At 30.0% G+C, this 144,179-nt stretch overlaps 3 protein-coding genes across 12 annotated transcripts; all 3 read left to right on the top strand.

The window, feature by feature from the left end:
• The first annotated feature begins 3,146 nt into the window (after positions 1-3,146).
• LOC129959933 (daf-12-interacting protein 1-like) lies at positions 3,147-26,355 on the top strand. 10 transcript variants are annotated; one of them, XM_056072839.1, is made up of 28 exons: positions 3,147-3,324; positions 6,746-6,819; positions 7,192-7,341; positions 7,691-7,906; positions 8,249-8,464; positions 8,817-9,032; positions 9,378-9,593; positions 9,960-10,175; positions 10,528-10,743; positions 11,128-11,211; positions 11,569-11,652; positions 11,996-12,211; positions 12,596-12,679; positions 13,023-13,238; positions 13,615-13,698; positions 14,049-14,264; positions 14,661-14,744; positions 15,089-15,304; positions 15,679-15,762; positions 16,109-16,324; positions 16,700-16,783; positions 17,126-17,341; positions 17,715-17,930; positions 18,293-18,376; positions 18,733-18,948; positions 19,305-19,586; positions 19,953-20,168; positions 25,999-26,355. In XM_056072839.1, the coding sequence occupies exons 1-28, from the start codon at positions 3,265-3,267 to the stop codon at positions 26,225-26,227; spliced, it is 4,707 nt and encodes a 1,568-aa protein (XP_055928814.1). In that variant the 5' UTR covers positions 3,147-3,264; the 3' UTR covers positions 26,228-26,355. The 10 variants fall into 10 exon arrangements, with proteins under 10 accessions (XP_055928814.1, XP_055928822.1, XP_055928816.1 ...); XM_056072847.1 differs by lacking the exon at positions 8,817-9,032; XM_056072841.1 differs by lacking the exon at positions 11,569-11,652.
• A 5,333-nt stretch (positions 26,356-31,688) lies between these two features.
• LOC129959793 (uncharacterized) lies at positions 31,689-33,383 on the top strand. The gene has a single exon (XM_056072685.1). It carries the CDS (start codon positions 31,689-31,691, stop codon positions 33,381-33,383), a length of 1,695 nt encoding a protein of 564 aa, XP_055928660.1.
• Positions 33,384-62,748: 29,365 nt separating this feature from the next.
• Positions 62,749-128,945, top strand: LOC129960094 (synaptotagmin-A-like). The gene is made up of 7 exons (XM_056073201.1): positions 62,749-62,970; positions 97,734-97,870; positions 103,633-103,850; positions 114,271-114,399; positions 114,620-114,976; positions 119,618-119,732; positions 122,596-128,945. Exons 2-7 carry the CDS (start codon positions 97,735-97,737, stop codon positions 122,952-122,954), a joined length of 1,314 nt encoding a protein of 437 aa, XP_055929176.1. The 5' UTR covers positions 62,749-62,970; position 97,734; the 3' UTR covers positions 122,955-128,945.
• The last annotated feature ends 15,234 nt before the right edge of the window (positions 128,946-144,179 follow it).

The raw sequence follows: 144,179 nt of genomic DNA, 5'->3' as shown, positions 1-144,179 counted from the left end.
TTACCAGAGTAGTAATGGGGGCTTAAATACGATTATTTTAAAGAGAAATAAAGTTTAGAAATAATAAATCAATTAAAAATTTATATTTCCTGTTTTTTATGAAAATTTCCCAGTTTCGTCACATGAATAGCCTCACAAATTTGAATTTGATAAATCTTAAATTCTCAAGCAGAAATTTTCTATCTAAATTCTTGCAGTTATCACTCAGTAAACTAAAATTAAATTTGGATGAATTCCAATAAATAAATATTCCTAAATAGACCAAAAGTAGGCCTGGCATCTCGGTTTAGTAAGGAAAAATGTGAAGAATTTGACATTTTGTAATCTAAATATTTCTCGAACTGAGAAATCGTTAAAAGAAATTAAGCTTATCGAAAATTATCAACGTTTTAAGCGTATCTAAATTTATCAACAATCTTTTGAAATATTTGCATCAATACCATAAAATAAATAAGCCACGGACTGCTTTAGATAGAGTTGCCAAAGAAGACAGCCACTTGATTCTTCGGCATGCATCTAATTCGAAGACAACTACAAGAATTCTAACATAAAATAAGATTAAGGTACCTCACTAGGGTGAAAACATGCTTTTTACAGAAAAATGTGAAATTTATTTATGATCCGAAAATAAATTCCACACTTCCTAGATTCTAAAACAGACTTTCCTTTTAATGCAAGAAAGATAGAACTATAGATACAGTAGTTTCAATAATACACAACAAATACAAATGAAATCGGAAACAGTGGTATTTTCAACCGAAAATGAGTGATTTATTCTTACTTTAAAATAATATCTGATATGTTTATATCCACTATCTACCTACTCAAGCGTAGTATGCTTATATTTCGCAAAATACAATATCTATTTTTTTTTTTTTAAGAATGAATATTTCACTGTAATTTATTCGCTGAATAACTAATATCACAAAATCCATTTAATAAAATTTCTAGAAATTTGGTATGCATGCATCCCAAACTTATGAAGATGTAATAGGATTTTAAGGTAGCTTCATTTAGACATATTTTACAGGCATTTTAAGTTCAAAACATAGACCTATTTTGACAAAAGCTTATTAACCGCAACTTCAAATGCTCATAAATTTTTTATTTATTAAAATAATTCTTACCTTGTGGTCTGTAACGTTTTATGAAGTTTGGGTTATATACAGGTGAAATAAAAATTAAATATTTCCATTGTTTTTTTAACATACTCTATTTTTCATTCGCATTGAAAATTATGGTAAATTTTCGTCAAATAAGCAGTTTTGTTGAATGGTGATAAAAGGCAATGAATGTTTTTTTTTCTTTTAACAGTGACTTCTTAAGTATGTTTTAGCTATTTGATACAGTAAAAAAAATGTTAATTTATAATTTAAAAAAAATTCGCCTCCGAACCTAGTCGGATACCTTACATCTTCATTTTCAATCTCCAGAAGGATAATGAAGAAATGTAAACGATTGAAATTAAGACACAAATTACAACTCAAGCCTCGACATAAGACATAATGGCTCTTTTTAGAATAAATTATATGCATTGGATAGACAATTTTAACCAACGGAAGAAAATCTAAAATGGGTACACTAGATACGATATCTTATTCTTACTACGATAAAACAACTCATACTTACACGCCAGCACTCCTATTTTGGTTTTGCCATGGTGCATAGAGCAATTACCTGAAAGATTTTCTCGCTTGCAAACTTAATTATTGACGTTGCATGCAACCAAAATTGTAAGCTGCATTTCATTCAAATACTTTCAGCAGTACAGTTCGATGACACATACAGTAAATATCGTTGAAAGAACAGTTTTTCTCTCCAAAATATTCTGCTTATAAAGTCACAGAAGTTCTTCCTCGACTTAACTGTTATTGAAAATATTTAAAAAATTTTTCTCCCATTATGTTTATCTTGATGGTGAACAATTTCGCAGCTGCGATAATTTAATTTCGTAAAATAGTACTTTTTGTGCCTCTTTCTATACCAAGGATACCTATTCCCCAATAAAAATGGCGAACCACACAAACAATTCTGCCACGCAGCTATGGTTACTACTTTCTGCATTAAAATTTTGATCTTTACTGATAAGTTTTTTTAACTGAAAAGACACTTTTTTCCCCTGCCTTTTTTTTTTTTTTTTTTGACCCTTAGTGTCATTATCGCTTGTGGTGATGTTCATGTAGAGTGTTGTATAAAGCATTTCATCGCTATTCGAAAAATAAACTCTTTATTACACTATCAACTATCGGAACATCACTACTTAGAGCACGTATACACAGAACGGGGATTCCCCGGGAGAAGTATTAATATAGATTGTATTAGGGAAAGTAGATAGCTAGCGCTTTAGAATGACATGAATAAAAGATGGCGCTACGATCACTACCCGCTGCTTACCTTTACAATTTTGAAATAAGGAACTTTTGCAAACCGGCTGTGCCGGTCTCTTTATTGACAAAAAAAATTTAAAACATGGGATCCCCTAGGCATCGGAAAAAGGCTCCGCGCAGAATTTTTTAACTTCAAAATAATCCTACAGCTTTGTAAGCAACGGGAGCCGGATCCTAGTAGCTTCACTAGCACATTGAACATAAGGACTGTGGGGATAACAGGGACAATAGATAATCAAAAGAAAAGAAAGAACGAAGGAAGAAGTAATTAAATCATTCTTCATACAAAATTTCAAACAAGCATCTTTTTCCTTACTTCATCAACTCGTAAAAAAAGTATACATATTCCACTCACGCTTCATTCATTCTGCAGGTGCCAAATTCTTCCTGCCATCCCATTCACCTGGCCTCTGTTCTTGAACAATAAGCGACATAACGAATTATCAAGGAAACCATCAGATCAGAAAAAGATTTACGAAAAGTGTAAGGAATTCCATTGCAGAAGATATTTAAATTAATAATTCAGATTATTTCAAAAAGCGCATACCGACAGTTAAGAATTGTAAAAGAATAAATATTTTCTGTTCGTATTCACATTGAAAATAGTATTTCAGTGTCCCATTAGCAATAAAAAACTTAAATATAATACAGAAATAAATTATATTTTTTCATTGATATTGTTTTATTATTTTAAATTTAACATTCTTCATAAAATAGCTGTAGTTCATGTACAACTCAACCATTGTAAAAAGCGTTAAATCGGTTTTGAAGTAAGCGTACTTTATAGCGCTCTTTTAATATTTGATTGAAATAAAAAGATTAAGATAAACAAATAGTATTTGTAGAAAAATTTAACATCATTTTAATTTCTCTAAACATGGCTGATGCAAATCCAGGACCTATGACTTTGGGGGATCCTGAGTTAAAAAAGAAACCGGTCAGTACGGAATGCATATATATATATATACAGTTGACAAAATGTTTATTTGTACACTTCAATTTTGGAATATTATAGCAAAATAAAATAAGGTAACTAAGTTAAAATTGCAGAAATATATTCTAGTGAGGTAAAATAATAATAAAATATCAAGAAAAAAACAATCGCATAAACTTTAGTTGATTAATGAATAAAACTTTATAAAAACTATACAAAAAGAGTATTTGTACACTTACTTAGTGACAAATTTTAAGCATAATTATAATTATTTTATAGAAATTTAATACTTTCTATGCATTCCATTGGCTTTTACAATTGCTTCAAGACGTCTTGGCATTGATACTATTAATTTTTTTGTGGTTTCTTGATCTATTTCTTCCCAAGCTTCCATGAGTGCTTCTTTCAAACTATTTTTACTTGTAATATTTTTTTTTCGGACTTGAGCATCCAATAGCATCCACAAATTTTCAATTAGATTTATAACCCGGGATTGTGGTGGAGTTTCAAGGCGTCTTGGCGCATTATAAAGCAATCATGTTTTAGTAACTATTGCAGTGAGTTTTGGATCTTTATCTTGTTGGAATAAGAAAGTGTCACCGATACCCAATTTTCTAGCACTGTCTAATAAGTTATGGCGCAACACATCAATGTAACCTAAAGCTGTCATTTTTGTGTCAATAAAGTGTAATTTTCCGACACCGCAATGAGCTACACAGCCCCAAACCATCACAATTCCACCACCATGTTTCAGGATCTGAAGTACATTTTTACTATCAAGGGTTGTTTTATTTTTTCGCCAGATTTTTCGGATACTAGGGGATAAAAAAATTTCAAACTTGCTCTCATCTGAAAAAATAACCTTTTTCCAGAAGTCCATCGGGTTGTCTTTGTATTTCATAGCAAATTCTGGACGCTTCTTTCTATTTACTTCAGAGATCATTGGTTTTTTTCTCGGAGTTCTGCCTTTTAAACCAGCACTATGTAACATATTTCTTATTGTTTGAGCGGTCATTCTAATGTTAGAAGATGCGAGAAGGTCATCTGCAATTTTCTGAGCAGAAATTTGTGGTTTTCTAATAGCTGCTTTAACAATACTTCGTTTACTTCTTGAAGTTAATTTACTCGGGCCGCCTGTCCTGCGTTCATTTTCAATGCGTCCAGTATTTTTATATTTTCTTACGATGTAACCAATAGTTGTAAAGGGTAACTTAACCATCTTTTGAATTTCGCGATAAGAATTTCCACTTTTATTAAGGTTAACAATATGAGTTCTCGTGTCTAAAGAGACTTCTTTTGATTTCGTGACCATTTCTCAACTTTTCTCTGCGAGTGACCTTCACTGTTAAAAAAGATAACTTTCAATGTTTAAAAAATACAAACTATCCAAAAAATTAACTATAATGTGAAAAATGACATGAAATGATAGTAATACTTACCAGAGATATAGGTGTACAAATATACTTTTTGCAAGAAATTTTTCAAGTTCGTAAGATTTAGATTTTATTTTCAATTATTTCAAAATATTTTTTTCGTTTACTTAGAAATAAACAACAAACTCACGCTCACACGTCACAATGAATAAAATAGCTGCTTATATGTTTCTAAAACTTTAAAAAAAAGTGGTGTACAAATAATCATTTTGCCTACTGTATATTTGAACTAAATAGTATTTACAGATATTTAGTGAAATGTACCAAAGAGCACTTATATTTATTTGCTAATCAATATAAAGGTATTATGCTGCCCGTTAAAATTACTTTTTTTATTAGTTCCATATCAAAAAAAATTACTCTAAACTCTTCAACTTCTTTCTTATCTGTTATATATTTTTAACAGTAGAGGAAAGTTGAGAGGATTGGGACAGATTTCAATTTTTTTTTCTTCTTTTACTTCATTCGTTCATATTTATAAAAACGAAATAGTATGTTCTTTAATTTATTTAAAAAAATATATTAACAGCAAAATACAAACAACTAGCTTTTATTTGTTTAGTTAAAAATTATAACATTTTTGACCCACACCTCCCTTAACTGAGGGAGGTATGGGACAAGATTAAGAAAATTATAATTAATAAATAATGTATTTTAATATCCTTTTCATTCAATGATTTATGGTTTTGGACACACCGAACAAGAGGGGATTTTGAAATATTCATTTGTGCTGTCGCATATATAAAAACCTTTATTTTCTTTAATAACCAATACCACTGATGGAAGTATGTAATTATTTAATATATTTTTTTCTCCTTCTAGAAGCTTTTTCTTCCATATTCATGGCATTTTTGTATAAAAAAGATGAAATTCTAATTTTTTTTAAAAATTTATAGTGACAAAAGTTTTAATAAATAACTTTTATAACTTGACTTCATTTTCTTTTCATTATTTAATATTTGTTATATTGCATATTTCTTTATAATATTTACAGTAGAATTTCCCTTAACTGAAATTGTTAAACTTAGTTTTAGGTAGAACATATTTTTTTTTTCTGTGAAATGATACAGAATCATCTACAGTATGAATTCATGTTTATATGATACATTTATTAACAAAAGTGAAGAATAACAAAACTTATTTAAAGACACTGGTGCTGTTAAGTAAATTTTTTAAAAAGAGTGGAATTTAATTCAATACTTTTGGTTTTGGTTAATGGAAGCTCGCCTTTTTTCTTGTACATTATATTATTTAAAATATATACATATGTCTGTTTTATATCAAATAACAACATATACTAGCTTATACATTTTAATAAATTTTAAATGATAGATTTTCTATTACATGGCAACACACCAGCAACTTATTTTATGAAACAACATTAAGAGAAATTAAAAGCTTTAATCATTAGCTATTAAGACAATGTATTTGAATGTAATCAAGCATATAGCATTTCTCTCTCATTGATGTTATCCCTTTTCTCCCTCTTTTCTTTTAAAATACATATCGCATAAAGCATAATACGTTTAAATTTAATTTGACTGTTGGTTTATAAACTCTGAGTTTATTATGCATTTAACATATCTTTATTTTACAAATCATAAGATTGTAAAAAAAAATAATAATTTGCATTTACTTCTGTATAAGTGCATGAATTTGTATTTACTTCTGATGAAGTGCATGAAAATCATATTTTGTGTTTTAAACACAAATAATATTATCAATAGCATACGAGTTAGGATCAAGCAAGAGGCCATATTTTCTCTTTCTAATGGAGAAATTAGAAATATATTCTAATCTTTTATTTAGATATCTATGCAATTGTCTCATTTCTCCTAGCTTTTCACAACAATAATTAATTTTTATATTGTTTTCTAGTCATAAAAAATTCTATTTTTGTTTTCTTCCATTTTGAGTAATAATATTTAAAATTAGTAATTTCTCAAAAGTTGCAAAATAAATAATTTTACTATTTCATCAATTTATTTCAGGAACAAGATGAAAACATGACAGATGAAAAAAGTTCTCAGGATGGCGCTAAAGCAAATGAACATGATGCTAAAAGGTTTGTAATCCATTTTAGATTTTTTTTTAACGTTGTTTTATTTATGTACAAGTAGATGTATAGTTTTGATAGATCATATATAAATACAGTAATGTTCATATCAAGAAAAAAATATCTATGAACGAATGTTTTAATGTCCATTGTCTAAAATGAATTAGACATATTATTCTAGTTACTGTTGTATGAACAGCTTGCCATTGTCGAACTTTTCGATTATCCAGACACTCCTGGTGAACTTCAGGCATTGGGAGTGTTTGTGTTTTAGATTTAATTTGCATTTCAGGTTTTTTTTTTTTTAAAAGCTTAATATTTTTTTTAGTTTTTTTTTTTTTACTAAAGCTCTCTTGACTTTCTTGAATTTTCTATGACCAGAATTTATTACGAACAAGATGAAAGCATGACAGATGAAAAAAGTACTCAGGATGGTACTAAAGCAAATGAACCTGATGCTAAAAAGTTTGGAATCACAGATGAAGAAAGTTCTCAGGATGGAGCTAAAGCAAATGAACATGTTGCTAAAAGGTTTGTAATCCATTTTAGTTTTTTTTATGTTCTATTTATGTACAAGTAGAAGTTTAGTTTTGATAGATCATATATAAGTCAAGTAATGTTCATATCAAGAAAAAAATATCTATGAACGAATGTTTTAATGTCCATTGTCTAAAAGGAATTAGACATATTTTTCTAGTTACTGTTGTATGAACAGCTTGCCATTGTCGAACTTTTGGATTATCCACATACTCCTGGTGAACTTCAGGCATCGGGAATGTTTGTGTTTTGGATTTAATTTGCATTTCAGATTTTTTTTTAACAGCTTTTTTTTTTTTTTTTTACTAAAGCTCTCTTGACTTTTTGAATTTTCTATGACCAGAATTGGTTACGAACAAGATGAAAGAATGACAGATGAAAAATGTTCTCGGGATGGTGCTAAAGCAAATGAACATGATGCTGAAAAGTTTGTAATACAAGATAAAGAAATTTTTCAGGATGGTGCTAAAGCAAATCAACATGATGCTGAAAAGTTTGAAATCACAGATGAAGAAAGTTCTCAGGATGGTGCTAAAGCAAATGAACATGTTGCTAAAAGGTTTGTAATCCATTTTAGATTTTTTTTTATGTTTTATTTATGTGCAAGTAGATGTTTAGTTTTGAGAGATCATATATGAATCAGGTAATGTTCATATCAAGAAAAAATATCTATGAACGAATGTTTTAATGTCCATTGTCTAGAATGAATTAGACATTTTTCTATTACTATTGTATGAACAGCTTGCCATTGTCGAACTTTTGGATTATCCACATACTCCTGGTGAACTTCAGGCATCAGGAATGTTTGTGTTTTGGATTTAATTTGCATTTCAGATTTTTTTTAACAGCTTTTTTTTTTTTTACTAAAGCTCTCTTGACTTTTTGAATTTTCTATGACCAGAATTCGTTACGAACAAGATGAAAGAATGACAGATGAAAAATGTTCTCGGGATGGTGCTAAAGCAAATGAACATGATGCTGAAAAGTTCGTAATCAAAGATAAAGAAATTTCTCAGGATACTGCTAAAGCAAATGAACATGATGCTGAAAAGTTTGGAATCACAGATGAAGAAAGTTCTCAGGATGGTGCTAAAGCAAATGAACATGTTGCTAAAAGGTTTGTAATCTATTTTAGATTTTTTTTATGTTTTAATTATGTACAAGTAGAAGTTTAGTTTTGATAGATCATATATAAGTCAAGTAATGTTCATATCAAGAAAAAAATATCTATGAACGAATGTTTTAATGTCCATTGTCTAAAAGGAATTAGACATATTTTTCTAGTTACTGTTCTATGAACAGCTTGCCATTGTCGAACTTTTGGATTATCCACATACTCCTGGTGAACTTCAGGCATCGGGAATGTTTGTGTTTTGGATTTAATTTGCATTTCAGATTTTTTTTTTTAACAGCTTTTTTTTTTTTTTTTTACTAAAGCTCTCTTGACTTTTTGAATTTTCTATGACCAGACGTGGTTACGAACAAGATGAAAGAATGACAGATGAAAAATGTTCTCGGGATGGTGCTAAAGCAAATGAACATGATGCTGAAAAGTTTGTAATCCAAGATAAAGAAATTTCTCAGGATGGTGCTAAAGCAAATGAACATGATGCTGAAAAGTTTGGAATCACAGATGAAGAAAGTTCTCAGGATGGAGCTAAAGAAAATGCAAATGTTGCTAAAAGGTTTGTAATCCATTTTAGTTTTTTTTTTATGTTTTATTTATGTGCAAGTAGATGTTTAGTTTTGAGAGATCATATATGAATCAGGTAATGTTCATATCAAGAAAAAATATCTATGAACGAATGTTTTAATGTCCATTGTCTAGAATGAATTAGACATTTTTCTATTACTATTGTATGAACAGCTTGCCATTGTCGAACTTTTGGATTATCCACATACTCCTGGTGAACTTCAGGCATCGGGAATGTTTGTGTTTTGGATTTAATTTGCATTTCAGATTTTTTTTAACAGCTTTTTTTTTTTTTTTTACTAAAGCTCTCTTGACTTTTTGAATTTTCTATGACCAGAATTCGTTACGAACAAGATGAAAGAATGACAGATGAAAAATGTTCTCGGGATGGTGCTAAAGCAAATGAACATGATGCTGAAAAGTTCGTAATCAAAGATAAAGAAGTTTCTCAGGATACTGCTAAAGTAAATGAACATGATGCTGAAAAGTTTGGAATCACAGATGAAGAAAGTTCTCAGGATGGTTCTAAAGCAAATGAACATGTTGCTAAAAGGTTTGTAATCCATTTTAGATTTTTTTTTATGTTTTAATTATGTACAAGTAGAAGTTTAGTTTTGATAGATCATATATAAGTCAAGTAATGTTCATATCAAGAAAAAAATATCTATGAACGAATATTTTAATTCCATTGTCTAAAATGAATTAGACATATTTTTCTATTACTGTTGTATGAACAGCTTGCCATTGTCGAACTTTTGGATTATACACATACTCCTGGTGAACTTCCTTCATCGGGAATGTTTGTGTTTTGGATTTACTTTGCATTTCAGATTTTTTTTTAACAGCTTATTTTTTTTTTTTTTTTTTTTTTTTTTTTTTACTAAAGCTCTCTTGACTTTTTTAAATTTTCTATGACCAGAATTCGTTACGAACAAGATGAAAGAATGACAGATGAAAAAAGTTCTCTGGATGGTGCTAAAGCAAATGAGAATGATGCTGAAAAGTTTGTACTCAAAGATAAAGAAATTTCTCAGGATACTGCTAAAGCAAATGAACATGAGGCTAAAAAGTTTAGAATCACAGATGAAGAAAGTTCTCAGGATGGTGCTAAAGCAAATGAACATGTTGCTAAAAGGTTTGTAATCCATTTTAGATTTTTTTTTTTTATGTTGTTTTCTTTATGTACAAGTAGATGTTTAGTTTTGATAGATCATATACAAATGGAGTAATGTTCATATCAAGAAAAAAATATCTATGAACGAATGTTTTAATGTCCATTGTCTAAAATGAATTAGACATATTTTTCTAGTTACTTTTGTATGAACAGCTTGCCATTGTCGAACTTTTGGATTATCCACATACTCCTGATGAACTTCAGACATCAGGAATGTTTGTGTTTTGGATTTAATTTGCATTTCAGATTTTTTTAACCGCTTTTTTTTTTTTTACTAAAGCTCTCTTGACTTTTTTGAATTTTCTATGAACAGAGTTCGTTACGAACAAGATGAAAGATTGACGGATGACAAATGTTCTCGGGATGGTGCTAAAGCAAATGAACATGATGCTGAAAAGTTTGTAATCAAAGATAAAGAAATTTCTCAGGATACTGCTAAAGCAAATGAACATGATGCTGAAAAGTTTGGAATCACAGATGAAGAAAGTTCTCAGGATGGTGCTAAAGCAAATGAACATGTTGCTAAAAGGTTTGTAATCCATTTTAGATTTTTTTTTTGTTGTTGTTGTTGTTGTTTTCTTTATGTACAAGTAGATTTTTAGTTTTGATAGATCATATACAAATGGAGTAATGTTCATATCAAGAAAAAAATATCTATGAACGAATGTTTTAATGTCCATTGTCTAAAAGGAATTAGACATATTTTTCTAGTTACTGTTGTATGAACAGCTTGCCATTGTCGAACTTTTGGATTATCCACATACTCATGGTGAACTTCAGGCATCGGGAATGTTTGTGTTTTGGATTTAATTTGCATTTCAGATTTTTTTTAACAGCTTAATTTTCTTTTCTTTTCTTTTTTTTTTTTTTTTTACTAAAGCTCTCTTAACTTTTTTTAATTTTCTATCACCAGAATTTGTTACGAACAAGATGAAGGAATGACAGATGAAAAAAGTTCTCGGGATGGAGCTAAAGGAAATGAACATGTTGCTAAAAGGTTTGTAATCCATTTTAGAGTTTTATGTTTTATTTATGTATAAGTAGATGTTTAGTTTTGATAGATCATATACAAATCAAGTAATGTTCATATCAAGAAAAAAATATCTATGAACGAATGTTTTAATTCCATTGTCTAAAAGGAATTAGACATATTTTTCTAGTTACTGTTGTATGAACAGCTTGCCATTGTCGAACTTTTGGATTATCCACATACTCATGGTGAACTTCAGGCATCGGGAATGTTTGTGTTTTTTATTTAATTTGCATTTCAGATTTTTTTTTTAACAGCTTAATTTTTTTTTTTTTTTTTTTTTTACTAAAGCTCTCTTAACTTTTTTTAATTTTCTATCACCAGAATTTGTTACGAACAAGATGAAGGAATGACAGATGAAAAAAGTTCTCGGGATGGAGCTAAAGCAAATGAACATGTTGCTAAAAGGTTTGTAATCCATTTTAGAGTTTTATGTTTTATTTATGTATAAGTAGATGTTTAGTTTTGATAGATCATATACAAATCAAGTAATGTTCATATCAAGAAAAAAATATCTATGAACGAATGTTTTAATGTCCATTGTCTAAAATGAATTAGACATATTTTTCTAGTTACTTTTGTATGAACAGCTTGCCATTGTCGAACTTTTGGATTATCCACATACTCCTGGTGAACTTCAGACATCAGGAATGTTTGTGTTTTGGATTTAATTTGCATTTCAGATTTTTTTAACCGCTTTTTTTTTTTTTTACTAAAGCTCTCTTGACTTTTTTGAATTTTCTATGAACAGAGTTCGTTACGAACAAGATGAAAGAATGACGGATGACAAATGTTCTCGGGATGGTGCTAAAGCAAATGAACATCATGCTGAAAAGTTTGTAATCAAAGATAAAGAAATTTCTCAGGATACTGCTAAAGCAAATGAACATGATGCTGAAAAGTTTGGAATCACAGATGAAGAAAGTTCTCAGGATGGTGCTAAAGCAAATGAACATGTTGCTAAAAGGTTTGTAATCCATTTTAGATTTTTTTTTTGTTGTTGTTGTTTTCTTTATGTACAAGTAGATTTTTAGTTTTGATAGATCATATACAAATGGAGTAATGTTCATATCAAGAAAAAAATATCTATGAACGAATGTTTTAATGTCCATTGTCTAAAAGGAATTAGACATATTTTTCTAGTTACTGTTGTATGAACAGCTTGCCATTGTCGAACTTTTGGATTATCCACATACTCATGGTGAACTTCAGGCATCGGGAATGTTTGTGTTTTTTATTTAATTTGCATTTCAGATTTTTTTTTTAACAGCTTAATTTTTTTTCTTTTCTTTTTTTTTTTTTTTTTTTTTTACTAAAGCTCTCTTAACTTTTTTTAATTTTCTATCACCAGAATTTGTTACGAACAAGATGAAGGAATGACAGATGAAAAAAGTTCTCGGGATGGAGCTAAAGCAAATGAACATGTTGCTAAAAGGTTTGTAATCCATTTTAGAGTTTTATGTTTTATTTATGTATAAGTAGATGTTTAGTTTTGATAGATCATATACAAATCAAGTAATGTTCATATCAAGAAAAAAATATCTATGAACGAATGTTTTAATGTCCATTGTCTAAAATGAATTAGACATATTTTTCAAGTTACTTTTGTATGAACAGCTTGCCATTGTCGAACTTTTGGATTATCCACATACTCCTGGTGAACTTCAGACATCAGGAATGTTTGTGTTTTGGATTTAATTTGCATTTCAGATTTTTTTAACCGCTTTTTTTTTTTTTTACTAAAGCTCTCTTGACTTTTTTGAATTTTCTATGAACAGAGTTCGTTATGAACAAGATGAAAGAATGACGGATGACAAATGTTCTTGGGATGGTGCTAAAGCAAATGAACATGATGCTGAAAAGTTTGTAATCAAAGATAAAGAAATTTCTCAGGATACTGCTAAAGCAAATGAACATGATGCTGAAAAGTTTGGAATCACAGATGAAGAAAGTTCTCAGGATGGTGCTAAAGCAAATGAACATGTTGCTAAAAGGTTTGTAATCCTTTTTAGATTTTTTTTTTGTTGTTGTTGTTTTCTTTATGTACAAGTAGATTTTTAGTTTTGATAGATCATATACAAATGGAGTAATGTTCATATCAAGAAAAAAATATCTATGAACGAATGTTTTAATGTCCATTGTCTAAAAGGAATTAGACATATTTTTCTAGTTACTGTTGTATGAACAGCTTGCCATTGTCGAACTTTTGGATTATCCACATACTCATGGTGAACTTCAGGCATCGGGAATGTTTGTGTTTTGGATTTAATTTGCATTTCAGTTTTTTTTTAACAGCTTAATTTTCTTTTCTTTTCTTTTTTTTTTTTTTTACTAAAGCTCTCTTAACTTTTTTTAATTTTCTATCACCAGAATTTGTTACGAACAAGATGAAGGAATGACAGATGAAAAAAGTTCTCGGGATGGAGCTAAAGCAAATGAACATGTTGCTAAAAGGTTTGTAATCCATTTTAGAGTTTTATGTTTTATTTATGTATAAGTAGATGTTTAGTTTTGATAGATCATATACAAATCAAGTAATGTTCATATCAAGAAAAAAATATCTATGAACGAATGTTTTAATGTCCATTTTCTAAAATGAATTAGACATATTTTTCTAGTTACTTTTGTATGAACAGCTTGCCATTGTCGAACTTTTGGATTATCCACATACTCCTGGTGAACTTCAGACATCAGGAATGTTTGTGTTTTGGATTTAATTTGCATTTCAGATTTTTTTAACCGCTTTTTTTTTTTTTTTTTTTTTACTAAAGCTCTCTTGATTTTTTTGAATTTTCTATGAACAGAGTTCGTTACGAACAAGATGAAAGAATGACGGATGACAAATGTTCTCGGGATGGTGCTAAAGCAAATGAACATCATGCTGAAAAGTTTGTAATCAAAGATAAAGAAATTTCTCAGGATACTGCTAAAGCAAATGAGCATGATGCTGAAAAGTTTGGAATCACAGATGAAGAAAGTTCTCAGGATGGTGCTAAAGCAAATGAACATGTTGCTAAAAGGTTTGTAATCCATTTTAGATTTTTTTTTTGTTGTTGTTGTTTTCTTTATGTACAAGTAGATTTTTAGTTTTGATAGATCATATACAAATGGAGTAATGTTCATATCAAGAAAAAAATATCTATGAACGAATGTTTTGATGTCCATTGTCTAAAAGGAATTAGACATATTTTTCTAGTTACTGTTGTATGAACAGCTTGCCATTGTCGAACTTTTGGATTATCCACATACTCATGGTGAACTTCAGGCATCGGGAATATTTGTGTTTTTTATTTAATTTGCATTTCAGATTTTTTTTTTTAACAGCTTAATTTTTTTTCTTTTCTTTTCTTTTTTTTTTTTTTTTTTTTTTTTTTTTACTAAAGCTCTCTTAACTTTTTTTAATTTTCTATCACCAGAATTTGTTACGAACAAGATGAAGGAATGACAGATGAAAAAAGTTCTCGGGATGGAGCTAAAGCAAATGAACATGTTGCTAAAAGGTTTGTAATCCATTTTAGAGTTTTATGTTTTATTTATGTATAAGTAGATGTTTAGTTTTGATAGATCATATACAAATCAAGTAATGTTCATATCAAGAAAAAAATATCTATGAACGAATGTTTTAATGTCCATTGTCTAAAATGAATTAGACATATTTTTCTAGTTACTTTTGTATGAACAGCTTGCCATTGTCGAACTTTTGGATTATCCACATACTCCTGGTGAACTTCAGACATCAGGAATGTTTGTGTTTTGGATTTAATTTGCATTTCAGATTTTTTTAACCGCTTTTTTTTTTTTTTTACTAAAGCTCTCTTGACTTTTTTGAATTTTCTATGAACAGAGTTCGTTACGAACAAGATGAAAGAATGACGGATGACAAATGTTCTTGGGATGGTGCTAAAGCAAATGAACATGATGCTGAAAAGTTTGTAATCAAAGATAAAGAAATTTCTCAGGATACTGCTAAAGCAAATGAACATGATGCTGAAAAGTTTGGAATCACAGATGAAGAAAGTTCTCAGGATGGTGCTAAAGCAAATGAACATGTTGCTAAAAGGTTTGTAATCCTTTTTAGATTTTTTTTTTGTTGTTGTTGTTTTCTTTATGTACAAGTAGATTTTTAGTTTTGATAGATCATATACAAATGGAGTAATGTTCATATCAAGAAAAAAATATCTATGAACGAATGTTTTAATGTCCATTGTCTAAAAGGAATTAGACATATTTTTCTAGTTACTGTTGTATGAACAGCTTGCCATTGTCGAACTTTTGGATTATCCACATACTCATGGTGAACTTCAGGCATCGGGAATGTTTGTGTTTTGGATTTAATTTGCATTTCAGTTTTTTTTAACAGCTTAATTTTCTTTTCTTTTTTTTTTTTTTTTTTTACTAAAGCTCTCTTAACTTTTTTTAATTTTCTATCACCAGAATTTGTTACGAACAAGATGAAGGAATGACAGATGAAAAAAGTTCTCGGGATGGAGCTAAAGCAAATGAACATGTTGCTAAAAGGTTTGTAATCCATTTTAGAGTTTTATGTTTTATTTATGTATAAGTAGATGTTTAGTTTTGATAGATCATATACAAATCAAGTAATGTTCATATCAAGAAAAAAATATCTATGAACGAATGTTTTAATGTCCATTTTCTAAAATGAATTAGACATATTTTTCTAGTTACTTTTGTATGAACAGCTTGCCATTGTCGAACTTTTGGATTATCCACATACTCCTGGTGAACTTCAGACATCAGGAATGTTTGTGTTTTGGATTTAATTTGCATTTCAGATTTTTTTAACCGCTTTTTTTTTTTTTTTTTACTAAAGCTCTCTTGACTTTTTTGAATTTTCTATGAACAGAGTTCGTTACGAACAAGATGAAAGAATGACGGATGACAAATGTTCTCGGGATGGTGCTAAAGCAAATGAACATCATGCTGAAAAGTTTGTAATCAAAGATAAAGAAATTTCTCAGGATACTGCTAAAGCAAATGAACATGATGCTGAAAAGTTTGGAATCACAGATGAAGAAAGTTCTCAGGATGGTGCTAAAGCAAATGAACATGTTGCTAAAAGGTTTGTAATCCATTTTAGATTTTTTTTTGTTGTTGTTGTTTTCTTTATGTACAAGTAGATTTTTAGTTTTGATAGATCATATACAAATGGAGTAATGTTCATATCAAGAAAAAAATATCTATGAACGAATGTTTTAATGTCCATTGTCTAAAAGGAATTAGACATATTTTTCTAGTTACTGTTGTATGAACAGCTTGCCATTGTCGAACTTTTGGATTATCCACATACTCATGGTGAACTTCAGGCATCGGGAATGTTTGTGTTTTGGATTTAATTTGCATTTCAGTTTTTTTTTAACAGCTTAATTTTCTTTTCTTTTCTTTTTTTTTTTTTTTACTAAAGCTCTCTTAACTTTTTTTAATTTTCTATCACCAGAATTTGTTACGAACAAGATGAAGGAATGACAGATGAAAAAAGTTCTCGCGATGGAGCTAAAGCAAATGAACATGTTGCTAAAAGGTTTGTAATCCATTTTAGAGTTTTATGTTTTATTTATGTATAAGTAGATGTTTAGTTTTGATAGATCATATACAAATCAAGTAATGTTCATATCAAGAAAAAAATATCTATGAACGAATGTTTTAATGTCCATTGTCTAAAATGAATTAGACATATTTTTCTAGTTATTTTTGTATGAACAGCTTGCCATTGTCGAACTTTTGGATTATCCACATACTCCTGGTGAACTTCAGACATCAGGAATGTTTGTGTTTTGGATTTAATTTGCATTTCAGATTTTTTTTAACCGCTTTTTTTTTTTTACTAAAGCTCTCTTGACTTTTTTGAATTTTCTATGAACAGAGTTCGTTACGAACAAGATGAAAGAATGACGGATGACAAATTTTCTCGGGATGGTGCTAAAGCAAATGAACATGATGCTGAAAAGTTTGTAATCAAAGATAAAGAAATTTCTCAGGATACTGCTAAAGCAAATGAAAATGATGCTGAAAAGTTTGGAATCACAGATGAAGAAAGTTCTCAGGATGGTGCTAAAGCAAATGAACATGTTGCTAAAAGGTTTGTAATCCATTTTAGATTTTTTTTTTTTGTTGTTGTTGTTTTCTTTATGTACAAGTAGATTTTTAGTTTTGATAGATCATATACAAATGGAGTAATGTTCATATCAAAAAAAAAAATATCTATGAACGAATGTTTTAATGTCCATTGTCTAAAAGGAATTAGACATATTTTTCTAGTTACTGTTGTATGAACAGCTTGCCATTGTCGAACTTTTGGATTATCCACATACTCATGGTGAACTTCAGGCATCGGGAATGTTTGTGTTTTGGATTTAATTTGCATTTCAGATTTTTTTTTAACAGCTTAATTTTTTTTTCTTTTTTTTTTTTTACTAAAGCTCTCTTGACTTTTTTGAATTTTCTATGACCAGAATTCGTTACGAACAAGATGAAAGAATGACAGATGAAAAATGTTCTCGGGATGGTGCTAAAGCAAATGAGCATGATGCTGAAAAGTTTGTACTCAAAGATAAAGAAATTTCTCAGGATACTGCTAAAGCAAATGAACATGAGGCTAAAAAGTTTGGAATCACAGATGAAGAAAGTTCTCAGGATGGAGCTAAAGCAAATGAACATGTTGCTAAAAGGTTTGTAATCAATTTTAGTTTTTTTTATGTTTTATTTATGTACAAGTAGAAGTTTAGTTTTGATAGATCATATTTATGTCAAGTAATGTTCATATCAAGAAAAAAATATCTATGAACGAATGTTTTAATGTCCATTGTCTAAAAGGAATTAGACATATTTTTCTAGTTACTGTTCTATGAACAGCTTGCCATTGTCGAACTTTTGGATTATCCACATACTCATGGTGAACTTCAGGCATCGGGAATGTTTGTGTTTTGGATTTAATTTTCATTTCAGATTCTTTTTTAACAGCTTAATTTTTTTTTTTTTTTTTTTTTTTTTACTAAATCTCTCTTAACTTTTTTTAATTTTCTATCACCAGAATTCGTTACGAGCAAGATGAAGGAATGACAGATGAAAAAAGTTCTCGGGATGGAGCTAAAGCAAATGAACATGTTGCTAAAAGGTTTGTAATCCATTTTAGATTTTTATGTTTTATTTATGTACAAGTAGAAGTTTAGTTTTGATAGATCATATACAAATCAAGTAATGTTCATATCAAGAAAAAAATATCTATGGTCGAATGTTTTAATGTCCATTGTCTAAAATGAATTAGACATATTTTTCTATTTACTGTTGTATGAACAGCTTTTCATTGTCGAACTTTTGGATTATCCACATACTCATGGTGAACTTCATCCATCGGGAATGTTTGTGTTTTGGATTTTATTTGCATTTCAGATTTTTTTTAACAGCTTTTTTTTTTTTTTTTTTTTTTTTTTTACTAAAGCTCTCTTGACTTTTTGAATTTTCTATGACCAGAATTCGTTACGAACAAGATGAGAGAATGACAGATGAAAAATTTTCTCATGATGGTGCTAAAGCAAATGAACATGATGCTGAAAAGTTTGTAATCAAAGATAAAGAAATTTCTCAGGATACTGCTAAAGCAAATGAACCTAATGCTGAAAAGTTTGGAATCACAGATGAAGAAAGTTCTCAGGATGGTGCTAAAGCAAATGAACATGTTGCTAAAAGGTTTGTAATCCATTTTAGATTTTTTTTATGTTCTTTTCTTTATGTACAAGTAGATGTTTAGTTTTGATAGATCATATACAAATGGAGTAATGTTCATATCAAGAAAAAAATATGTATGAACGAATGTTTTAATGTTCATTGTCCAAAAGGAATTAGACACATTTTTCTAGTTACCGTTGTATGAACAGCTTGCCATTGTCGAATTTTGGATTATCCACATACTAATGGTGAACTTCAGGCATCGGGAATGTTTGTGTTTTGGATTTAATTTGCATTTCAGATTTTTTTTTAACAGCTTAATTTTTTTTTTTTTTTTTACTAAAGCTCTCTTGACTTTTTGAATTTTCTATGACCAGAATTCGTTACGAACAAGATGAAAGAATGACAGATGAAAAATGTTCTCGGGATGGTGCTAAAGCAAATGAACAAGATTCTGAAAAGTTTGTAATCAAAGATAAAGAAATTTCTCAGGATGGTGCTAAAGCAAATGAACAAGATTCTGAAAAGTTTGTAATCAAAGATAAAGAAATTTCTCAGGATGGTGCTAAAGCAAATGAACATGATGCTGAAAAGATTGTAATCAAAGAAGAAGAAAGTTCTCAGGATGGAGCTATAGCAAATGAACCTGATGCTAAAAAGTTTGTAATCCATTTTAGATTTTTTTATGTTGTTTTATTTATGTACAAGTAGATGTTTAGTTTTGATAGATCATATACAAATAGAGTAATGTTCATATCAAGAAAAAAATATCTATGAACGAATGTTTTAATGTCCATTGTCTAAAATGAATTAGACATATTTTTCTAGTTACTGTTGTATGAACAGCTTACCATTGTCGAACTTTTTGGTTATCCACATACTCCTGGTGAACTTCAGGCATCGGGAATGTTTGTGTTTTGGATTTAATTTGCATTTCAGATTTTTTTTAACAGCTTTTTTTTTTTTTTTTTTTTTTTTTTTTTTTACTAAAGCTCATTTGACTTTTTTTCATTTTCTATGACCAGAATTCGTTACGAACAAGATGAAAGAATGGCAGATGAAAAAAGTTCTCAGGATGGTGCTAAAGCAAATGAACAAGATTCTGAAAAGTTTGTAATCAAAGATAAAGAAATTTCTCAGGATGATGCTAAAGCAAATGAACATGATGCTGAAAAGATTGTAATCAAAGAAGAAGAAAGTTCTCAGGATGGAGCTATAGCAAATGAACCTGATGCTAAAAAGTTTGTAATCCATTTTAGATTTTTTTATGTTGTTTTATTTATGTACAAGTAGATGTTTAGTTTTGATAGATAATATATAAATCACGTAATGTTCATATCAAGAAAAAAATATCTATGAACGAATGTTTTAATGTCCATTGTCTAAAATGAATTAGACATATTTTTCTAGTTACTGTTGTATGAACAGCTTGCAATTGTCGAACTTTTGGATTATCCACATACTCCTGAAAAACTTCAGGCATTGGGAGTGTTTATGTTTTGGATTTAATTTGCATTTCAGATTTTTTTTTAACAGCTTAAATTTTTTTTCTTTACTAAAGCTCTCTGGACTTTTTGGAATTTTCTATGACCAGAATTCATTACGATCTTCAAATTAGATTTTTTTTTCAGAGAATAGCTCATTGAATTTTACATTGCAGCCTGTTTTAGTTGTTATATTTATTTATTAGAAATCTTGAAGGATAGTTTTAGAGCAAAATAAATGTATTTCCAAACAGACATGCATCAAATGAACTAATTACATATTGAGAGAAACGATTTGAAATTAATTATCATTCTCAGGTTTAATAGCTTGAGCTCTGCTCCATATTGTAAAACAGCAATTTTCATTGTTTTGATGAAATTGATATGTAATGTTTATTTTAATTGTAATATAATTTTGACTGATGAGAAGTTTTTGCCCAAGAAATCAGAAACTATAAAATATTTGTTTTTTTAAAAACAGAAAATACTGATGCATTGAACTTTAGCCTTGAAATATCCAAACTTAATGCAGATTCAAAAATTAACTACTAAATCTTGATAAAATTAGTTTTAATACATGCATTACATTAATATTCTAAATTATTTGAAATTTTGTTTTATTCTGTACTTTGCATGAATTTTTTAATATAGATTCATTATCATCCCTGTTTTAGATTAACTACATGCCATTGGCTATCACTATCGTTAACAATCTGTCATCTTTGACAATTTTTTAGATGATTAATTACTGGTTACAATACACATGACATCTGAGATGTCTAGTTTTTGGCGATTAAAGGTACATTCACATGGAGCAGTTACAGTGAATGTATCCATTCTGAGACAACATATCCTGTGTTGTTTAATGGTGCTGTTCACTTCAAAGGCACTTTCGTTCATCACAGTTGAGTCTAAAGCATATTCTAGTTTTGCAATGAAAGCACTTCAGTTTTAATGCCAGCTTGGCACATGCTGCCATTGAAATAAGTGGCATTGGTGTTTTTTTTTTTTTTTCCACACCTTATTGGCCAATAAGTAACCATAAACATATACTATGAATACTTTTAACTGAAATCTCCTAAGCGGTTTTATTAAAAATAATATTTTATAATAATTACAAAATTGTTGATATTCTAAGATGAGATGGAGAATATGCAAAATCACAGACAGTAATAATACTCTACTGATCTAAAAGATTAATAATTTTTAACTTGTTATTTAAAGAAAAAACAATTTTTCTATTTTATTATGATTCCTCATACAATAAAAATTTATGAATAAATACAAGAGATGGGGGAGGAGGAAGCATAGGTTGAATAAAAACTTGAACATATTAAGACAAAGCTAATAATACTCTTAAGAGATTAAAGAAATAATTAGCAAAATCTCAGAAATGGATATCATAGATGAAATATAATGAAATATGAAATGAATTGCAATAACCTATTAAAATCAACTCAACAGGGAAGGAATATACTTAGAAAGAATGAGTAAATATTAAAAAGTATTGGTGTATGTAAAAGTAATTAATTGAAAGAAGTTTTTAAAATTTGAAATTATGTGAAAACTGTCAAAAGTTTTTATTAGTGCTCTAACATCCTGGAAAAGAAATAGAATATAAAGTATATACACAGAACAATACATAAATTAATCAATTTTTTGACTTTGCAATAAGATAAAATGTTTTAAGATAAACTATCATTCTTTGATAGATGCTCATTAATCTTTTTTACTGAATCAAAATAGGAAAATACACCCGTTTTTTAGGTATGTTTTTATTAATTCAGTTTCTTCTCTGCCTATTTTGCACAACTTTTGTAGTCAATTTCAAAACAGCTTTCTAGTGTGCTAGAGACTTAAAACTATAAATGCAACTAAACTCTGGATGATAAGGCAATATTAATTTGTTTCGTTTATCTGTTAAGTACAGATTTTGTCTTTGCGAGTAGCTCATGAAGCAGAGTTAATTTCAAATTGCAAAATTTCATGCACACACAATTAAAAAACAGAAAACAGTTTAAATAAAAAAAAAAATTGATATATAGGTTGCCATACACCAAGAAAACACGGGAATTTAAAAACCATGTATAAAACAAGAAAAATGCAAGGAATTTTAAAATTTCCCATAAAAACTGTGGAAGTACATGGAATTTTTAATTTAACTTTTCTCATCTAAAAATTACCGATCTCCCTATATCGGGAGTAAAAGATTGTCACCATAGATCTAAAAAAAACTAAACTGTACTATTTGCGTATCTCATCCTTTTTCTATTCCTTCTTTCTTCTGCATAGGCCAGTCTGATTTCCAGTATTTCTATAATGATTATAGCTATTTGAATACTAGAAGAGCTATCGAAATTGAAGAAAGGCACTTTTTTAGCAGAGTATTTTTTATTGGTGGAGAATAATTCAAAAAAGTATTTAAATGCATGTCCAAAAATATTGCTATTTTGAAAGCTGAATCTCGTTTAAATTCACGTTAATTGAAAAATAATGCAGTTTTATCTGAAAAGTAAATGGCTTTATTCTAAATCATAAATTATCATTGCATGTTCAGAATATGCAATTATCAAGAATATGAAATTTTCCTCCAAACAAAAACATTAAAAAATGAGTACAAAGAAAAGTTGGATTCATTTAACAAGAAAATTTACATAGATGATTTCTATTTTAAAGTTTTGTGGTAAAAAGAATTTTCTGATCTATGGGAAGTTGTAAAAATCACATTTACGCAACTTGTATTGCCACATAGCAATATGACTATGGAAATTGGATTTAGTATCAGCAAGGTTATGCCTGTTGAAACTCTCCAAATAAATTCTTTAATTGGTCTAAGAACATCATGACAAAATTTTAGGTGTTTTAAATGTTCTGATGTCAAGTGATTTGCTACAGTATACAAAATTAGCTTATATGAAGTATTATAAAGCTTTAGAAAGTTCGGGGGTGGGGGGAGGAAGAGAAAATCCAGCAAATGCAAAATAGCTTTGGATACTAAATTGTTACAAAAGAAGGGGAGAAATGTAACGGTTGATTGAAAAAATCTGCAGAAATTGATGCTCAGTTAAATAAATTGCCCCCCCCCCCCAAAAAAAAGGTTTTGTAATGCTTTTTATTAAGTAAGCATTCAATGTTTTTTACTATGAAAACCAATATGTGATTTTGTGGTTTATTTCATCCAAATTCTTAATATTGCATAACTTTGAGTTACATAGCACAAGATACATGGCAAATATCTTTTTTCCCTTACATATGAATTTGTCTTGGAAAATTCTAATTATTAATAAACAGAATTTTTTATCATATCAGTAGAAATTTTTAGCTATTATATCAGGTAAGTTCAATTGTTGCATACTTCTCTTCGCTTTTAGAGAATATTTTTAGAGAATATTTTTATTTTATTGTTACTTCAATACGAGTGATATTCACACACTCCCCCCCCCCCAAATTTCTAAGTCACACTTAAAAACATAATTTATTCTAGCCTCATGTAGATATAATGGAATAATTGATAAGAAATGGGATGGAATAAAAATAGAATAAATATGAACATTCATTTTATAGAACATAATATATAATTTAGGTTTTCATTGATAAATATTAGTATATTTGCAGGTTATATGTAAGCATATAGCTTATAATATATAAAGGTTTTTTAAAGTAGTAAACAAAGATTTATAATGCAAGTTTGGCCTTCTATATTTGAAATCGAGTCAGGGAAGGGGGAAAAAATTATTTTGAAAGCTGGTGAAATTTACTATTAATATATGCATTTTAATCAACAATTTAAGATTTTGGATTCTTAAAAAGTACACATAAAACAGCGTTTTTCCTGTTAATTTACTTGGAGGTGTATCAAATTATAATCTTCAATGAGGTAACCTTACAAAATGCACTGGATGACACCAGTGCATTTTGCAATAAAAATTAAATTTTATCACATTTATTATCAAATATATTTTCAAGGTTAATATATTTTATTCATTTATTTTTTCCATTTTGCTTTTCTGACATGTTATGAATAAAAACATTTTGCAAATTTTCCTCTTATATTAAAAACCTGAGAGATTTTTGAAGCTCATGAGTCATTTTTTAATGTCCAATAATGTGGACTGTTTTACTAGCTTGCTGGAATTTTTACTATAATGTCCATTTCTTGAGAGAATGAAGTTGGACAGAAATGAACCAATTAAAGGCACAATCCGATTTGCTAATATTTATTAGCTTAATGCTTAGTCTATGTCGCATTCTGCCATTGTTTGCTATCGATGCCATGTTTCATCAATAGTATGTGATAATACACAATTATCTAGATTTATATTATAAAATCAAATGCCATTTTTATCTTAATTAAAGCCTTTTTTTTTTGTTAATCAATAAAATGCATTCATTTAAAATAATTCCTTTCTAGTTCTTCCACTTAATTTCCTTCTAATACTATATTTGCTTCTTGTGTACTAACCACATATCAGTGATTAATCTCCAAATATGTAATATTTTTCTATTTACTTTATTTTCCAATGACATGTGGTTAAGTCTTAAAGTGTACCAGGAGTGTGTAGATAAGCCAAAAGTTTGCCAGTTAGTATACCACAATTAATATGCAAGTGCTTGTAGTGAAAAAAGGTTGACTTTAGATGAAACTCAAAGTCTAGTAAGTCACAGTGTGCATTCCAGATTTAAATTTTATTTCTAAAACTTTCATATGTAATTGATGTAACTGAATAAAAAGTAATGAATAATAAAGCACAGTTAATTACATTAAATTTGCATTAAGATGCAGGATACTTGTATATTCACAACAGGTGATTGATAAATCATCTTTGAGAAGCTGAAACATTTAAAATGTATTCTGTCTCTTTGTAGGAGATGTAGCTACTATTACTTCTTGTATTATGATTTATTAGTGTATATTGTCATCAAAGGATAAAGTCTTCCATTAATTTTTCCTATTAGGGCAGTGAAATTTAAATGCTTTCATAATATGAAATCTGAATAAGCTCAAACATAAAAGAATTTTAAAGTGCAGCATTTTCCCATATTAGTATATTAACTATTAGTTACATTTTTTAAAAAATTAATAGCATTGACACTGTTAATATTGTACTTCAATTGCAGAATTTGAGCAACTGTTTCATTCTTCATAGTCTTCAATTTATTAACTTTATGGTAGCTTTTCACTTTTGCTTCAGATCTGATATTAATTGCTTATGCTTAAATGGCTGATGAAGCATCATGCTGTTGTTTTAGGAAGTTAGAAGGGCTAGGTGTTAACTCCAATGTCATTTGAAAATAGTTTAAAATTATGAGTCTTTTCCAAAATAGTTCTGTATTTCTTGTTAAACCGTTACTTCTAATAAAATTTTAAAATACTGAAATTATTATTGTATATTTGAAACGGTTTTAAAATTAGATTTAACACAGAATTCATTTTGCTACTTGATTCCTGGTATTTCTTTCAATTTTCTTAGTTAAAATTGCTTAAATAGTTCTAAAGTTAAAATTTTCTGACTTTCAAACAGAGTCACCTTTTGATACAGACTAGCATATATTTAAATTAATTTATTATTATACTTATATTTTTCAGGCCTGAGGAAGAACCGAAGTTTGATTCTCATGGTGTACATATAGAAACGCAGCTTGATTTATGTGATTGCATGAATAATACTTGCGAGGGATGTTTCCTTCCATGTGAATATTGCTTTTCAAATAAATGTGGGCATGCATGCCGCAATGAACGTACTTGGATCTATGACAGCATAGATATTGAGGGCACGCAATATACCCTCAAAAGTCATTTCACGAAAAGAAATTAAATCAGTCTTTTACACGACGCCTTTCGCCCCCTTATTTTTCATCCTTTTCTATTCAGCCATATGTATCAAAATGCACTTCTGTATCTAACCATTTTACATGAATAAAATAATTTTCTTTGTCGTTTTAAGTAAGTTTTTGTGAAACAATTTTTCAGTGTAATCAAAATGTTTATAATATTTACAAACTAAAAGTTTTATCTCACTTTACATTATTAACATATATAATGGTTAATTTTACTGTCAGTGAATTAGAACTAAGTTTTTATATAAATTTTTGTAGGTAAGCATTGTTGCTTAGTAAGAATGTAATCTTAGAGCATCAGTTTTGATTGCCTAAAATAAAATACTTTGAGGTTTGAATGCAGAATCTTACTTCTAAATACAGATGACTCATGTTGAAATGTTTTTTACAATCATTTCATGAACTGACAGCTATTTCTCTGCTCTGTTATTACAAATTAGCTACCAAACACCTGAAATATTTTTATTTTTCATTGTGGAAAAAATTTTGAAACTGTTTTTTACAAACTTATAATTTTTATTACATAAATGTTTAACAAATAATAAGAAGGATTTACTTTTTCCCAATAATTATAATCTAGCATATCCAATTGCAACTTTCTCTAAATAAAAAAAGTAATCTAAAAATTTAATTAATTAAAAAGAATAATTTATTTTACATACCCTTGAATGTAAAATTAAGTGATGATCAAGTTTATTCTATGAATCTTGGACTCTATAAATTTTTTAAGCATCCCTTCCTATAGTTTAATAAATATCTTGTAATGAATTTTCTTTTGTTTTTACTTGTAAATGCTTAAATTAATTGATACAAATTAGGTTTAATTTGGAGTGTGCAGTTTTTTTTAAAGAGATTTATGTAAAAAAAAAAAAAAGTCGATTCATAACAATTTTTGAAATATAGTAAATTATCAACAAATAAACATTAATGAGAGTATTTAATATAAAAATTTACTTCAATCAGAATATTTTGTTAATATATTGAATATTAAATTATAACTTTTAATTCATTACATATGTATGTTTCTTTGTACAAAGAATAGTGAAAATGTGGAAAGAATATTAATAAGAAATGAAGGAATTGGACTTCAGCTGAGAAAAGAAAAACAATTTGAAAGATTCTGCGGTTTTTGTTTATAATGGCACTTGTCGTGGACAAGCTCGCTGACGAAGTCAGCGATTTAAGCCGAGAGGGACCTTCTCTTGTTTTTAGTAGCCCCAACTAAGGGCAATGTAAAAAAAAAAAAAAATTGGGCATGCATGCCGCAATGAACGTACTTGGATCTATGACAGCATAGATATTGAGGGCACGCAATATACCCTCAAAAGTCATTTCACGAAAAGAAATTAAATCAGTCTTTTACGCGACGCATCACATTCGCTTGCCCAGCCCCATTTTACAGGGAGGCACATTCACACATCTCATAGATAGTACAGATAAAGAACAAACATGCTCGAATCGGGACTCGAACCCAGGACGCCGGTGAAAGATTCTTCTGTATCCTTGATCGTCGTCAGAAAGAAAGGGAGAGATAAAAGGAAAATTGATTAATTTCTACAGGATGTCTGAGAGAGCAAAGAACAGACTCCATTCTTGTTGATTGCATCTACCAAGAATAGTGGCAAATAGTCAAGAAAAAGAAGTATTTCTGTTTTCAATCAGCAGGACTCGTCTAATTACAGGAATTCTTTAAAAGTTAATTGTTAAAATGCAAAGAGATCACACTTTGAGATTAATTTGACAAATTTTCGCTGCAATAGAAAAAAAAAGTTTTCTAAAACTACTAGACTTCATTTCACAAAAACATAATAAAAATAGAGAGGCAGAGGAAAGATTTTCAAATGCAAGCAGGGAAAAATTGTCGGCACACATAGACAATAAAATTAAAAGAAATTACACCTTTTTCTCCATCAGATAAGTGGAAATAAACGTATAATGAAGGGAAATCCATTTCCTGCAAATTTTGTTTTCTTTGACTTTATTATGTTACTGTTATCACTAAATTTTAAGATTAATGAACACATCGAAAAATTTGATTATTGCTGAAACGCTAAAATATATTAAACTAATGACATAAATATGCCCATTATTCTTTGCACGTAATTCCTAAGTAAAGCATTTTCGTAACGATTTTAGAACAGATCCTCAATGTTAAAAAAACCGTTTAAATAATTTCTAATAGTCTTTAGAGAACGTTGAAATTTTTTTTTTTTAGCAGAAGTGACTTTCTTTTCTTTAGAATTAATTCTTGCCAAACGTATTTCAAAATAACATCGAAAAGAATATTTTTAAGTTGATTTTCCTAGAAAAATTAGTTCGCTTTTTGCTGATAGTTTGTTTTTTGTTTTCTAATAATTACATTTAAAATATCAGAAAATTAAACAATTACAAAATTTAAAATTCAAAGCAAAAAATATTTCCCTCACATATTTAATAAATTTACAATATATGTTTGTAAATATATTTCTTTTAAATAGTATTACATCCGCTGCTTTTCTTTGTATATTGTTGTTAAAGGTGGTTTAGAAAGTTACTATGATTATCATGAGGATTTATTCTACGAAAGGATATCATCTTTAATCAGAAAGTTCCTTTTGTTATAAGATCGATAATATTTTTTTTTTATTCGCTTCAATAATACTCGTATATTGCAAATACATAATAAAAAATGACGTGAAATCTTTTTGAAATTAAGATAAAATTATTTATCTATTATACCTCTTTAAAATTTAATTAGATTGGGAGATAAAACTTTCACATTTTCAGTAATGAATTTCTCTAATAAACCACTTTTTTTTTTTTCGAAAAGTTACTTCTCGCAGTTGCATTTCTGTTTAATCTGATACTTAACCCTTTCCCATAGAATGATGTGTCTCACACGCACACCGAATTACTGAATTTTTAGTTTTACATCTACAATATAGTAAAAGTAGTAAATAACTCAAAATTCAAAAATCTTTTAGAAATGCTTCAATATTTCAAATTCCTCTTATATTATTATAGGAATTAATATAAATATCCCAAATAGGATGCGCCATCTATTTAGGGAATTAAGTAAATTCATAGGCAGATGGAATAACAGCTGTTCACGCGAATGTCACTTAACGCGAAATTTCGCAATGTTAAAATTACGGCAACCCCTTTACCCGCCCTTCCTGTCGAGTCTTTCAGGGGTTCATTAGAACGTTACCCGCATCGGCTCCCCAGCTCCCGCAGAAGCTGTAAACAACTTCAGTTTGTAAGGCTTAACAAGCCAACCGCAATGCAATACCGCAATCAGCCATGTATTATATGATCTACTCACCGTAAAAGGAGTGTATATAGTGTAAATAAAGAAGTTTAAGCAAAAGTACAGTCCACTGCTCACTTCGAATCACCATATTTATGGTCCGTGCAACCGGAGGAATTACTAGTAAAAATAATCATGGCTGATGATCAAAGAGCAAAAATCACATCTCTTAATAGAAAGAGAGGTAGTATAAAATCCTCTTTAACAAAGCTGAACTCTTTTATCGAAACGGATGATTCAAAGGACTCAATAGTGTATCAAACCAAACTGGATAACTTCTCAAGATTAAACAAAACCTAGAACAGATTAAAGAAGAGTATTTCGTCACAGCCGAGGATTCCGAATTACAAGAATTGGAAGATTCGGTAGAAGAATTAGAAGAAGAGTGCGAAAGACTAGAGGTAAGCCTTAAGAAATTATTAGCCCCTAATAATGAACTTTTATCTGCTTCGAACTGTAATTCTCATTCTAATGAAGCATCAAGCAAAACAGAAAGCATTAGTTTCAGACTGCCTGAAATTCCGCTGCCTAAGTTTTCTGGTCTTTACCAAGACTGGCAGAATTTTAAAATTCAATTTGAAAATATCATTGACAATAATGATAAATTAACTGAAAATCAAAAATTATATTATTTAAAATCAACTCTTAGCGGTGCAGCCGCAGAAATAGTGACAATAGAAGAGACCTATGCCAGTTTGAAAAATGCTCTGAAAGAACGTTTTGATAATAAACGCTTATGCGTTCAAAGTCATTTCAATGACATTTTAGCTTTAGAAATCCATGCATCCGATTCGGCAAACGGTTTACGAGCTTTTTTGGACAATTGTATTAAACATGTTCGAGCTCTTAAAATTATGGGTTTAGAACTAAACTCTTTTTCTGAAGCATTATTGATTAATATTTTGATGAAAAAACTAGATAGAGAATCAAGAAGACAATTTGAACTTTCTTTGGTATCATCTAATTTACCTACATGGTGCGAATTCATTGAATTTTTAGAGAAAAGGTGTCTTGTCCTTGAAAACATTCAAGGAAGTATTACCGCAAAATCAAAACCGCAACAAGAATCATATAAAAAATCACATTCATTTTTTGTAGGAAATGATTCAAAGAAAGCGTGTATCACATGTAATAAGCCTTTACACCCTTTATTTAAATGTGAAGCATTTTTAAAATTAAATCCTGTGTCTAGATTGAATATGATCAAAAATACGCATTGTACTAATTGTTTATCGGATTCTCATAAAACGAATCATTGCCGCAGCAATAATCGTTGTAAGATCTGTTCTGGCTTTCATAATAGCCTTCTTCACATTGATTCTTCTATAAGAAATAAAAAACAGCAACAAACCTCAACCAATAAATCTAGTGATTATCAAAATACTTCAGACTCTAACTCAAAAGCTTTAGTTCAAACAGAAATATCTCCTTCTCTCTGTTCGCAAGATCAACGAAAAACAAAAAATGCAAATGCATCTATTTTGCCTACTATTATTGTTTATATTAAAAACGCTGCTGGTCAGAAAATACCTTTACGAGGCATCTGTGACACTGGGTCTCAGAATTCATTTATCACTACAGAAGTCGCAAATAAATTAGCACTTAAAAAATATAAAAATAATATAACGATTTCCGGTATCAATGGAAAAACAAGTCAGTTACATTCAAAAGTGTTAGCAGAGATTTCAAATAGCGATGAATCATACGTTACAATAGCTCAGTTGCTCGTCATTCCAAAAATTACTGAATGCATTCCTTCAATAAATAAAAAATTAGAAAAACAAAGTTTACCGGATGGATTCAATTTGGCTGATCCTATGCAAGGTCAAAGGGCAATTGATATATTACTTTCAGCTTCTTTCTTTTTTGATATATTAATGCCAGGGAAATATATTTCAGATAATCTGATTTTACTGAATTCGCGTTTCGGATTTATTGCTAGCTCTGCAAAGGAAGGAGAGTCAGAATTTAATCATAAATTCTGTGGTCTTGTTACGGAGAATGATAACTTAGAAAAAATAATGGAACGATTTTGGCAAATCGAAACATTACATGAAAATCAATTTTCTTTAAGTGAAGATTTAATTTATTGTGAGAAACATTTCAAGCAAACATACAAACGCAATGAGGAAGGTAGATATATTGTGGAAATGCCAATAAAGGAGAATCCCCCTGTGTTAGGTGAATCAAAACAAATAGCGCGAAATCGTCTAGACAGTTTAATTAAAAGGCTAAACAAAAACCCGCAAATGAAAAGGCTCTATTCTGAATTCATTGAGGAATATGCCGCTCTTGGTCACATGGAAAGAGTAATGGAAGATGAATTACCAGAAACTAATTATTTTTTACCTCATCATGGAGTCTACCGGGAAGGATCTACAAGCACCCCTCTAAGAGTAGTCTTCAATGCTAGCTCCCCTAGCTCTAATGGAGTTTCATTAAATGATTTATTGGGTAAAGGTGATGTTGTTGAGGACATTTTTGAATTAATATTAAGGTTCAGGACACACAAGTTTGCCTTTACATTTGACATTCAAAAGATGTTTCGTCAGATTTTAGTTGTGCCACATCAAAGAGACTATTTACGAATTTTATGGTTTGATGAAAACTCTCATCAAGAAGTAACATTTAGATTAAAAACTGTGACATATGGCACTTCATGTGCACCTCATCTTGCCATACGCACCATTAAACAATTAGCTTTAGATGAAGCGTCGGACTTTCCGTTAGCATCGGAAATGGTTTTACGCGACCTTTACATGGATGATGGGATTACAGGTGCCCCGGATATCCAAACTGCTCAAATTCTACAACAACAGCTGATAAAAATGTTCTCAAGAGCAGGAATGTCTTTACATAAATGGACTTCAAACTCACAGGAACTTTTAAATAGTTTTCCAACTTCTAATCCTGAAAACACTTTTCCCATAGATGAGCAGGTCTCAAAGGCTCTTGGCATGCATTGGAAGCCTTTCGAGGATTTATTCATATTCACAGTCAAGTATGAAAATGAATCTATGCTCACGAAACGAACAGTTCTCTCAATCATTGCAAGACTCTACGACCCCTTGGGTCTGCTGGGACCAGTTATCTCTAAAATGAAGATTTTTCTCCAAAAATTGTGGTTGCAAAAACTTACATTTGACGACCCTCTTCCTCCAGCCATTGGTAAAGAGTGGAGTCATTTAGTTCAATCCCTTAGGGCTCTTGAGCTGGTAAAAATCCCAAGATGGATTTTAAATGAAAATCCTGTAAAATTAATTCTTCATTGTTTCTCAGACGCCAGTGAAGCCGCATATGGAGCAGTTATTTATCTACAGTGCATCAGTGCCAATGATATAGTCACATCTAGACTTGTATGCAGCAAATCTCGAGTCTCCCCATTAAAGACTGTCTCCATTCCCAGATTGGAACTTTGTGGATGTCTTCTCGCCGCTCAACTAAAGGCCAAGGTTGAAAAAGCTTTACATCTACAAATTGATAGCGCAGTGATGTACACAGATTCTACTATTTCCCTAGCCTGGATTCAAACACCACCACATCGTCTCAAGACATTTGTTGCAAATAGAGTGGGGAAAATACAACAACTGACGCAGAACAACAAATGGCAGCATGTTTCCTCCACTTTAAACCCCGCAGATGTGATATCAAGAGGACTAGTTCCAGAACAACTGATTGACAACTATTTATGGTGGAATGGACCAACTTTCCTTCAAGAATTACCTGTTTCTGTGAACTCTGCTGACCAACAAATGATTGATGCATCTCAGAATTCAATTTTTATTGGAACTCAAGGGCAATACCACTCACACCTTAATGACTTTAAATTCAGATTTCCTTACTAACTTTTTCAAAATTAGTAATAAGTATAACAAATTAATACGTGTTTTCAGTTTTCTCCTCAGATTTTTAGGAAACTGCAGAAACAAGAAGATGAAGGGTTCACTCTCCTCAAAGGAAATCGAGGAAGCAGAATTTAAATTAATTTCCCTTTTACAACAAAATGTTCTTGCTGATGACTTCAAAAACTTAGCAAGTGGTAAACAGGTAAACCCTTCTAGCAAATTAAAAGGTTTATCACCTTTTTTAGATGAAGGTTCTAATGTAATTAGAGTAGGAGGCAGACTTAGAAATGCCGACATACCATTTCAGGTAAAATTTCCTATTATCTTACCTAAAACTCATATCCTTACTAAATTAATTATGCAAAGTATTCATCTTAAAAATTGTCATATTGGAGCCCAAACTTTACTTCATTTAACTAGACAGATGTATTGGCCCATTGGGGGCAGAGATATAGCTCGCAGAATTGTTCATAACTGTATTACTTGTTCCCGATATAATCCTCACCTGTCTATTCAAAAAATGGGTGATTTACCCGCAGAACGTTGTAATCCTTCGTTACCATTCAATATTACTGGAGTAGATTTCTGTGGTCCGTTTTTTATTAAAAATAAGTTTCAAAGAAAAGGACCTCTTCAAAAAATTTATGTCTCAATTTTTGTATGTTTTGTAACGAGAGCAGTACATTTTGAAATTGTTTCAGACTTAACATCAGATTCTTTCATAGCTGCCCTAAAAAGATTTATGTCAAGAAGAGGCAGAATTTCTACTATTTTTACAGACAATGGTCGTAATTTTGTAGGTGCCCATAATGAGTTGAAAAGACTATACAAGATAGTTAGTAATCCAGATAATGTGCTGGCAGATTATTTAAGCCCAGAAAAAATTAATTGGAATTTCATTCCCCCCTTATCGGCTCACTTCGGTGGCATTTGGGAGGGAGGAGTTAAGTCCTTTAAATTTCATTTCTTAAGAGCAGTAGGCAACTTAAAATTGACTTATGAAGAATTCCTAACGGTAGCAAATCAAATAGAAGGAATTTTAAATTCTCGACCTTTAACACCGCTTTCCTCAGATCCAAATGGCTTGCAAGCTTTAACCCCCGCACATTTTTTAGTTGGTAGACCTATTTCCGCAATTGTTGAACCAAATTTAACAGATTTTTCTGATAATGCCTTGAAACGTTGGCAAAGGGTAACTAAAATAACCCAATATATTTGGTTTAGATGGCATAGAGATTACCTTAATCATTTACAGCAAAAGTCAAAATGGTACTTTCAAAAGGACAACATTAGTGTCGGTACCATGGTCAAAGACGACAATGTCCCTCTTAATTCTTGGTTGTTAGGACGTGTTGTTAAGGTTTTTCATGGTAAAGATAATATTATTCGAGTGTGCCTTGTTAAAACAGCCAAAGGGACTTATAAACGCCCAATTACGAAATTAGCCATATTGCCAATTGAAACCTAAATGTTCATTTATTTTGTGTTTATTGTATTGTATTTTGCATACTTATATATCTAGTATTTTGAATTTAGTTATTCTGTAGTATTTAGTGTCTTCATTGTATTTTAATGTGTATTTGAACTTTATGTATATATTCTATCATACTGAATTTTGCATTTGTTAATTTAACTTTCAATTTAAGATTTATTGTATTTCTATATGTATTGTGTGCAACGTCTTTGTACTTTTGAGAGACATTGCACGGTCGGGCGGTATGTTCACGCGAATGTCACTTAACGCCAAATTTGGCAATGTTAAAATTACGGCAACCCCTTTACCCGCCCTTCCGGTCGAGTCTTTCAGGGGTTCATTAGAACGTTACCCGCATCGGCTCCCCAGCTCCCGCAGAAGCTGTAAACAACTTCAGTTTGTAAGGCTTAACAAGCCAACCGCAATGCAATACCGCAATCAGCCATGTATTATATGATCTACTCACCGTAAAAGGAGTGTATATAGTGTAAATAAAGAAGTTTAAGCAAAAGTACAGTCCACTGCTCACTTCGAATCACCAACAGCTATTGTACAAAAGCAAATTAAAACCGACTGAAATGAGATTAGAGACTGGTGTGGCTCGGAGCAACCTGCAGAGACAAATATTTCATTTTGATCGCTAATCTTTGATACGATATTTCAAAACATAGCACGTATTTAAAATTAAAGTACAGTTGTTCTCATTATCACAATTCCAATATATTTTACTTGCATCGGTTCGATCAAATTATTGAAGTTTACAATGAATATGAAAGGACTAAAAAAGTTGATACTTTAATAATAAACTGTTCTAACCTTTAATTAAATAAGAAACTACGAAGTTCTGGCCTTCTTTGCTTTTTAATTGCATGAATAAGGAACTTCGAAATGACACTATGGATGTTACTGAAAGAGTTTTCACCTTTATAAGTATATACAGAGAAAAAAAATTTTGATACAGCCTTGATTTACTTCCTCGAGTCTATAGTTATAAGTTAATATTCAAGACAAGGAGAAGTGGGATTACACAGAAAAAGAAAATTGATTATGAATCCATGGAAGAACATATGCCAAATAAAAAATTAACCTCTAGAGTGATTTTTTTTAATCAAGTGCTGGATAAAGCTGTATTTGAACAATAGAAAAAGTAACAGAATATATTTGAATTTTGTGGAGAATCTGCATTCACGAGGGTCGTACTAGAACAGAAAAATTAAAAAAATATCGTCGACTCGATTTGAAGAATTTATATTAGGTGCTTGCATGTATTTTAATCAGCGACATCTATTATCAAACATGCAAAACATCTATATAAATGACAATGGATTTGGGTTTCACCAATTTTCTATTACTTTACTGTTACCATTTTGAAAAATTTTCGTTTAGTATTATTGAGTTATTCAGTGTATAAAGACCTCAATCACGAAACGTTCCAAATTGTATTTTCGACATTCATTGTTTTTTTTTTTTTTGTTGTTTGTTTGATTAGAATACATCTGTTGTAGAAGCCCATCAAACATTTTTAAAAACTTATGGGGATGCTGCTCCGTCATATTCCAGTTGTCGGTTTTGGTTTCAAAGATTTCAGAGTGGTGATTTCGATTCAATTTTGGATGACAAAGAACATGAATGACAAATAACGACCTGGAGAATCAAAAAAATTCGAAGACAAACAATAGCAAGACTTATTGGACGAAAAAGGTAAAAAGTTGAGGAAAATGATGAAAAATATTTTGATTGATATATATATTGTACCAATTTTTCAAAATAAATTTTATTTAAAGTGAAAAAAATGATCAAAATACATGCAAGCACCTAATAATTTGTGAAAAAAAAATGAAGACACTAAAACCATTTTCCTATTAGAGATTGAAATTACATGATAATACTCAAATTCATTACTTTCAACAAGAGACTGAATTCATTTATTGACCTTTAAATTGTTTTAACGACACAAGTGCTAGAGCAATGTGGAAAAGTGATTTTTAGAAACTGAATTTGGACAAAATTAAGATTATCAAGGACATTACAGATTACGCCCATTGCATCTGAATTTAACGAGGTTTAAAAAAAAAAATTTAAAAAGCTTTGCAGAGAAAAAATGTCAAAAAAAATTCTCCAAATAAAAGACAATAATGATTCGAGTCATGTTCGGTTTATGAATATTGAATGATTTTTAGAAGCCCGAATCGGCAAATGAAATAAGTATTCTCCGACACAAAAAATCATTCCTCGTTTTCCATGTGTAAAAGTGTAATGAGAATTACTTAATCGCGCAATAAACGTAACATTTGGGAGTTCTCTAAATAATTCAGAATTACACAAAAAGAGGTCGATAGTGTGATGACCCTGCGGGCTAGTCGAAGAGATTTTTTGCTAAGCAATTTCGCGTTTTGCACTGAACTGTTTTATTTCACAATTCAATACTTGCTGCTCAGCACAAATATTTTTGTATATGCATTCTCCATTATACCTACTGGGTATTCAAACACATTATTTACACATGGTAGCTAAAATTTCAGATTTAAATTAAAATTGAAAGTATGGTTTATAAAAAATAACTCTTACTCTAAAACTGATTTATCTCGTATAACAAATACCGAAATATTATAAATATTCAACTTGCCTAAAATAATTTTATTTTTCTAAAGTGACTTTATGTTTCGTAAGTTTCTGTGATTATGTTTTCCACTGAAATATAATCTTTGAAGAAAATTTGCAATTAGAAATTAAGATTCAATGAGCTAAAGTACGGTTTTTGATAACTTATATTCTAGATAAAAAATTTTGATTGATATTTTATTGTTAAAAAGATTCAATGTTACTCTAACTACCTAACAGTATAAGAATCTGATGCCTTCTTTATAATTAAACTAGCAAAAATAAGGAATATAATTTATTTCTAAATGGATACAACCAGTAGTAGATATAAAGTAGCAACTGATTAAAAAAAGAATCAGTTTAATATTGAAGAGATCTCGGGAATTTGATAATGTTTAGGAAATATTCACTATATTTTGTAATTTTTCTGTTTCAACTCTTCTGTAATCATTTTAACTGCATCTTTTTAGATTAACTGTTGAAAAGTAATTCAGAGTGAAATATGTATAAACGTGAAGCCTTTTGTATCGGAAAATTCTCTATAGAGAAGAAATTAAGGCAAGGTCTCATAAATTTGTTTCATCACGAGAGGGTAAAACGACACGAGTGATTCCACAGCGAAACAATACTGAACATTTTTTTTTAAATCTTTAATTATTCAGCTGACTTTGTTTAAATTTGGCATGTCGATTTTGAAACTGCAATTATTTATCTGCGTGCTGTTGTAATTGCCGGAATGGAGAAGATATTGACAGAAATCTCAGTGCCTCGTATAGTGAAGAGTGAATTATATCTCATTTGGCCAAACGAAGATCTTATAAAAGTAACTGCTTTTTTGTATTGTGAAAAATCAGAGCCTTACTAGATATTTCGATTACCCGAGTCTGCTATTGTCTGTTCACTCACAGTCTTTTTCAGATGAGTAGTAGCAGTATCTCAAGAACGGTTTTGTTTTATTTCTTTCTCCTGATGCACATGAATACGTGGATGACGTACGTGGCAGTCGGGATGCAGATTTTGTAACAAAAGATGAATTTGTTCATAACGGATTTGATCATTTTGATTGGAATTTCTTGACAGGTGAATTAAAAAAAAAAAAAACTTAAGATATCCTAACATTAAGATTGTTTTTAAAAAACTGCTTGAACAAGATGGAAACATACATACCAACTGGAGAAATTTAATTTCCGTAATATTTAAGTAATGTAAATTTTTATAACATCTGAAGTTCAGTGGAAGAATGGGGAATTCCAAAGTATAATGCAAATGAATAGTGGCTGCTCATTGATATCGTAATACGGAGCTTAAATATCTTTATAAGCAATTGTTATTGGTCAGTCTCAACAGGCTCTGATGTAAGCAGAATCCTTGACTACAACATGAGCAACATTTAAGTACATTTTCGACTTGGCAATCTTGATATCTTCAGAGGAAATTTTTCCGTCAGTTACATTGAAGGAAAGCTATTTCAACGAAATTCGAAGTTCATGAAAGAACGGAATAAGGGTAAGCGGGCTGACTGATTATTGCTGAACATTTGGTGGGAACATACACTGATTAAACACTCAAGAAAAACTTAAAGCCCAAATTTTATATTAATTTCTTAAAAATGCACACAGTTTCATAGATCTTAATAATAAAACCTTTGCGCGAACTAAAAGATTGTAAACGAAATATATTCAGCTAAATCACTTTTGCCGTTTAACATTCTAAGCATATATGTTTTACGAGGGGTAAAGAAGGTAATCTGTATCGTAAATAATTTCTATGACAGAAAAACTGGTCATGTTGAGATACACAATCGCAAAACTAGTAAAAAACTATCAGATATAAGTCAACCAAAATAGTGTTCTCCAGTGTTGTCAATTATGTTTTATTTTCATTATGATTATGTGGAACTAATAAAAGAAATAATCTTTAATAAATATTTTTATTAAACAAAAAACTATTTCTAATAGAGTCTTCTAAATATAAAATCAAAACGTCGATAACATCGGAATATTTATCTACTATTGAAATAATGACCAAAATGATTACTACTAATTTTTAAATTTATCTTGTTACGCTGAATATAAAGATAAAAAGTTACTTGCACTGGAAAAACCGCAACCACTAAGTATTATAATTTATATATAATATTATAGTTTTTTAATCGAATATATAATGATAATTCAAGGAATTGAAAGTTTTATTCATACAAGTAGGTAACAAAATAATACCATCACCTGAGTAAAAAAGAAAGGTCTTTTTTAATAGGAGGTTGGACCACCTGTTAACTAAATTACAAATTATATGCAATGTGGCTGAAGACATAGAAGTAGTTAAAGAATCCGGAACCATTCCTAATGTAGAGCTATCTCTAATTCTGGTTAATTTGGTAGGGATCGCGCAAATATGAGATAGAATCAATTGATCGAACTGGTGTCCTCTCTTTAAGCTCCAATGCCACACTAACGGGCAGGCTTTGGCCTTGACGGATTAGGAGTACTGGCCCGTTTATGCAGCAGTTCTTAAGTGGAGCGATTTTTGAGCGGAAATTCATAGTATAGAGCAAGTGCTCGAGTTTATAAATGTCTCAATTATTCCGATTGAAATACGGGACTTAGGAATATATATAAGAACCAAATTAGAAACAAATATTAAGTTAAATGCGAAAATGGAACCAAAAAGATGAATCATGCCTGATGACTTTTTCAAGGCAGGGAATTTTAGCAGGGAAATCCCTCAGGCAGGGGATTTTTTCTGTGAGGGGTGTCACTTTCGTCCAAAATATTAATCCTTCGTGAACTGAAAATCCCAAAAAATTGAGGTTTTGGAGATAAGAATTAGAGTCATAAAATCAGAGGCAGTTAATTACATAATAATAAGCAAAATATAATTTCAAAAATTTTAATAATTAATATAAACTCATCCAAAAAGATAATCAACATGCAAATGAAACACTTATATTTTTGAATACTAATAGCATTTTCGGTTATTCTGTCAACTTTTAAGTGCATTGCTAAAATCGAATTGTAAAACTGAAAATCAGAGTATTGAAACAAATGTTACATAAATGACAATTACTGATAAACAATCTTTATTTTAAAAATGAAATAATTCTACAAAAATATCTCAAATTTTGCGCTAATTTAAATTCTTTATACAAATTGAACGGAATTTTACAATGAGGAACCAATCACCAACATTTTGAATTTTGGTTTCATTAGTGGTATGCTTTGTTTTGTGTCGGTGCAGTTTGCAACATAAAATTAATACTTTTCTTGACAAATGATACTGAAAATTTAGCAATTAAATTTGAAGGGGAAAAAATGGAATAAATGTATAATTTTCGGCCATATTTTTCATTATTTTATTCTAAGGGCGTATTTCAAATCATGCAATTGGGTGTTGGTTCCTTTGAGCATAACCGAATCACAATGAATTTAGAAGGGAAATGCAACAGTAAAACATACAGTTGTAAAACTTTGAGATGCACATTTGATTATTAAGAATATGAATCTTGAATTTGAAAAAAATAATAACATACCCAACAAAATAGGAAAAAATACAGAAATATTTCGTAAAAACTTCATCTTGGAGCAAAGATATAATTTCCTATTTTGAAATTTTAAAAAATGCAATTCTGCGTTTTCTGATAGAAATGTTGCTCTTAACCTTCATTATTATATTACTACCGGTACTAAAACGTCTTACGGCAAGAGTAATTTTGCCTCGTATGGCTGAATATTTTCAGTAAGAATTTCAAGGTTTGGAAAATATTGGAATACATATTTCACCACATAAGAGGATCATCTTCATTATTAATATCTGGCAATTATCGATATTTATTTTACACATTTTCCTTTAAGGTTAAGATTTTCTTTTTATGTTTTTATTTATATTTTCCTGGACCTGTTCGAAGGATTTTAACTTTAATCATCTGAATCCACACCTGCCATTGTCAATTGTTCAACTTCTTGTCTCACTATTGATCCTTTGATGAATTCTTTAAATGAATCTTAACAATTCAAAAAAAATACTTATAATAAAATTTAACTTAAAAACTTTTCATATTCCTCCTACAATGGATTCATAAATTGTGCTTTAAAATCCAACTACGATAAACAATATCTAACAATTTTTTCAGCTGAATTACAACTTGTTTAAACTGAGGCGAACAACCCAAAGCTCATTTTATGCAAATGTTCTTATTGTGACTAAAACAAGTCACATGTTTAATTTGAAGAATGTTTATAGCGTTTTTTATATTCGAGGCATTATCTGTTGTGCATGTTACAATTTGTTGTAGTACATGTTTTTCGGAATCCGAAAAAAAAAATTCTTACCACTTAAGTTGTTTTATGCTGTATGATTATCCTGATATAAAAAAAAACCCGTCCTAAGCATGCAAATAACAACTTTCTTTGTTCGTTAATAAAAGTTGGCTGGTGCTACTACGGAAATCCTATTGTCACCCATCAGAGTTACCTGGCGTTCTTCTTGAGGAAGTTGCACTTCATCCTTTCTTTTAGATTGGTGTAATGTTTTGGGAGTGCTGTTTAGGAAAATATTTTTGTCCTGGTAAAACATATTTCGGATTCATTGCTTTTAACGTATAATAAATGATTTATTATTTACTGTGTGATAAGGCTGCAATGAAATTGTAATGAATTTCGTCATTCTATCTGCGATCTTCTGGTTGCCTACAATATTTGAAGGTTGATAATCTTACAACGTCTCCTGCTTGAATTTTATTACAGGTTTATCTAATGTTGAAATAGGTTCATTGAATATTTAAAAAATTACTACGAATGACAACAAAGGAAAATTGAGAAGAGAGCTTCATTGGTAGCCTAGAATATCAACACAAAGATTACAAATTCCTATTTCAGCATTAAAATTGTTTTAAAAATTTATGACGATAAAAGTTTTTGAACGCCTTTAAAAATCTAAAGAAAACAAGATTTTGGGAGAGGTAAAAACGGATTCTCTTTTAACCCTTTCTAGGGCCGTGGGAAGTATGCTTCCCACCAAATTTATCAATCTTTGTAGGAAATTATGTAGATTGGCATAAGTTCTGAAATTTTTTTTTAGAAAGGCAGAAACTTGGATGCTTTAGTTCTTTATCTTCACAAAATGATGTGTCTTTATTTGTTACTTAATTATTAATTAACAAAATTAATTAATTAATCAAATTAAATTTATCTAATAAGTTAAAAGAGCCCCTTTTCTTATTCTGATTTCAAGCCTAAAAATATTTTAAGATAATATCACTATAAAAAAAAAAGCCCTTTAAAGGATTAAAACTACCTCGAATTTATGTAGTTGACAACAAAGGAAAATTGAGGAGAGACCTTCATTCGTAGCCTTGAATATCAACACAAAGATTACAAATTCCTATTTTAGTATTAAAATTGTTTTAAAAATTTATGACGTCAGTTGCCTTTAAGATTTTTCAACGTTTTTAAAATATTAATAAAACAAAGTTTTGGGATAGGGAAAAAATGAATCTCTTTTAAATCAAAATTTATCAATTTTTAAAATGCATAACAATATTTAGAGTTATCGAAACGAATTAGTAAAAAAAGTACTTCTTTTGTAAAAAGTAGCATTCAAATTCTAAGTTGAGCATATCTTTTTTGAATCTCCGATTTAAATAAAATGAATGTTTTGATAGCAATAGCATCTTTTAATCATATAAATGCTATAAAGTGTGATTAATATTAAACAAACATTTAATATCTGTTGGTGAAAATACACTTTGAGCTCAGTTATTTGTGTGCACTTCATGCCTAATTTATAAAACAATTTAAAAACTTAATTTTTATTATTTTATTTTTCAAAAGAAATTTCGCCTGTTAAAAATTAATAGAATTAGAAAATTGCTTAAATTGTAAATATATCTAATAATGAAAGTACATTTCTTACTACGCAATTTAAATAGTAACTTCCTTATTACACTTACACAGCAATTAATAGCTTGGAAGCTTCAGTTCATGAAGCAGAGAAAATGTATATGAAAATCCATGCCTAAAGAAATATTTTAATACATTTAAATATGACAGGTTTCTATAGAAACCTTGACCAAAATTATGGAGAAAACAACAAAGATATCCACGTTACCATAAACAGTAAATTTCTTCTAAGTCAAATGTTCGATTCTTCTACATATAATCTTTGTTTAATCTTTTCCAAGCCATTATATGAATCTCGAGAAGATAAAAGTCAACAACAATAAATATTCAAATACTCATTAAATTCTATCCATAAACATATCCATTTTTGGAAGATAGAAATGCACCAGTAATAAAAGTTCGTGTAAATACCTATTAAACATCGAAAATGAAAATTGAGAACATCCGCTTATGGGATCGAGATTTATCATCATGACATCGATAAACTTTTTTTTTTCAAAAATATCGAATATATATATATATCGAATATATATATATATATATATATATATATATATATATATATATATAGAAATATATGGAATATAAATATAGAATGAATAAATAACTCGGAAATACCGATTCCCCCCCCCCACACACACACACTATATCGAGAATCGACAAAGGCCTAGTCGAATCGTCTTTTCATTTACAATAAAGTAGCTATGCAAAAGGAACAGCTTGAAATAATTTACTTTGAAACAAAACCTGTTTTTCTATTTCACTTAAGATATTTTTAGTACACTGTTAATTGCATGCACTTAATACTACAAACGGTGTGTGACAGGAAAAACTAAGATCTTAATACAGTCAAACCTGTTTACGTGTGATCCTTTTCTATGCGATTTTTTAATGCGATATATGAATGTGAACAGTGTCGGCATCATAATACCGTTGTAATGCTTTCTATCAGTATATTATATATATATATACACACTCTTATACAATGTATATTGTATAGAATGTACGTACATATTGAGTCAGCCCATCCCAAGACGACGTGCATTTCGGACTACGTCAAGTAGTATTAAAATATGTGCATTTTGAAAATTTCTTCATATTTCAAATGAGAAATTAAATTTTTAAAGAAATGTTTACATGCACAATTTAATAGTTTATTTTGTTTGGAAAGCACTTTCTCCTTATTTCGTAAATGTTTGACATATTTTCTAAGTGAGAATTTTGTATGCAGACTCTCTCCACATCATAAAAAAATTTCAACATGCTGTTAAAAATTATTTGCTATAGATATTTATAAAGTTTCAAAATACTTTGTGTGCGGTTTCTTTTATGAGGTCCATATCTACCACACAAAACTAGGTTTGACTGTACTCAACAGAGGAATTAAATATCATTATCAAAAAATAAACATCAAAGCTCATCGGTGTTATATTTACATCGTTCTTAGTTTATTAACAAATATTTGCATTTAATTACAGAGGCTCATTTTTGGAAAAGAAAAAAGAGGCACTTTTGGTAAAAAAAATTAAATTATTTCAGAAAGGAATATACCTAACATATGCCGCAATTGGATTGAATGTGCCGTATTTTTGTCGCAATAAAGTTATCAAATAGGTTATTGAGAAGAAAAGAAAAGCAGAAGGAGGATGGCTATCCTTCTTTTACAAATGTTAAAGAATAATTTATGACATTCTCTAATTTTCGAAAATAGTCTCTAAAAACCGATCGAAAAGATTAATTACCGGACATATTTGCTCTCTATCCTTATTTCCACGATACCTGTTGATATTCGATCCCCCCCCCTATTTACTCGATAGGATTACTGTTGAAATATATTTCGGCCATATCAAATGAATTCTTGTTCTTTTCGTCCTTTACCTCATTGCAATTTTATTTTTAAAAATTAAAGCAATATGTATTAACAAAATATATTTAGTTGTAAAATGTTTCTTTGTTCAAGGATTTCCAGTTTTGAAAATAATTTTTGTATTAATAAGATAAATGTTTTCTATTATATAATCAGTTTATATTTAAAAAAACCAAATTTAATAATGTCACAATGAGCTCCATTTTGAAATTTGCATCCGACTAATCTTGATAATCTTGTGATCATTTTCAGTTAGCATCAAGTTTGCCATTTGAAATTCCATAAGAAGAAATATTGAAATTTTAACAGTAAATAATGTGGGAAATTTACTAAAAAATGCTACTACAAAGAAATGGATTAAAGTATTGATATTTTTACCGTTGGTCTTGGTCTGCCCGAAAGGGTGCAAGACCATATTTTTACCGTTATTAAATATATGAAAAGGGGCGGGTCCAGTTTAGTTATATTAACATTTTTTTTTAAATCAACACTAAGGCTATTTGGGGATGGAACTCGTCATTTGGATCCGCAGTCAAATGCCGAGGACGACACCTGAGCCTTTACCCCTCTCTTCAAACTTCCGCACCACAGTGTAAAGAGGAGCATTTTGTTTGCAGAAATAACAGCATTTCCTTAAATGTTTTCAAAGGATTTCAAGTTTAAAGCACTAAAAACTAGGACTATCTTAATGGAAGTTTATTTCAATTAATCAATTAAGAAATACAGAGGCCTTAAGTTTTAAACCAGTAGATTTCTGGAAGAAGCAGAAATTTCATACAGCCTTAATGATACTTGTTAATTGACATATTTTAGAAGTGAAAATTGCCAAATGAGTTATTGCGACCTATTTTAAAATATTTTTTTAAAATTTAAATCCAGTAATAAATTTTATGTACAAACTGTCAGTGTTGCATTTGTTTCAAATATAGACAATATATTCGAAAAGTGTCTGCTTATAATATTGATTAAATATAGTTAATATGCATAATTGTGAAGTGATAACACATTATTACTTTACACAACATTAATTTGCAGTAAACTTCAATGAGTCCTATTGTTCTAAAGAATAATAGAAATTACAATTTTATTTTCTTAGCCAACTAGAAGATTCCGTCAGGTAAGCACATGTCAATTACTCTAAGTAGCGGAATGAATGTTGTAAACACTTTAAATGCTAGAAATTTCGACAAAAATCGTTTTCGATCTTGAATTTGAATTTCTACTTATCTTGATATATTTTGTAGCTTATTTGAGCTCAATATATAAATAATCTAACAGGCACTATTATTAATAGCCTCAGCAATTGCTAAACTAGAAACGTTATGGTATAGTGAAAAAGATTAAATTACTAATAACTTCGGGACTATTTATTATAAATTTGAAATGATATAAAATTTCGATATTCTAATAATTTCATATTAAAACTGGATAAATTATTTAAAATATCATACCAAGCCCATACAATCTAAATTCCTTGATTAGCCTTATCAGTGTAATAACGGGTACTTGATTACAATTATTTTTCATAGAAATAAACTTTAGCAATATTAATTTAATTAGATTTATAATTCCTGTATTTCATGCGAATTTCTCAGTTTTGCCACACGAATAGCTTCACAAGTTTGAATTTAATAAATCTTAAATTCTCAAGCAGAAATTTTCTATCTAAATTCTTGCAGTTATCACTCAGTAAACTAAAATTAAATTTGGATGAATTCCAATAAATAAATAGGCCTAAATAGGCGAAAAATAAGCCTGGCATCTCGGTTTAGTAAGGAAAAAGGTGAAGAATTTGACATTTTGTAATCTAAATATTTCTCGAACTGAGAAATCGTTAAAAGAAATTAGGCGTATCGAAAATTATCAACAATCTTTTGAAATATTTGCATCAATACAATAAAAGAAATAAGGCACGAACTGCTTTAGATACAGTAGCTAAAAAAAGACAGCCACTTGATTCTTCGGCATGCATTTAATTCGAAGACAGCTACAAGAATTGTATAATTAAATAGGATTATGGCTTCATTCTCAATCATCAGAAGGTTGATGATGAAATGTAAGCGATCGTAATTAAAACGCAAAGCACAACTCAAGCCTCGTTATAAGATATAATGGCTTTTCTTTTAAATAAATTATATACATTGTAAAAACAATTTTCCCCAACGGAATATAATCTAAAATGGATACACTAGACGAATTCTCTTATTCTTACTATGATAAAAAAAAAAACTCATATTTACACGTCACTACTCATGTCTTGCCATGCCATAGAGAGTAATTACTTGAAACATTTTCTCGATTGCTAACTTATTTATTGTTGTTGCATGCAACCAAAATTGTAAGCTGCATTTCATCAAAATATTTTAATCAGGACAGTGCGACGATACATGCAGTAAATATCGTTAAAAATAATAGTTTTTCTCTTCAAAATATTCAGCTTATAAAGTGACTTCCGTTCTTCCCAGACGTAATTGAAAATGTCCGAAATATCTTGTCCCATTATGTTTATCTTGATGGTGAACAATTTGGCAGCTGTAATGATTTAATTTGGTAAAACCGTACTTTTGAATGCCCTTTGCTACGTCAAAGATGCCAAATCACCATTAATGATGGCGAACCAAATAAACAATTCTGCAAAACAGTTAAGGTTACCATTTTCTGTATGAAAATTATGATTTTTATAGATAATTTTTATTTTATCTGAGAAGACTTTTTTTTTTAACCTTTAGAGTCACTATCGCTGGTTATCTTTGCAATTTTGAAATGAAGAACTTTTGCAAACCGGATGCGCCGGTCTGTTGTGTTGATAGAAAAAAAATTAAAACGTTCGATGCTTTCGGCATTTGAAGAAGGCACCGGGCCCAATTTTTTTTAACTTTAAAAAAAAAAAAAAAAAAAAACTACTGCTTCGTTAGTAGTGTGAGCCGGATTCTAGTAGCTTCGCTAGCACATTGAACATAAGGACTGTGTGGATAACAGGAACAGTACATAATCAATAGAAAAGAAAGAAAGAAGGAAGAAGCAATCAAACCTTTATCCATACAAAATTTCAACTAAGCATCCTTTTCCCAATTTCATCAATTCTTAAAAAACTATATATTCCACTCACCCTTTATCCATTCTACAGCTTAAAAATGTTTTCTACCATCTCATTCACCAGGCATCTGTTCTTGAACAATAAGCGACATAACGAATTATCAAGGAAACCGTCAGATCAGAAAAAAGAATTACGAAAAGTGCAAGGAATTCCATTACAGAAGATTTTTAAATTAATAATTCAAATGATTTCAAAAAACGCATACCGATAGTTAAGAATTGCAAAAGAATACATATTTCCTTCGCATATTCACATTAAAAATAACATTATAGTGTCTCGTTAGCAATTAAAAAACTTTTAATTATAATACAGAACTAAATTAAAATCTTTAATCGGTATTTTTTATTATTTTCAATTTAACATTTTTTCATATAATAATTGTAGTTCATCTACAACTCAACCACTGTTGAAAGTAGTAAACAAAACCGCGTTAGGTTTGCTGGAAGATCGTTACCATTTTGGAGACAAACTCGGGGATACATTAAAGTACAATTCAATCTTTGATTTAAATTATACAAGAAACATGTAAGAAAACTGTCCCTCAGTAACTAAAGGTTTAATATGACTCTTTACCAAATAGAATTTTCGATTTGATAAAGATACATGGCGGCAATCCAAAGTATCAAAACAAAAAAATTTTGAGTATTAATTTAAGAAGCTAACACTGGAGCATTCAAGAAAGTGGCCATTTTGCTTACAGACAAGTATTTTTAAATAATTCAACGGTAAGAGATTTTTTATAGATAAGTTCGGTTTCATAAATGAAACTCTTTCTAATAAACGTCACTTTATAATGATAATAAATATTTGGCCTTTTTAGTTCATATAGTAAAGTTTACTAATATAAGACTAATCAAGTGATCTGTGGGTTTAAAAATAAGCCCAATGTAATGTGCATCAGAAAAAATTATCCAGTTGTAATGAAATTGCAAGTTTTCACATGGCTTACTCCAAAAATATTGGCATTACTATTCTGAAGTTGTAGGTATGATTTATTTACATTATTTAAAAGCAACACGAAGGCAATTTTTGTATTATTTGAGCAGTAGTAAGGTGACAAGCGCGGAACCCGAGACAATATACATTCTCTCCTATACGACATTATCAGAGGAAAAGCCTTTAATTCTCAAAGTCGGATGCAATATGCTCCCCAAGATAGTGGAATTGGGCTTCGAATCTGTAATCCTCCATTGCTGAAGCTTTGATTTTACCACCATGCCACTGCGGTACTCTTTGCTCGTACGAATGAGGCCATGAGCAGCAGCAAAGAGTATTAAACGTTTCATTAGAAAGTATTTATAACACGTTAATGAAGGATAACAGGTAACTGAACATTTACATGTCCTTCTCAAACGACTTTAATGAACTGATCTACCTAGACATTTCATTGAAAATACAATGTTATCATAACTGCACCGAAAATTATGTAATTTTGAACTGTAATGAAAAAAAAGTACCATTAAAACAAATTAGTGACTTTACAAACGATGCAGTATTTGGAATAAAGGGGAAATTTTTGTTTATGATTCTCTTTTCATGCGAGTGAGACACCAAAAATAATCGATTTTCTATATACTAATATTTAAAAATTTTGATAAATATTATTTCATTTACCAAATTTGCTGACATCTTTCGTATTACCCCCGAATCGGAAAAAAAAATTATCTTTTTTTCTTTGAAAAAAAATATTCATATATATACACAGAGAATTTAATTTAAAAACGGACCAAAAATTTATGAAATTCTATCCACATGTTCTTTTAAGATATATATTTTAACGTTCATTCCATGCTTCTCATTAACAGCAAATTTGCCTAGAATGGAGAAGTCGGAATCTAGAGCACAAGAAGAGAAGAGATCGATTCCTTCTTGGCTAGCAGTTAAAAGTGGAAGAAACTAAATGCTAAATGGGGATTTAGGCCAAGGATCAAAACCTTCTAATCAATAGTTGCAGTTTACAGCCGGTATAACCTCATTTTCGCAAGAGAAGGATAAAAATGCTAGAATGATCAAACTGTTTCGAATCAGAAAACCGTTAATTACTGAATGTATTTTTATGACCTTCAGTAAGAATTCAGAGAAAAAAATAAATGCTATCATACTACCAACTTTACTTTATAACTATTGCGAAAACAAATTAGAATATTTGTTTTCGCAATAGAGGTTAAGGTTATGAAGATTTAAGATTTAAAGGTTAGAATAGATTTAAGGTTATGAAGAGATTTCTCTAAGAAAGGACGAAGTTTTTGCACAAACTCGCAAGATGGCCCACTTTTCAATCAGCTTTGAAGTAAAAGTATTCTTAAAATATTAAAGCACATTCTCCGTTAACATTTGTTATTTTAAATTTGATTCACATGAATCTAATTGGTATTCTACATGAGTCCAATATTAAAAGTACTATTCGAATTTTAAAATGAGTTTCAAAGAATTTCATACAGAATTTCAAAAATTAGCGAGTATGAAATTGGAATGGATACAAGTATAAAAATACATCAAATAAAAACATTTAAACACATTTTTATCAAATGGTAAAAGCTATGGTATCTATATTATACTACCTTCCATATTTTAAATGAATATATATATATATATATATTTTTTACTTAAAAAATAAAAATGAACCTTTTCTTAAACTAACAAAGCATTTTATTTAGTATTTCTAAACTGTATATCATTCCTTATCGTTTCAAATCAACTATGAAAAATTGATTTAAAAAATTCTGAGTTATGATTTTAATCTACACATTTAAAATGAATATACATTATGATCAAAGAAATTATTACATTTATGATTTGTGAAAATGAGAAAATTGAATTGATTTGTTTGAATTCACTTGATTTGTTTCTGAAACAACGTTAACTTAATACGCTGTCTCAAAGAAAGCATAGTAAAATTTTACGAATCAAGCGTAGAAACATTACGATGGTAATACCAAGAAATTTTTGCTGAGAATGCATCCTAACTGTTATCTTTATTGATGTAAAATAAAAGTAGGTATGGGATATACACAGAATACGCTTACAAACATAGAAGAAACCCTTCATTATAAAGTTGCGAAATAAATAAATTCCTTTTAAATACCGAATTTTTTGCAAGAAATTCTGAAGTTAAAAAAAATATAAAGAGATCTTAAATTCTTGTTTCATAAATGACGTGCGAAATTTTTATTCTTCCTGTTTTAGTTTAGTTATATTAACGTCCCATTTTAAAACAACACTAGGGCTATTTTGGGATAGACCTCGTAATTTTGAACAGCGTTCAGATGACGAGGACGATACCAGAACTGGCCATACTACAACAGCGGAAGGACGTTTGGCCCAGACGGATTTAGCTTGAACCAGACCTGCTAACATTGGATTTCGAACCTGAAACCCTATGGTTCCAACGGCGTGACCTTACCTCCCTGCCACCGCGGCCCTTTTGTTCTTACTAATAAGATTATTTCTATTTCATCTTTTCATACGTAATCGCAGCTTACTGCTTTGTGAGTCAAAAGTGTTCATTCTCATTTTAATTTGTTCTGGATAAAGCAAATAATATTTTCCATCGCAGAGACAAAAGATTGAACTATTAAATTATATTATACTTTAAAACGAGAACGGGGCTTGCCTGTGCCATGTCTGTTCATCATGTAAAAATCAGGCAAAAGTTATCACAAGTGTTAAGAATTCAAGTTTGTTGTAAATATAGTAACAAGTCTTGGTAAGAGTGAGTGATATTAGTCCATTAATAACTTCAAGGATTTTTTTTAAGCGCTTTGTTCTTGGTAAAAACGAAGAAAAAGAAAAATAGAAAAATCAATTCTGAAGTTTTCTCTAACCGAAGAGTGGGAAATTTCTTTGAAGAGGGGAAAAAACCGAAGTTGTTGAATTGTTCAATGGGATTGCAGAAAAGCAGAGTTCCGGAGATGCTTGGAAAAGACGTTTAAACGTTGGCTTAAACATTTTTCCACAATGCAAAATATTTTCTTCGGTTCGAAATTTGAAAATAAACGATAAAATAAAGGATAATGAATTATAAATAAAATTTTAATTTAAAATACTTTTTCTTATAATTAAATCTGAAATATTTTAAATTAAATTGTTTCTATAATTCTTACTCTTTCAGTCTTCATTTTTTTGTACAATGTTGAAGTATCTGAAAATGTCGCATTCAATATTTTCGCAGCATTAGGCTGATAGTTAAGAAAAAAATGCACCTAGCTTTATTTTACAGAGTATCAGATACATTTAAAAATTTATCATTTTAAAAAATTTTCTTTTTAACATTAAAAAGACCAAAATATTTTTCGGGTAATGATTTCAGCTGTTAAAACGGTTTTTCATCTCGGTAGAAAAAAAAATCTATTGGGAACAAAATAAGAAAAATACATTATATTTTAATAATATTAATAAATATTATTTGATCATTTTCGTTTACCTAATGTTTTCTAGGAAAATTGAAAAGAAAATAATTTTCCAAATGCATATTCATATCAATATTAGAAATCACAATTAATACATTATTAAGGCTCAATTATTTAAATCTTATTTTTTAAAATTGTAATAAGAAATACAGGAAAAGTAAATGAAAAACTCACATTTAAATGTTTTCTTAACAGCTACGAATGCTATTGCATTCATTCTCATTGTCATGCAACATAACATAAACAACATATTATAACAATCAAATTTATAAACTCAATTACCCTTCATTCGAATATATATAATCTTAATTTTTTTTAATTATTAAGATTTTTAAAGTATTGGCAAACTTAATATAGTATTATGTTGCTTAAATATTTTCGCTTTGTTTTTTCTTTTCTTTCAACTGTTGAGTAAGATGCTAAAATTAATTAGTTAAAAATGCTTCAACCAAAAAAAGATGCAATAGTTTATCAAATAGGAAACTATTCTAAATAAAATTAAACAAGGCAAAACATTTTCAAGCAAATATGCATCTCCTCGCACTGCAGGGTTAAAAACTACATTCCGACCACTTCGATTCCATCACAAGAGCCGCCATTGAGTCTAAGCATTAAAATTACTTGTTCTTACAGTCCTGATGCATTCCGGGCCGTGGTGGCCTGGTGGTAAGGTATCGGCTCTTGAGCCGTAGGGTTTCCAAGTTCGATACCCGATTCCACCGTAGAACCGTCGTGTAAGAGGGTCTATTGCACGTTAAATCCGTCAGGGCCAAATGCCATCTCGCTGGTGTTGTGTGGTGTGGAGAGGGGGGGGGGAGTTAGCTCAGGTGTCGTCCCACAACCCCCGATAGACAAGGCCTCTGCGGTCTTCCGTGACGTCACAACGAGACGCTACACTTCATTCCCTTAACGTTAAGTCTCAGCGCGCTTGAGAGTCAGGAGAAATTACTTTACACTTGATAATATCATTTCATATACATCCATATCATGCAATTCAACACACATATATTGTAGAATTCATTAATAATTAAAATGCAGCCTCTTTCCACATCACGCTGCAGGTACGGCGTTTGGTATGCATTACCTTTTTTTGCATTATTTGCAGGGCAGGTTTCCCAGTAGGTGTATCTCCTCTAGATTTAAAACTATTTATTTAGCAAAAAATGAATGGAAAAAAATTGTTGATGAATTTCTAAACAATTCCATACAAAAATGGTTTTATAAATATTTACTGTGGTGTCAACTCCAAGAAAGCAATAAAAACAATATTTCACGAAACAGTATTCTACTCTATTGACACTTCAAAAAATATCAAATAAATCTTTGAAACATTAGAAGAGCTTTCTTTTTTAACTATATATTTTATCATTACTTTGTCAGAAATATCTTTACTAAATTTATCAAGTTTTCTTTCCTTTTCGGTTTTGGAAGAACTTTTCAAATTATCATTTAATTATTCAATAATGCATTGACTGCAGACCAAATTACCAATCTATAAACATTTTCTGGTTTATGTCCTGAAATGCCTTCTCCATAATCATGTACTTGTTCTTCATTCACTAAATCATTAAAAATTATATCTGCTGTAAAATATTTTTGATTAGAAAATTTCAAAAATTCTTCTTCACATATGGTACATAAATTTTTAAATTTTAAATTATAAAAATACACTTGCAATGTTTTTGTTGATTAATTTCAAAACAATTCCATACAAAAATGGTTTTATGAATATTTGCCGTGGCATCAACTCCAAGAAAGCAATAAAAACAATATTTCACGAAACAGTGAATATAGCAGCATTCTATTCTATAGACACTTCAAAAAATATCAAATAAATTTTTGAATGGAGTTTTTACATTAACAATACCCCACCATCTATTTATTATTCTTATATATTCTGCTATTTCTTTGTAGTGTGTAAACTCATATTTCAATCCCAAATTCATTAGATTATCAGGTATAAATTTATTGAAAATTTTAAGTACTCATTTGACATTTTGTTTTTCTAAATTATTGGGCTCCAATGCTTTTAATGATAAACTGTATGCATATTTAACGATGTTATTCGTTTCAGTTTCATGAATAATTTTAATGAATAGTTTTGAAGGATGCTTTATTAAAATCAACTTTATTGTCAGATTTACTTCTAGAACCCTGAATTATTTCATCATTAGAGTGAATGGCATTATCATTAGTTTCTGGAGAATTTTTAATACAATCTTATTGTGAATTTTTTTCTGAGATGGTTTCTTTAAAATTGGGATAAATCAACATTTAACATTCTTCTGATTGATCCAGTTCTTGCGAATATTCTTCAATAAATGGACGGTATCGATCATGAAAAAAAAAGAGGGCGTTCGTTCCGAATGAGGATAAACAATCGAATATGACTGTGAAGGAGAAGCGAACTGAGACATTGCTTATTGATTGATTGAATTGTTGTCTGTTTCTACACATATCACTTTAAAACCAATGTTTTCTATCCAAAAATATTTTTTTAATGAATGTATGTAAAGCGTCTGCTGCTATTTTATTTATAGGAAAAATATGAACAACATCTTTATATGACGATGAAATACTATTTATCATGAAAGTCATAACACTTGTGGCGGCATTTTCTGAATTGTAACTGAAACCTGATATATTTCTTCCTTTGTAATCAAAGTAGGGTTTGATGTGCATCTCATCTATTTGAAGAATCACATTTTTATCTGCAGATGTTATGAATTGTTATTTCTGCTTAATGTACCTTAAGAAATGCAATTCGCTCTGCTCTGACTGAGGGTAAGTGTTGATAGGTATGCATATATTTCTCAAAGTTACAGGATGAGGTAACAAAATATAGCCAGACTTTCTGACAAATTTATATGCATGCGAAGCCATTGAATAAAATAATGAGCAGAATATCATCATTTCAGTGGAGTACCTTTTACTGCGTTCATTTTGAATAATCAAGGCAGATTGCTCTTTAATAAATGCTATAACATTAGTTAAATTTTCTAGGGTTATATTTAAATTATCCACGAAACTATGAATTTGGGAAATAATATCTGAATTCAGCAATGAATTATTATTCATCTATGGCAGATGCTCTAATATTTCATTTAAATTGTTGATGTTATTGACTTTTATTGGTAAAGAAGAAATATTTGGAATATTTGACAAACTTGTTTTTCCAACAAAAGCTGACACCTCTAATAAATCATTTATTACAACGGACAATGCAATTTCAGGACCAGAACTTAATTCAATATTCACGAATAAAATTTTATTTTCTTTATAAATGATATTTTAGAAATTTTTCAAATTTACTACAGAAATGCGCTGCTTTAGTTCTTCTAAATTTTTAAATTCTCTTATCACATCATATTTCTTTTTTTCTGTTATGCTTTCCTGGAGAGCTTTCTCTATATATTGTTGCTCCAATTTCATCTTTTTTATTTCTGGAATTTCCCTATGAAATGTTGAAGATGACATGTAAGAGGCCCAATTTGGCATCTGAGATGGAATTGCTCCAATCACTAGTCTTGGATATTTAAGAGGGGCACTTAATAATTTTCCTGACTTCGAATCAAATAGACTAGCTTCTCTTTCAATATCATTTGTTTTAAAATGCAATTCACAGACCTACAGTAAAGGAAATTATTCGTAAATATTGACTTCCTTTAATGTTAATTTAAATACAGTAACAAATATACAACATAAAACAATATATAATTATAAGCACGGATAGTTTTTATTTTGTGTACTCTCAAGTATTTATCGTTATGTTATTTTACTAGTTTATGTCCTAGCTTCTCTTCCAATATCTTTGTTTTTAAAATGTAATTCACAGACCTACAGTAAAGGAAATTATTCGTATATATTGATTTCCTTCAATGTTTAATTTAAGTATAGTAACAAATATACAACATAATACTATATATAAGTACGAAGAGTTTTTATTTCTTTTACTCTCAGGTTTTTATCATTATGTTATATAATAAAATTTAACTATGTAAACGTAATTATAGATATAATAGTAAACAAAGCATAAACATAATTACGGCAAATATTATAATTATTATTGACAATAATATTGCCTACATTACAGCATTTTATAAAATAATTCTTTTTATAATGCACTTGATTAAAATCACGAATGATGGATATTACTGAGCTGTTAAATTTCTAAAATGAGAATAAATTATTTTTCATTTAGAAACATTTGGCATTACTTTAAAATAATTAAATGAGCTTACCCTACTACACTGCGTCGGATAAAATCCTTCACAATGTATGGCTCTTAACCATTTCTTTTTAAGTACTTCATTTTTAGGAAAGGCAAAAACACTTACTCTTGGGCCATTCCTGTAATTTCCATCACAGTTTGGAACACAATAGATCAAAGGCATTTCTATTCCTTATTTTTAGTAATCCAAATGATTTTTCTTGCAAATAAGAAAAGGCGCTTCCTGTCTACTCAAACACAGAAGGGTCACTGGCTAAAAAATGGCGTGGGAAGGGAAGAGTTCGTTTCTTATCAGTAAACTTGATGAGGGTGAAATTCTTCCCTTGGTCCCCCAATTCGCACCCACTCGTGTAACGTCTCGGGGCGACGTCAATACTTTCTGTGACGTAAGTGTTCTGGCCTTGTCTATCGGGGTTGTGGTCGTCCTCGTCAGCTGACCGCGGTTCAAAATTACGAGGTCCGACCCAAAATAGCCCTAGTGTTGCTTTACAGCAGGACTTTAATATGACTAAACCTAAACCTGGTGCATTCCATATCTTAAGGATCCAAGTGTCATGACTCAGTATTTTCTCACTTCATTGATTATTCCTGTATTTTTCAAAAAGAGAGTACCGAATCAAAAGGGCATGCAATTGTAGCGCCATTTGTTCCTCTTCAATTACAAATCTAAAATTTACAATTATAAAGAAAGTTTTTAAAAATATATAGTTGAGTGGGACCACTTGATAAATCACATTTTTCAGATTGGTCTGAGTTTGTAAAACCTACATTTGGTATTTTGTCTGTCTCTATCTGTGTGTCTGTGAACGCATTGAGCTAGAGGGAGGAAATAAAGCATGTGGTCCTAACACAAAATGATCAGGTTTCTACCAAATTATAGAAGAAATAATTGATAGGGAAGTCTTTCTATTTGTGTGCATGACAATTTAAAAACTCAGAGCTAGGTAGATAAATTTTGGTGCATAATATTTTGTCATCAGAACTGAAGAGGTTTGCTTAATTTTGGTCCAAACCTTTTAGGTGATGGTAAATTTCTGGTCTATACATTCATAAGCATGTTAAAACGATAACTAAAAAACGTAAAGATTTAGATAAATGAAATTTTGCATGCGGTTTTTTGATGCAAATTGTAGATATGCATTAAAATTTTGACTCAATTGATCAAAAGAAAGGAAGGCAAAACTCAAATTCAATTTTTTTCATTATATTTCGAAACACAAAACTTGGTATATAGTGTTTCTAAACGTGAAAGTCTAGGGGAGAGCAATTCCATCTGGGGGCGTTTCAAGTGTTTACCGCTTTCACCCCCTCCCCTCGAGATAGGTTTAGGGAATGCATATTCTTATAAAAAAATGCAAAAAAAAATCCTCTAAATACAGAAAAACTTTCAGGAAATTAATTAATTTATATTTATAAGTAATAATTTATAAATTTAAACACATTATAATTTCCACATTACATTTACATTTTAATTTAAGCTACTCATTTAAATTTATAACTAAGAATCTTTTGGTTCAAAATAAGAATAAAATATCAGCTTAGTAAATTTTAAGTATGAGTGATACTCCTTGATTAGAGGCTATAGACAATTTTAGCCTACTGGATAAAATAGCTCTGTTCATACTACTAAAACAATTTTTCTCTGTACGAGAAATATATTGTAAAGATTTTGAAAAGACTCGTCGTTTGATACCATGGTCAGATTAAGCCTGAGCTTGCATCCCATTTGACACTTCAAAAACAAGAGGATGTTTGACGGATTTAGAATATACTAGGTCGAATGACCAGTCTCGAAGCCAAGATGCTGCTATGAGGAGTGATTGAGATTCTTATCTTGTTGATTTCAGGTATTTATTTATATAGTACTAGCCGCCTTTGGTGATCAACCGGTCCACCAGTATTAATGCTCGCTAAAAGGTTCAATTAATATTTTATGCACTCATAATTGGTTTTACAGCAAAATATTTTTAAGATCCAAATTTTGAAAATAATATAATTCACCTATACTATTATGTAAGCATTAAGCCATCCTGTTCATTGTACTACGCATGAATCTCTCTCTAATTTTCTGTCAGCAGCCGTAAAATTCAATTTAAAATTAAAGTAGAAATGATGAAACTGCAATTAATATCAAGACATTTTTTTACTGAAACCAAGCAAGTAATTTTTAAAAAAATATGAGACCCGAAAACGGAATCATTCGGCATTGAAGTCTTATGCGTATTAGAGAATAATTTTCAAAATTTATAATATATCAAAGATTTATTCAACAAAAATTTCACAGTTTCATCATAAAATTCAGTTTTTAGTTTTATTTTCAAAAGGAATTAAATGATGTCAATAATAATATTTTCATTTTTTCGGTTTATAAATATAATTCAAAAATTATGCAGTATAAATTTTAGACAGTTCTTTGATCCTATGGAATCCTATTCTCCAAAATAATCCTGACACTGCAACTTTTAAATAAATAAATAAATGCATCTATCTTCTGCTATGAAATCTGACCAATTTAACACATTTTGAACATTACAATTTCAGAACAATCAACAATTTCATAATCTAGGCCAATCTTTCTTGAGAAACCCTGGAAGATGATTGGCTTCTTTGAGATAGTCGATGAAGTAATCTAAAATCGCTCGTCTTTATAAAATCTTTATATTCACATTTTATAAATCGGTCATCTTTAGTGATTGATTTAGTTGATTGGAGTTATATTTTTATTTATATATTATTATTTAAGATATTAGCGTCTCTAGAATAGTTTGTTAAATATGATTCACAGGACAGGTTATATATGTAAAAATTTTAAATTTGTAATTCATCAGCATTTATTGATTTAATTTACATATAATTATTTATTTCATTTAGACCATTTTGTTAGCAGATAAATGTCTATTACTACAGGTTTACAAATTAGCTGTTGGGCTCTGATTAGAGTAGATATCTTATACATTTTAAATCATATTTGCCTTAAATAAAACTTTGCATTGAATTAGTAATATAAGCATTGTAAAAGATCATAGAAAACGTTTCCTTGCATTTACTTATTTAAAAAATTATATTTCATATTTATTTCATTTCCTTCAGAATAGTGCTGAAAATTAAATTTTCATATGTTTAATTTGCAATAATAGTTGATTTATTTTTTAATTTGAGGTTTTGTCAATATGATAGTAACATATTTATAAAACCTAATTTTTTGCTTTTGGTGCTCGTGCAGATTAAATTTTATTTTTATTTTGTGCGAAATAAATTGTTGAAAATTATGATTAAATTAAAAAAAATCATTAAAAATAGAAATTTAATCTGTTGGCTAAAACATTAGTATCCTTGGAAAGATAATTTTTTGAATTCAATCAATTTTGTGCTGTAATATTTTCGGAAGTTATTGCGGAAAATCGTCAAGATTTAGATTAATTTTTAATTAGTTAAAATTCTAATTAAAATTCAAAAAAATGTGCGAAGTGCACACTTCCGACCTCCAAGGTATACATATCCAAATTTGGTTGCTGTAGGTCAAACGGTCTGGCCTGTAGAGCGCCAAAACACACACACACACACACACACTGAGCTTTATTATAAGTATGGATGAGCCCCGATCTTGAACAAGTGTATTGCTTTCTGCTGGAGAAAGGACATTTCAGGATGTTAAGCTGGGTCCTAAGTTGTTTTTAGGGCAAGACCTCTCAACCTGTGAGATGTCAGGTGGTTATAGCAATAATTTTTTTGTCTCTAAACCTCTAGATATCAACTTAATATGTAGAATAAGGCTGTTATTTCATTATTAAACTTAAACTCGAATTTTATGGTATCCCCAAATGTATATACAGAACCTGTTAGTTATTGAAAGTTTGTATTTCTCAGACCTGAGAGATAATCCAAACAACTAGAATTAGTCTAAGTCAATTATGAAATGTATCATTTGGCATGAAGATAACTGTTGTGGATGAATAGAAGTTTATGGAATGTTTGCAATAATGGACATGGGCCATGGTGGCCTGGTGGTAAGGTCTCGACTTTGGAACGGGAGTGTTTCAAGTTCGAGGACCCGATTCCACCGAAGGACCGTCGTGTAAGCGGGCTTGGTGCACGTTAAATCAGTCGGGGTCAAACGTCCTCCCGATGGTGTGGTGCGGGAGTTTGGAGAGGGGGTGCCAGCTTAGGTGGTGCTCTCGTCATCTGACAGTGGTTCAAAATTGCGAGTTCCCCCCAAAATATCCTTACTGTTGTTATAAGCGGGACGCTAATATAACTAAACTGAAATAAACCAATAACAGATATAATGATTTTTTGGTCACACGCTGTGGACATGGCCTCTCTTTTGATAAACCATTCAATTTAATTGCGCATTTCAATCCATTTTTGACTTAATGGATGTGTTAATGATTTATTTTAGGTTCATTTTTTTACTTCAGTAACTCCTTTAAAATGTACATTTTAATATGAATTCAATTACTCCTTTGTGCTTAATATTGTTTAAGTATACACTTGATTCTTATGAATACTGTAATAACGAAGTAAACGTAATGAAACAAATAGGAATGTAACCAATTATACTTGATAAAATGTCAATATTACTTTAAACTTTTATTTGAATCTGTATCTTTCGCAAATTTCTTTATTTGACAGCTAGGTGAATAATAATTTTTAATTGACCTGCTTACGGCTCCCTCAGCCCAGCTATCTTTAGCAACTTTCTAGTCAGAAATCCACCAGTGGATATTTATTTCTACCTCTGAGGACCCCTAAAAGTTAAATAACAAATATCGGTACTTTTGTTGAAAAAACTTTGTGGAGCAAAACCCTTCAGGATATACCTTTTTTGAGTAAATTTTTTCCTCCTTCATTTTTAAACGTCTAACTTGTCAAATTATTCATTTATTGCTTGAAACTTGAATTGTTAATCTTTTAATTTAAATTTTTCTCCCACAAAAACTTAAAGCGCTTTTATTTAACATTAATTTCAGATAGGTTTCATGAACATCTTTTGAATTATCTTCGTATAACGTTCTAGTGAACTTGACTAAAACCAATGAAATTGCTAAGAGAAAACTCACTTCTTATTTTTACTTCATTCATAAAAAATGAGGTATTTAGAAGTGAGGGTATTATTATCTCTCGTTTAAAGTTTATGAATTGAAAAAATATTTTAATTTCAATCGCAAATTGAAAAAGGAAAAATATTTTCTGAGAAAGCTTCGTGAAAATTATGAAGCACCATGAAATGAGAAATTACAACTAATTATAAATATAAATATAACGAAAAAAGAACAGAGGAATTATAGTTTTAAAGTAATTCTATGAAAAAAAATAAACAAGAATAAAAGCAAACAATTTGTTGTAATTAGAGTGAAAAATCGAAAAACAAAATTTATTTTGGGGAGAATTTACTGATCTTGGAAGATTAACACGGAATTAATACTATAATTTTTCTATTATCTAACCACGGTAGATTTTTAAAAAAATCTGTTAAAGGCTTTAAAAAATTCTTCTTAATTTGAAACTCTTAACAAGTGTCTAAATTGAAAAGTTTTTTAAATCTCTTTATTTAAGATGATTTTGCATCTTATCTTCGTAAACACATCTGGGAGTATTTTTTTTCTTAAGTTTCACATATTAATTTATTGAAATTTTTTTTTTTTAAATTAACTATTTTTTTATCAACACGCCTAAGACTTTATACTGCAATCCGGAAACAACCTGTTGCCTGCGGGTACCGTTTCCGCTTCCTACCACTACACGGCGCTCTGCGTTCCTCCTGCGCATTTGGCTTCTCGCATATTGTGAAGCCCAGTACGCCTACTGCGACCACAGAGATCGAAGAACTGCGCAAGCCTCTTCGCTCAGCGAGGCAACAAAAATAGAACCATAGGATGATTGTATAAAACAGCACCTTTAGACTGTCTCATAGCAGACTTTTGCTATAGAAAAGACTTCAAATAAGATGTCGTAAAAAATTGTTGACAGATTCCTAGAAAGGATGCCCGGCAAAATAACGCAATTTTGAAGTAAGTTAATTGTGATGATTGATTGTTTTTGAATCGTATGTAACCAGTAAATAATGGATTGATGGGGGTGTCCCGTTAATTCTGACAGCTCAGTTGAGGATGAGCTTTGTAATATAAACGTGAAGAACATCATTTATTAGTAAAATTTTCCTTCGTATTTGAATAAAAAAACCTCAGGCTTTAGTTGCTTTTCCCACTGAATTTACCTCTAAATTTCCTTACGTCTTTTAAAATTAGGGATTTACTGTATACAAAACGTAATAGAATCTTTCCTTTTACAGTTATATTTTGAAACTAGAAAGGGAATTATAAACTCTAAGAGTACGTTTTACTTTTTCAAAAACGACTGTTGTTAAATGTTATTAAAATGACATTTATACTGTTTAATGAATTACCAATCGCATTTATAGAGTTTATACGCATATTATTAACTCATAGATTATTGTAATCCAAAGAATATTAAGGCTCATATAAAGGTTTTCTAAAATTGGAATTTTTTTGTATTTAATTACAATTTTCAAAATTCAGTTTGATACATATTTCAACTGGTCAAAGCTGAAATTGAGAATAAAATTATTTAAAAATTTGTAAAATATCAATGTTAAAAATGGTTTTCATTTTCATAAATTAAGCTTTGAAATAAAATGTCACAAAGTTTATTTATAAATAATAAAATGTCACATAAAGTTTATTTATAAATAAAAAAAGATTTAATCTTTTTAAGAATAATCAGTGTATGTAGTATAATGCATGGTAAATATTCTTATGAAACATCTTTATCATTTTAATGATTTAGATGATAAGCCATCAATCTAAATGAAAATTAAAAATTTATAAATAAATAAATTTAATTCTACTATGTTTTAACTAAATAAAAAATATTTATTCTTTAAATGTCAAAAACATTAATAGAATAGGTAATTGAACTTACTTGATATTAGTTATGTGGTAATCAAGAATGGAATGAAGATTTGCTTCTTATTAGTTGATTATCCTTGCTCTTTGACCACTTTTTAAAGTTAACATAAGCAGAGCATCTCAGGTGCTCATTTTCAAAACATTATCTTTTGTCTAAGTCATACTATCTCTATAAATTTAACTAAGAGAATTTCGTTTTCAAAAGTTTTCATTAGCTAAAGGTCCTTTTAAAATATATATCATAGTACAGACTTGAAGACTTCTAAAAACGAAGGAATGCCACACCAATGGTAGATTTGAAAGCCCTTTTAAATATAAAATGATTTTCTATTTTCATTAGACTTAGAAGTTTTCAAGGAAATGACTAAAATAAAGCAGATAGAAAGATCTGCTTCATGAAATCACTAAATAGTGTGAGAAAAGGATGCCTATTTAGTAGATATCATTTAATTTTCTTCTGATTTCAATTAAAAAATTATTTGAAATAAATTCTTGTAACACTTAAAGTTTGATCTTTGATTCAGCCTATAAAAACGATGATTTCCTCAGTAGCTTTCAGCGACATAATTTGTTATTAAATATTTAATGTTACATGGAGTTTTTAGTCTTTTTCAGCGTAGCCATCATCAGGCATTGATTTTTTTCAAATTATTCATTAGAATATCTTTTAAAGCAGAAACGTGAATAGTGAAATTCAAAAAGATGCATATATATATATATATATATATATATATATAATAAAGATTATGTCAATATGTTTTTAATAATTCTAAGCTTGCATTTTATTTAAAAAAGATTTTTGAAACTTACCACCTCTAATTTCCTCAATCAACGTCAAATTGTTTGCATTCGTCTTTAATATAAATCCGGTAAGAAGTTCAAAGCCTTGCAATACTTATATTTAAAAGATCATAATGAATTTTCTTTCTTTATCAATGAGTTTTGGTGTAACAGAATCATTCAATCAGTTTTGAGACCTCTCAGAATCATTCAATCAATGGAATCTATTGTGCGGTTTTATCATTTCACTTGTTACAACAATTCATTTTAGGCTTTATACTTTCACACAAAGAGTAGAATCTGAAACTGTAATTCCTAAAAAAACGTTCAAATCCTATCATTTTTTGGAACGAATCAAGATTAGAAAGTACAATCCAACTCAAGAAAGACGAAATATTCTTGGAATTTTATTTTAAAAATATATAAGATTAGCTAGTTACGAAGGACGGAGATGCTGTCAGGCCTTTGGGTATTTTTAGGAAATTAACATTTTGAGATCATTGTTTATTAGTTTCTAAAGAAAATTTTTAAAAAATGGCCGTCACAAATGTTATACCTTCAAATGATAACTTCTGTTACCATGTATTGTGACTATAAAATTACCGTGTTCTGAAGAATTTAAATATCCAGCATAATGCAGAAGCTTAGATCATTATAAGGTGAAATTCCTTATAATTGTTCTGCCGATTTGGTGGAGGGTGACCAGAGTGCTTGAACTCAAGGCTCTTAGCCTCCTGGCACAAGAGTTGGATGGGAAAAAAGTGTATTAACAATGACATTACATAGCAAGATTGTGTGCCTTGTTAAATTTAATAATGCTTAATAAATATTAAATTTAATTAAAATATAAGAGTAAAAAGGAATAGAAAAAATGAATTTTACCTGACACAATTAATCGACAAAGGTGGGTTCACAGAATCATGTTGGTGAGGTAAAGCTACAAGTTATTGGTGATCTCTTCATAGATGAATCGTCGAGATTTCTTGATCTTCTTAGGGTGCTTGAGATGGTTGCTTTCAACTTCTTTAATTGCAGCATTGTCGAATTTATTTAAATTATTTTGCGATATAAAAAGGAAAAGGACATCATTCTGGATTTTAATGGGTCGACAACCTTTCCTCGTCATTTTAAATTTGTTATTAATCTGAAACTCGGTTTTGAAAGATATCCTTTTTTTTTATTTCTTTTTATCTTATTAGTATAATGATAATTCAAATAAAAACTTGAAATCATATTAGTAATAAGACAAACAGAAATAAGACGAGTGAAAACATATTTTCTAAATAAAAATTTTCTTTAACTAAAGTTAACAAAAATTTACTCTTTTTTATGTTATTAGTCTTTTATCTGAAAGAATTTCATGATTGTACTCGATAAAAACACAAAATTAATGGTAATAAAGATGATAAAATCAAGGTAAAAGCACATAAAGAATTAATTTTTAGAGTGACGCACAGCTGAATGAAAGTATAATAAATAGTAACTTTATTTTTGTATAAATGTAATTGAATATATGAGATACTTTATTACTTGAATTTTAAATCTTATTTCTTTTATTCTTATTATTTGTTCTGTTTAATTTAAAATTGAAGTTCATATTGGAAATGTTTCTACATTTCAGAAAATTAAATTCTAAGATCCTCTTTTCGCTGATTTTAATATTTTGTTCCATAGCAATTAATTCTACAAAAAATGATATTCCTCTGTGAATACCATTTTTTTAAAAAAAACTTTTTCAAAAACGTTTCAAAAATTTCGTTTCAGAAATTATATGAAACAAGAATAGCATTTAAGGCAGAACAAGCATAGTGAAATTCTTGTGTGACTTCTAATATAGGAAATGCATACAATAAAATGACCGTCTAAAATATGTCAAAAGTTTAGTTTACTTGCTATGCTGATTCGGTAAAATCACATTCTAACTATTAAAATTCATAGACGAGAATAAGAAAATTTAAAATGGATATATTTATTTTGAAATCTGGCCGAAACTGGATTTCCAGTCATTGAGTTTTTCCCCCTCATTAACCACTTAACTGTTTTATTTTCTTTACTATCTAATAAGATGATACCTTGTATTTTGGGAATATTTTCTTATTTTGATTCAAATATAAATTCAATGAATACTTGACTTATCTATGTATTCGAAATAATTTTAATATTGAATTATAATCCTTATGAATGGTTTATTTTTTGCTTAAAACTATGAAAATTCGGTAAATCGATGCACGTATGGCATACGGGCAAAGCAGTTAAGCGTTTAATTGCTTATAAAACTTGCATCGATCTTTCAAGTGAATTAAAAAATTTTTAAAAATTATCACGATCTGTTACGATTACTGATGCAATGCAAGAACATATTTAAATAATAAAAACAGTTAAAAAATAAATACAATTTTTAGTTTATAATATATATTTAGCCAGAATCTATTCGAATTATGGATATTATTTGACAGGAAATTCCAGGAATATGAAAAAGTTTCGTTTACTAATGTACTCGAGTTAAAAACATTCTAACTAGCTAAATTCACTGTTAATAGAATCTTTTGAATAAGGAATTTTGATTTGTCAAGTAATTGAAAAATTACTGGGCAGTTTTTTAGGAATATTCGTTACATGTCATATTTGTTTTGACATTAAAAACATTAGATAAGTATTTCCCATCGCGGCACCTTCATAGATTTGTGTGCTGTCCATACCTCTCTAAAGTAACGTTCAACCTGCTTCTCTAAGTTTCAAGATTAAAACTTTAATTTTTTTTCCTTAACCTGAATCTGAGCAGCTTTTTTATTTCTATTAGTTTTTGAAAAAAATGTTTAATAACCGAAAATTCGATATAAATTTATTTTATTTTGATGTATGAATTTATTGTATATGCAATTCGAAAAATTATCGTGGTCTAAAGATTATAAAATTATGTTTACTGAAAAATTTGCATGACATATTAAAAAGGATTTCTTGATTGAATTTTTTCAGTGGGTATTTATTTTCTTGTTAAGATGACGGATTTTAAGGTAATTGCTTTCCATATAATTCCTTAGTATAATTCCATATTTGCGACTAATCGCATTAAGTATATGATTGATGTATGCTGACTTTAGAAACTTCAATTTATAAGTAAAAAGTCGATTTTGGCAAATACGAAAATTACATTCGCATGAAACAATCGACATTTTCTCTGCATAGTAAGACTAACTTTCTCGATTTCACAAATGGCACGAGTTTTTTTCTTCTGAAAATTAAATTATTTCAGCAAAATTCCACTAATTATTTTACAAAAATTCTGGCTTGACAAAATTTTACTTTTTTTTACGTTGTGATCATATTTATTCAAATGTCGTTGAGGAGTTGAATATCATATTCGATTATTCCCTTCCCTTCGCTACACTTTTGTATTAAATTATCAAGTGATACTACAGTTTCAACTATTTTTTACTTCAACATAAATGCAATATGGAGGTGCCAAAGGAAGATAATTTTGTTTTGATAGAATTTTTTTTCTTAAAGAATCTTTAGCTAAAAAGTCATTTTTTGATAAAATTTTAGTATTTTCAGTCGGGCATACTTTTTTTTTTATCTGCATATGTATTTACTAAAATTCTGATTAGTCTTTTTTTTTTTTTTTTTTTTTTTAGAATATGAACAGTAGTTTAATAGGTTCATGGGTTCGATCGGATAAGAAATTTACTTGATCGACGGAACAAAAATCTGACTTCTGTGTCTCATTTCTTCGGCTGTTTCTTTCAACTTTAAAAATATCTGAAGCTTAGTTAGTGACTAAGTCTTAATCGTTTCATTTCCTTGACTGATCCAAGAATCTCAGAAATATGAATCATTTGGATGCATTTTGTTCTCTTAAATTTTATATCTGATGGTCTACTGAATGCCCTGCTTTGTTTTAAAATCTCATTTTAAGGCTTGATGTATTCAAAGCACTTCTTTCAAATCTATTTATTTATTTTCCCCAAATCATTTTTAAAAAATTAAATACCGATGTATCTACCTTTCGCTTTCTAGATATTTTTTTCTTAGAATAGTTTAAGTAAAAAATATTTTTTATTATGATTTTATTACTCCAATATTAAAAGCTAGAAAAAACATTTTACATACCAAATTAATGACGATTTAAAACTTGAATTAAAAATGTCTTTTTAAATAAAAATTTCTAATCTATTTATTTACCCTAAAGGAGAAAATTATTACCCGTATAATTTTCAGCACGTTGAACTAATACGTTTGAAAAACTGCTTTTTTGAAATATAATTGAACACGTTTCGATAGCTACATGCCTAGGCATTAAAATTAGCATATTCTTCTCAATATAAGGATGGAGTTAGTTTTGTTTAGTTTAGTTATATTAACGTCCCGTTTTAAGGCAACACTAGAGCTAATTTGGGACGAACCTCGTAATTTTGAACCACGGTCAGATGACGAGGACGACACCTGAGCTGGCACCCCCTCTCCAAGCTTCCACATCACACCAGCAAAAGGACGTTTGATTCCGACGGATTTAACGTGCACCAGACCCGCTTACACGACGGTTCTTCAGTGGAATCGGGTCTCGAACCCGAAACCTTACCATCAGGCCACCGCGGCTCATTATAAGGATGGAAGAACTTCGAAGAATATATTAATAATTTACTTTCAAAATTCTTGCTGCTAGTCTTGGGCAAACAGTGAATGAAATTTCCGTGTTTTTGCTTAACAAGACAAATTCAATATAATCTCATCCATTTGAGGGCGGATTCTGAATAATCGGAGGAGTTCGATTATAAACGCCTTCTACTCAGTTGAACCGCTAACATTTTTAGAATAACGTCTTAATGCAAAGAATCTTTTAAACTCCCAACACACTTACTTTCTTATTGTTGTGATGGCTGGTTGCTTAAAGCCGTTTGAAATTTTCCGGGAGCTATCCATGGAAGGGACTTAATTTTGAATTGCGATTACTTGACCTGAGTCGAAATTTCGCTTACCAGACGTCTGCTTCAGATCAGCCTAAGGACATTTGATTCAAATGCTTTTTGCACTCTGCGAAACGTTTCGAACCGTGTATCTTAAAATTAAGTTTCTTGCCCCATAAACATACTGGCTTGGATAAAAACATATATTCACGCCGATTAGAAATGCATAACTCTTTCCAATAGCAGCAAGATTTTGCAAACTTTATCACCTTCTTTTCAGATTCAGAAATCTATGTAGGCATCGATCACATTTCTCAGCACTTTGTTAGGAATAGATTTAGATGTTGTTATGAATAGATGTGATCGATGCCTGAATAGCTTTGGGAAGCTATGTAGGCATTTGGTAAGAAAAGTAATATGATAATAAAAAATTAAAACAAACATAATTGGATAAAGTGTTTTCAAGTGACAATTGTTATTGATACATACAATGATTTTAAAATTGATTGTAGTATTGTAATTGTTTGAAAGTTTTTTTAAATTTACAGCTAAATACGGAAACGCGGATCAAATATGAAGATTCCTTCTGTTCAATTCTTTTATTCCGGCCGGCTTCCATGCTTTTATTTAATCGAAACATTCCAAAAGGAAATAGACAAGATTCCCCATTTCGTAGGACGCCCTATTTTAATTGAATTCTAAAGAGAAATTTAAAGTAATTGATTTAAAACTTAATAAACGAGGGAATTTTGAAAAATGTTTCTTCTTTACCTTGTTAATTTATTTTTAGTGTTAATTACAATTTCAAATTTTATTACAAATAAGGAAATTTGACACATAACAGGTGAAAGGAGACTTCCAAAATAAACTTTCATTCACTTTCAAGGCAAAAATGCTTTTTTTTTTTCTTTTCAAATGTTATCAGCCTTATACCGGGAAGGATTTCATGTTTGCTCTTGTTAATAAGGTAGAGAGTAATGACAAAAAAAAAATCATAATTACACATTCCAAATTAAGGTATTCTACATTGAAAACCCATTTTAAACCAATAATCGCAATCTTTTTAAATGTTTTATTTGAAAACTCACACCTTTCGATTTTCAAAGCCGTTTTTACTTTACTTCTAAGATAATTAAAAATGGATTTAAATGCATTTTAATAGTACTTAACGGCTGAGAATGGGACTATAAACAGTTCTGTAAATAAACGCTTAGAATTTTTATTTAGATTACTTAAAAATTGCTTTTTATTTATTTCCCTCCTTTACCATACGTTAGATATTATTTTGGAATATTTCCAGCATGAATTTCTTTGTTTCTTAGGCACTGTTGAAAATTTAAATAATTTTGAATCACTGAAATATCATGCTGCTGTTACGATTTCTGAAATGGACGCACGGAAAGCATTTAAATGCTACTTAAGAGAAATGTTAACTGGTAAGCGTATCTCCAGGTTCGTCAAATGCCAGAAGAAATGTCGAAAACTTCCGGTGCCAGCTACATATCTGATAAGAAAATAAACACTCATTAAAGAAAGCTACAAAGAAAAAAATTCTAAAATTGAAGAAATTTTTTTTTTAAGTAATAGCCTACACATTTAGGAAGTTTTGGAGAAAAATCAGTCTTTCATTTCATTGAAAATTAATTCTTGAAATGTGGTTTTTGCATAAATTTTCATTTTTCAAATACGATTTCCAAATGCTATTAAAATATTTGCCCGAAATTCTATATATATATTTATGATAGTGTCTAGGGATTGAGCCAAAATGTAAGTACTATGGTGAAGCATTGTAAAGTTATGCATTTTTTGAGCTTTGGCAAAAAAGGTAATGTTTTCTTATTTCGGTATTAAAATAAATTTAAACTTATTAGCTTAACTATTTCGTCAAAAATACTTAGATTGGTAATATTTTGAAATAAAAAATATTAAATATTTTGAAATAAAAAATATTAAATATTTTGAATAAAAAATATTAAATATTTTGAATAAAAAATATTAAATATTTTGAATAAAAATGTTATCGATAAAATATTTACCTAATACTGACAAATGATTATTTTAATATATTCAGAACTTAAATTCTTGCTTTTCATTTCATTTCATTTTTTAAACAGAAAATCATACACATTTTTTATTCTAAAATTTTTAATAACAGATTATATTTTTCCGAAATGAATGTATTTCTTTTATTATCTTATTATTAAGTAATTATAATTTTTTATAATATATTTTAATAGGAGAGCTATATATTCATTCATTATATATATCATGTTATTCTTATTTGAAATACTAAGTATGCGAGTAAAACATTTAAAACTAAAAATTGGAAGATGTTGAAGTGAAATTCTTTGAATGTAAGTAGAAGAATATATTATATTCGTTATGCATTTCAATTAATGATAATTTATCTAAATCCTTTATTAAACAAATTTTTCTATTTCTTATGAAAATTTATAAGATCATTTTTTAAACAAATTATATTTTCTGCAAACACTTCAAACTAAAAGACAAGCAGTTTTCAGAGCCCAAACTAAATTCTTAGTTGAAAAAACACAAAGCAATTAATCACCCCTACGCGGACAGATTTATTATTTGATTGATCACTGAGTACTATTCAAAACCCCCAGTGTTTAAAGGGAGTTATAGGTGAGAAGCTGGAAAATTTACCTCCTGTTAATGGCCGGGAAAAGCAAAAACATACCAAGCCGGTTTACGTACGTTTTGTTAATTTTTCTTCAGCAAATTTTGTCCTACCGTTATCCCGACTGCGGCCGTTTTAAAATTATTCTGAAGCTAGATAGCCGGCTCTCGATGAGTTAATATAAGTTTTGTCTTTACTTTACATCAAAAATACAAATTGGAAAAACGAATAGAAATTACATGCAGAAGCAGGAGAAATAATCCAGATGTGAATGAGACAAGGCTCTTATATTAATCAATTTACCCGACATTCAATAATAATAATGCTGGTAAAGCATTTACTCTTTAATAAAAACAAAGTGCTAAATTAAAGCAACCATTTCAACAAGAATTTTTCTGTCCTAGTATATCAAGGATAATTTCTACCTCTATCAACCCGTGGTTAACCATATTCATGATCCAATTTCAACATCCAAAGTTAATTTGTATAATTATTCGAAATCAAACAGTGATAGCATTAATGCATTTCTAAGTAATGTAGGAATACAATAAGTAATGTAGGAACGAAAAATTTTGAGATGCGAATAAGTAGTATAGATACACGCAGTTGAGAACAAAGCGTAAAATTGTGTAACACTCATGGTAAGAATTAAACACAATAAAAGGTTTGTAAATCATTTGGATTATTTTGGAATTACATTTCCAAATATGACATAAATTTTCTATTACTCCTAATACTGTAAACCTATCAATCCTTCATTCTAGTAAAGTAATAGTTGCTCCAAAGCGCGGAAAATGGAAGAATTTTATAAATATCTCTTATTTTATAAGAGAATGATCTTGCAAAAAAAGTTAATGACAAATTGACCAACATACAATAGAAAATATCTCTCCCTTTTAATTTTGACAAAATGTTAAATCTCAAGATAATGAAGTAAATTTCAAAAAATGAAAAAAAAAAGGGGCAGCCTGTAATTTTGGAAATGAAAAAGCACTTTGAAATGACGTGATCCTAGAACATCGCATGGAAAGTGAAATATACAAATGAGTAAAATGATCCAATAATTTCTCTTCTCTAAATGTTTTATTTTGAGAGGGAAATTTGGGGTGATCCAGGAAAAGATTTTTAAAAAAAGTCCTGAATAAGAAAAGAGAAATAAAAGATAGAATTTTGGTTTAAAATAAGAAGACGCTTAATTTTTGAAACAATCCAATATTTCTAATAAATAAATATAAAGAGAATGAATCCTAATACCATAAAAATACTAATTATCTCCTATCTGATGCTTTGTTACTGTAAGCAGTCATTTGAGCTGAATTCTGATTATAAATTGGAATCTATAGAAGGCAGAACTGACATAATATCCAAAAATTCAAATCCCCCCCCCCCCAAAAAAAGGCATGCATTAAGATAATTCATAAGAGCGCTCATCACATAATTTCAACACGCAACTCGTATCACAATGACTTGGCTATATAAAAGGAAGGGGGAAGGGAAAGTGAAACCATCATCAAAAGCAATGGTGTTAATAGCCACTAGTTTGAGAAAAAAATTGTTCTAAATTTCTTTATTTCAAAATTTTCGGCAACTATTTTTCATTTTTTTTACTAAATTTTGAAAAAAATTAATAAGAATTGAAAAGAAGTCGCACCGAGATGAATTTCCTATTGTTGAAAAAGTTGCCACATTTTTTGCAGACGATGTTGTCATTAGCTTTTCGATACGTCAACTCGCTTTGTTCTGGCTTGTCTGTCACAATCGGACGCACCTGCTGTTATGGGACATGTGTTTCCTTTATTCGCAAGCGCTCTGCTTTTCTAGCCTTCATTTGAGTTTGAGCGATGCTTTGAATTGTGTTTGCTTTTAGGAAACGATAAATCGCTTCTTCAAACCAATAAAAATATGATAAAAGATAAATAAATTTGAATAAAAAAGATATCAAAAAGTGCCCAAATAAAAGATAATTCAAATAATGCACTTCACATTTATTAAATATCTGTTGTTCAAATTTTATTTAATGTGTTCAAAACAGTGCATTCTATAGGACCCTTATGAAATGGGAAACATATTTCTTGTATTTGAAAGAATATGTTTGTTTCTACAATGTATAAAAGTTTTCGTATTAATGTCATCTGGAAATGGAAAAAAAAAAAAGTCTTCAAATATCATTATTTAAAAATGCTTCCGAAAGCAATTCAAAAAGTGTGAATTTCAATTTCAGCTGGAAAATCTTGTTTTCTGGTGATGAAGAAATATAGCATTTTCAGCATCGTTCAAATAAAAGAAAATGAATCGATTAATTTATCTAACATGAATATTATGACTCGCAAACTGCAAATGTGAGCAGCTAAAATATAGCGTTTATATACCTTTCAAGTAAAAAGTCTTCAATCAACTTTTAGATTAAAAAAAAAAAGACTGGCACATGGAAAGAGCGCAATTATTTTACTGTATAATCGGGAAAGCACGATTTAGCGCACGCATCTCCTGATTCACACTTACGCTAAATAAGTTTCCAGTCTATGATGCTATATTATGATGTAGTTTAATATAGATAAATTTAAAAAAATAATTAAAATCCTACTTCTAAATTACTTAAAAAAAATTTCTTTCTTATTTTGAAAATAAATTTTTCCTTTTTAACGCGTAATGTTATCGGTCGGTTGATAATTAAACGTGTGTTTAAAATCGGTTTTCTATGATTTCAAAAATTATTTCAATGTTTTTAGAAGTATATCCCCCACTGAAAAAGAATCTGTGAATGCGTGCAAAATGACAATAGGTGAATGACTCAAGGGCATATATTGCGATGACTGTATTGAAGGTCGATCAAGAACAGCTGTCATTACAGTTGGCTTCATTCTCTTTATCCCATATCCCTAGAAAAACCCACGAGTTTCAAATCCACGCTTTTTCTCTCTTTCCCTTACACACACACAAAGCCAGGGGAATGGAACATTTGAGGGAAGAAAGAAAGAGAAATAATTTTAAAGAAATCTATTTCTTTTCTAAAGAAAGAGAAATAATTCTTAAAACGTCGTCACTTCAAAATATATGGGATCTTATTCGATCCATTGGAAATTCCTAGTTCAGCTAGAAGACATTATGTGCTAATTAAATATAGTTTTACATTTTCTTTAAATATTTTTCTTCGAGAGTTGAATAAAAGAATTTCGTCTTATGAGGATCCCATAGCTATGAAAAATACTTTTTATAATTATCATTAAACTTTAGAATTTTGAAAGTTAATAAAATTAGACACTAATATTGAAAATTATTTTTTTAGCGCAAGGATATGTAACGAGTTACCAGTTTAACTCTTCTACTTTATTAAAAGATTCTAAATTTTAGCATTTAAGAAGATCATCCTTTTTTTATATATATTTCTTACATGGTGGTCAATATCCTTCAAAAATTTTTCGTACTTTCTTGAAATGCATCACTGAAATGTAAAAATATGACATTTTATGTTAGAAAATACATTTTATATAAGATATGAATAAATGTGAAACTTTTTAAGCAACATGACTGTTCATTGTATTTGCAGAACAGTGCCCCTATATAGCATACGCCGTAAAAAAATAAATGTTAGTCACAAGTGAACGCTATCAGCAAATGAAATGTAATAACATAAAAATAAAATTTGTACTTCATTTATACTGTATGATATTTGAATAATTCTTCAAGGAGAAAATAATTAAGAATTTAAATAACTTAATTAAATGTAAGCTATATGTTTGTTAAATTTTAACTTGGGAAACTTTTAACCATCTTTCAGCAAACAAGAAACATTTTAGAAAAAAAAAAAATGTTTTACATCTATTTTCGGGCTTTTACAATATGCAAAATTTCTGATGAATGACAACAACAAGAAAAAAGTGACGATTGGAGCAAACCAGAGACGAATTTTCTCAATATATAAATTATTAAAATAAATTTAAAGATCCCTTCTTTTTCTAGTATTTAATTATTTATCCTTTGAATGCATATTTTGAAGATTTTGGAGGAGGTATATTATCTTGACTTTAGTCAACATTCTTCCAAAAAGAATTAGTGCTATGATTTATTCGTCACTTTTTTTAGATTCTTCGGAAAGCAAATCTTTAGAAATAATTACTTTAATATTACTTAAGTAAGAGTTTGATAAACTTTTCGAAATAAATGACAGTAAAGGAAAATGATCCCATCTTTTTTTATTTTAGCAAACGATTAGTAAGTCAGCATCGTATCTTCGAATTGAATCTAAATGACTTAGGATAAAAGGTTTTTGTATTTTTAAAGAATCTGCATATGAATCTATGCTTTTTTTGGTTCATCAGGACATTTAAAAAGAGAGAGAGAGAGGGAGAGAGATCCCACATTTTTTCTACACAAGAGCTGAGATTTATTAAGAGAAAAGGTGTTGGCTTAACCAAGAAGTATTTGAATTGTCAAGAAGTCTAGCCGTAACGTTTCTATCTCCATTGCTCTGTCAGATTGTGAAGTACACACCGAGCACACAATTTTTGGGGTACAGTTTCATGCAGAAGTGACAATGGAAAACCGGAGGAATTCCAGGGAAAGTGTCGTTATGATGGATCGTCTGTTTTCCATGACCTTCGCATTAACTGCTACAGTCAAATCGCCTTCACTTAGGAATGAGCGCCCAATTTGTTCGTTATCGTGAACATTTTCATGCCCTTCATTGAAGTACCGCGCCCACCTTCTGACCATGGAATCTTTCATCGCATTGGGTCCGTAAACTTCACGGATCTGTCTGTGAATTTCATGAGCTTTGGTATTCCTCGCATTGAGAAATCGGATGGCCGTTCGTATCTAGTATGTGGTGGAATTCTCGATAATTTGAAACATTTTCAATTCTCACCAAGCAAGCGCCGCTTAAGTCGGCGGATCTGAAAATGCCTTTCCTTGCTTGACACTGTCTAAGCAGAAAAACGCGGAACCTGGAAGTAACGAATGCTCGTATTCCGTGGCGAAAATGGAAGACAGAACTTACTTTATTGATTACCTACATATATACAATACAACTTCATAAGCCCCTTTGTTTCAAGACTTTTTTTAAAAAATAACCTTATAATCTGGCGATTTTTTTTTTTAACTTTTAGAGTTTAATAGATCTGGATTTCAATGATGAAGCCATCTCTTGGATGAGATCCGCATAATTGCAGGGAAGCTTTCGTCACTAACTTCACTCGTCGTTCAACAACTTGCATACTGTAGAGGAACTTTTATTTATCCAACTTCGTCTATCTCCTGATTTTAGGAAAGATATTATGTTTCGTTAATAACTTTCCGAAGAAAGCGTAGAGAATATATCTGTGCTTCCCGTGTAATCTAAGGTTTCGATTTTTAAAGCTGCAATGATAAATTTCGTGATATTTTTATCTTTCGAAACAGAACTTCCTGGCTATTAAAATTATTTTCATTCATAGCTCTCTTATGTGTCTCCTCTCATTAAAAATAATCTTTGTGGTGGCTGGTGGCAAGATCTTGTCATAGGGACCTGAAGGTTGCAAGTTTGAAACCCGATTCTCCCGAGGAATCGCCGTTTAAGCGGATCTGGTGCGTATTAAATCCCTTGGAGTCAAAAGTCCTCCCGTTGGGGTGGCATTTACTGGGGTGTCGCCCTCATCACCTAACCACGGATCAAAATTACGCAGTCCTTCCACCTATAGAAATAGCCCTAGTGTTGCTTTAAAACGGGACGTTAATATAACTAAACTAAACCAAACTAAATCTTCTCCCAATAGCCCTTGTGTTACTTCAAAACGGGACGTTAATATAACTAAATTCATCAAAAAGAATGGGCATTAATAGGTTTTCGGGTTGGACAAAGGACGAGTTCCGTTCGATAAGAAAAATCGATCCTGCTACAGATTGCCAAACAAGTAACGATATGTTTCAGTTGCTCTATACACATGAAAGGGATTATCTGTAGTATTTTTACTGTCTTTAACCCCTTAGGAAAGGAATTTTTTTTAATGGAATTTTGTGTTTAGATCAGATTTAATTTGGTGTTGCGTGGAATAGAATATAAATAAGGTTGAAAAGTAAGGATTTATTAAACTTATTATTATAAAGGCGAATAAAGTTAAATAAAAGCTTTATTGACGAATTAAATTTGTCATTAATAGTTTAAGCAGACATTAGACGGAGGTCCCTTCGGTACATTAGACGAGTTTTAGCCGTATGTACTCAAAGGTTTAATTTCAAACATACTTACTTATAATATTTCAAAATGAAGGTTGAAACCCGATCCAGCCATCTGAAGGATTCGACATACTTGTGCACAAACTAAAGATTCTGTTTGTATAAGTGAGTCATCTTGAATGTGCAACTCCACCGAAATAACGATTTTAGAAATCATTTAGATAGTTATCACTTTGATTCCCTGATAAAAAAAAAAACACTTCTGATCTTTGCTGAAACATTTTCTGCTCCTTCTGGTGTTATGCAGTCTGTTGATTGAAAATCTGACAGTTAGTTTTTCTCACACCCCGAGATTCTCGCCGTTTGTTCCACAAAATGATCTTGGATCAATTCCCCCCCCCCCATTCGAGTGCTGGAAAATATGATGGAGAATTAACTCAAAGAATTGAAGTAAACAGCCAGTTGCAGTGGTAGTCCCACATAGTTTCAAATTCACTAATAGCATCACTTTTCCACTCGGCATTAATATTAGCACTATCACAGTCAATGACGTCTATGTTTTCAAGTTGAAATCCTTGTTTATTTATTTAAGATACAATATTTGATGCAATGTCATGAGCAGATCCGGGACACAAGACCAACATAAGCTAAACCAGATTCATTGATTTTAGAATAATTCTCCTTCTTCATTATTCGATGGAAATGTTTTGATTCGATGATTTTATGTAGTTGTGACTTTTCTTTAGCTTTCTATTTAATTTTCTGTAAAAACAAATTCACGAAACTATATGGAATCCTGTTTTTTTGGTAAATCCCTCCTATTGCGGCTAGTTGCAGGGTCAAATCGGAGAATATTATCATATTTGTTTTTTTATTATTTATATATATACCAACTGAAACTTTTCTACGCTATAGCGATTCGAAAGTATACATTTGAGATTTTCTGATCTATAGCGATTCGAAAGTATTTACATTTGCAATTTTCTGCTGTATAGCGATTTGAAAGTATACATTTGAAATTTTCTGCTCTATAGCGATTCGAAAATATACATTTGAAATTTTCTGTGCCCCACAATAATTGTATATTTTCAATTTCATATCTCTAAGCTCAAATGAAAATACTAAATAACTACAACATAATACGAACGGCTAACAAAAACAAGTGCTCCTGACAAAATTGCATCCACTGTCTCAATCCCGTCTTTTGATGAGGGCATATGGCATATCAAAAAAAATTCATTACGTTTCGTTTCAAAAACAAACAAAAAATGTTTCAACAAATAATAAAAATAAAGGAAATAAATACATTAAAGTATTATTTTTACTTTTCTTCATAACAAACAATTGTAGTTTCCAATAAAAATGTTTTCGCTCATGTACTTAATGAAATAAGAAAATACTATAACAATTACTCATACTTCCTTTTCTTTCAAATTGGTAACTTTCTCAAATAAAACAGATGGCATGCCTGAAAATTGTCATTCCGTAGTAATTTTTACTCGTTTTTACTTAACATTTTTCATATTTGTAAATCTGGAACTTTTTCATTCATTTTCTGATCTACTAGGATTCTGAAATTTTGCACAGTTTGTTGTTCCCGACGACAACATAATATTTTAATAATTTTAATTCTCAACCACAAATTAATATATTTGTTTAATAAAATACTGAATGCATACAGATAGCACCGTTTATCCGTCAGTTTAAGAAATATTAATTTCTAGATTCTACAGTATTTATAATCATGAAGGTTTAAAAAATAGTAAATAATAGAAATTTCAAAAATTAAGCAAACTTTTATAAAAATTTGAGATACGATGAATGTCATTAAAAAGAAATATCTGGGCTTTAATTGGAAATTAAAATGTATTATAGATGTGATTAAGAATTCACCTTACGTAGAATATCGTTAACGGAATCTGACTCTTTGATGTTTGTTTTGACAACCATGTTTTTTATAAAAGAAAATTAATTAACTTAATAAGTAAGAATGTTAAAAGAATGTGAGAATAAAAATATTTATTCTTAGAATTCAAGAATATTAATAGAAAATAATTTTCTTCTTCTTGATATAATTGTTTCTAATATAGATATTAATTTGGAAGAAAGGCACTAGATTTGGGAAGGTAGCGTGCATGACTAGGTTTGATTCCCGGATAAGATGTGGAAGTGTTTTGAAAAGATGAGTTTGGCCTCGTAGCAGTCTCTAATGCGATAAAACTATAAAGAAGTCAAACTGATAAGGTCCAGAAAGAAAAGCGGTATCAACTTTGGTGGTTTAGAAATTCACAAATTAATGAAATCAACAAAATTTTGCAAGCAAAAACCTTTGTTCTTGATTTTACATTTAGTTTTGCAATTTAATTAAAAATTCGAAGCTTAAGATCGAAATTTGACGCTTTTTTTAAATGTAGCAAAAGAACAAAACAAACATTTCAGAAAACTTCCTTGAGAGCAGGAATTCGAAGATGTTGTACAAAACCCAATATATGAATTGAAATGTAATTTTTTAACGCTGTGCTTGATATTGTAATAGTAAAAATAGATAGAAGATTTAACAATGCATCAAATGTTATCTCCAATTTTAAAGTAATCGCCAATTCAAAAATAAAATAAAAATATGCCCTGGAAATTCTATGAATAAGTTTTGCACAACAGAATGAAGATATTATTGTAGATCTTTTCCAGGAAACGAATTTGTTAAGAGGTCTGATATGATAAAAGTTAAAAAGCCCACAAGGCATTTTTCAATACACAATAAATGATACTTATAATTAATTTTTTCAAATGTACTAACACCATTTAAATTCTCTCGCCAGTGCAAAGCATTCTTTCAGTAGATTGATTAAAAATGATTTCCTTATCAAGTCTGAGTGAAATTCCCTTAAATGCTTCTGCAATATTCAGCTAAAAATAACGATTTTTTTTTTTCTCAAATGAAGGTCACACGACCGCGCATTGCTCCACTTACATGTGGTGATCAAACAAGAACAGATCATTAGCGTATAATACCTGGAAACAGCTGTGTCTGCTATACCTACAGATAGCACAAAATCTTAAAATTAAAAATTTATATTTCATTTAAATATCAATTTTCTGAAATAAACATCTCTTTTATCAAATTCTTAATTTTTCCATCCATTTTCAAGGAAAATTCACTTTAAACCGATTTCTTAATAATATTCATCCATCGAAACGGAAATTGAAATCTTTGCTTGCTTGCTTTAGAAATTTTCTTTCCTCTTTTTATGAAGATAATAGAAAGAAAATGCAGATATATCACCAAAATAATAGATATTTAATTTAATACAGCTCAAAATCTGTTATTCAAAAATGATTTATTTTTTAACTAGTGCTGCATTTAAGTAAAATTCCAATTTTTGTTAGATTGAAATTCAACTATGATGTAAAAAGCACTAATATAAGAATTTTGAAATCCATTTTTAATATTTTGCTAATAGCCTTAATGTTTCAAAAAATTTCAATTAAATATTTTGTAGTAATATGTTTGAATAGCTTTCTCTGCAAAATAGTTCAAATTTTGATAGACATTAACTTATTCCATCTTAGAAACCTTATACCTCTGTGTTCATTGTGCTATGCATTTCCCTAATTTTGTGTCTATATTGTTTATAAGTCCAAATATATTACAGGAAAGAATGGCAGTGTTTAAAAATGAGCGCATTTTAAAAAGTTTCCACCATTGATTAGTTCTGAAGTTAAACATTAATTGCAAGTACAACAAAATTTCAAAAATTTAATTCAAATTATGATTTAAACTGAAATCTATTCAACATGAGAAAATAAGCTGAATCTTTATACCTTTATATCATTAACAATCGAAAGAAAAAGGATTAAATGTTAGTAACAACAATAAAAACGATTTGAGTTTCTCTTTAATAAATTTTGTTTATAAAATGCGCTTAAAATACTTTTTTAAAAATTGATTAAAATTAGAAAATAATTTGAAACGGCAAAAAATAGATATCATTGAAAAGATAATTTTTTGAATTTTAAGATAATGTGTTTTTTACTGTAATATTTCCGGAAATTATCTAGACCCCTCCCCCCCCCAAAAAAAAAAGAATTTGCTTCCATATTTATTTAAAATTATAAAAATTGTTCCGATATGTATTTTACCACCCTCCAAATTATATATGTATTATTTTTGAAAGTTATAGGTCAAACGGTCTGGCCTGTAGGGTGACAACACACACATTTGTCTTTTTTTATTTGTAGAGATGCGAGATAAAATAAAATTTATTAATATAGATAGTTAGTCCGTTTTTGAAATGTTTTGGTGTCTACAAATTTTGCTACAAGTAAAATCATTCATTTGTTTTAATGCATTTTGTGGATTTTTAATTTACTTTTGTGCTCCAACTTTTTTATAAATCCTTTGCTGGTGAAAAAAAAGAGTATTTTTAACGATACAGAAGCAACTGATGTTTCTTAGAAATGAGAAATAAGTGAAAGGAAAGTGAATGCCTTAAAAGTGAGAAATGTGAAATTTTAAAATTTGAATAGAGCTTACTTAGATGATCCATAGTGTTCTTTTCCAAATCGACCAATGAAATCAATTGTTTCGATTTTAAAAGTTTCAATTGACTAGAACTAAGTTGCTAGGTTACTGCTTTGTTTGTATTTTACATTGAAATCAATTTTTCTAAAAAAAACTTTTTTGATAGTATTTCAGTGTATTTTAGTTTCATTTTTTTTTCATATCCATTCAAAAAACATAATTACAATGTTTATTTGTGATATTTTAGCATGATTTCGATTGACTCAGTCATCGAATGCCTCCATTTATAAATGAAAGTATATAATCAGAATTTATTTCAAGGACTCGTCATATGCCTATAAAGTTTTATTATTAAAATAATTTTGTTGGGTCATTCTTAACTGACAAAAGTGCAACAGACATATGAGAATTTGATATGAAGGGAGTTTATAGTGTATTCTACATTTTAAAACCTACTTAATTTAGAAAAAGAAATGAAAGCATTATGTGTTCTTCTAATAGTCATTTTAAAAGAAGCATGGCAACAGATATTGAAAAATACAGCATATCAGTATGTCTTTTTATTGAATTCGAACTGTAATAAATTGTGAGCAATAAAAATTTCAGTAGGATCATCTATATTATTTTAACATGGGATTGGAAAAAAAATTAGAAAATTCTGCTGATAAATATATGTCATTAATTCAATTTGTCCGCTTTCTTTTCTAATCACTTGAATACAAATTTTGTTTTAACTTCTGAGTTGAGGGGAATTTTGATTTTTCCCAAGCTTTCAGTCACTATTTTCTGCCCAACCTAAAGTTGTCTAGTACCAAGTTAAATAAACGCTTGCTCAGCTAAATTTCAAGGTGATTCCACTTTGAAGTTATATAATCTCTAAATATGTTTCCAAGAACTTTTTTCCTATTTTCTGACTTACTTTGCTGTGTGTGTTTCTCCATGGTCATGGATTAAACAATGGAATTTTAAAAGTGGTTGAAAACTGAGCACTCTAATTAATCATAGTAATAAAGCTATGATTTCAATTTAACTCTTCTCCTGCTTTGTTGCTAGAAAATATATTTCATGTATAACAAAACTTTACACTTGGAAAGCAATCGTTTCTCAAATGTCACTAAGAGATAAAGAAAATGCAAAGGGAATGATGAAAATATTTTTTTCCCCTCTAATCTATGGGATTTTTTCAAAAAAAATTCTCATGCGGGAAGAATTGCTTTCTTCTACTGGCACAAGGAAAGCATTCGGTTGCCCTTCTCGTGAATTATCTTCCCTAGGACCGTGGGAAGTATGCTTCCCACCAAATTTATCAATCTTTGTATGAAATTATGTAGGTTGGCATAAGTTCTGACAAATTTTTTTAGAAAGACAGAAACTTAGATGCTTCAGTTCTTTATCTCACACAAAATAATGCGTCTTGATTTGTTACTTAATTATTTATTAATCAAATTAATAAAACAAATTAAATTTATCTATTAAGCTAAATAAATCCCTTTCCTTATTCTAATTTCAAGCCTAAAAATATTTTAGCATAATATGACTAGAAAAAAATGGTCCTTTAAAGGATTAAGAGAGTTAACTAGCATTGCCAACTCAATAGGAATTGGTCTTTGAAGTGAAGTTAAATTGTGTGTGGGGAAATATTTGTGTAAACTATTGGAGATATTTTTATACAAGGAATCAGATGCTATATAGCCATCCTAAACAAAAATATTAAATGTGAAGAAACAGATCATGAAAGAAACAGATCAATGAAAGAAATCAATGAGAAAATCAATGAAAGAAACAGATCATGTTTTACAGTACTTGTTGAAAAATTAGACATGACACAGTTATCCGTTCTAAATAATCAATTTAGGTATTGATCAGAAATATTTCAAATAGAATTTTTGATGAGAAACACACCATCTATAAATTATTTCCTAGGAAAATATCTATTCTAGTGATCAAACCTCATTTATGATTAAATTACAGGAATTCGTAAATGAGACTAGATCAATAGAACCGTGCTCTCTAATAGTTATTCCTTATAGAAATAATTTAGTTTCCTTGCAAAACGTTGTCAGATTGAGAGTAATGAATTAAAATGAAATTTTACGAAAATATTTCGCTTATAATATGTTTTCATATACATTTGATATGTGGGAAAATTGTTGCTTTCTTTACAACATTTTTAAACGTTCTATTAAATTTATTATAGAAACTAAATAAATTTTAGTGTAACATAAATATAAGTACATTTTCATTTCACTTAGTACTTCTAAATTATTTCTGTGTGATTAAATAGGAGAATGCAAAGTTTATTCAATTAAATATTAACAGAGAAAGAATATAAAATTTAAAACTGCTTTGTCATGACGCTCAAAAGAAAAATAATAGCAAAAGATAATTTTTTTTTTTAATTTGGATAATTCTGGTAAATAATGTTGTTTGAAATACAGAATGTAACTTAAATTTTTAAAAAAATTCTTCGGTTTGGAACTTATTGTACATTTTAAACTCTGGAAAGACATTTTTAAGATATTCAATTATTTATATCCACTGTTTATTAAAAGAAAATGTGATGTCCTGAACATTCCAATGCGAACAAAATTTTATTTGCGAACTGCAGAAATATTTCAAAGATTTTAAAGCTCATTAACTTTAGTATGGAGCCAGTGCAATTGAACCACAACTAAAAAAATCATTCACTGACAACTTGTTAAATGTAACATTACTTCATCATATGTTTCCAACTCAATAGATTTGATTTTAAAGCATCTTTACATATACAGGGTGTTACCGAATTCGACCGACAAATTCAGACCGGTGATAGTAGGCATCAGGAGGATAAAGAATCACCATACAACATGGGGTCAAAAACGACGTTTAATTGGTGAAAATCGCAAAAGTATAGAGAGTGGGAGAACTGTTGAAAAGTGTAAAAAATTAATAAAAAAATAACAAATAGTGTTTAAACTATGGATTTTTTTAAGTGAAAGCACATTATTAAAATTTATTTTTTCATTTTGGTAACATGCGTATTTGTTGATCTAGGGGGTCGTAAATTACTGAAAACGAAAAAGTAGTTTAAAACCCATATTTGCAAAAATACTAAAACTTGAAGAAAAATAAAAGCTCGAAAATATAAGGAATTTTATATTCTATAATTAGATATGTGTAGTGTGAGAACTGGGGAGTTTAAAAAATATTCAAGAAAAATTAAAATTTGAACCAGAAAACATCGTTGCAACATCAGTACCGATGTTCGGAGAGAGCTTTGTCAAATTCGAAAGACAAATTCAGAGCAAGGATAATAGGCATGAAAGGTGTTTAGATAAATGCAGTGGCTTCCTTAATCCTACGAAATTTTAATGCTGGATCACACAGAGCTCGTTTGTTGGATAACTGCCCTCATGAGATTGGCCAGAATGTTCCCCAGACCTGAACCATATTAGAAATGCTTTAACGAGATATTTTGCTGCACTTATAGCACTCTGCAAACCTTCCTATGTATTCGAATTGCTTTGGCAGAGCAATGAGCTTTCCTTCCGACGAAGTTAATAAACACCATTATTTCGAGCACCGTAATCGTTTATGCATAGCTTTTGCAGCTGGTCGTACTTAGAACTCGGATACTATGCTTTATTAGTTCTCCATTTTGTTTATTTTCAAAACAGAAACTAAACCTATTGTTTTTTTCTTTTATTCCTAACTTGAAAACACTGCTTGGTTAATGTATCAGCGTAATTTCTTTAAATTCCAGTCAATAGAAATTTCAGTCACTTCACAACTTTTCGGATACTTTTCATTTTTTTTTTCTTTAATTTACACATGAACAAAAATTATTCATGGGACGATTTCCTTTAAAAGTTTATTTTACGAATAATTTACGAATATTTCTAATTAAAAATAACCGCCAAGATATTAACACGCTACATCAACAGTTGCTAACCATAAAAGTATATTATCATTATATAAAAGATTTAGCAAAAATTACATGAATAGAAAATGCCGAGACATTTATTTCGCATGTGTAATGTAATTTTCTTTAACACTTTTTGTTCTTAATTTTATTAAAAAATACAGTAGGGAACAAAATGTTATTAATACTCTTTATGACGAGAGGTTTTTCTAAAAAAATTTCTTAAGATTGTATTGACAGATCTAAATTCATTAACATTTCTTTGTATAAAAATTATCAGTTCATTTAAAATGGTTCTAGATAGTTTTTCTGTATGAAAATGCGATTCTCATGTAATTTTCTGTATTCGTGTTTTTCCCTCTTCTTTTTATGCGTGGCACATGGAATAACATAATCCTGTGTGTTAAAAATGATAATTTGAAATAAATATTATACTGATTCAGTTGTAATATGATTTACTTAATCAAATTAATCTCTTTTTCATAGATTATTCAACTACTTCCTTTTAGAAATTATTTTTTTCTGTTAAATTTCTTTAACTCGATGGATTTTTAAACAATTTATTTTATTAAATTGAACGCTATTCTAAAAATTATTTTATGTCTCTGACTTCGCTCAAAACTCATTGGTATAATATAACTAAATAAATCAAATACAGAAATAAATTTCAGACTATATATATACTACAGCTGCAGAATTTTGATATTCTAATATCATGTATTTGTTTCGCTTATGATTCTGACATATCTCGCTTATATAAGCATACTATTTCTAATCGAAAGTATTAGATGCATAATACAGGGGAATTATTTTAGTTTGAAATGAATCCTCCTCATAAGCTTATCTCCACGATAAAATGTAAAGGCAAGGAAAGTAAACCTTCCTTTTATTGATGTCAGACAGATATCATTCGGCTGCGAAAGGATGCAGGTGCCGGTACTTGCGCAACGGGATGCGCTAAAAAAAGGCAGGTGAGTAGAGACATATTTACGTTGCTTAGTAGGGGAAAAAAAAACCGCCTTGTCATATCGTAAATAAAGGAACTTTTTATTCATCCATGTTGTTCGGAAGAACTTTGTAACACATTCTAACATTCATAATTAGCTGCTCGATGTTTTGCTATCGATCCATTCGATTTACAAGGAAAATGGTAATTTCTGTGGTAACGGTAATTTCCTGTAAATTTTCTTTTCGTTAATTAAAGTGTAAATAATTTTTTTAATTAATAAAACATCATAGGATTATTAAAGTATATTTAGAGCTCATATTTTTTTAGTAAATAAAATACCAAATCTTGTATGAATTTGTCTTAAAATTGTTTTATTAAATATTTCATGGTAGGAAACACTTTACATGTTTTCAAAGTTATATCAAATGTAGTCAATCGATTAAATATAAATGGGCAGTAATCTTACAGAAAAAAATACAAAAAAAACCATTGAAAACATATTCTCTATTTAATCTTTAAAACTTTCGGCTTAAAATGAGTTGAATGAGAAGATTTAAGATATTACTGTATGTTAAAATACAATATTAGCATCTTCTGCTAAAAACGACCACAAAACTTTTCTAATCTAAAATCTATTTTGAGATACAAAATTGAATAAAATGTTCTGATTGAAATGAAAGGCTGTATTTAAAAGCAGTTGCTTCTCTTGGCTTAAAATGAAGTCCAGAATAAAAGGCAAATTGTCATATATGTACTTATATAAAACACTATAAATTATGATGATTTTAAATAATATAATTCATAAAAGAAAACATTCATTATTTCGGAATAACTGTAGCAGTATGAAATTGAAATGGAAACTGATTTATGCTAAAATTAAATTCTATGCACTAAAAATTCGCAATTTTTTCAAAATGCATGGAACAAATTAAAATTTTACATCCAATAATTCGTAGTGGAGAAAGGAGGAACAGAAAACCAAATCTTTTAGTTCTTAATACCACGCAGTTCCACTGTAAGAAAGATATTATAAGGAAAAAAGAAGCAAAGAAAAGGGAAGTTAAAAATCATTACTCATGAGATAAATCGTTGGGAAAAAAAATGACCTGAGATAAGAATGATGTCAAATGGAAAATCATGAGAAAGCGACTTGACCATGAAACATAAAGAAGAAAAGGCCAAGAAGGAAATGTAATTCTACAAAAAAAAAAAACGATGATAGGCCAATTATCCTTTACCAGTATTCTGACTGAATTGAAAATTGCCCATTCCATTTATAACACTCATATGGATCGGAATGTCCTTTGAATCATTTTAGGGAATGGTTTCCCCCTCCCCTTATTCTTAGAATCATCTGAGCAAGTGTTTGTTGGGGTAAGGAAACTCCTAGAATTGCATGGAGCTTCCAATTTTTTTGAAAAGTTCCCACTAATTTAGCAGATTGACTGTAATCTTTCAGTAAATTTATTAAGAGTAGATCGAGTATCTCAACCACATCCACTTTACTTCCAACGGAAAGAAACGTTTTTGTTGCTTTTGCGTGTTTAACTGATGCTGCTTTTCCTTTACTTCTCCTACGAGCTTCAAATAATATAATGTGTTCTTTAAGTTGAATTCTAGAATCTCTTGTTCTTAAGGCAAGTCCTTGAAGTAGCATTGTAGGATTCTTTGCAATTTATGAATTTTTCAGGATTGACGCATATTCCGGAATTGGAAATTGCATTATATGAGGTGATTATATTCTTTCCTCAGAATGTAATATAATAATAGAATCCAAAACTTTTCTTACATTGGTACTGTCTGCCAATAAAAAATTGAATTTGATTACGGGTAAATCAAATCTTAATGATCTTTGGTAGAACATTGCCAAAAAATTGTAACCAGAATTGGTGAAGAATCTTTGTTGGAATTTTTTTAAAGAAATCTTTTTGTTTCTAAGACTTGAATACCAATCGATTTAGACAATTATGAATGTTAACAGAGGATTTTACTTTTGTTTTTAAAATATCTGCGACTGTCAACAGTTAGACAGCTAGCTCATAATGAGTTCGTCGTAGTGAATAATAACTTTCCAATCTTTTATAATTGTAACCAGAATTGGTGAGCAATCTTTATTAGAATTTTTTTAAGAAATCTTTTTATTTCTACGACTTCAATGCCAATCGATTTAGACAATTATAAATGTTAACAGAGGATTTTGCGATTGTCAACAGATAGACAGCGCATAATGGGTTCGTCGTAGTGAATAATAACTTTCCTTGTTTCGAGCTTTCCGGACTTCTGTGTTAGGGTCCACCTAAAGATCGATAGATTTCTGAAGCGGCCCTGAAGTAGCCGTTAAGAGCTAACAGCCTGTTAGCGGTTTTTTGGTGACTTATTATCCGATTTGATCGAGGAGCTATTTCGCGATTGAACTGTTATTTGTTTTTGAAAATAATATTAACCTAGAGGAAAACAAGTTGTTCTTTATATATATATATATATATATATATATATATATATATATATATATATATATATATATATATATATATATATATATATATATATATATATATAAGGCTGTAAATAAAAGAATTGTGTTGTTGCGCTAATCTCTTATTTGGTCGGTATTGGACAAGATATTACAGTATTTGATAATCATTGCATATATTCATCTTTGTGTGTTTTCTTGTTTTTTATGTGAAATGATTGCTTTTAAAATGTTCTGTACCTAATTTAAATATTATTTCAAAGATACAAATGATTGTTAACTGCTCAGTTAATCCCTTTGAGTCACATACCAAATTAAAGAAGAATTGAATAGATATAAAAGTCCTGCTAAACCTGTATACTTTTGAAAGGAAATAGTTTAGTAATAGAAATAACAGACAGAATCATCTTGCCTTCAAGGAATGTTAAACTAGAGTTAATGAAACAGTTCGTGAAAGTTCGTGTACAGAATAGATCTTGCTTTGTAGACGGAATAAGTTAAGAAAAACCTTAAAGTTGAAAATTTTAAAGGCCCTCAAATCAGACTGTTTATTAATGATTATCTTTTCGAAGATTCCATGTATGAGCAGAAAGCGCGCATATTATTTATTATAGCTGTCAATGATTTTCTGAAAACTCTCAAGGTTGAAAGTTATGTTGATTTAATAAAATAATGTTTAACAGCTTCAGATACCTTGTCTGTAATATGAGCATAAAAATTCATTACTTGAACAGTCATTTAGGCCGTTTCCTTGAAAATGTTAGTGATGCAAATGAAAGAACAAGGTGAAATATTGACAGAACATGAAAAAGTAGAACAATATTTGGGCAGATGGGATAGTCATATGATGAAAGAATATTGTTGAAATTTTCAAAGAAACTGTGCAAACAAAGTTCAATCAATGGCAAATGAAAGCTTTCAAAGTGGAGTAAAATAACTTTTCCTTTTGTTTTATTTTTCTTACTTAATTTTTAATTAAATTATTGTAGATTTCCAAGTGTTGCTAAATTTTTTCAAGTAATTAAAATTTTTACAGTTTTATTAAATATTTTTTTTTAATTTAATACCTAAACTTTGTCTACTGTGTCAACGTGAATGATACCAATGTCCTATTCTATAATCAAAAGAAGGGCAAATGTCGTATTTGCCATCAGCACATGAAATGCATATAAAGGCAAAAACAAATCTCGGGCACCAAAATATACCTTGGTCTATATTATCAGTAGCACGAAGTGTAAAATATGTTTAAATTTGTTGATTTGAATGAATTATTGGTCAATAGAACCAATTTTATGGTTCTTTATCGAAAGCTAGTTTACAAAACAAACAAAAAAAAAAAAAAAACTCCTTCGGGTAGTGAAATACTGGGTGGAATTTTTTTTCTGCACTTTTAAGTGACTCAATTTCTAATTGGTTATGAAGATTTTGAACGTTACTTACTCAAATTCTATCAACGGTTCAGTTAGCTGTGAAATTGTTGCACAAGTGAAATAAAAAAAAAAGTAGAGCATTATATTTTTAATTATCTGCTTGTGCAAGATTACTCAAAACCCTTTAAAAATATTATATTTCACCAAAAGACAAGCCAGCTGCATTTTTTAATAAGTTGTCATTTGCATTATTTTTCACATATGTAATTATAGTCAGTATTACTTCCGATCCCAAATTCTGTCATCTAAAAAAATTTCAATCTGATATGCAGATGTTTTATTCAGTTTTTCCTCCTTCATTTTTGAAAGCCTCTTCCCCCCCCCCTTCTGTTTATATATTTCCTTTCTGTAGATTTATGTGTATTTATTCAGTTTTTCCTCCTTCATTTTTTGAAAGTCTCTTCTCCCCTCCCCCTTCTGTTTATATATTTCCTTTCTGTAGATTTATATGTGTATTTATCCAGTTTTTCCTCCTTCATTTTTTTAAAGTCTCCCCCCCCCTTCTGTTTATATATTTTCTTTCTATAGATTTATATGTGTATTTATTCTTTTTCAAATGCAATTTTAGATTTAAAAAAAGTTTGCATGATAACTTGTCATTTAATTTTGCTTTTATTCCCTTTTCCATTTCCTACAATTATATTTTTCTTTATTGTTTGTTCCTCTATTTCCTTTATTCATTCATTATTTGTACTTGCTTTTTTGAAATGGAATTGTTTGTGTGAAATTGTAAATGAATTGCGTGCTTAAGGTGTATGTACACACTTGAAACTTCGAAAATCGTTCAAAATATCGATTATTTTTTTTATTGCTTAATAATGTTCTCTGATCCTTTAGCTTTCAAACGATACCAAGATGTTGTGAATATTCGAAATATTTCTCGAGTTATAATTCTTTTTCTTGAGGTGCTTTCATTAAAATCTCTAGTTACGTTTTTTTTTTTTAACTCATTTTATGAAGAATGATACTTTTCCACTATGTTGATTCATTCAAACAATCATAACTCAACAAGAAATTAACCAAATACAATTATTTATGTATCAAAATAATCTGAATGAAATGGCGGATGTTTTATGCCTCAATCAAAGACATATTTATAGAAATAAATTTTTAATAGCTATTTAAAAGTTAAAATTACAGAAAAAAATCTCGCTTTTTCTATACATCGTTAATGAAAAAATTGTTAAAAAAACTATAAATTTTTATAACTTGATTGAGGCAGAAAACATGATGACTAATATTAGGCATAATTTCCAACTAGAATTGTGTGTACGTACAAATTAGAATTTAAGATATCATGTTTAAAAAAATGTGCTAATTAGCTCATTAAATATTTATTAATAATTAGTGTAATATGGTTTTTTCTCACTGAAATGAGTTTAAACATATATTAATGATCTACTGTGAAAAAACTGGATTTTTAAAGTTAAAATTTTAAAAAAAATCTAGTGTGTACGTACACCTTAAAGTTTTCTAATATCCTGACTTCTGTAATTCTCGCGCTGCATCCAGGTTCAGGAAGAGCATGTCATAACGAACAATAAAAGCGATTGACCCGTCACTACTGATCCTGTGAATCCCAGACCCAATGACCATACAAATTCAATCCTAGCTGTTTCGATCTAATGGTGTAGAATGTAAAATAAGTTATCACGAAAAGTGTCCTCGCATTACATCGCGCACCCATCATTTGAAACAGAAATCGACCCTTCAGTGTAGAATTTATACACGGCCGTTTGGCCAGGTCATTGGTGAAAGAATTCAAAACTCAAGGTGTTTGAAGCGCCAAATACCAAAAAATCCTCATGTATTTAATTCAGCCTTTCTTTTAAAGCGGGAAAAAACATTGGACAATTAGAAACAGCGAAATAGCACAACGTCTCTGTCATCTGTTTGTCACGATGTCAGTCGCTTGTTAACTTTTCATTTTCCCACATTATTTGAGTTTACTGCAACAGATTATATGTATTTAGCAGTTAAATTCTATATTCTAAACCCCTGCACTGCTACCGATTTGGCCTTTCAAAACTAAATGTTGCAGTTCTCGTTGTGTTAAAAAGACAAAAGTTCCAACAGAGCAAGCACTACGCTTGAAAAGTGCGTTACCTGTAAGGTTCTTCATTATTTCTTTACAAATTCGTGCCTTTCCTGGAATTTAGAAAAAATGTAATCTCACTGAAATTATAACAGACATAATACATAACTGTAAAAAAAATCGTAAAAGCTATGAAACTCATAACTAAAATGATTTATGTATCTATAGTAAAGAAAACCTTCGTTACAAAAATTATGCAAGCGACCTCTAATGATACGAAAATTATTTGCCATCTGAAAATACAATCAACAGTCTGAAAAATCTTCTAATTTTGTTCATTTTACATTTATAAATCCCTTTTTAAATTCACTTCTCGAAATAAGCAGGATTCAATTCCATTATATGAAGTGGCTTCGGCTTCATAAGAGTGATCCGATTTTCGAGCAGATTTAATAGACCAAATCTGAAAACAGCATCTAAGTTTGCAATAGAGCAAATTATTCTAGGATTAAGAACTGACTTTTGAATTCTGGGAAACCTTCCTCTGTGAAGTTTCGAACTCAACATCGGTGCAGATCAATACCCTCGTTTTCACGAATGGAAAGGTAGTCATTGCATTTGCAATATCATGCATTAACAATCAACATGGGAACAACAACAGTCTCTTCTTGTAAACTCAGATGCCTAATTTGATTTCTTCAAAGAAAAAGTTATGTTTTTCTTCGCATGTTTTCTCCCCCTCGGATACATAAATACATAATCAAATAAATAAATAAAAAACACAATACTTCCGTACTTTAGAGCCCATCATTTTTAATTTTTACTCAAAAAATTTAAAAAATTATGTAAAAGAATAAAGTGAGAATGATTTCTTTCAATCCTTTCGTTTCTAAATCGGAAGGATATGACGGTCAAATGACGAAGACGACACCGGGATGTGTCATTTAAAAAAATTTTAGTGATAATTCTTATTAAAATTTAAGGATTCACATAAAAAAGCATCAATTCAATATTTTAATTGAGACATTTTTTTTTCACTAAATTTGATCTTTCCTTCAAAAGTTCTCTATCAAAAACAAACAACCAGAATGATATAACCTTTTGTATACAAAATCAAATGTGTGTTTGCGGGGTCCTGTAGTAGAAACTTCAGAATATCATGAACCATTTCCAAACTGTAAAAGTTTAAGTGCGAAATCTGAGGATTTTTCAAATTTTTCACCTATTTGGCAAATATAAGAACGACATCATTTAGCAATGAATCATAATTTTGCATATAATCTGCTTTAAGATCTAGTTAATATTACAAACAACAATTATTTCAAATTTTATGTATATACATTAAATAAGAATAGGCACTTTGTTCGTTCAAACACCAGTCGAAAGTATAAAAGAGCTCATAAATTTGTCTTTTAATATTTCTGCAAATTTGGTAAATAAAATCCTGAAACTTTGTGTGTGCATAGATGAATATAAGCTTTTATTCTATATATACGATTTTATCCTATGGGGGCAGTATAAAATTTAATTTTCTAACTTAATGTAAATCTATATAGAATTCAAATTTTCATACAATTGCCTATCTGATTTTATTAAATTTTGAAGTTTGCCTTTCATGAAGAGGGCACAACTTTAAAAATGCAATTTTTTATCAGTTAGGTGAATACCCTTAAAAGCCTGTCTTATTAACTGCTGCTGGCTGTATAATGCAGTAAATCTGAGCAGATTTTATCAAATATCCATCGAACTGCCCATTCAATCAACAGGGATGTTTAGTTTCGTTCGATGTGGTGGTTTGGAAAGTTGCCCACAATTAAAACGGTCGCTTCGTGTAATTTCAAAACGGATGTTTATTTAATTAAAGTGCAACTGCGATTTCCGTGTGGCTCCGAGGCAGCAAATCGTTAAATAAATACTATCCGAAATTTCTGCTGACACATCATTCGATTTCAATATGTCAAAATTGGATCGACTGCAAAATAATTATTGTTTCTGTGGGAATTACTTTGTTTAGAAGCCATCTACAATTGGAATAATTTTTTACTCTCCGAATGGTTTATAAATAGATCGATATATATAAAAATTCTATACTAAATCAAACATCTCTAATAAAGCAAGCTTCAAACCATGACAAAGAGAAAAATTATATAAAAAAAATAAATAAAGCACATTTGAATTCTTTAAAATTGGAACATTGAGACAGAAGAAAAACTCAGAATGTAGCTGCTTTTCGTAATTCCCATTAGGAAGGTAGTTATTGAAAAAAACTCTTAACATTGATTGCTTATGCAGAAAGTTATTCCGATATAACAATAACTTTATTTTGTTTGCAAATTTTCTAGTATTTTTTTTTCCATCGCAGGTTTCGCTAAGTCTTACTTTTATTTTTACTAAGTAAAGTTTAGAATATTACTTTTAAGCTCAAAATTGTTTAAGAGCTGCTGGTTCAAATGTCGAACTTTTCATTCGATTACAGTTCGTAATACTATAGTGCTTCAAATCGGAACAACTTTGGAAACTAAATTTCAAAATATAGTTTACTTATTTAGAAATTTGAGCATATGAAATCTTGCACTTGTACATAGTTTTAGAAATGAAAGAAATATTGAAAGGGTAAGGAGCTTTATAACGCGAGTATTTCGTCCATTATTCGATTTTCATTGTAAAAAATGCCTACTGAATAATGTTTCAAGCCTTGCAATGAAAAGCACAAAATAATCCTATTAAGGGAAAAATTTGTCTTCTGAATTTGAACTAGCCATCATTTCTAAAGACATATTTTTAAACTTGTCAAAATGACTTGAAATTATATGCAGTAAACATTTTACTGTTGATTTATATTTAAAATTGCAATATAAATGTTTAAAAGTCATTATATTAGTTTCACAGTATGCTTAGAAGAAGAGAAACATCGTTAATATATTTCAAACATACAGGATTATTTTTTTTATTGCTTGATTCATGTTTCGTTTTGAAACAACACGAGGGTTATTTTAAAGCACCGGAGACAACACCTTACTGTCTAAATATGAATATAATAATTATTTATAAGCATTGAGTGCGCTTATTTATCTTATCTCGATAACCTATGTCTCATAACTTGAATTTCTGTATAGAATTTGATTAAATAAAAAAATGTTCCTTTGGAAAAAAGGAAATTGTTGGCATTGTTGAATTTTTTATTGCAACTTCCTCGGCAGCTATGGGAACTTTTTTTTTATTCAATCGTGGATTCTAGATTCAAGATCAACCATCTTCCCACAAACGTGGTTTGTCATCAAAATGTGAAGGTTCGTTCCAACGCATTTCAAAAAGGGACGTTAATTTGTCAAACATATAAAAAAAAATTTAATTTTTGATCAAAATTATAAAATTTTAAATTATCCGATATTAAAAAAGAAGGGGTTTAAAAAGCAGTTTCCACTCTTCATTAATAATTTTACATGGGATTTGTGAAAGCAAAAGCATATGAAAAAAAAGTGCAGAGTGACTGTTTATTTCCTGACAAATATGTAAAAAAAAATTAGACAAAAAGTCTGCAAACATTTTCAGCAAATTATGAAATTCTGACTTGTATGTTTGGTATGGTTTTAATGCATCTACTTAATAACACAAATAATAACAGATGGTCATTCTTACTTAAACCTGAAGAGGCATAAAATTGTTTACTGCTATGTGTAACCTTGATATCATCTTCGAACTATACCTAAATGAAAGTTAAAAAATAATGTGTCATTCATCAAGCAATCAATATTACTCTCGAATATTTCTGATTAAAAGTATTATAATCCATTGAAAATTATTTTTACTCCCAAATTAATTGACTCGTGTCTTTCACAAAAATCAGTTTGAAAACATTTTCTATTAAAGCAATCAACCCAATATCCATATTTTTCCCCAAAGGAATTCTCTTTTCTCTTTTATTAATGGATTTTTGTATGAGAAATGCGCTCAGTGCACTTTTAATGTAATTAATTACACTTTTAATGTAAAAATCTGTATTTGTTTGCATTTTATTCCATCACTTAAATCTACTAAAGTAGAATTCTATTATTTTCAGGATGTTCCAGCTGACTGAAAACGAGAAGATAATTATTTTGTCAATATGCATTGGTTTACTAGCCTTTACAACATTGATAACAATATGTGTAGTGGTCCCATCCTGTTGGTTGCATGTTTGCCTAAAGAAAATTGCAAGTAAGTAGTAATTGTATGGAATCATTTATTTCCTAGCATGCTATTGGCTTAAATAGGTAAATTCAAACATAACTTTCAAATTATACCAATTTTTTTTATCTTGCTCTTTCCATGACCTTTAATTGTTAGATAATTTGACCACATTATTCGTTTTGTCTCAGTTAAACATCCAGTCACAAATTTCATTTGTTCAGCTTTCCTTAATGCAAAAACGTAAGTCGCGGTAAATATTTAACAATTTAGTGCCATCATTTATTTCTGATAATTTTATAAAGTGACATTTTTGTTACTTTACGTAAACTTCTTTATAAAATTATATTTAATTTTTTTAACAAGAAATTAATATCAATAAGTAAATCACACATAACTAGTATCTGAAACAATGAATTTCACTCTTTGCAAAACTCATTCCAGAATATAAAGCAGTATTTACGATACTCTTATTTTACCTTACCGACGAGCTTCGATAATAGTTGTGGCGGATTGTTACGAGTGAGGATAGAACCTGGCACCTTGTGGTTTCGCAGCCCAGTAACATGACCACGATACAAAAGCAATTGCTCGGGTAGCGTAGTTCTTAACTGGCTTATAAGCTTTTCACCACATAGTCATCTCCCTCCTTGATAAATCTTTCAATATGTTGGAAGAGAAATTCAGATATTTTAATCTTATTTTTGATGTAGTTTAATTGATATTTAATTCTACCGCAGATATTTATGAATTGTGATAGAGATTTTATTGAAATTAGAAATAAAATAGAAATGAATTTCGATGTTATTTGTCAGTTTCAACTTACTGGTTTCCGATTGAAGTTTTCTGATGACCATTTCTTTCAGAAAGGTTCCGTGGTTATTGCTATCTGTATAACCTTTTCATGAGACTATAACGAAATATGGATCTGGTAAAGATGATCCAGTTGAAATAAAAAAGTTGGAGTAAGAAATAAATCATCATTGGTATCAACAAAATGGAGTAAAAAAGTAAATTGATGTAGTCTGATAACCATTTCTCCAGAAAGGTTCCTATGCTATTGCTATCTGCCTAACGTTTTCATGAGACTATAACAAAATATGGATCTGGTAAAGATGATCTAGCTGAAATAAAACAGTTGGAGTATAAAATAAATCATCAATGGGATCACCAAAAAGAAGGAAAAAAAGTAAAGTCAAAATTATTTTCCTTTGTGTGGCGAGTGCACTAAATTCCTTATGAGTTAGAATAGCATTTTAACAGACTTTTTGCAGTGATATTTCAGAGAATTAAATCAAATGCTGGAGCATGAATTAAAATTAAAACTAATGCTCCCTTATGCTCTGAAATCTTCAACTTTTTCTTCAAAGATTTTTCCTAACTTGTTGATATCTATAAAACTTATATGCTTATCACTCGACTTGAAATGAATAGTGATGAACCAATGAATACATTTGTGGTAAAATTGACTATTTCTAAATATATTGTCTTTACTAAAACTTTATGAGGCTGTACACATATCATTTATTCATATTTTTTTACTCTATCTAAAATTAATTTTATAATGAATGGGCTACAAAATTCAGTTCTAACTTTTAAAAATCACTTAAATTTATTGTTGGACATGGTTGCTTTGCCGTCACTTTATTCTCACTTTAACGCTTATTTTAAGAGATTTTAAACATGATTTTCCAAACAAAAACTCTAATACTTATTATCCAACATTTTTTAAGAATATTTGCTGAAGTATTTGTATGAAAATTCAAAACATGAAATGATAAAAATAGTTTAAAATTTGGCAATAAAAATGGATGTTTATGATCCATAAGCAAGTTATATAACAATTTAGTCTATCGCCAATTCGATATTTTCATTGCGGCCGTGTCTTCCAAAAATGGAGGTAAATTTAATAATTAATTATTTAAAGTTGTCCTTTTTGAAGACACTTTAAATAATTAAAGAAAAGACTGAACATTTTCAATAAAATGAAAATTTTAAGATATTTCTAGAAAATGTATCAAATCTCCTTATATTATAGCAGTTTTTTCTTATTAATAAAAAGCTATTTTCCAGTTTTTATTCAATTTTTAGTGACTAAGAATGAAATTAGTAATTTATTTCCTCTCTTTTGAGAGGTGATTTTCAAATTTAAAATTGAAATCAAGGGTAGATTTTCAGATCCTACCTTCCACGTGTTTGGTACTTCCAACATGTTTCGCATAGTCTGAAGCCGTCTTTCATCATACGTTTTGTCTGCATTCAAAAGCATTAAATTTTTTATTCTCTGTTGAATTTGACAGCTAAGTTAACATTTCGTTTCAGTCATTGTGAAATCCCAATTGACATTTCTCAACGATTGCACGAATTTCAATCACCAGTGAAATATGGATTCACTTGCTTTTCAGAAACTCAATTTTATAATGAGCATTTCGATCTTAACTTATATGCTAGATTAATTCACATCTCACATCTATTTTTATATTGTTATAGAGCTGTAAATATATTTTTATTGCAGGAATACGCAATTAAGTTCGAAAACATTTCAAACATTTGATTGTTCCAGTTAATTTTTTTTTTTTTAATTTTGTGAAATCATACAAATGTTTCAAGCTGTCAAAAATTTTAAAATTTTTTTTCCAAAATGTAATAGTTTTTATTAATATTCCAGGATTTTCCAAAAACTTCTAGAATATTCCAAGAATGTTAAAGAAAATTCTGGAATGTGTACAATGATATATAATCTACAAAAATTTATTTAATGTTGCATAATTCTGAATTGTTTCAAAATACAAGAATATTTAAAATAATCGAGAATGTTCTAAAATGTTCTGGAAATTTAAAGAGGTTCTACAAATTTCGAAAATGCAATTGCACCTGAGAATATTCGAGAATACTCACTAATGTAATAGAATTTTAACCTTTTATTATGGTCTCTGCCTCCAGATGTGGTTGTGGCAAGGAGTCTAACATCTTTAGCATTTTTGTTCAATTTTACGTCAAATTTGAATGAAATTATACTTGTGTTAGAAATTAAAACTCTATTATCTGTATATGTAATATACCGATATTAATCATAGCATGAAATTCACAATGGTGCATTTTCAAGCATATTTTAACACTGTTAACACGGAAACATTTCGGGAGCATGAGACATCAAATCAACAAATCCAGAGGTCGGCAATCTATTGAAACGGAAGAGCCAAAAGCAACAATTTACAAATTTTTCCAATTTTTAAAGAGCCACTAACAATTTTCAATATTATAGTATTCAATATTATAGTATTTGCTTATATATATTTGATTTAAAATAAATGGCTTTAAATACGGAATAATCTTTATTCATATAAAACACAAATATAGATAGATATAAATCGATCCTTCATGTTTTTTAAAGTTATGCTGAAGTAATTCATGTCAATAGTTGCATTGGTCTCATCGAGATATTACTTCAGATTTTTAATATGAAGTAATCTACCGCTCCCCATGTCTTCAATAAAAAGAAGTAATTTTTTTTCTCGAAACAAACTACTTCTTCAAGCAAGGCGTAGGCTAGGTTGCCCTTTCCTTGCAGTTTTAGATTTAGTTCATTTCGTTTCATTGTTTCAATAGTATCTACCATGAAGTTGAATTTTTGAAGCCATTTGTCTTCTTCCAATTCGAGATGTTCCATATTTTTTTCATTGAAGAATGTTTTTATTTCGCACAAAACAAAACGTTGCAATACGTTACCTCTGGAAAGCCATCGCACTTTATTGTGCAGAAGTAGGTCAGAAAACTGGATATCTATTTCTTGAAGGAAATCTTTAAACTGGCTATGGTAGAGTGCTTTTGTCAAGATTCTGTTAATCATCTTAATTACCAAGTTCGTGAACTCTATTTCGGCCGGAAATGTGTGGGCACAAAGCGCGTCTTGATGAATTATGCAGTAAAACGCTAGAATTTCGTGGTTTATTTTTTTCTGAAGAATTGATGTTACCCTCTATGTATTCCTGTCATACTTCTGGCTACATCAGTTGCTATAGAAACAATTTTATTTATATCGATTCCATTGTCTTCCAGGCCTTTTTGCACAGTATTTGCTATATCTTCTCTACGAGTTTGCCCTGAGAGCGGTAGCAATCCTAACAATTCTTCTTTTGGACATTGAGACGACATATACCTGACGAAAAGGGTAACTTGTGCCGTGTCTTTTATGTTGCAAGACTCATCTATCGCAAGTGATAAGACAGAAGCCAGTTGAATATCTTCCACTTGCATATTATTACATTTGAAGACATTTTAGTAGTACTATCTTGTACTGTTTCAGCAGATAATGGCAAATCTTTGATTTTTTTCATAACTTCTGCTTTGTTTTTTTAACAGTTCTTCAAATGCACGTATAAAACAATCTTTGACGTACTCACCATCTGCGAATGGTTTTCCTCTTTTTTTAATTTCTAATGATACTGCAAAGCTTGCCAGATTTACATTATTGGAAGATTGCGCCCAGCTACTTAGCATAGAACTTGAGTGTTTTTTGGAGCTCTTCAACAGCTTTTTTTTGTGCATCACCGGTTGGTATTTACCAGCAAACTGGGTAATGTTTTGTAGTGAAGTGTCTCTCCAAATTTGATTTTTTTTTATTGTGTGAGAGTTTTTCATGGCAAATGAGATAAGTCAAAAGGCCATCTGTGTTGCATATGAAGGCAAACGCCTCCATCCAATCCTGATTGAATTCTCGGTTTTCTTCTTCAGTTCTCTTTTTTATACCAGATGCAATGCTGAAGCGGAGCTGAAAAAATGTTTTAAAATTTTACTTAACTATCTAAAACGACAGATAATTTATTTACCATTATTATTTCGTTAACACGATCCTCAGATATGTAATCCAATTCTGTTACTGATTTTATATTATACGCATACATACCTTTGAGAAGATAATTCGCTTCTAAATCGTATTCTTCTTGAAAAAACAAGCGAATAGACACGCAAAAACGGCAGGCGATTAAGTTAACGCACATGCAATGTAAGGTCGACCGTTTATCCCAGATTAACTGACTGAAAACATGTTTAGGGTCTAGACATGCTGTCTAGACTCTAAACGGTGACTGTTTGTGTGAGAACAGAAATGAAATGCAATTTACTGAAAGATAAACATGGTCACGGAGTCTCATCTCTAAGAACAAAATAATAGTTCAAATTTATCTCATTATGGTCATGTTATTCGTAGCGATTTGTATTTGACTATTATGTTAATAGAAGCTGTTGAGAGATTAGGTACTTAAAAATATATTCTTATTTTTTAAGGTTTTTGATAGTAAATTATTAATTTTTCGTATGGAACTGGAGAGCCACAACTTCACATTAAAAGAGCCACAGGTTGCCGACCCCTGAATTAATCCATTCGGTATAGACTTCTTGAAATAAGTCTGTCAGCGTGATGCTTTGATTAAATGCCTTGCGATTTTTAAAATAGAACTTCAAATTTTGTAAATACCGCTGACAGATTTTTAATCGCTTCAAGAAACGAACAATTCTTTGTCGACATTATGATTCTTTGTCGGGCATTAGACCCCCAACTGCTTTGTTACAATTCCTGTCTTCAATGAAAACTTATTAATTGCCCGAGATTGCCTCGAGTGCAAATTAGCTGGCCATTCGAACGTTGATTATATAGTGAAATGGACTTAATGTTTAAAAGTAGTGAAAAATGTATCAGAATAATGCTCGGTGTTTCTACAATAGTTGTTTCATTTTTATCTTTTCATTTTCGTAAGAACTGATTGAGCTGTAAATGCTTTCATTTCTATCAGAAAAAAGAAAATTAAAATACGGAATCGAAGGATTAGAAGAAGGTACCTACATCAAATTGACCGGAGCACCTCAATATACTGTCGAATGTGGACCTCCTGTGATCCGAAGCAGTAGCAAAAGCAATTCCTTGCATGGAAAGAATGGCCGCAAGAGAGAAGATTCTACTTACAGCAGTATGTCATCAAGTAGCCAGGGCAATGCATCTGTTTCCAACTACGTATGTATTCAATAAGTTGTTCTATTTTTAAGCAATCGATTTTCACGTTGACCTTAAATTTTTTGCTTTTAATTTGCAGCGACTCCCTTTCATCTATATATGCTTTAAATAACATCGATTCCCTAAATCAAATGACTGTTAAAACACAATCCACTCTGCGTTTTCTCTGAAACAAAGGTGTGCAAATTTTCTTATCTTTTGTTAGAGGTCATACGAGAATCTGGTAATGAAAGTGCGGATTGGCTTGCGTTAAGAAGCGACAAAATTAGCTAATTTCATTCCTATGAGTATTCCGAGATCTTATTTAAAGAATGACTTTAAAGATAAGGTTATATATGAATGGCATACCTTATATTAAAAATATCAAATAATGCACAGTTCACTAAGGAATTTATTTCTTCCTTACAGAGACGCTTAAAGTCTGCTTTGAGTTTAATTTTAAGCTTAACCAGTTTCTGACTGGGCACGGAAATTTAAAACGCTTCAATTTGTCGCAGACTGATTCTTTCGTTCGCAGACCGTTCGTACTACAGTGGTGCAGTCCAGGTTGCAAAGCATTTGATATTTTAATGCATCAAATTTATTCCCGAAAGACGTAAACTCAGGAACTGCCTTCTAAAGAACAGTATAGCTTGGCCTCCTCATTTATCTGCCTTAGTACAGAGTAAATCATCTTTCAATCCCTTTAGTACATATATTAATAGTATTTTTCCCCGTATTATTTAGACTTTATTTCCGTGTGTTTGCCTACATATATTTGCATATATACTTTAATGCTTTTGTATTTGTAGTTTTATATTTTATTTTTATTTGATCATGCTTTTCCAATTGTATTATATCATTTACTGTATGTTTCCGTTAGTTTGTAAGCAGTTTTGTTTTATTTTTTGTTTGTAATTGTTTTTTCCTTGTTTTCTCCATTTTTTTTTTTTAATTTGCATTTGTGTTTGCGTCCTTTATATTTGAAATTTCATGTACTATCAATTGTGTACTGACTTGCGTATGTAAGCTTTGTGGTATACTTGTTGTCACACAAGGAGTATATATATAGAAAATCAATAAATAAATAAAATAAAATACCTTAAAAGTATTTTAGCATTTAACTCGAAACTGTACTAGAAATAAAATATAATGGCCAAATGTCTATTTTTTTCTCGTTCACACAAGTATTCATCCACAAGAATTACGTTTCAGAAAATAAACTTTTCAAAAATAAAGTTCGAGCGCTCGTGTGTGTGTGTGTGTGTGTGTGTGTGTGTGTGTGTGTGTGTGTGTGTGTGTGTGTGTGTGTGTGTAGAATATTTTATGATTTGGTGAAGTAAGCTATTGAGAAAAGACCACTTATGCATATACAGGCTCACTTTGATTGTGGCCGAAATGTTAGTTTCTAAACAGCAAAGATACCTTATATTGTCAATTGTAAAAAAGCTATAAATGATGTAAATAATTCTCTTTTATTTGTTGTTTCAGTCAATAAAAGTAATTCTGAATAAATTAGGATACCTCCAATTACCCTTGTTATCTAGTCCTATAGATCATATTTATTTTTTTTAAAAAAACAGATTTTCTAACACATACAATAAAAAAACAATTCCTTTTTTTTTTTTCTCCTAAAACTGACCTAGTAATAGCTATTTAAAGTGGCGGTCATATACTAATTTTTTTTCAAGGAATGATCATGAACTTTAGAAAGAGTAAAATGTTTAGACAAATTTGAAAATACCACTAACTTTTTGTTGGTTTAAATATTCAATAGAGAAGAGTGAAATGGATAAACAGTTGGCGCGAAAAAAATAGTTACATACAACTTGTGTAGTAAGCAACGTGATAAAATGAACCAAATTATTTCGCTACAATATGAAATATTATTTAATATGCGGCTATATTAAACAATTTTATAAACTTAAAGCAAAAATAACTTTGCCTTCATATTTGCTCGAAACAACTTCCTTCGACTGAAATATAGAGGGTATTTACAAGTTTTTTAAAAATGATTTCGATAAAGAATTTTTTTAAGCAAATGATTTGGAATAAAAATTTCTGGCAATAGCTATTATTTGAAATGCAAAAATACACTTAAATTTATACTTTCAAAATGTCCCATGTAAATAAAGCTGTAGATTGAAGGATATGTTTTTGCGCTTTCCGAAAACTGATATTCCTATTCCATAATTCAAAGACGTTTTAAAATTCATGGCATTAAAGTTTTGAGTGAAAAGTGAACAACATTATTAATTGGAAAGGGAAAACCGTCAATAATTTTTCTTCTACATAGAAAGAAGATTCCAAATGAGTACCCGAAAAATGTGTGAAGTTTAATTTTCATAAATGTATTTACATAATGTATTAACATTTACATTACATTTACATAATGTACATTACATAAATTTACATAAATGTATGAAGTTTAATCACCTTATATATGCAAAAGCAAACTAAATGCAAATAAAGGATTAAATAGGGAAATGTGACTGAAAAAACTGAATTGCATAAATAAAAAAAAATTGCAAGAAGATCTCAAATAAGAAAAATATGATATATAACAAACAGATTTGGTACAAATGTTTAATGCCATTAGCTTTTTTTTCTTCTTTTCTTTTCTTTTTTGTATCCGTGACATCTGTATCCTTTATTCGTTAAAACAGTTGTTCACTGAACAGGTATAGTTATATGTCTGGGAGAAAGAAGCTATTGTGCTTTGTCTTCTGTATCTGCCAAAGGTTGACAATGCGCATGACATTTAATAATGTCTTCATAATCTGAAGCGGGGTAACACCAAGTTCATGCAAGTAAGAATCGACTTTCCAAAAGGAAATAATTCTGAATGGGTTGATCTTAAAATGGGATAAATAAACTAAATAACGTTTCACTAAATTTGTTTTTAGTTAATTTTTTCAAAGCAGTAATTATATTAATAAAAAGCCTTGGCGATATGAAACAAGATGTTTAATTGATGAAATTTGTATTTTTAAAACAGTGGAAGCTTTTTCTTTTTAGGATGAGTAATATGCTGCAATGATATTGATTGAACATATATGAATATTTTTTTTACCGTCAAATCTAGTTAACCCACATCGCATCTATCTCCAGAAAAAAAAAAAAAAAAAAAAAAAAAAAAAAAAAAAAACTTAACAACGCAACATTTTTATTTCCTTTTAGTAATCTGAAGAGAATAACTAAGAAAGCAGGGAATTTGCGTTATTATTATTAACTGGGAGGGAGTTTTTTTTCTTTTTTTTTTCTTTCGTTCTTTCGGAAATGTGAACTAAAGACATATTTTGCCATGCTCTAAAAACTCCTATAACTTAGCATTTCGAAGAGAATTAACTTTTCATCCTGATAATATTCATGGAAATTTTCAATACAGTAACACATTTTCAGACATGTTTTGCAAACATGGTTAAAAAATATTTCAAAGAGTTTTTTTAAATTAACAGCACATCTTAGTAATAACCAAAAATTATTTTTTTTACAAATTTGTATGGTAATTTCAGTTTCAAAATTTTTTTTTTAAAAAAAAAAACTAATAAATAAACAACCGTAAATTTTCCAAAATTTCAAATTTTAAAATTTTTATTTACCAGATGAAATAAGCGAAGTAAAGGTATATTAATTTTTAAAATTTAAAAATTTTAATCAATAAATTTTATGAAAGAGAAATGATAAAACTGATAAAAAAAAGTCAATATTAATTATATCGTATCATATCCCCCCCCCACACTCGCACATAAAATTTTGGACTTTAGGTAACGCTGCAAATGCTTCGCATGACATTGGCGAACAGTAGTTACGAAATACAGATCTTTCGCTTGATTCTAGCATTTTTATTGAATCTACCCTGCGAATTAATTCTTCCTTCCTCCAAGGAATTGACCTTCTGTCGGGCAGTACTTTTCCATGCATGTAAACTCGATGGTTCAAACTTGTAACAACCTAGGCAAAAGAAATTTGATTCAAGGTTTTATCATCTAAAATATAAATTTTTAGCGAATTTTGAACCAAATCTGTCTGGGAATTGACCCTCTGTCGGTCTTTAGTTTCTCATGCAAGCTCGATAACTCAGAAAATTTAATGACTTAAATAAATGAAATTTGGTATGTGAACGTCTGATTACAATTGTAGTTCTGTCAAATTTTGGTCTCAATTAGTTTGAAAAAAAATCGTTTAAAATATACATTTGTTTTTCTTTTATTTGCGCTTTAATCGCCTATGACTGTACGCTAGATTCATGCTTCCGTTATTATTGTTCACTAAAGGCATGCAGTTACTACACAAGTACTGGTTTTCTATACTATATTACGGAGCACACATCTCTCATGTGGAAAAATAAAAATCTGAATCCTCGTAGCATTCAGGGGTTTGACTAAGGTCATAATTTTATGCGGGGAAGGTGATAACCCTTCATAACAGGGTATGTGAGAGAAAGTTTCGGGGGAGAGTGCATTCTCGCGGGTTTAAAGATAGATTGCACAGGCAAATGCACTTTGTTTTTTTTATTTTATAAATGCTATTTCACAAAAAATGGTGCCATAAAAGCAGAAAACAACAAAAGAGGCAAGTGATGAGAAACTTGGACACGATCGAAGTTTCAAGGAAAACAATGATTTTCTCTTTTTATTGCAGAAACATCACATTTTCGAGAACACGATGAAGACATCAAAAATATCATCATATATTTTGTAACACTTTGAAACTGTAGGGGATGAATCCAACAGATCCATTAAAGAGCAAAGCTAGAGAAACGTTTATAAATGGTCAAAGTCGACAGCAAAAAAAAAAAAAAAAAAAAAAAAAAACTACAAAAATGTAATTGGATTAATTCGTCAGGGGAACATCCGAATTATTGGTAGAATAACTTTTTGTAGCAATTTTGAACATCAGTCAAAAGAACCCTTAAAATAATTAAAAAGAAGAGCCATGCGTAGCGTTTCGACTTTTTTTTTTTAATGTTAAGATGTAATTGAGAATGGTATTTATAAGCGATGCGTTTTGTAACGTTGGCTATTATGCAGAGTGGCGGATTGTGCTTTAAATCACAATTTTATTCTTTTCCCTTGTTCTCAAGCAACAGTTCAACTTTTGTACGATTTTAAAGTAATTTGTAGATAGGAGCCTGAGCAATATCCTCATAACACTGATGCTAAAATGGAAAAATAGTGCATGGAAAAGCGTTCACACTTTTTTATGAGCTCCAAAAAGAAATTTGCCCTAAAATATTGTTGTGCCAGTGTTTCTTTTAAAGGTGTGATTTTCACATGATACAGACAGTTTTATGTTAAACAATTGAAGTTACTGAAAATAGACCTAAGATGCGTTTGAAACGCTCAAAGACTGTGCAATTCAGGAGACTGCGCAAGTTAAATTTCTTTTTAAACTTGAATTTAAGTGGTTAGAAAAAATAATATCTTAAAAAAATGCTAAAAATATGAATTGATCGCACCCTTATCTGTATATACAGAAAGTAACAAACAAAAACACAAAGTAATATAGGAACAAAATAAAAATGTAACAACTATGAACACAAAGTAAAACCAAAAGTCAACCAGAGATGCGAAATGAATGCTGAGCTACTTACATCCTAATAATTTACAGAAAATATCTTAACACCTACTGCTTTCACAATAATTTTATTTGCAAAGGAGGTAATAGATTCTAACAAATAAAAGGTATCCCATAAAGAACTAGTTTTTCCTTTCTTCTGGTTAACTTATTTGGAAGAATTCGTTGTTTAAAAATCAATTTAAGCTTCAGATACGTTGATGGTCTAATTATATTTAACATCCAAGATTTAAACTGTATCTAAAATATTTATACAGACGAGTTAAAACTTATCAAACTTAAAACTTAATCACCAACAACCTGTAATGATTTTAGATCCAAATATAGAGAGTCAAAACAATTAAAAAATTGATATTTATGAGAAAAGAAACAAATTCAAATTTAGCATTAATGTTTGCATCTTCAGAGATCGAATATATCCAAAAAATTTATAAAGGTACTAATTTAAATAAATTTATAAGAATTAATAAAATATGCAACACAACAAACTCAATTAGAAATCAAATGAAGTGCTTGATAAATAACCTCACTATTATTATCTCAGCATCTATTTTTGAACCTTTAATTCCCTTTAGATATGTATATTTTTGAAAGTCGACTCTTATTTTTTTTATTATCCTTTATACCAAGGAGAGCAAGTACTGAAAATTCAATTAAACCTAAATAATAATATATAAAATAGTTTGTAAATGATGTGATTTAAACATTACAATTAACTTCACAGTAATCATTATATATGGATAGCCCATGAATACCAAATGTATCATGAGAATATTTTAAAAAAAAGAAGAAAAAAAAACGTTTAGAAAACAAAATGTTATAAAATCAATTCGAAATTTTTATGTTAAACTTGTATTGAGAATTTTCTTCATTCTAATTATAATAATTTAAATAAGGCCCAAGTAAAAAAAGTCCAGTAGTTGTTATCATGGCAGTTATAATACATTGGTGAAGTACAACTGAAAAAAAGATATTTATATTTATACACTACTTAAAAAAATATAAAATAATAAATAAAATATAAATTACAAATCTCTTAATCCACCAAAAAGGAATATATCTATAAATAATAATGAAAAAGATATATATATAAGCATTATTTTATGTGAAGCAGAATGCAGTTTGAAGACAGTGAAGATACTTTTAATTTCGTGACGTCGTTTTATTTCATTTTGAAGAAGCAGGCATATGTACAAGCGATGAGCACACAGAACGACATAGAAAAGGAATGAGGAAAAAGCTCTTGGACATTTTATTCCTGTTCTTATATAACCTATGATTTTGATAGGGAAAACATTTCTTCATAGCGCTAATATATTGCGAGATTTCGATAGGGATTTTCGTTACACGCGCGGAGAAGGCAGGGGAAACACAGGGAGATTTTAAAAAAGAATATGCCTCATCAGCGTTATTTTGCCTCTTCACGCGGAGTGTGGGAAAGTAGACTTTTAGCTGATTCAGCAATTTAACAAAGCTTCTCTCGAATTAAGTAGAGACAGTGGAATTGGATCACGAAATAAGAGAATATTTTAGAATGAAGTTACTATGGGCTAAATTAAGATAAAATCTTGAAAATTAATTAAATTGAAATTAGACTTATCATTACACACACACACATATATAATCTTTTTTTCTTTTAAACATTATTTTAAAATTGAATTTAAAATAAATCCATAATTAATGCATATAAAATTATTCAAATGTTTTGCAAATTTAGTTAATATCTATAATAATATGCAGAATTATTTTACCTATATCGTTAAATTTATCTACCAAATTTACATTTAATAATAAAATATCTAGTTTCCTGTGACAGTTAAAATGCATTGTATGAAATAAACAGATATGAAATTACACAAAACTTCAAAGATCTTTTTCTAAGATGAATTAAAATTAACACATTATTAATTTGTCCTTGACAAGTAAAATTTCACTTTTATATAATTTTTACCAAAATGCTGCACATGTAAAATTGTACTTTTATATAATTTTTACGAAAATTCTGTACATATATAAAAGGATACATTACTTCCAAAAAATTGTGAATGTTTCAAGTGTCATAATAGTAATAAATTTGCCTTCTTCGTTTTTATCGACGCGAAAGTATTTATAATTTCATTGAAGTCAATTGATATCTAAAAAAACTTAATCATAGTCTTTTTTTTTTTTTTTTTTTTTTTGTCGACCGAAGCGCTTTGAAAAAATGAGCTTTAATTAGCTAAAACATCTTTCGCAGCCGGCACTTAATATTGCAATTGCCAAAAATATCAGCAAAGATACCTCATATAATTTATAAGTACAGAAATAAATTTATGGAAATGTGTGGCTATTAAGAGTATCTGATTGATGTTTGGTAATTATATCTGCACCATCTTAAAGCAAAATATATTTTTTACATATAATTACTTATTATATATTTATTAATAATATTTATTATGAATACTTTCCATTCTTTATTTTTACATGAACATTATTTCCAGTTTTACGCAACCAAAAACATTAGTCCAAATTCCAAAAGATTAGTCATTCAGAATAATATTGATGTTTTTATTTCTGATGAATGCTGGTATCAATGAATGAAAATGAAGGTTATCTTTCATGCTTATTTATAACTAGACTGGAGATGCGATCCCCCCGCTTCTTCTTTCTTATCTGGAATAGATAAGAACAGCTGGGAAATTTGGTTTTATTATGAATACTTTTCATTATTTATTTAACTCGTTCATTTATTCATTGTTATGTCTCGGTTATATCAATCGTAAATGTTCTTTCTGTTATTCATAATTCGAGTTTCAGAACGTGGTTTCCGATCATCTGTTTTAATGCCTAAATATATGAAAAACAACTCTTTTCTGAAACACATATGGTTACTCTTATTGAAGGATTTTTAAATTTATACTATCTCTATTTATGCTGTTATCGAGCATCCGTTGTTTTCGCAAAAATTGAAAAGCAAAGCTATTTCTTTTCACATAAATCCAATAGACATAAAATCTTTATTCCATGCTTTTCATGGAAAAAATAAATAGTTATCTGAATCTTGTTATAATTTATTCAGCTTAACTTTTAAAATAACTATAAGTTTTAAGACAAGCTAAAAACCATAAGTTTCTAATTCGGCCTTATGCCCAATTAACCCTTATCGTGGCAAGATTGCTTTTTTGAAGAAAAGCAAAAAAAAAAAAAAAAAAAAAAAATGTACATAGGTATGTATGTATAAAAATGTGTAAGAACAAACATTTAGGTATGTGTGTTTTATAATAAACATACATATTTAGGGGTACAAACATAAAAATAAAATAAAAATAGTATATTTTTATAATGTATGGTATACTATACAAAATGAACATAAGGGTTAAAGAAGCCTATTGTCTTTGAAAGTTTTTATTTTCTTTCAGTTGCTGGAATCATTTAATTTTTTAAAATATTGGGAATAAGAGCTTATTATAATTTTTTTTTAAATGCAACGAATTGATTTCTTAAATTTGTGCCCTCTGGAAACTGCACCCAGGGCACGTGCCCTACCTGCTCCAACTTAGTTACATCACTGCCATTAGATCATCCAAGCTCGCAAGGTTTGGAATTGAATTTCGAAAATCCTTTTGGCAGAATTTAAAGATTCCACATAAGTATTTATCAGCTATCTTTTAATTTAAAATATTTTTTCCTTCATAATGTTCCCAGCCACTTTTTATTTAAAAAGATTTTTAACTTCTTGCCAATTTGCACCTTTCCATTTCAAATATAATTCTTCTACCGTTTTCTTCATCGTACAAACCCAAGTTCTTAACTCTCCCCTGGGAAAACCTCACAAATGCGCGCGAAAGTCTCTTTATGTTATATCCCCTGGCATTGGTCTTTAGCCCACTCAATGAATTTGGTGCACCATCGTAATGTTCTTTTTCCTTTCTGATTTATCCTTCTTCATTTTATATCTTCAGTGTGTTTCTATTTTTTATTTCCTTATTATGTTACACTTTTCTTTTATATTATTTATTTTGTACCTCAGAATTGTATCGCTTTTTCTATTCTCCCATATTGATCTGCAATAGCATTTGAGGTGAAGACAGTAGCTTCCCACTTGATTGTTCGATAAGATTTGAAGAAAATATTTTAATTCATTTTGCGGTCCACATTAATTCATCCCTTGATGATTAATGCGTTGATCGTTTCGCCCTCTGCTTTAAATTTCATTTCCACTTTTACAATAGATTTAGGATTTATACATACATATAATGATATCTCTTAATCTAATTTAAATCCTAATTAATTTCCAAATTTTCATCTTAAATTAAACCATTAACTATTCTAAAACTTTCTCTTATTTCCTTACCTAAATTCCGCTTTTTTTATTTAATTATTTTTAACACTCGCTCTAAAAATTAATGACTCTGTAAGTTTCATGTTGCAAATGAAGGCATAAAAATTCCTAATGCCTATTGCATTCCTTACAAAGATACCTGGTATTCCCCATCTTAAATCGACACCTATCAAAGAAATAAATATAAGATTCTGTCAGTAAAAACGCTGGGGGAAAAAAAAATCTGAAACTTCTCCTTTGTATTTCGATGCAGACAGACGTGTTTTATAGTTATTTCCCGTATTACATTATGCCGTGGAAAAATAAATTGAAGCTAATTTCCAACTTTTCTTCTTGTCGGCCCCTATCTGCTTAAAAATATAAATCGCAGTTTAATGAAAATATGAAATATAGTTCCATAATACTTCTTGAAAGTTTTCTTAGGAATTGCAGTAAATTGCTTTTTATTTGCTGTAGAAGTAAGCCAGAAAAATGCATGTTACTTTAAGATTTACTATGCTCTGATAATAAAAAATATATTAAATTGTTTTATTCATGCAGAGCGAAGCTTCCATTGATGCCCCCATAACAGATGTTGAACAGGATGCTAACTATGGTCAGGTGACGTTCAGTGTTTGGTGCCGGATGCAAGCTGGCTCCAATATTGGAGAACTTATTGTAGTTTTAAAGGTAAGAAATTTTCTTTTTTAACCATTTCTAATGCATTTTTTATAAAAACTTATCTAAATTATTATCACTTATAACTGTCTGAATTAAACAAGAAAACATTATATGGTAATACTATTTTAGCCATTAATTTCGAGCCAGATTTCATCTAATAAGTTACAGCAAACAAGTGACATAAAGTATTTCAAGAATGTTATTTAAATTGTTTTTTTTTTTTTTTCAGGAAGCTCAAGATCTGATGCCTAGGTCTTATGGAGGAACGTGCGACCCCTACCTTATCTTGCAGCTCGTTCGAGATAAAGGGCGCAAGAGATGGTCTAAATCCAGCTGTACAACCCTGTATGAATTCCGCACCAGTTCCAAGAAAAAGACCCAGCACCCCATTTTCAAGGAAACTTTCATCATGGAAGTGAATCAAACGGATTTAAAGGATGGCGCCTTGAAAATCGAAGCTTATGATGACGAAAAATATGCGAACGATTCCGAATTGGGAGAGATAACAATTCCTTTGCGGGAACTTCCATTTGGTCGAAATGGAGAAGAAAACAATACTACTCGAGATTTCTTGGAGCCTCGAAAGGTACAATCTTTCCTCTGAAAATCTTATTACTTTAAAGCAGACTTCATTAAGTTTGTAATATTTATCATAACTTAGATCTTAACTAACTGGAAAGAATTGTCCTTTGGTTGATTTAAAAAAAAGTATTTGCATATATAGTGATTCATTTCTTATTGCATGTTTTCTGGTTAGTAAAAACGGACACCATCTAACAATAAGTAATTGGACAATTGTGATAAAAGAGATAAACTTAATTTATTCATATTCAGTAGTTGATAGAGCCTCCACTTGAGGCAAATACAGTTTTTAACCTCCAAGGCAAGCTTTTCACAAGTGTTTTGATACTGGACACTGGTATTTTCTTCCACTCGGCTTGGAGGAGACATTTAAGTTCTTCCATCGATTTTGGACGGTTTCTGCACTCTTTAATTCGGCGATCCAACTCGTCCCAGAGGTTTTCTATTGGATTCAAGTTTGGACTCTGAGCAGGCCAGTCGAGTCCAGTCCAGTCAGTTCATCCCATTCTCATCATACCAATTTATGGAGGACCTCGCAACATGCCACTGTCGAATTTGGAATGTTTAATTCATTAGATATGTCCCTTAAGGATCATTCATTTCTACGATATCCTACAATTACGCCTTTCTCGGAAGTCAGACAGCTCTGAATTTTGTGGCATCTGGCATGCGACTAAAGCTAGTGCTATTTCCTACATGATATTTAAGTACAGACGACGTAAAGTAGATCAGGACCGCAGATGATGACCTCATTTGCATGGGTTTCCAAATACTTATTGGTAGATGGTGTATATGCTACTGCGGTTTATTCTCGTTTGCGCTTTAAAAATCAAAATTCATTCAAAAGAAAAAAAACTCAATTTAACGCTTCTATGTCTTTTTTTCTAATTAGCAAAACTTCTGTTTTATTATGACAAACAGTTCCTTTCCACACAATATAATTTATTTCGAGAATAGTTGGATGACAAACATTTAGCATTATTTTGTAAAATTGAAAATTAATTATGGCTGTTTGACATCAGAAAATACTACAGATTACTTTGGTTTGCGAAAGTATTTAAAATTATTTCATGAATCAAACTTTTAAGTTATATTTTGATTTCGTACTTTTTGGTTTCGTGCATCAGATATTGAGTGGTTAATAAAGCGATAATAATTAAAAAAACAGTAAGCATTTATACTGAGACTTATATGATATTTTCAGAAACTTTTTGTTTATTGGAAGTCCTTAGCTGGAAACTTGTTCGCCATTAAATTAATTAAAGGTTAGTAATTTGTCTGATATTTGCTGGGAAAATATTTTATAATATTAAAGTAAAAAGAAATCCTTACAAATCAGATAACTTTTTTGTGTTTAAACAATAATTATTTATTTCACACGCAATAAATCCTTCCTCTGGACACTTCGCGCACGTGGATGAGTATCATAGATCGACTTCTCCGCCCCGCCCAAAACCACACGGAAAAACTTGAATGACCGAACCGCCACAATAGCAACACTGGTGGGAACTATGGTTGAGTCCTAAGGACCATCACCGGCCACGATACAACCCTTCCCTAAGGAAGTACGTCCCATCATCGATGGGAAGTATCGAACCCCCACCTTTTCGTATACCCACAAGGGTTGCGAGAACCAACCATCATGCCGGAAGCTTCTCATCCCCAATTACGAGGTGCCCTCCGCCCGTGCGACGAGAGTGGATGAGAAATCATCAGAGAAGTAAGAGGATTTTCCCTTCTTCCATACAGCATGGCAAAAGCAGCTATATCTCCGGTGACGGGACATACCTCCTACAACAGTTATTGGTTCATGGGTCAGTGATGGGCATTTTGTAATCAATTACTGTTGTATTCTCTATAGTTCTGCCATTTAATCCACTTGTCACTAAAGCAGAATTGAGATGCATCTTTTCATAGTTAACACACGTTAACACGTTTTTACATAAACCAATTTCATTTAAAGCACCATGTTTATATTTATACTTCCTTCTTTTGGTCGATTTATTGACGTCTCGGTGGACATATTATCTATAATACTGCAGAATTCGAAAGGTTTTCATAGTAGAAATTTAAAATTGCTTTCTTTATTTTTTGTTCATATGTGTTTAGTTTATGTCTTATTTTTAATGTGCTCTGTTATTTTTTATTTTATCTCTTAAAATATGCAATCACGTCTTTATTCTAATATCTGGAAGCAATTAACAATTCTAAAAATGCAAATGCATCGCTGATACACGGAAAACGTATTCGGTCGCGTACCTTTAGTGTTTAGATAGAAGGCATAGTATGTACAAGAATACTGATTTTAAAAGGCCCTAAATTTATCTCGCTTTAAAGTAAAACATTTTTCTTGAATTGACTTAGCACAAAATAAGATAAAAGAAATATATACATATTTTCTTTAGTCTTTAAATTAAACTTTAATTAAATAATTAATTAATTAACAGAAACAGGCATTTAATTAAAGAAAAATTTAAAAAAATCATGATTTAGCTGAAATTAAAGTTTTTGTGATGCTGTTTGAAGTATCAATTTATCTCACACGATACGTCAGGATTTTCGGACCCTGACCTACTCACAAAGGACTAATAGCTACAAAGAATACTATAAACCATATATCAAGCAAACAGAATAATATTTATTCTTAAAATAGAATATTTCTATTTAATTTAATTTTTTTGTTCATGTGTGGTTCCAACTGCAACGAAATACCAAAGCCCTGCTTTGATGTAGTGTCTAAAACAAGTTGTTTTTTATATCCTGGTGAAAATTTTGTATGAACCAAAAAATTAAATGTGCAAGCTTAATACTAAGAATTCTTAATGTTTCTTAGAAGGTACGATCAGTTATTTTAATGCCTGAATATATAACATTTGGCATCTTAACACCTATCACGAAAGTGAGTGTGAACATTTTTCAACCTTCTTTTTTTACAGTATTTCACTTGAATTGATTTGATAGCCTCCTGGCCCGAAACTTGAGCAGTGGCTCAAATTCTTCTTGTACACACACACAACACAACACCGCTTCATGCCTCTGCAACTATAACCCTCTGTTTATTTAAACAGTGTAGTGAGCATGAAGTGGGAGAGAAATGAAAAGACGCTCCTGTTCTATCGATCCCTGTGACTATTGTTCGACGTCTGACATTTATTGATTGAAATTTGTCAGGGGATATTATATTGGATAAAAGAAAGCCGAAAGCAATGAGCTGTTTGAAATAAACATGGGAAGTAGCTTTGGCTTATAAAGCAAACCATCAGAGATAAACTGAAAACGTGTGCTAATTTACATAAACAGACTTACAATTTGTTTGTGATTGCAAAATTCAGAAAAATTATAATAAAAATATTAACAAAAAATTAGAAATGAGGATAGAAATAAAAAAAAAACAGAATAGCACGGAAAAAAAACACAAATACAAATAAATACTATGTACAAGTATATATATATATATATATATATATATAGTGCTGCTCTTGGGAATAGCGTTCTTGAAATCTAAACAGATCTTGATTTTATTCGAGATGACGAATCAATCTTTGAATTTTCATCCTGAATCCTTTTGAGAAAGCAACACTACGGAACCAAACTCGTTCTAGTTCAGATGCTGGCTTGGTCATATGGAAGGGAGAAGTCAGCATATCTTCTGTTGCATAGTGATCGGCGTGGCATCAAGAATTCAGCAAGGGCAGAATGCATTAGGGATCAGACTGAAACGCCGAAGATATGAGGGGAATGGCCCGTGGAATGTAAAGAAAAGAATATCTTCCCTTGTCCAGTTACTTGGTTAAAGGGAGACTTTGTAGAGAATATTGAATCTTGATCGTCACATATTTCCGTCTTCCCAATCCTTTTGCCACTCTTCCATCATTTTCTTTTTAAAGAACGATTTTAGGTATTATTTTGATACCTTAGTGTAACATTGTTCCCTGTTTGACTCCGCAGCTTCCTTCGTCAGTCTGTCGGTTTCTTCATTTTCCTCATACCCAACGTGGTCTTTAATCCAGGAAACTGATTTGCCTGTGTTGGATTAGATTTTTGCAGATGGCCCTCGCAACTGGATTTTGGTTTGGGGGGTTAGCTGCCGCTTGTACGCTGGCTTGGTTGTCAAAGCCGACCACTCCGCCACCACTAAACGTAGCAATATCGACAGGAGTTATTGTGGATTTCTGCTATCTGTAGCATTGTCCGTCCATAACACTGGCCGATACACCAAACAAGCATCCCCTTCGAGGTAATTGGCCCTTAACCACAAATTGGTCAATCAATGGCCTTCCTCCTCATCTGATGGCTTACCTGTTAGCGATTTGTACAAATTGAAGATTTTTGTGCCAGGACCAGGATATCTAGATATGAACCTTAGTATATCACCAACTATTATGAAATGCATGTGATAAGTACAGGCTATAGTCATGATTGATTAATGATCTAATCTTTTTGCTTCCAAATAAACCTATAGACGTGGATTGAAAAATTTATGTGGGTCACAAAATCACAAAACATCTTTGTAATTGTTCCATCCAATATTCCAATATATTTAATTATCCAAAATCCATCACAGCCTTACTATCAGATCACTTAATTCTATTTAATTCCATTTACCCTTTTATATATTTTAAAACTTTTCACATTTTAATTTCAGGAATACGGAGAGATCCTCTTTGGCTTAAGTTACTTGCCTACAGCTGAACGACTTACTTTTAATCTCACTAAGGCTCACAACTTAAAAATGTCTGTTGATGATATTGAATCATTTGGTAAGTTCAATTTTACGTTCCCTTCCATAAAACAGTTCTAAAAGACAATGAAAGGGGATATTATTTTTTCCCGACCTTTTTTTAACATTAATTTGAATATACGTGCACAGGGTGCTTAAAAAGAGCTTATTCAATTTTAAACCGGTGATAATATAAAACAAAACAAATTTCATAATGGAATGTGCGAAGTGAATGGTACTGTCAAGGTACTAAAATTTGCATGATAGTGAAGCCGAGCGGATGAGGTAAAAATTGGAGATTAGCGCATAAGTACAAAGGCACAACGTAGACATTTTTCAAGTTTAAGTTTTAAACTGTTATAGCTAATTCATAGCTAAGTTTGCAACATAAACCAACTTTTCGCAAGAATACTTATCAGGAAAAATAATTTTTTCTTTCTTTTCTTTACAAAACAACTTCTTTGAATCTTAACTTTTAAAGTCCGCTTTAAATTTATAAATATTTCAAATGCAATTTCTAGATTTTATATCATTGTCATTTTTCATCGTACCTTAAAAAGAACTTTTATTTCATAATGCAGTATTTTGAAAAGCTGGCATTTTATTAGACCTGTATTTAGATCTCGGTTTTATCTGCAATTTAAAGTGGGAAAAATAAAAGTACGATGATAATTTCAGTTAGGAATCCCATCTACATTGTCTACATAACTTCTAATTGAAGGAGAAATAATTTAGGTTTCCATTTCCCCAAGTGTGAACAGCAGCTCATTATGCGTCCAAATGAGTTTTGCAGTTACCTTATTATGCAAGTTTGACTCTCTTCTGGTAGTGAATTAAACGTGATAATCAGCTTGCGTGCTATTCGTTTATTTTCTCATAAAATAGGGACTACGGCAAATAGACGCTAAAACCTCTTCTTTTTATCTGATTGGCAAAAGATGTAGACCTAAAATACTCTACTGACAGATAGCACCATTAGCCGGCTTAGATGAATGGCTTCTGGATGAAACTAGGATTATCAGAAAATGCGAAAGAGGGGGGGGGGAGCTGTTTTCGCGAGTATATTCCAGTAGAATAATTCTGCAGTTGAGTATCCTAAAACATTAGATATCAAAAAAAAAAAATCCAAGGTCGAAAATTGAAACTTATTCTACTTTTTTTTACAATGTGACGTTTGTGAATTCATAACTTGTTTCAAAATCTTTGCAATTTGAAATTATAAACCTATAACTAACTAACATATAGATTATTGAAGAATGTTTTATTTAAAAAGATCGAATGGAGAAAATATGGACATCTGATGTCTATTGATCTTGGTTAAGTTTTGCCGGAGTAAGAGGGGAAAAAGTGAAAAAAAAAACCCATTATGATGCATTATAAAAAGATAAGTGATTAAAAGGTCTTATTTTAGGATTATTGTGTTTTACCCAATGATACTTTACGCACTCAGCTTCGTCAACGTTTTCTAAGTGTGAAAAATATTCTTAATTTCCATCCAAGTTCACTTTAAATGACCACGTAATTAAACATGAGTTTGAAAAATTATTTACGGAATTGCTCATAATAAAGCACATTTCTCTTTGTTCGAGAACACGTATCTCATACTTAACGGCTCCTTGACTGTAGCATTCCAAAACCGATATTAATAAAAGATTACTTACGAAATAAAGCTGGGTAAACTTTGCTCTAAAACTGAAAATAATTTAGTCCAAAAAATTAACCATGATAGAAATAATTAATAAGGTTTCCTTAACAAAAAAAGTATTTATAATACAAATTTAAAAAATAAATATATTGAATAATTTGCTTGTAAACATTTTACTTTAATTATATTACATATTGTTACGAAATTTCCGGGGTTCGTTTGGATAGTGGGAGTTATATGGTGTGGAGAACGCTCAATCAGCAGGCGGCAGTTGAAAAAAAAACAACGACGTTTATTTACACGAAGACACACAGGACAGCACAAAGACGACAACTATATACAGCACAGAGAAGACAATTACCTTCAGCCGCGAGACGTGCAAACAGCAGCACACAACAAGACTCTACTGCAGACAGTAATGCACAGCTTAGTTCAGCACTAGCTTGACTCCGTCGCTGCTCTGCTAATCCCTGGAAGACCAGTTCTTCACCGTCGATTCCGACTACTCCTACTCTGTCGCTTCCGACTACTCTTCTCTGTCGCTTCCGACTACTCTGGCAACTGCGGCTGCCTCCTTTTATAGGTCTCAGGAGGCGGGGCTAGAAGCCTCTTAACCAATCAGGAACGTTCGAGGCGTTTCTCGGTTCCTAATGGACGGTTCGGGAAAATTCTCGATGTTTCGGTTATAATCTATTTTGGCGCCAAAGTCGCCAAATGGTCGCCAAGTTTGTCGCCAAGCTCATGGACCCTCCGACACGACACCCGGACTCCGTCCAATACAGATGACTGTAAAACGGTCTTTCTGATGATGGAACCAACTATGCTGGAAAGCAGCATTACAGATTCGTAACAATATGTTTCATATATAACGACAAACAGCTTCGGATACCATATTAACTTTTACTTAACAGGATTAAATAATATAACACACATCAACGAGAAATATATTAAAAATTATCATTCAATTAAAAGGTATAAAGTGCTTTCTATTATTTAGAAAGATTATCACTTGTAACTAAAAAAAGTATCTTCTAAGGCCGAGAGAAATATTAACAAGTGGCTGGCACTATCTTTTTTTTTTTTTTTTTCGTCAAATCTCTCAATTTTTAGCTATGATACTTATCTCAGGAATAATGTATGGACTTCATGGATGGAATTAATAATTTTGCATCGCCAGTCTTATCTACTATGTAAAGAAAACTTGAAATCTAAACATATAGTTTAAGAATTGTATTGAATAATTGTGTCTGTTTTCTAGCACCATTTATTCGAGTCCTACTGATTCATAATGGAAAACTTTTGAAGAAGAAAAAGACAGCATCCAGACAAGGCACGACCAGCCCGGTGTTTAATGAGACGTTGACATTTGATGTCCCTCCAAGCCAACTGGATCACGTGGTTTTCTTAGTGGTCGCGAGTCACCGGGATCCCCAAGATCAATCTATTTCTTCCCCTGAGAGTCCCACCTCTCCACCCACTAATTCGGGAGCCAGGAAAAGCCGCCACATTGGGAAAGTTGTCATTGGATCTTCTGCGAAAGGTCTGCCACTCAATCACTGGAAGGCTATGAAACAATCGCCAAGAAAGCAAGTTACCCAATGGCATGTATTAAGGTGAAGATTTGTGATCAGGACAATTTGAAGAAAACTTCATTTTCGATCGTTTGCGAAGACAATTCTTCTTTTGATAATATCGGCATATTTGTTAACTACAGATAAAATATAATGTCCCCCCAAAAAAATTCTTGCACTCCTTAAATCTTGAAATGTAGTTGAATCTTATTAATGTATAGGATCTGATATCCAAGTTAGTAATTTCTAACATGGTAAGTAACAAGTTTGTCGCCATATATTGTATTACTTTTTGTAAAATAATATATGTTGTGAATATTTGTTTACTGTAATTTATATATATTATTGATGAACTTATTGCACACCAAATCTCTTTTGAACAATGTGATACTTACAGTGAATGTTTAACACTGAAAATTGATTATAATTGCTGGTGCTTCGTATCAAATATATGTTTCATAAAATGATGCGTACAATGAAGAAAATTTATTTTTATTCCGAGCATATGCAGTTAGATCAAGGTTTCCTTAACTCTCCTTTTGAATTATAACTCTTTTCTGAGGGGAAAAATTTTGTAAACTGGAAAATAACAAAATTGTGTATTAATTAATAATATTAATGACAATACATTTAATTTAAAATGCTTGTTGAGTAATTTTTAAAGAAATATTTTAAAACATGATTCATTTCAGGCGCAAAATAATTGAAGGTTCCCTTGAAGTTGCAATCAACATTTTAAAAAGCATTGAATTAAAGTGTAAATGTAAAGAAATAGTTATTGATTTTCAAATAACGATTGAGCCAATTAAAATATGGAAAGGAAGTCACAATGTATTTTTATTTAGAAACTAAAAATTCAGAAAAAAAAAAGAAAAAAAAAACAATTTTAGAAACTAAAAATTGAGCCAAATTACGGCATTAGTACGATTCTATTTTTTTTAAACGTAATGTCAAAGAAAATTTAATTTGACATTTGTTCTATGCTTGCATGGTGCTAATTATTTTAATTGCGTCATGTAACAAAGAAAATACATTTTAAGAGAATCAAAAATATCAAATGTTTTTTTTTTCTTACTGTAAAGAGACATAACCATTAAGCTGTAAAATGTAAAGAGACATAACCATTTTATTGTTAAAAATAAACTAAAACAAATAATTAATTTTTCTCCCCGCCTTTTTTAAAAACCCTATCATAGTTAGAGATTAAAAATCGATATAAAACTATTTATTAGCTATGAAAAGCGTTTTTCAAGAACTTTATATTTTACTATGTCTTTTTATGATTCTTGATTTGTGATCGGAATCGAGCTACTTACGAAAAGCTTCCAATCTAAATATCTATAGATCTCATCAATTGAGATGTCCTGCTTCCAGGATTATTTACATCTATATCTGGCAGAAAAGAAATACTGCTTTCAGTAAATATAGTTTAAGGTTGTTGCTTTTATCTCATTGTAGTCAATTTATAAACCTCAAATGCACAATGCCAATTTTGTATTACTTTACATATCTTACTGGAGAAAAAAGTGAAAGATGTCACAGCTCAGCTTAAATCAATGCGTAGTTATCTTTGTTATGATGTTATGATACCACATGAATAAATCAAATGGAAATTAATAGAAACTATTTTACTTTCATTTATTCCAAAATCGCATATGTTATTTTGAAACGGACTTTTAAAAAAGTTTTTACTTCTACAATAATCAATACTTTTTCTGTTTTTCAATTATTTTTTTTTAATTATCAACAGAAATGTTTTATTTATAAAAGATGATTTTCTCATCTTTTTAGCGTCCGGAAAATTGATCAAAATGTGTCTATAGCACAAAATTTTCCCATATAAAGCTAAAATAGTTTCTATAATTGTTTGTGGATCTATAAAAGTGGTTAGAAAATGCAAATGTGTGAAAAGTAGTTTGCATTGCACTATCATGCGCAAGATCTGCCGAAGCTAAAGCTGTACTAATACCGAACAATAGTAATCGTCGAACAAGAAGATAGCAACATTGTATAGTAGAGCAATAACTGTTGTATTATTCTGCATTATCTTAATAGAAACAATTTCAAAACCTATAGTACTGTGAAAGAAGATAATTTGTAATGAAATGTAGCGTAAATTATGTTTTCACATTTAATTAAAGAATTGTTTTGTATCTTATAACTGCGTTTTAAATTTTCGTTTCAAAGAAAGATATACAGTATTTGGATTTAGTAAAGTTTGGTAATTGAACTGTGTTGCATGGTTTCTCTTCTAGAATAAAATGCATGCTGGACTGAGAAGGGTATCGTTAATATAATGGAAATTCATTAACATTAGTAATGATAACGTATTAATGTGTAGCTTAGCCATTTAAAATATGCATGTCTTGCTCTCAAGAACTAAAAGTTTTGCAGTCAACTACTTGCTTTTTATTAAATGCTTTTATTCGACTTTGCATGTTTCCGAAATTGGAGAATTTTGTACCAGATTTCTGAGATTCTGTAAAATTATTGATGGCAACAGAATATTTAAAAAAAATTATGTTCATAATTATAAATTAATGCATTAATTTATCTAAAAATTCATTTCACAGAAGCGATGTTTTTTAGAATTCAGTTTCGGTTTAGAAATATTAATGTTTACATTCCACAATATTTATGATCATGAATTAAGAAATCTAAAAGTCTAAAGAGCAGAAAATATTAAAAATAATTAATACTTTATTCGTATTGTAAAAAGTAGGGAATAAAACTTGAAATCTAAAATCTTACAATATTGTAAGCAGATTAACATATAATGAAAACACGATGAAGAAATTTTGGATATTGGTTAAAAGTTAACGTAAATTATAAATGTTATTAAAATTCAAATTTATTTTGAGTATATCTATCAGAATCCCGGTATTTTACGATTTTATTTTAGCATTCATGTTTTTGATTTAAAAAAAAATATTTAAAGTAAGAAAATGAAAATTGTATGAAAATATAAGAATTAAAATATTTGTCCTTGGAATAAGAAGACAACTATGGTGAACTAGAATATTTAATATATAGATTGCTTGCGAGGATATTGATTTTTAGAAATCTAGAATATTAGTAGGAGATAATTTTCTTGACGAAGAAATATTCTGTGATAGTTCAGAATATGGATGTAAGCTTAAAAGTAGCAACCAATATGGTACAGTAGTTTGCTTCAGTGTTGCAGCGCTAGCGTGACCACGTTAGATTCTTGGATACGGTTTAGGCGTTTTACATCTCTCTGTCTCTCTCTCTCTCTCTCCCACCCCTTAAGCCACTGTGAATATCTTAAGAAAAATGCCCCTACATATTCATTAGAAGTTGAAATATATTGTGAATATGGGCTGTTCACATTTCAATTTACTTAAATATTTCCATTAGATGTTAACTCTTTCATGGTTTTAACATCCATATTTTTGATTAAAAAAATTATTAAATGTAAGAAATTAAGGATATAAAAAGAAAAATTATTCTTAAAAATTATTAATGAGTGCTGGAAAATTAAATATGTAGATTATGTACAAATTACAATATTTATTCTTAGATATTTTAAATATTATGAGAAGATAAATTTCTTCACGGTGAAATTTTATAATACTGATTAGAATAGAGATGTAAACTTAAAACAAACCGTCCGATTTGGTTAAATAATGTGAGAACCAGGTTTGCACCATTGAGTGATTGGGTTCGAATTCTGAAAAAGTTTGAATATTTTTTATGCGAGTCCGATTTCCACTGCTATCTTGCTTCAAAAAGGGGTACGACACCACTCCCTTAGTTAGTGTTAGTTGTGTTATATTAAAATTTCTTCATACTTTCCTTGTGTATGTACATTTTGCATGGTGATAGAATTCAAATTCTGAGTTGTTCTAGTTGTTTTTTAAATGATTTTGAATGTTTCGTGTTTGTATGGATGTCAATTTTTCACTCGTTTCCTAGTGTTCTTAATGGTCTCGAGGACAATAAAATATTCTACAGTTCTAGAATTCTTAATTATTAATTAACTTATTTAGCTAAAAAAAACATTTTATAGAGGTAACGACGTGCATGACTTTAATTTAATAAAAAGGTCTTAAACACCATTTTATTAGTGTTGTAAAAAAGAGAAAATGATATTTATCAAAGCTCTAGTAACATTATAAAGAAATTAATACACATTGAAAACACGAGGAAGAAATTCTGTGCATTCATTAAAAGTAATATCATGCCACCAATTTCCACTTAGCTGTTCCGGATCCATGGGCAAAAGAAGTGAAATAAATTATAGGGATGATTGCTTTGGAAGATGTGGAAGACACCGGTGAGTGCGTCTTAATAGGATTTCCAAAAGGAAGCCCCGAGATATGAATTTTAAATTTGAATCTTAATTGTACATATGTAAATAACCATTATTTACTCGAGATGATATAACAAAATCGTTTTGCAGAATAAAGTGTCATGTCAAGGCTCGTGGCAGTTAAAATATATCACAAACATGATTAAAACTCCATTCTACTTAAAGTATTTCTATTAGAATATCTGATTTTACGATTTTGATTTGATATCCATATTTTTGATAAAAAATGAATAAAAGTAAAAATTAAGAATATTATAATAAATAATAATTAAAGTTTTTATTTTTAGAATAGGAATGCTGCTAATGCAAACAGGAATAGAACATCAGATATCACTCTAATAGAATATCGTATATATAGGTTATGTACAAATTAGAATATTTATTTTTAGATGTTAGAATATTATTAGATGGTAATTTTCTCGACGATGAAATTTTATGGTTGTTTAAAATATAGGTGTAAACGTAAAACGATCGATTTTGTGTAATGGTTTACGTATGGCGTTGCAGCACTACCGTGGCCGCGCTTTATTCCCGGATAAAGCGTAACTGCTCCTCGCCTTTTTAAAAAAATCTTTATCTCTCTTAAACGTGCCGCTGTGAGGACATAGAGTTGCATGTATATTTAGACAAAACAAATATAGCAAAAAAATTTTATTTAAAAAGCCCTTTATGGAGATCGCACCTATTAACTTTGGTTGCTAATCAAAATAATTGTTTGGTCTTTCAAGGAATTTATCCGGTGAGTGCGAGCAGCAAAGGATTAAAAGCATCTAATTAGTTTTTGATTGGCAAAGGAGCGATAAGACTTAACCACAATGAGCATTGTAAGAAAAAATTACTGAGAAGCCAGAAAATAATAAATATAAAAATGTTTTTAAAAACGCTTTTATCAGCGCACTAAAAATGAAAAATCCCTTTTGTTAAATAATTGAAGGTCAGAACAAAAATCGTAAAATCAAGAGGCGTAGGAAAAAGTAGGATAAGGCTAAAAATTCACAATGAATATTATAAAGAAACAAAAAAATCCAAAATATTCATGCTATTAAAATTACAATACGTCATAAATCTGATTATAATTTCAATTTACTTAAAGCTTTTCGATCAACGCCGTTTGCTTTTACGGATTTTGTTTTGACTTCTAAGTTTTCTGTAAAAATTATTCTTCCTTTTAAAAATTTTTATGCTTTTTATTCCATTTCAGTTTATCAGTTAATTCCAATACATTTTTTCTATACGATTCTTTTGTAGTTATAAAGAAGTCCTTCAGTATCACTGGGGATCTATGCTATTGTCATAGGTTGATGATTTTGTGAAAATACTTATTAGTATGGTGTACTATTATTAACGTAGAAGAAGCTCCTAAACCATAAATAGTTGTTAATAATGAAAATGTATTTGAAATGAACACTGTATGAAATGCTAGCAATTTATGTCATCTGTTAACTATTTATGCTGTAGAAATGTAAATTTACCCTCTATCATAAATGGAAACATTTTTAAAACCTGATTTTATATGAAATTTTGTTGGCATATGAAACCAAAGAAGTGTGTAGTTAAAAAGATATAAATATATATGTATATGGCTGACTGTGTTGTGATTAGAATATCATAGTATTATCCTCAGAATAATTTACAATTTGTTGTAGTATTGTAAAATGTGATATATATTTAAAAATTGTTTGTACCCAAACTGTGTTTACTGTCATCACCATAAAAATAAATTTAATTGTTAAAAAATTTCTAAAATGCATATGTGCTAGTTTTTTGCCTTGTTGTTTTTATACAGCTAATAAAATTCATTGTCATAATGTAAAACGGAATTCGACAAATGAAGTAGAAGGAAACAATAGTTATTAAATAAATTCATAAAACAGAATGCTAAATCGAACACAATACAGATCTTAATTACCATGATAATATATCCTTCAATCAAGATGTATGCAAATCAAATGACGGATCGTGTGGCTAGTTATTGTTCGGCTACTTACATCGATTTCTATCCAAATACAAACTATTCAAAATATTACTCAACATTTTGTCGCCAGTTTGATCTTTTGCTGGTGCTAAACTATTTAAGATTTATCGCAGTTCACGAAAAGAAAACAATTTCAATTGGAACTTTTTTCCATGCTTTGAATCTAAATTCTGATAGAAGTCTAGTTGTTTTAAAGGACCTTAATTCAAAAATATCTTTCGATGTCATTTTGTTCATCAAAAATGAAAGAAATTTCATTTTTCTCTGAAATTTATTTCAAAACATAAAACAGAATAATATTTGTACATAGACTAAGAATAAGAATTGCACACAAAACACACACGCATGCACGCACGCACGCACGCACGCTCACACATACACACACAAAAAATGTTTTTTTTTTTATTATTATTATTTATTATTATTATTTTTGGTTAAGGTATCCGATATATTTTTTAAAATAATGGTATTCGAAGCAAAATTTTTTATTCTTTAAATATTATTTTGGTTATAACATTATAAATCCAATAAAAAAATTTTATGACTTAAATGCTTCTTACATATTTCAGAAAATTTGGAATATTTTGCACTAAATTTGATCATTTCTCAAACACTATCAATTAATAAATTATCAAGAATGGTACATTATTCAATACAATAAAAGAATACATGCCAAAGAATTGGACAAAAGCTTTCCAAAACCTCAAAGTGGGAGCCAAATTTCGAAATGTCAGTTAGAAATAATTTAATTCTTATTTTAGGCTTATTCTTAAAATCTCAAAAGCTTTTTAGCGGATCATCTTCACACTGAAGGAAATAAACAGTGATAACAGTAAATTGATTGATACAAATGAAATAAGCAGTTGATTTGTACTTTAATTTAAAAAAAAAAAAATAACAATGATACTTCAGAAACAGATTTATTTTGAAAATGAATAGTCAAGAGCTTTTTTCTATCACTTCAAACTCACGTCAAGGAAGAAGAAAAAAATAATAACCCCCAGACTTCCGTCCGATGCCTTAATGGATCTTCAATATCGAAACCTGTTTCTACGATTCCCGTCGTAAACATAGACATTTGGTGGGAAATGTTCTTCTGGTGGACACACAGTACAAAAGACTTGTTGAAAGATCAGTAGAAGGTATGAAAGAGCCGTCTAAGTCAATAAATTTGTCTTTTAATATCTCAAAAATTTTGCAGATAGGAGAGTGCATAAATGAATATAGGAGAAACATTTTACTGATTGTCATTTTTAATTTATAGAGGGTTCAAATAAACATTCGATTTTTTTAATTTTTTATTACCAACATCTGTCGAAGCCAAAATGTCTTCACACAATGTCTCACTTTATTTAACAAAACTGTAATTGAAGTACCGGAAGTTTATATAAAAAAAACCTATCCCGCTATTTGAGACCGTAACTACCAAGAACGAAATACAATTTTCGTTCCAAATAATTTAAGGTATGCGCTCAAGAATCGTATAAAAAATAACAGTTAAAACTCTAACAGTTATGGCTACAGGGGCAAAATTTTCAAATGGCAACACCAATTTATATTTATTGGAATGTGTTTTCCTTAGCCAAAAAATCATAAATAGCTCTGCACCTTTAGCACGAAAATCATCTGCGGTAGTCAGACTAAGAAGAAAACGACCAATAACAGCAGAGAAGCAACAGAAAGCAAAACATGTTATTATGTTTTACAAATTTCCTACTTGTCCTACTTCAATCTCGATGACACTTTGCAAGCGGCAGGTGGCGTCAAAAACCAAAGCAAGTACCACGCCGAAAGGAATCTGTAGAACTTCATATCTCTAGTAAGTATACCAAGTTTGTTTTCTCTTTTCTTCTTGGTCTGTCTAGCGCTGGGGATTTTCGTGTAACAAGTATGAAATCTAACAAGGCTATTTATTGTTTTTTGCTATGGAGAACACATACCAATAAAACAAAGTTGGCGTTGTCATTTGAAAATTTTAAAACTTTGTCACTGTAACCGTAAAGATCGGAGTTTAACTGTTGTTTTTCATATGATTTTTGAGCTCATACCTCAAAATATCTTGAACCAAAATTTTATTCCGTTCTTGATAGTTACGGTTTCATTATCAGGATATTTTTTTTTATAATCACCCTAGGTGCAATATTTAGGGAAATAAAAGTTTGTCCCACTTTCTTTGGGAAACATTCTGTGTTTCAGAAAGTATTGAATCATATTTAAAAACAAATAACACAATAATTCCAATCATTATAAGTATCTTTAATAAATATAAATTAGTATTATTTTTAATTCCATGTTCAAAAAAATTACTTTTGTAAAAGCAAAAAAAAAAAAAAAAAAAGTTTGTAAAAAAATATATCTGACTTTCATTTATAAATAGGGCTGTGTTCATCAGATTTATTTGAATTGCCAAACGGAATCTCAAATATGTAAACTATATTATTTATGTTAAAATTTTATTTAAAAAATTAACACAGCGATTCTCAACCTGTGGGGCGCTCCCCCCTAGGGGGGCGCGAGAATATTCAAGAGAACATATTATTAAAAAAAATGATTAACTGACTGAAAGGAAAGCACACATATACATAGAAAACAACTTACTAAATCAAAATATACTAAATTAAAACAAATTTAATAATTATTAGTGACTTTCTGGGGCCTGTCTTGCAGAGCAAAGCTTTTCGAAGGAAGGCTTAATATTAGAAATAGCCACTCTCAGTTCTGCCGAGATCTATATTTTGTCTTCAAAGTAGCCACAGCAGAAAATCCAGTTATCCAATTTCACAAAAGTGGAATGTTTAAAATGGTAATAGAATGTGAAATGCCCTTGTTTCTAGTGCAATTAAAATCATCCTCTACTCCTGCCCAAAATTCAAATAGTGATTTATTACTAAATTGTCTTCCAGTTTCGCCACTTGTCGTGAAGTCTATGAATTTTTCTTCTTCATCAATTGAGAGTTCTTCGGGAGTCTTATGAAATGGATCCCTAACTCACTTGTAACTTGCTATCAGTTTGTCGTCACCAAGAAAATACTTTTTAAAATTCTTTGCCAGCATGACTAAATGATTTTCAATGGTTACAAAAACATCTTTTACATGTTCTTCTTCAGCCTTGTAAGGTTTAATACAATCATCCACATTTGCAAACATTGTTAGATTTCTTTGCTTTAAATTTCTGCTCCACAATTATAATTTTCCACAAAAAGCATTAACTTTATCACTCGTATCCAATATATGCGTATTTGCTCCTTGGAGGTGAAGATTCAAGATTTTTAATTTCTCGAATATGTCGACCAAGTAGCTCAATTTCATCCCAAATAAACCATCGCGAAAATTCTCGGCTTCCTGCCTGTTTTCTTCTTTTTGGAAAACGGCGATTTCTTCACTTAATTCATAAACACGTTGCAAAAATTTCCCACGTGATGACCATTTTGTCTCGCAATAAAATAGTAAAGCTGAATGTACTGAACCCATGCCTTTGCAAAGTGCGGAAAAGATTCTCGATTTCAGGGGGTCTCAGTTTTATATAATTTACTACGGTTACAACCGTAGTTAACACAATATTCAGACCAGAACTCATTTCTTTCGAAGCCAAGGCTCGTTTGTGGATCATGCAATGTATCCAGACGTAATGAGACGATTTTTGTTTTACAAGTGCTTGTATACCTCGGAATCTTTCGGACATTGAACGATCACCATCGGTGCATATTCCGACACAATTTTTCCATTCTATGTTTGCTAAGTTCATAAAATGATTTAAAATAGCAAATAATGCGAGGGCCGTTGTTTTGAGTTCTATTGGTTTGCAGAAAAGTAGTTCTTCTACTACTGACATATTATCATAAAATCGAACATAGGTAATTAAATGAGGATCTTTATTATCTATCTGTTGCTTCATCAAGCTGTATTGAAAACAATTTGTCAAGCAAATTCGAGAAAAGCTGACACTCTACATCTTTAGCTATATCACCAATTCGACGGGCAACAGTATGATTTGAAACAGGCACGGACTGCAATTGCGTTGAAAAATTATCTGCAAACATAGTTTCTACAAACTCAATTGCTGCTGGCAAAATAAGCTCTTCGCCAATGGTGTGAGGTTTTTTACATTTGGCTATTTTATATGAACTTTTTAAGACGCAATTAAAACTTTTTTATTCACAGACTAAATTTCTTTAAAAAATGATTTTTGTTTTTTATATAATTTTAATTTTAATTCGAAGAATTCTCCGGGATTGTTGAAGTACTCACTATGAAGCGCTTCCAAATGTCGCTTAAGTTTATTAGGTTTCATGCTGCCTGCGGCCAATATTTTTGAGCAAAAGATACACAGGGTCCTTTCTTCTTCATTTACTTCAGTACTGGTAAACCCAAAATTTAAGTATTCTTGATAACATTATCTTGATTTTATTTTCGGAACCACGCTCGTCTGTGTACTTGTTGATGCTTGACTGTCGTCTAATGCTCGCTTACTTTCGCTTAAAAATTTATCCAAGAGTCTGCATAAATCTGCTGCCGTAAATATTTAATATGGTGAATTGCAATTAACACGAAAACATATATAACATACACATTCACGATATATTTGATAGCGATAGAAAGATCGACTCAAGTGAGACTGGCTGAAATAGAAATTTGCGTTGTCAAACATTTTCCTTCTTCCTATGAGAAAACATCTGCGCATACGTGAGACGGCATCGGTCGTGTGGATTCTCTTCCACAAACATTACTTATTTTTTTCTCTTTTGTTTAGTCATGCTTCTGTTTTATTTTTTTTATTATTCGAAAAAATGTATTCCCAGTTTCTAAATTTAGCTCACCCCGTCTAGGTTAACTTTCATTAACGAATTTTCCTACTTTCATATTCTTTTAACGTTATCTCCCTGTTTGACTTTCATTTCAAATATAATATTTAAATTTTCCCCGATTTCATTCGCTTCATTTGTTTATTGCCCGCATTGCAAAATGCAAGATATGGATTCTCGCCAATTTTGGCTCCCTTTTGCTCTTCTTTTGGCAGTTAGTTAAAAATAATTTTAAAAAAGAAAGCAAAATACTCAATATACATTATTGTTGTATACTTTTTATTTTAAGCCGGGGGGGGGGCGAGATCAAAATTATGGTTTAAAACTGGGCCACGAATACTGAAAGATTGAGAAACGCTGAATTAACAAATACGAATTATTTGCGGATCTAGATATCGGTAACCCTTCCTCTATTTTCCAATTAGAAATTCTGACTGATTAAATGCTATAAATTTCTTACTATCTGAAAAAAAAAAACTATATGCAGCTTTTTAAAAATTTACTTCATATTAAAATTATTTGTTTTGAAAATAAAATTATTATTTATCTAACTCCAGTTTTATATTTGCTAATAAATCTGGCTTTTTGATTCAAATATTGTAATTGGTTTTGGATAAGCTTCGACTTCAAAATAGTTTTTACTTTTTAAATGGTGAAATGTTTACCTTTTTGTGCATTTCCGTACAATTCTAATGGTTTTAATTAATACCTGGAGATTATGTGCTGAATTTGTGTTAATTATGAAGCTTTATGACTTATAAATCTGTTCGTTTTCTCCGCAATGTTGGACCTTTGGATATGAGCAACGAGTTACCTTGGATAACAGTCAACATGAAAGCAAGTAAAAACTTTATTTGAGAGTGTTTTTTACTTTGGAAAGCCGTTTCTTCCATGCAAATCCACTTATTCTGCCTAAGTTCGCCCATCTTAGTCTATGCATACATAAAGGTGGACATCGCTGGGCTGAATTCGAGAGAAAGTTGAGTTTCTCTTTTAATAACTACCTAATTGTTGGATTCCTCTGAGGTCTACCTGTACTTTCGTCGAGAGCAACTGTTCTTTTCAAACAGGCTTTGATTTCCACCACTCTTCTGCTATACCGGCTCTAGTGATTTGAACCCAACTTTTAATTGTCATTGGTTCACCTAGAATTTTTGGCGCCCTCCTGTCTCTAGGGCTCCTCTAAGACGCAGCCTGTTTCCCAACAATCGAAGTATCATCCTTGGAGTGTGATTTCTACTACATTTTTTCAATTCCTTCTGAGTGATCTTTCTGGTTTTGAAACTGTATTTCGGATGTTTACTTTGGTAATTTTCACGGTAACAGTTTTCCTGAATTGTTCCCCAGACTTGCAGTCCTTTTGAATCTAAACTCACTTTGAGGAACTTCTCACTCTCCAGTTATTGTGTGACTTTATGCCGTTTTTGGAACTGTTGACATATGAATCGTTGATGTTCTAGGTGAGTTTGTTCCTTATTATTATGATTATTTGAATTTTTGTGCTTTTTCTGAGGAGCTTTGAATTTGTGTCTTTCTAGAGTTTGCTTTTTCGTATTGTAATTCTTTTATATAAATGTATTTTAATGTAGAAAATATGTTATCATTAACATGTGCTTTAATATTAATTCAAATTTTAGTGTATCTTTTGTAAAGTTTTAATAATTGAATAATTATGTGGAAATTCCTGTGAATATGAATTCTTTAGGCGCGTTTTAGTAATCCTTGGAATACTAATTTATTCTAGTAATCTTTATTGTAAGGCTTTTTAAAATTTTAGAGTGTGACTGATTTTAATCAGATTTTTTGTTCTCACCAGATTTTTTTTTGGGGGGGGGGATTTCTGGTATATTCTAAAATTTCATGAATAAGACCAGTCAAAATTAGAGAAAATACATTTGCCGATGTTTCTGATGAACTAGTGAGCCAGCCTAAGTTAAATTCAAAGGAATTTAGAGATGGTATTTCGGAGCTAAGCTGTAAAAAGTAAAGATTATATAGATGGAACTGATAAAACGGTATCTCATAAATAAATAAAAATTGGAATTTTTCAACGACGCCCTGATCAAACAAAAAGTGCAATTCAATAAAAATCTAAGAAATGAACTGACAAACGATTACAATAAATTTTTAAATTAATTTCATTAAGAATTTATGTTTAAAAATAAACGAAAAAAGAGGAAGATATCTTATTTGAAATATGCTTTAAGTAATAATGAGGATGCAATATTTAAGATAAAAACTGGAGATTTTCAGAGGGAATGTGCAATTTACTGACCAAAAACACTACTATTCAACTCGTGACCGATGCTGTGAGGAAAATAATCGCACCTTTGATTGAAAAACAGATGAAAAAGTATCTAGAGGAAGTTTCAAAAAGGTGGGAGTTAAATAACATGATATTGGGGAAATAACGAAGAAAATAAGAGAGGCTAGATATAAAAGAGATCTAGACAGGGATATAAAAAGCGTATGGTTCAACTTTAATATTTACAACCAATGTGGAGTTCCTAGATCTAACATTAATCAGTAATCCTGCCTTAATTTTTTTAAATTTAAGTTCTACTATGTCGAATCCCACAGCGATCGCAAATGCGTTTATTTCGTGTTTCAACCAGACAACTTGTCAAAAAATTCTATCGTAAATCTAAATACGGAAATAATTTTTTTCGACAGAATTAAAAATTTTTTAATGATTTTAAAAATAAACAAATTATAATCAATATATTAATTAGTATAAATATAAATGAGCTAAATGTATTTTTTATGATTCTATTATTTGCGTACAGAAAGCGGCGTTTAAGACACTCAGGGGGAAAATACCCTAAAAATATAGCAAGTAAATACTTTTTTTTTCATGAAGGCCTCACAGTGCTTATAAATAAAGTCAATAAATTATTTTATATCACGCGTCTCACAGAAGAAACTGCTCCCTTGATGATTTGGTTCTGGAGTTTGTTATAACCTATGGTAAATAAAGTCAGCTATAAAAGAGCTCTTCTCTCAATTGAAAGGAAGGCAGAGTCTTTTTGGCAATCGCATAGCAAAAATAAGGAATTTTTAAACTAGTCTTCAATAAAAATAATGCAGATAGAGATTAAACAATAACATTAATAATGCAATAAAAAAGTATCATTTATTACTCCTTCTTAGGCCTGATAAAGGATGACAATCTAGAGTTTATACTGGTTGTCGACCTAATGAGCCCCTGGCTCTCAAGGAACTTAAAACTGTTATTAATGATTTAAAAGGCGATAAGGTTCTAATGCTAGATGGAATAGAATACCGAATGTGGAAAATGGTGTAAGACTACGATAAATCCTTTGTGCTTGACCTACTTTATCGTTTTAAACTTAAAAACTTTCCTGAGTATCTCAGAAATACCAGTATCTCCTTCCTTTCAAAAGCAAGGGAGAACCTGGGGCGATCGATCCAATAATCACCGTTACCTTTTAACACTTCTCAGCGTAAAGCCTACGAATCCGCTTCTTATATAAAGGAAATTAAAGATTGTGACTGCCGCTCTTCTCCTTGGAAATCTTTATTATAAACTGTACTTTTAAGATTTTAAGTAAATTCTTCTGCAGTTTTTATTGAGTTCGTGGAATTTTTCTGGAAGATAGGTTTGTGCAATCATTACTCTCAACACTAGATTGATGACTACAAACTTGATAGCTTTTTCTCATATCTTTCACCAGCGCTGCATTAACTTAACCTTCAAACTTGTATTATAGATCTGGAAACTTAAGTCATTTATAATTCCTGAGCTCCAGCTATTTTTCACAAACTTTTTTTAAATTTTTCTTTTCAAATCTTGAATCTTTCTAATTTTTTTTTTTTTTCCAGTCCCATTTTAGTACATCTAACATCATACTATTGATATACCACAGCTTAGACGGCTTTTGTGCCATAAAGCCCAAACTGCCATATTGAATATTTTTTTTTGTATCATATTTATAAAGTCTGATACGAAAGCTAGGGTATTAATTAACGGTTGATAGCGTAACCTCTTTTTTGGTAAAGAAACTCGGAGTTCGATTATATTAAATGTCATTACGTGGTTTTGACTTTGGATTGAAAAGTATTGTTCTATGTAAAAAAAATTTTTTTATCTCCACCTTAACAGGATCAGCAGAAAGCATTGAAGACGTGGTTAATAGAAATTCTTCCTAGTTCTAGATTTGTGAAGTTGCGATTTTTGTCGAGGAGCTTTAAATCTCAGAGACAAGACACCTCGCAATAACTTTTTTTAATATAAAATCTCGCTGAAGGTTACTAAAAGGCGATGTTTTGGCCTCTATGAAAACAACATCTTTCGGTTTCTGGTTGGCAAATCATGCCTGTTTTCATTACAGATATTGGTATCATTTCAAAAATAGCCGACAAAGTTCTTGAGGCATCTGCAGCTGACTTTGAAGTTTCAGCAGTTTCTGAAAACTTGAGTTTACATTCATCGAGGAATTGAAATTGATACTTTGTGAAAACAGCTTACTGAGCTAAGTAAACTCTGAAGGAGTAATTTTAATAAAAGTATTCTCAAATCTTTCCCACGAGGTTCTAGATCATCCGATAGTCGTGACTCTGGGTTGGATTGGTACCACAAAAAATACGGCCAGAAAGTTCACAAATGTGTCAGGCTATTTATCTTTGAGGAAAACTTGTAAGTTCATCTGTGACCATGACAGCAGATAGAGCTTCACCCAACCGCTTAAATTTTTGATAAATACAATGCTTGAAAATTTCTTTTGAATAATAGAGCAGCAGTTAGTCGTGTACTATCGTATTGCAACGACAAATTAATATTTAAAAATTATATATATTTCTTATTTCAATTCATCTATATAACTATCTTTGTTTTTCAATAACTTGTATAGCTACTTATGAATATTTGAGCCTATAAATTTTTAAAAATTGATTTGATTTTTTTCAAATTTTATTATTCAACAACAAAAAACAAAAAAACGATGTGTGTTAATAATGAATGTTTGAATCCAAATATTTTTCGAGTTCGGTTCTATATTTTTTGAAAACAATTCTATTATTCCTCAAAAAGTTTGATGTGTATCAACAATAATATATTTGAATCCATATATTATTCTAATTTGATTACAATTTTAGTATTTAACTAATCATGGGAAATGTATTAAAACTGTGAAGAGTTTAATTATGAATATCTGAAGCCATATATTTAGATTGATTCCATATTTCTTAATTTTATTATTCGAGAAAATGTTCAAAACTTTATTTTATATAAAATATTTTTAATCATTACTCATTTGTACACAGATTTGGGTAATATTAATACATCTCGTGACGTTTTTTGTATGGCATATTTAAATGTGAGTATAGTACATTTTCAAATTTATATATGCCCTTGTAAAAATTGGACAGCATTTATCAGTACATTTGGTTCTTAAACTTTAATTTTCTTTAAAATTCACTTAAAGATATGTTACTTGTTGTTTTTATATTTCAAAGAAACTATCGTTCCTCGTTTTTTTAAGGCGGCCATCTTAACGCTGATTTTCGGGCGAAATAGGAATTTGCTTTACAAATTTTGTAATAAATAAATGACTGTTTCGTAATCCTCTTCCAAGAAATCTATCTCGAGGGGTGAATGACTTATCGGACTTATCGAGGGGGTATTATCCTTAGTGATTGAACGTTCATTGTATTTTTTGGCCGTTGGTGATTCGAAGTGAGTGGACTGTACTTTTGTTTGACTTCTTTATTTACAATTATATACACTCCTTTTGCGGTGAATAGTTCATATAAAAGACTTCTGCCCTCGGGTGCTCAGGGGTCTTTACCCTCAGAAGCTACTGCACCCCTTTTCCGCGGACACGACATCATCAACATGGCTGATTGCGGTTGGCTTTGTTAAGCCTTACAACTGAAGTTGTTTACAGCTTCTGCGGTGTCTGGGGAGCCGATGCGGGTCAACGTTCTATAAACCCCTGAAAGACTCGACCGGAAGGGCGGGTAAAGGGGTTGCCGTAATTTTAAGATTGCTATGTTTGGCGTTAAGCTACATTCGCGTGAACAGCCATCATTAGGAATGTTTGTGTCTAGTAAGTTTATAAAGAGTGAAAAGGGAGATTATTAAGACCATCAGCAGATGTTCAGCTTGCGTATTTATTGCTTAATATGTCTAAACTGTGGTTGATATATTTAAGCTAGATAATTTTAGGAGTCATTCGATTACATTGTGAAATTTATATATTTGTTTTTGTATGGTTAATTAGATGAAATGAAAATTTGCTTTTGAAATTGATAATGTGTTGTGTTATCTATTTCAAATTAAAATATCTGAAAAATAAAGCTTCGCTCGGTAGTTTTTCTAATATCGTGTTTTTTCTGAGAAAATATTTAGATACGAATCGCATACCGATTACATATGAACTGGTCGTTTAAATATAAAAAAAAAATCATGAATGCATTTAGTTTAACATGTTATTCGAAACAATCTGTTATATTAAGTATTCATTTGACAGTTTATCTATCATTATTTATATTCTTGAATTTACACTCAGTTTTACCATGGTCAAATCGGATCCGAGCTGACGCTATATGACATTGTCAGCATGAGAGCAGATAGAAAAAAAGCTCTAATAGTTATATATATATATATATATATATATATATATATATATATATATATATATATATATATATATATATATATATATATATATATATATATATATATATATATTGTGTGTGTAGGTAAAATCGCGTTTCTTCAGAAAAGACATCTGTATAGATAAATTAAAAAAGCAAAATCTTATGTAAATATAAAATTTAATCCTAATTGTTAGAGACGCGAAATATATACACGAGATCCAACTGAGATACACGAAATATATAATATGCAAAAAAATTGCTCGTTTAAAGTTATAAGATGAAAGAATGAAAACAAGAGCAGCGGAATGTACTACCCATATAATGTTTTAGTCTTAAATTGTGTTTGTTGTGGCATCGTCTTATGATTACTATAAGGGTGTAATGTCTTGATCTAGACTGATCAAATAACGAAGCAGAATTTCCAGACAATTCTTTAATTAACAGCCCTATATATACAAAAGAAAAACTTGTTCTAATCTTGGTTAAATAAATTGTTATTTACACCTTGGTTAAATAAATTGTTATTTACACCTGTAGTAGGAGACACAACTGTCGAAGTCACAGGTTTATCTTGAATCTCAGTTCACCATCAATACGGAGAAACAGCACCACAGGGAACTAACAGGTTGTTAGTCAACACGACCATTCCAGGGGCAGTTCTCGGACTCCGAACTCGTGGGCGTAGTCCAACAGTCTGCCTCCAATTCGTTTCTTCTCCTCTCCCTAAAAAAAAAATCTCGCACACTTTATTTCGGTGACCATCTGCGCCTCTTAATTTACATTGGTCATTTGAGCTCTCTTTCGGCCAATCGGGGTTCAGCAATATGCTCCCTCAGCGGCGCCAGTCGGTCGTGGGAAGGTCCTTTGAGTGATGCGCCTTTCATAACTGACTATTCTGGAACACGGAGTTATGATAGCCCTTTCACAATGAGAAACATTTTGCTTCCAGATGTTTGGACACCCCTTTCTCTTTGAAGGTACTATCAATATTTCTTGGACGAGGAATTCCCACATGTGGTCTTTCACTGTAGTCGCTAATGAACAGATGCGAAACCATCCAGGTGAAAAGATCCACCATCTGGCTATCTCGAGGAGTCTGGTAATTAACAGCGACGACACAACTGGCTGTAAATGTCTTATCAGTACTGGGAAACGGGGAATGTTACAAGGGCTATTTTTTGCCATATAGAATTTGTGAAGCTATGCATTTTATTCTTATATATAAAAAATTCAATAAATGTTTTGATATTATTTATATGCGCAGATATCAGTTACTTGGCTGAAGTGTAGGTCTTGAGGCAATAGAAAACTTTTACACAACGCTATTGATACATTGACTTTAAGAGAACAATTGATTTATAAACTGGTTATTATCAAAAACCCGGAGTGAATTGGCAGTTTTATTTAACACAGAGTTATTTGACAGTCGTTTTATCTGCAACAATACCTAGATATCAAAGTAAATACAAGAGTCTCAAACGGTTTACGCTTTGGACAGATAATGATAGAAAAATTAAAACTTTCGACTCATGGTAGTTAAATTTGAATCTGGGCTTGGGACACAACTTTAAATGATCTTGTAATGTTTCAGTTCAAATTCTGAGGGCTGATTTCCTACAGAAATTTGATTTACTTGAGCTTTAAAAGTAGGCGCCTTGTCGATAATACTAACTTCCTCGCTAAAAAAGGTACATCTAATATTGGTTTTTCATGTGAATTTAATTGGAAGTGAGTGTCTATTTGTGCAAATCCTTTTTAAATTAATGTCGCAATTTCTTTTTAATACCACTAAAAATCTGCATAAAGTTACTCATTGCGTCGAAATTCGCTATTCCCCGATATTTCCCAAGTTCAAGCCTTCTGATAAAATGGATTTCCTTGAGAAGGAATTCAAAGTTCTCTGGGAGTAAGGAATTATTAGAGCATCACAGAGTCATGTACAAGTTCAATCCATTTTGTAAAAAAAAAGGGGGGGGGGGGATAAATGGCGTGTGAAGGATCTGTGGTTTTTTTCGTTGTTTATAGGCTTCTATGGTGTCTAATCACTATCCATTACCGCATTTGCAATTTTTCTTCAGGTCTTCCTATTAAAAAATTTTTTTCAAAAATTTATGTGGCAAAAACAAATAATTGGGTACCGATTGTGCCTAAAGATACTCATAAAAATGCAGTCATTGTGCCATCTGGTCATACTGAATGCAGACAAATGACATTTGGTTTTCGTAATGCTGCCCAGAGGTTTTGCTTGGTATATGCTTACTTGGAAGATTTGTTAATAAATTTCAAATAGTGAAAATTCTTAGAAATTGGACCTTGCTAAAGTGCTCCAACTGTTGAAGGATTTCGGCACAATCGCTAATCTCGAGAAATGCACTTTCGGTCAAAAAGATGAAGATTAATTAGGTTTTCATGTTTTTTCTTTAAAATCACACAATTAAGTCTTTTCTTGATTATCCTTTACTAGAAACTATTTCAGAGCTACGTCATTTTTATAGCAATGATTAATTTCTATCGTAAGTTTCTTAAAAACCTTTGAAGAGAGCAGGCAAATTTGCATCTTATAGCTGGGAAAAAGAAAAAAAATTCCGAAATGAAACATCAAATGAGACAAAGAAAATTCGTTATGAGGTTAACCCCTTCGAGACGACACATTTTTTGGAGAACCTCCCCAAAAGACAAAATATTCAATAACATTGCACATGTAATGTGCTATCCATCTTTTTGACTGTGAAAATTCTTTGTGCAATTCGTCTCGAATGGGTAAAAGAATTATTTACCAAGCCCACATTATTGGCTCATCCAGTTCCAAACGCTCCTGTGTGCTAGTCCACAAATACATCAGACATATCTCTAGGTTCTGTGTTGCAGCAAGTGATTAATAGTTAAGTTGAACTTTTTGGTTTCTTCTCCCGGATACTGAGTACCGCTGAACGTAGCTATAATATACAGGGTGGTTATAATTAAATTTCTTCTATAAACAGCATCCTAAAACTCAAACGGATGAACGGATTGCAACGAAAGTTGGTATATATGCTATACACGAGATGCGCTCACAAAATTTCAAAGAAGAAGAAGAAGAAAAAAAAAAAAAATAGTTCCAAAATGTCCACCAGAGGACGCCTTTTTCGGAAAAACATTAAATTTAACACAATAAAAGCCCAAAACGGAATACAGAAACAATATTAACAATCTAGAACAAGAGTTATGAGTAATAAAATGTAAAACCGGGAAAAGCTGTCAATTCTAGGAAAGAAAATGTCGAGATTTGCATGCTAACGAAGAAGAGGAAGCTTTATAGAAAACAGGTTAGGGTGCCGTTTTCCAAACTTTTGACATATGTGTACCCCTTCTATAATTTTCGTAATGCTGAGGATCCCTCGTCAAAAAAAAAAATGGATATATTTTAATAGCAATTCAAATATATATATATTTGTGACATACACAAAATAATAAGAAAAGAGAAATAAAATTATTCATAATAAAATATAAATAAAAGTTATATTGCAAGTAACGTTTATTTGGATCAATGAAAAGGATGAA

The sequence above is a fragment of the Argiope bruennichi genome, chromosome X2, assembly GCF_947563725.1.
Source record: "Argiope bruennichi chromosome X2, qqArgBrue1.1, whole genome shotgun sequence".
Lineage (NCBI taxonomy): Eukaryota > Metazoa > Arthropoda > Arachnida > Araneae > Araneidae > Argiope > Argiope bruennichi.
This window is presented reverse-complemented; position numbering and strand designations above follow the sequence as displayed.

Coding starts and splice junctions, on each gene's coding strand:
- LOC129959933 (XM_056072839.1), top strand. CDS start 3,265: ATGGCTGATGCAAATCCAGGACCTATGACTTTGGGGGATCCTGAGTTA. Junction 12,212..12,595: donor AATGAACATGTTGCTAAAAG/GTTTGTAATCCA, acceptor TTCTATCACCAG/AATTTGTTACGAACAAGATG. Junction 15,763..16,108: donor AATGAACATGTTGCTAAAAG/GTTTGTAATCCA, acceptor TTCTATGAACAG/AGTTCGTTACGAACAAGATG.
- LOC129959793 (XM_056072685.1), top strand. CDS start 31,689: ATGCCAATAAAGGAGAATCCCCCTGTGTTAGGTGAATCAAAACAAATA.
- LOC129960094 (XM_056073201.1), top strand. CDS start 97,735: ATGTTCCAGCTGACTGAAAACGAGAAGATAATTATTTTGTCAATATGC. Junction 103,851..114,270: donor ATGCATCTGTTTCCAACTAC/GTATGTATTCAA, acceptor TTATTCATGCAG/AGCGAAGCTTCCATTGATGC. Junction 114,400..114,619: donor AACTTATTGTAGTTTTAAAG/GTAAGAAATTTT, acceptor TTTTTTTTTCAG/GAAGCTCAAGATCTGATGCC.